The sequence below is a fragment of the Furipterus horrens genome, unplaced genomic scaffold, assembly GCF_987537825.1.
Source record: "Furipterus horrens unplaced genomic scaffold, mFurHor1.1.pri manual_scaffold_4, whole genome shotgun sequence".
NCBI lineage: Eukaryota > Metazoa > Chordata > Mammalia > Chiroptera > Furipteridae > Furipterus > Furipterus horrens.
The window spans coordinates 5,229,459-5,348,164 of NW_028327174.1; the positions used below are offsets into that span (position 1 = coordinate 5,229,459).

A 118,706-nucleotide genomic window follows, 5' to 3' on the forward strand; every position below is an offset into this window, starting at 1 on the left:
GTGCATGCATATTTTTTTTCCATTTAATAATTTTTTTTTCAATTATGGTTGACATACAATATTATATTAGTTTCGGGTGTACACCCCAGTGGTTACACATTACGTAACTTACTAAGTGATCATCCTGGTATATCTCACACCCACCTAACACCATATATGTTATTAGGATATTACTAACTGTATTACTTGTGCTGTACTTTACATCCCCACGGCTATTCTGTAACAACCAATTTGTACTTCTCAATCCCTTCATCTCTTTCACCCATCCCCCACACCTTCCCATCTGGCAACCATCAAAATGCTTTTTGTATCTAGGAGTCTGTTTCTGTTCTGCTTGTTAATTTTTGTTTTTTAGATTCAATTGTTGATAGACATGTATTTATTGCCATTTTATTGTTCATATATTTTATCTTTTTTTTCTTTAAAGAACACCCTTTAACATTTCATGTAATACTGGTTTGGTAGTGATGAACTCCTTTAGCTTTTTCATGTCTGGGAAGCTCTTTATCTGTCCTTCCATTCTAAATGACAGCTTTGCTGGGTAGAGTAATCTTGGTTGCAGGTCCTTGCTTTTCATCACTTTGAATATCTTTTGCTACTCCCTCTGGCCTGCAAAGTTTATGTTGAAAAATCAGCTGACAGTCTTCTGGGAGCGCCCTTGTAGGTAACTAACTACTTTTCTCTTGCTGCTTTTAAGATTCTTTCTTTAGAAAAATTCTTTCTTTGTCTTTAACCTTTGTGTTTTTTTAAAAAGATTTTATTTATTTATTTTCAGAGAGAGTAGAAGGGAGGGAGAAAGAGAGGGAGAGAAACGTCAATTGGCTGCCTTTCTCATGCCCCCAACTGGGGACCTGGCCCGCAACCCAGGTATGTGCCCTGATAGGGAATCGAACCAGTGACCTTTCAGTTCGCAGGCTGGAACTCAGTCCACTGGGCCACACAGCCAGGGTTAACATTTTTTGTTTTAATTATGACATGTCTTGATGTGGGCCTCTTTGAGTTCATCATGTCTGGAACTCTCTGTGCTTCCTGGACTTGTATGTCTATTTCCTTCACCAGGTTAGGAAAGCTTTCTGTCATTATTTTTTCATATAGCTTTTCTTTTTCTTAAAAAAATAATTTATTTGTTTATTTAATTTGTAGAGAGAGGGGACAGGAGAAATAGAGGGAGAGAAACATCACTGTGTGGTTGCCTCTCACTCGCATCCCCAACTGGGGACCTGACGTGCAACCTATTCATGTGCCCTGACGGGGAATTGAACCAGCGACACTTGGCTCTCAGGCCAACGCTCAATCCACTGAGCCACAGCAGCCAGGGCTCATATAGGTTTTCAATTTCTTGCTCTCTCTCTTCTCCTTCTGGCACCCCATGATGTGCCTGTTGCTATGCTTGAAGTTGTCCCAGAGGCTCCTTACACTATCTTCATTTTATTGGATTCCTTTTCAAAAATTATTATTATTATTATTTTGCTGTTCTAATTGGTTGTTTTGCTTCCTTATATTCCAAATCGCTGATTTGATTCTTGGCTTCATCTATTCTACTGTTGGTTTCCTATAAATTATTCTTCATTTCAGTTAGTGTATCTTTCATTTATGACTGGTTCTTTTTTATGATTTCTGTGTCCTTTTCCAAGCCGTTGAAGTTCTAAGTTCCTTGAGCATCTTTATAACCATTGTCTTGGACTCTGTGTGTGGTAGTTTGCTTGCCTCCATTTCTTTTAGTTCTTTTTCTGGAAATTTCTCCTGTTCTTTCCTTTGGGACCTGTTTCTTTGTCTCCACATTTTGGCTACTTCCCTGTGTTAGTTTCTATATATGAGGTAGAGCTGCTATGTCTCCTGGATTTGATGGAGTGTCCTTGTGTAGTAGGTGTCCTGTAGGGTGCAGTGGGGCAGCCTCCCCAGTCACCCAAGCTGGGTACTCCAGCTGTTCACTGGGAGCACTGGTTCTGGGGCCTCCTGGGAGGTGCAAGGTCAGCCACCGATTGTGCCGTGCTCGGGGACACCTGCGTGAGCTACGGGGCAATTTGCAGATGGCTGCTACTTGTGCTGGCCTTCAAGATGCCCACGAGAGGCCAGGCTGCAAATCAAGGCTGGCTGACACTGGTGCTGGGCCTGGGGCCACTTAATGAGAGGTACAGGGCATGCCAAGGTCAGATGCTGCTTGTTGGCAATTTGTGACCCTTTGAGAGATTTCAGGCAGAGTCTGCAGCAGGAGCCAAGACAGGCAGTTGGTATGGAAGAGCCACTGGAAACGGCTTGGGTGGGCTTGCAAGCTGGATGGGGCAGCGTCTCAGGGGTTCACCAGGGTCAGGTGAACAATGTGAGCCAGGTTGATGGAGATTCAAATATGGCGCCCACCTGCTGACTCTATGGGGGAGAGAGTGTTTCAGAAAAGGAACAATGGCCTCTGCCAGCACTTTTGTCTGGCAGAAAGATACCCCTCCAGTTCTCCCTGATGCCAGACAATTCGGTTCCTCCTCGTTTGTCCCTGGTGTCTCTCAAGCTACTGCCCCAGTGCTGGAGCTCAGAGGGAGCGAGTCCCAGTGAGTCTGTGTGGTGGCCCTTTAAGAGGAATGGCCTGGGACTCAGAAGCTGTGGTCTCACTTAGCCAGAAGTTGTGAGGACTTTTCTTCCTGGCACTGGGCCCTGGGCTGGGGGTCCTGTTGTGGGGCTGGATCTCTTTCTCCCCAGGAGATGTCCCTCCCGATTGTTATCTGGCGCACAGAGCTGTGGGACCAGCCCATTCAGTATCTCCTCCCCTCCTACCAGTCTCCGTGTGGCTTCCTCTTCAAATCCCTGTTTGTAAGACTTACATTCAGCTAGATTTCAGACGGTCTGAATGATGATTGGTCTGTAGTTCACTTATAATTTTGATGTGGTCGTGGGAGGATTTGAGAACAGCATTTACCTATGCTGCCATCTTGACCGGAAGTTGTAGATGCATATTTGTGTCCTAATCTCTTTACAGAAGGACACCAGTCATATTGGATTAGGACCCACCCACATGACCTCATTGACCTTAATTAGTTCTTCAATGGCCCTATCTTCAAGTATAGTCATAGTCTGAGATGCTGGCGGTTAGGACTTCAATATATGGATTTGGAGGGAGTATATAATTCAGCCCACAACACACAGTGACATATTCCTGATCCTGCACAAATGATTAGCTTGAGGCAGGTCTGACATTAGCCTGCACTACGTTCCTTTTGATAATGTCATATAGCCTTGCAGAGCTAAGGTTTTGGGGGCTGTTGTGATAAGAAGCAAGAACTGTGTGTAAGACTGTGGGGACCAGGAAGTGGGAGTGCGGCCTCCAGTGAGGCTCCCACGCGCAAGAAGGTGTGTGGCATCCGAGAGGCAATAAGTTGTTTGGACATAAACACTGTTCCTTTGGGCTTATCTACTTAGTGAAAAGAATGGTTAGGTGTCCCTATAGGCCTAGGGACATCATGAAACAACTGTTGAAACACTGAAGGCGCCATGAATGGAGAAAATTTGAGAACCTTTATTCCAAATAAGTCAGTGGGTCCCAGAGATCAGGAACACCAGGGGAAGTTTTTAATTATACAGATTTCTCCAAGACCCACCCCAGACCTATTGAAAAAATATATGGGAGTGGAGCCCAGGAGCCCGAGTCCGTTTTGGGACCCCCTGGTCCAGCCTAACTCCTTCATTGAGACCCAAAGGGGAATCTTTTGCTAGGGGTCACACAGCAAGTTAGGGGCTGAGCTGGGACTAGAACCCAGATTCTAATGGACTCTGTTCGATTTTCCTCTTCTTCACTAACACTTCTGACGCCCACCCTTGCAAATGTTGTTGTGCCATCTGCCACTTACGGCGACATGGCCCTGACCTCATAGACTGCTAATGATTACATGGGCACACCCCATCCTGAAGACATTGATTGCATTTAAAAAGCTATTATCATACAAGACCTACATGAGAAATATTACAGAACTTCGATAAAGTATGTCTAAGGAGAATGAATGAAATGGAGTTATTTTATGTTCATGGACAGGAAGACTCAATATTGTCGAGGTATCAGTTCTCCCCAACTTGATCTTTAGATTCAATTCAATCCTAATCAGACTCTCACAATAAAAGTCACCCATTTAGAATCTATAATTTGATGGGCTTTGACAGATGTATACAGTTGTGTAACTGCCATCAGAATCCTTCCCGTCAACCCCCAAAGCTTCTCTGTGCCTCTTACCCTCTCCGACCACTTCCCCTGGAAACCACTGATCTCCTGTCTGTCACTATATTAGGATTTTCTAGAGAACTTCATACAGGATTTAGTCTGTTGCATCTTGCTTCTTTCTCTTAGCATAATGCATTTGAGACTCATCCATGTCATATTTGTCAGTAGTTTGTTCCTTTGGATTGTTGAATAATCATGTCCTGTATGGATGTGTCCCACATTGGTGTACATTCACCAGGCCTGGCGCCCACAAAACCTCTGATGCCAGGGGAGCCATGCCCAAGTGGTAAGGACCCTTCCCTACACAGATGGGCACATTTGCAGGCTGCCGGCATCTCTGCAGCTTCCAGACAGCCCTGCCACCCTGTACCTAGTCCGGGAGGAGCAGCTAATGGGCATTGTTTTGGACCTTGTCCCCTGCGCTCCCTAGGCTGCCCTGAGAGGTAAGCCTCCTGTCCAGACGGGGGCACTGCAGCACAGAGGGACTGGTGTCCTGCCACCGCCTGTGCCCTGCGCAGCCTGGGCGAGTCCTGTAGCCTTCCCGCATCGCAATTTGGAGTAACAATAGCACTTACCTCACTGGGACTTTGCAAGTGACATAATGTAAAGGACTTAGCAGTGCCCAGCAGGTAGCTAGTTCTCCAGACGTTATAGCTGTAACTGTTACGTTATTACTGACTGATGTCACACAGCTGGTGGGATCGTGGGACCAGGATGTAAGCCAGTCAACAGGGTTGAAACAAATAGAAACAAGAAGAAGCCCTGGCAGCGACTGCGTTCCGGAGGCCACTGCCACGGGGCTGTGTGCCAGAGGGCAACGGTGCGGCTCCTTCAGCCTGGGCTGGAGGGCCTCTCTGAGGAGGTGTCCCTTAGCTGAGAGCTGCATGCCCAGAAGGGGCCCGTCACGCTGCAGGGCCAGCTGGACTGCACTTGCCTGGAGGTGGGGTGGGGGGCGTTCTGGGCACAGGCCCCACGGCCGGCCAGCATGGCTCAGGGGTGCGCAGGGTGAGCAGGAGCGTGGGACTGCATGCAGTGGGGACAGTGTGGGACCAGGACCCCTGTGTGCTGTGGGGGCAGGTGCTCTGTAAGTTGAACGGAAAGGAGTATGTGTAGGCCCGGGCTCAGGGCAGCTTTCTGGAAGAAAAAGGCCTTGACCCACCACTCAGTGCTTCCTGTGTGTCCCTGGCCCTGTGCCAAGCACCAGAGATAGTTGCAGTTTGAATTGGAAAGGAGACTTGCAGAGAAGTTGGGGAGTGACCTGGGAGAGGCCAGCTGGCCCCCAGACAGATGCCACCAGGGAACACCCAGCACCTCAGCAAGCCAGAATCGTCCTTGGCCCAGATTGGTGTGCAGACTCAGAAACCCGGCTCCGCACCACAAGGGCACATCCTGTCCTCAGGCCCCACGCGTGATGAGCAGGGGGGTGGCAGCCGAAGGGACAAACGATAGCATATGAATTCACACAGAGGAACAGAGAACTGAGGCAGCGCGTTCGTTCTTTTGGGCGGCGAGATCACCACTGGGCCCTGCCCACAGATTTGGGAACCGCACGGTGGGAGTTGTTGGCAGTGAGTGTCAGTATCTCGCAGGGCCTGAAGGCTCACAGCACGTCTGGGCCGCCCCTCTGCGGGGGCGTGTGTCTGAGCCGGCACCGCCTTCCCTTGATGGAGCCGGGTGGGCGTATCTGACCATCCTCATTCTGTTGCCTCTGTGACCAGTGCTGCTCTGATGTGCTAAGAACGGCAGCTGGGATGTCAGTGTGGCTGGGGAACTGCTGTTTCTTCCTGGTGACTTTGTATCTTGAGCTGATCTATTAGAGGACATTCACCTTCACGTTTCCATTTGTCCTGAGTGGTCGGGAGAATTGTAATGTTTCCCTGCATCCTTATAAGAACCCCAGTCAGCCACTTGTAAAGTCAGGGTTACCTCCCTCACTTCTGGACGAGCTAGAGCTAAGCTGTGCAATAGAGGGGCCACTGGCCACGTGTGGCTATTCAAATGAAATTGAAATTAAACAAAAATTCAGTTCCGCAGCTTCACTAGCCACCCTTCGAGTCCTCAGTGGCCACATGTGGCCAGTGGTGCTCTGTGGGACAGTGTGGATGGAGAACGTTTCCACCATCACAGAGTGTCCGGCTAGAGACCTCAGCGAGATGATGTGTGGAAGGCACGTGCGTGGCCTGGAGCTCAGTGCGTGGCTGCTGGGGTTGGTGGCGGAGATTGGAGAGGATGGGGCCCAGGGCCAGAGGCTTGTCTAAGACGGGCTACGTCCTTATGAATCAACTCCCCATAAGATCACAGCAGCCCAGAGGGGCCTATGTGAATTGAAAGATTCCTTCTAGTCTTAGTGGAGCTTCAGGGGGGCAGAGAAGGGACTGGACATGTGCTGGAGGGCTCCGTGGAGAGGCTGAACCTTCAGCTGGGCCTTGCTTTAGTTGTTTAACAAGGTAACCATCCAGACTTCTCCTTGCACTTGCTCCTCTTCCTTTGTTGCTCCTTCTAACTTCAGATTTTTCTTGGAATTCATCAGCTGCAAGGGAAAATTAGGGCCCAAGTTCTGAATCCCCTTGGCTGCCCTTGGTGAGCTCTGCCCCCCCACTGGCTAGGGGAGGAAGAAATGGGGTTGATGTAGAGAGCATCGGGGTTTACTAGAGGTGTTCGTGCCATGATTTCCTGTTTCTGTGGCAACTTCTTGGCCAGGCCAGCCCTTCGTGATGGCTCGAACAAGAGTTTTCAGTTGTTTATGAAATATGACAGGAAGAAAAGATCAGGGGAATACTCAGAAGGGATGACTTGAACGTGGATGGGTTATATTATGAAGTAGAAACCACGGGGCCTGAGAGCTTCATTTTCTCCTTAGCTCATGTAGTCATTCATCCATCCATCTGCGCGCCTATTTATTTATTCAGCGTTTATTGAGCAACTACTCTGTGCAGAGTGCTGTGCTGTGTGCTCCAGGATACGGAGAAACAGATGAGTGAGAGAGCCTCTCCAGGAGCTCAATCTAGTGGAGCAGCCTCACGTGCAGAAAGCCAGAACACAGTGTGATATGTGCTCACCTGCCGGGGAACAGGTAGGCGTCACGTGCTCTGCGAGGACAGGGAGCTGGGACCTGCACGATAGGAGGGACTTGTTCTCCAGGAAACAAAAGCCAAGGGCATTGCAGACAGGGAACAGGAGCCCAGGGGAGAGAAAACACTTCGAAAGCACGTTTCAATGAGAAATAGTGGGTGCTTTATGGGTTGGAATGGTTGCGGGCAGCTGCTGGAAGGTGATAATGGGGAAGGAAGCAAGACTGGATGTGCATGTCGTGTTAATTTGGAATTTGGACTCTGACCTGTAGGTAGGCTGTGTTCTAGAAAGTTGGTAATCAAGGGAATGACAAAGGTAACGTGGATATGGTTAGGGGTGTTCACTGAAGGGAGAAGGGCTAGAAATCAGGAGGCTGGTTTGGAAGCTACCATCGTAGATGAGGTAAAGAGAGCCTGGCCAGGCCGTGGGGTGGACAGGAGGAGACAAGTTAATGAATGACGTAGGAGATAGAATAGACAATACTTGCATCGGATGGGGATCGACTAGGATGGGGGAATATAGGAAGATTCCCTGGTTTCTTAGTTCAGCAACTGAGGGTCATTGGTCATTCATGGGGCGCTCACGGAGTGTTTAGGGAGTAGGTGGCAGGCCTGGAATAGGGCATGTGGCGTTGGAGGGATCTACAGCACACTCGAGGTAGAGCTGTTTCCCTTACCTTTGGGATGAGCGTGGGCCCGAGGCTTAGAGGAGAGATCTGGGCCCAAGCCGAAGGTTATTACGTCAAACGTCGGAAGCGGAGGTCAGCCCAAAGTGTGCCAGGAGGGCAGCAGCCGTCTAAAACAGCAAGGCGCGCTCTCCCTCCTGAGAGCGGGCCCGCGCCTTTCCCTTTCCCCTCCTCCTCCCCCACAGGCACGCCCCTGCTAAGCCCTAAGGGGCCCCAGGAGACTTGCAACCAGGGGAGCAGCGGGCAGCGGCGGCTTGTCCTGGGCTCAACCCCTGCACCTGTCTCCAAGGCCCCCTGTTCTCTGACTTTCAGTGAGCCACAGCAGCCCCACCTCGGCTCTCCTGCTGCTTCCTTTTTTTCTTTTTTTTAAAGATTTTATTTATTTATTTTTAGAGAGAAAGGAAGGGAGGGAGAAAGAGAGGGAGAGAAACGTTGCACACCCTAAACTGCAGACCTGGCCCACAAGCCAGGCATGTGCCCTGACCAGGATCGAACCAGTGACCTTTCAGTTTGCAGGCTGGCACTCAATCCACTGAGCCACACTGGCCAGTCTCCTGTTGCTGTTTTTATCCTAAGACTTTTCTTGTTTCACTGTCTACAGCTGTAATAAATGTACTTTCAAAATAAAAAATAAATAAAGACACCAATACTTGGGGGATTGGCCAAAGTTATGATGTGGATCAGAAAAGAAGAAATAAAACTTCTTTTTTTGCAGGTGACATGATGGTCTATGTAGAAAACCCCATGGAATTAACACTCACTAGACCTAATAAGTGAGTTCAGTAGGGTTACAGGATGCAAGATGAACATACAAAAATCAATTATATTTGTATATACTATCAGTGAAACTGAAAATTTAAAAACCTTCAAGTATGGAAATCAAAATGAAAAGTACAATACTATTTACAATCACAGAAAGAAAGAAACAAAGAAACAAAGAAAGGAAGAGAGAGAGAGAGAAAGGAAGGAAGGAAGGAAGAAAGGAAGAAAAATAAATAGGTGTGAATGTAAGAAAACATGCAAGGACTTGTATGTTAGAACCTACAAAACTCTGATGAAAGAAACCAAGGAAGATCTAAATAAACAGACATTATGTTAATGGACTGGAAGCTTCATTAAAGCTTCCAGTAAAGATCTCAGTTTTCCCTCAATTGGTAAACAGGCTTACTGCAATTTGTATAAAAACTCCAGTAAGTTATTTTTGTAAATGTAAATAAGATTATTCTAAGATTTTTATGGAAAGGCAAAGAAACTAGAATAGCCAAAACAATTCTGAAAAAAGATTCGTCGGCAGCCGTCCGTCTCGAGAGACGATGGTGTAGCTTCTTAAGAGTCTATCTGCACCGCCGAGAATGGTTGTGCAGTCCGACTCGGGAGTGACAGTGTCTCCTCCCGTGTTGAATCGACATCTTGCGATGACGCTGGAGTGTCCTCTCCAGTGAAGTTGAAGCTACAGAGCGTGGGCAGGGTGATATGGAGGGTCTGCTGTTGCCCGTGCAGCAGACCCCCCCTCTCTTCGCAGCTGAAGGGTCCAAGGGAAAGACGGAGTCAATACAGCTTGGCTTCAGGTGCGCCGCAGGAGTTGCCGGTGTTGACTACAACGTCAAACCGCCTTAGGGACTCCGGCTCCGGATTTTCTGTCGGGGTTTACTCCCTTAGCCTTTCCCCTGAAGAGGTATGCCGCAAGGCAGCGGAGGTTTTTTGGAGTCAGAGTTTTCCTTCTCTGATGTGCCCTGACTGGAAGATCGAACCAGCGACACTTAGCTCGCAGGCCGACGCTCAATCCACTGAGCCAAACCAGCCAGGGGCAAAGAAAAAAGATTACTAAAGTGGGAAGAACCACTCTACCTGATTTTAGCCTTATAATAGAGCTACATTATTCAAGACTGTGGTGGTAATGGCAGAGGGACAGCTGGACAGGTCAACGGAACAGAATGGAGAGCCCAGAAATAGCTGCACACAAATAAAACCAACTGATTTTTGACAAACCGATTGCAGAAGCAATTGAATGGAAAAAAGATAGTCTTTTAAAAAGGTGCTGGACGACTGGATGTCCACAAGTAAAAACAAAACAAAACAAAAACCCAAAACCTCAAGCTAAAGCTCTGTACAAAAATGAACTCAAAATGATTCATAGATTTAAATGTAAAACATAGAAGTCTAAACTTTTAGATGGTAACATAGGAGAAAATCTCTAGGACCTAAAGTTTGGTTAAAGAGTTCTTAGATATGCCACCAAAAAGCATGATCTATAAAAGAAAAAAAATGATTGTATTGGACTTGATCAAATTTGAAACTTTGCCCTGTAAGAGCCCTGTCAAAAGGTGAAAAGAGAAGCTGTAAATAGGCAGAAAATGTTTACAGACAATATATCTGAGAGACTCATTATCTGGACTCTGTTTCATTTTCTAACTGAATTGCTGGTATATAGAAATACAAGTGCTCTTTGTAAACTTTTCTTGTATCCTGCTTCCTTGCTCAGTTCACTTATTATTTCAAGTAGCTTTTTTGGAGATCCTTGGGGTTTTTTACTTACATGATTATGACACTTTTTTTTTTAAAGAAGTTACAGAGGTAAAAAAAAAAAAAAGTGAGCCAGCTGGGCTGTGTGGGCTCAGGAAACACGGTACAGAGGCAGACGACGGCCCTAGAGAGAGCAAAGGTACCTGGCTTGAGGGAAAGATGGGAGAGGGGTGCATGACGGCGGTGGGAGGATGCACCCTGGGAAAAGGGGTCGTGAAAGGCACAGGCTTAAGAGAGAGTGAGTGAGAGAGCCGGTGACACCTTTTCTATTTGTTTCTTTCCAACCATTTTGTCTTTGGTTTCTTCTCGTTTTATACTGCTGGTGAGAACGTCCAGCGTCATACTGGAAGGAATCGGTGAGAACGGAGATTCTTGCCCCCTTCCTGAGCTTAGGGAGAAAGCATTTGCTCTTCATGGTATGTATGGTGTTAGCTGTGGACTTGTTGTAAATGCTCATTTTAGGCTATGAAGTTCACTTCCGGTCTTCTAGTCCTAGTTTCTTGAGGACTTTTTACTACGAGTGGGTGAGCTATTGAGATGATCATATTGCTTGTCTCCTTCCTCCTGTTAATATGGTGACTTAGACTGATTTTGGACTATTAAGCCAACCTTGAAATCTTGGGATAAACTCCATTTGATCATGATATGATATCATTTTTATGTATTGCTGGATCTTATTTGCTAATATTTTGCTTAAGATTTTTACAACTTTGTTCATGAGGGCAATTGGTCTTTAGTTTTTTCAAATAACTTTTTAAAATTTTGGTATCAAGGTGCTATTGATTTCATAAAATGAGTTGAGAAGTGTTTCTGCTATTTTCTGAAAGGATTTGTACATACTTATCTTATTTCTTCCTTGTATGTTTGATAGAATCCATCAGTGAAATAACTTTGTCCTGAAATTTTCTTTGTGGAAAGGTTTTGATTGTAAATTCAATTTCTTAAATAGATCTAGAACTATTTAGATTTTCTGTTTTTTTGGTATCACTTTTAGTAATTTTGTGTTTCAAGGAATGTTTCCATTTCAGATAAATTGTCAGATATATTGGCATACACATTAGGATTGTTACATTTTCTTGCTGAATTGACACCTTTATCATGAAGAATTATCTTTTTTTAAAAAAGGTTTTATTCATTTATTTTTAGAGAGCGGAAGGGAGGGAGAAAGAGAGAGAGAAACATCAGTGTGCAAGAGATATATCGATTGGTTGCCTCTCATACGCCCCTGACTGAGGACCTGGCCTGCAACCCAGGCATGTGCCCTGATTGGGAATCGAACTGGCGACTTTTAGGTTTGCAGGCAAGCGCTCAATCCACTGAGCCACATCATCCAGGGGTGAAATATCTTCTTTTATTCCTGATTATTTTCTTTGTTCTGAAGTCTACTTTTTCTGATATTAATATTGCCATTCCAGTTTTCTTGTGTTTAACATGTATATCTTTTCCCATCTTTTACTGTTAACCCATGTCTTTACATTAGATTTCTTAGGAGAGCATATAGTGGGGTCTTGTCTTCTAAAAAATCCAGTCTGATGATGTCTGCTTTTTAATTGGAGAGTTTGTGACATTTGCATTTACTGTAATTATTATGATCGAGTTTAAATCTTACATCTTGCTGTTTTTTTCTATCTGTTCTTTATTACATTTTGTCCTTTGCCCCGGTATCTTTTGCATTAATTTAGTTACTTTAAAAATTCCATTTGAAAAGGCTACTTGCTTTCATTTTTGAAGGTTATTTTCTCTGGTTGTAGAATTCTAGGTTGACAGGTTATTTTCTCATTGTTTTTTAGTTGAATAGTTTTGATGATAAATTTACAGTCATCTTTGTTCCATAATGTATCTGTATTTTCTGGCTGCTTTTAAGACTTTCTCTTTAATACTGTTTTTCAACAATTTTATTATAATTGGTATGATTTTCTTTTTTATTCTCTCTATTTTGTGCACAGCATTTTTTTATTGTTGATTCTATTACAGTTGTCCCAATTTTCTTTCCCTTCCCCCCCGCCCCGCGACCCAGCCCACCCTCCTCTCCCACAGTCAGTTCCCTCTTCATTGTCCATGGCCCTGAGTCATTCCTACATGCTGTCTGGCTGTGCTATGATTTTCTATGTGTTTATCTTGCTTAGGGTTCATTGAGCTTCTTGGATCTGTGAACTTAGGGTTTTCATCAAATTTGGAAACATTTCTGTCATTAAAATTTTTTTCTCCCCCTTTTTCTGGAACTTTAATTATATATATATGTATGTTAGCTTGCTTGACATTGCCCCACAGAAGCTCTGTTAATTTTCTTCAGTCTTTTCTTCTGTTTTATGTTAGTTTCCATTCTCATATCTTTCAATTCACCAGTCATCGTTTCCTTCAGTGTTTCATCTTCTGTTAATCCCGTCCAGCGAACTCTCCGTTTCAGACACTGCGTTTCTCGTCTCTAGAAGGTCCGTTTGCGGGAGCGGTGAGTGTGTGCCCGCACGTCCCCACGCCCCGGCAGCGTTCAGCACAGGCCTGTGCCTTACCGCCCAGCGCCGCACTTGCCACACGCACAGGACGTCCGATCTCACACTCCTCAGATGGGCTGTGTTTTCTTTCTTCTTTCCCGCCTTTCTGTTGTTGTTTCTCTGCCTGTGACCACCTGGTAGCCCTCAGGTTTGGCGGCCGCTGTTCCGTGGACCCAGGTAAGTTGCCAGCTGTGGTCCCCTCTCGCGGAGTCCTCATCATGAGACCCTATCGGGAAATGGCGCTTGTCCTGCTGCGAGGACACCAACAGCCGTCTCGTCCTTCCTTTTCTGGCGCTCTCTCATCAGGCCCCCTTCTGGGTGTGAACTAGGAGGAAGGAATAGAGCTCATGGCCAGAAGTCTCTCCAGCATCCTTCGGGGGATTAATACATGAGTTGGCTCATTTTGGCTAATTGATTGACAGCATCCAGGAGGAAAAGAAATAACCTAATATGCGGATCAGTGCTTTACCATTTACAACATGTTTTCATTAACACAATTTTATGTAATTGTTTTATTGTGGTAAAATATACAAAACATAACATTTACCACTTGAACCATTTTTAAGTGTACGATTCAGTGGCATTAAGGACATTTACACTGCTGGGCAACCCAAACTAAACTCTGTCCCCATTAAATAATAACCCCCAGTTCTGTCTCCAACCCCCCCAAAACCAGCATCCTACTTTTTGCTTCTATAAATTGGACCACTCTGGGCATCTCAAATAGAGTGGAATCATAAACTGTTGGTCCTTACGTATCTGGTTTATTTCACTTAACATACTCTTTTCAAGGTTCATCTGTTATAACATTTGTCAGAAATCCCTTCCTTTCTAAGGAATAATATTCATATGTATGTACCACATTTTGTTTATCCGTTCAACTGTTGATGGACATTTGGGGTGTTTCCACCTTCTTACTATTGTGATTAATGTTGCTATGAACATTGGTGTACACATATCCGCTCAAGTCCCTGCTTTGAGTTTTTTAGTGTATATGCTCAGAAGTGGAATTGCTGGGTCGTCTGGTAATCCTGTGTCTCATTTTTGAGGAACCACCATAAGGTTGCCACAGGGGCCGCATCGTTTTACATCCCACTAGCGACATGCAAGAGTTCTGGTTTCTGCACATCCTCGCCGATACTTGTCCTTACAGCCGCTTAGCGAGGACAATATTGTTTCCACCTCACAGGTGAGACAGCCGAGAGTGACCTCTCAGCACCCCTGAAGTCTGTAGTATTGCTGACCATAATCACCACGCTGTGCATTAGATTTCCGGGACTTATTTATCTACTGTTCCCAAGTGTGCGCCCTTAACCCTTTGAGTGCCATGCATAATTCATGATTTGGATCAACGTGAGAAAAAATTATGTCAATATATAACCTGAGGTATGAAAAAAGAGAACAAAACATAAAATACAAGTTATTCCATTGTTATTTACATTGATAGCCATCGAAAAAAGAGTCGCTGGGAGCGATGCTGGCACTTTTGGGAAATTTGTCAGCATCGCTGACAGTGACGTTGGCACTCAGAGGGCTAAAGAACATCTCCCCAGTTCCCCCACCCCCAGCCCCTGGTGACTGCCATTCTATTCCCTGTTTTACGGATTTGGCTTTTTCAGATTCCACATACAGTTGTATCATTTAGTATTTGTTTTTTCTGACTCCTCTCAGCATCATGCCCTCAAGGCCCATCCTTGTTGCAAATGGCAGACTTCCCTTCTCTCTCATGGCTGAGTAACATTCCATTGTATATTACACCACAATTTTTTATTAAGATTTTATTTATTTATTTTTAGACGGAGGGGAAGGGAGGGAGAACGAGAGGGAGAGAAACATCAATGTGTGTGGTTGCCTCTTGCATACCCCCAACTGCCACCCAGGCATGTGCCCTGACTGGGAATTGAACCAGCAACCCTTTGATTTGCAGGCTGATACTCAATCCACTGAGCCACACCAGCCAGGACTTTGTCTAAGTTCTCCCTCCTTCTGTTTCCAGAGCTTATCATAAACAGTAGGCCTTAGAGTCGTCATAAATGGGAAAAGACTGATGTCATGGTTAGGATTATGAGCTGGGAGTTATCTGCTGCTTATTCTCATTTTGGGGTTAATTTCTATATAGTGAATAAAAAGGATGATAAGCTTTCCCCTCAAAAAGGTCAGGCTTAGGTAAGATCATTGCATCACTACTGAACATTCATTTATAAAGTGTGTTACCCAGTTTTCCCCCTATAGATCCTCAGCAGATTGTAAGTGACCTTAGAGGTCGCTGGGTTTCTCCCACTCTCAGTAGAAGCTCTACATCTGAGGCAAATTTTGCCCAAGCCTACAATGAAGGATGGGTCTCCCTCTTCTTAGTGGGCCTTCAGACCATCCTTCTGGACTTGCCAGGCTTCCCATCTGCAGGCTAAACATCCCGATTTCAGGCGTGGCACCTGGGAGGTGGCCGCCAGCTCAGCACTGTCCTGGCTGCCTCCTTTTCACTGAATTGTGATGTAATACACATACCATAAAATGTGCCCTTCTAAGGCCTACAGTGCAGTGCTTTTTAGTATATTCCCAGAATTGTGCCATCAGCACTAGTATCTAATCCCAGAACATCCTCATCACTAAGCTACTTTTTGTCTCTGCCTTTGTCTATTCTGGACATTTAAAACATTTATTTTAGAGAGAGAGAGGAAGGGAAAGAGAGAAATATCCATTTGTTGTTCCACTTATTTATGCATCATTGGTTGCTTCCTGTATGTGCCCTGACCAGGGATTGAACCCACAACCACGGAATATTGGGACGATGCTTGAACCGACAGAGCTGCCTAGCCAGGGCCTATTCTGGGGATTTTATGTAAATAGAATGACACAATATGTGGCCTTTTGGGTCTGGCTTCTTTCACTGAGCATAACGTTTTCAAAGTTCATTCATGTTGTTGCCTAAGTACTTCATTCCTTTTAATGGTTGAATGATCCCATTATGTGGCTATCCATTCATCTGACAATAAACGTTTGAGCTATTATTTCAACATTACGAATAATGCTAATATAAGTGTGTGTGCACAGGTTTTTGTGTGGATGGACGTGGTTTCAGATCTCTTGGGTATATATCAAGAAATGGAATTGCTAGGTCATATAATAACTCTATAATAACTTTTTTTATGTCATGGACAAATATTTATTGGAATAAATTTTCTGCAGCGTGCAACTCATCCTTATAAATATTTAACTTTTTAAAGGAACTGCTAGTTTTCTAAAGTGGCTGCACCATTTTACATTCCGACCCGCAGTGCGTGAGGGCTCTGGTTCCACCGCTTCCTGAGTGACGCTTGTCTGTCTTTTTGATTACAGTCCCCCTAGTAGGTATGAAGTGGCATTTCATTGTGCTTTTGATTATTAGCATTTCCTTAATGACTAATGATGCTGAGCATCTTTTTATATGCATATTGGCCACTTGTATATCATCTTTGGAGAAATAGCTATTTAAATTCTTTGCCTATTTGTTCACTGGGTTGTCTTTTTATTGTCATGTGTCAGAATTTTGATACGGGGGCCGGGCACACAGACCTTATCCCGTGTGTTGTCTTTTCACTTTCTTGACAGTGTCCTTTGATGTGCAAAAGCTTTTAATTTTGATGAAGTCCAATGTTTTTTGTTTCTTGTCCGGTTTTTGTTACTTGTGTCATATGTAAGTAACTGTTCCTATCATACAGATTTATACCTATGTTTTCTTAGGTGTTTTTATAGTTCTAGCTCTTACATTTAGATTAACTTTTTAAAAGACTTTACTTATTCAGTTTTAGAGAGAGTAAAGGGAGGGAGAAAGAGAGGGAGAGAAACATCGATGTGCGAGAGATACACCCATCCATTGCCTCTCACACGCCCCCCCACTGGGGACCTGGCCTGGGAATCGAACCGGCGACCGTTAGGTTCACAGGCCAGCACATAACCCACTGAGCCACACCAGCCAGGGATAGGTTAGTTTTTATTTAAGTTAGAGGTCCAACTTCACTCTTTTGTACGCAGATATTGAGTTCTCCCAGCACTACTTGTTGAAAGGGTTTTTTCTCCATTGGGTTGTCTTGGAATCCTTATTGAAAACCGGTTGACCATAAATACATGAGTTTCATTCTGGACTCTATTCCATCGATCTAAATGTCTGTCCGGTTCTTTGCCACTTCTTCCTCTTTTTTGTTTTTTCTTTTTAAATAAGTTTCTTTTATTGCAAATGTCAGGTACAAAAAAAAAATGTGTAAAACAGGTATGTATATTTAATTTAAAGGATACCATTGTGATGATCATCACTGTATCTAACAGCAGATTAAGAAACAAAACATTTACATCTTTCTTCCAGAAGTAGCCCCTATCCTGATTTTTTCTTAATTTTTCTTTTTATTTTTAAAGTATATTTTATTGATTATGCTGTTACAGTTGTCCCAATTTCTTTTCCCTCTGCTCCCCTCCACCCAGTACCCACCTTCCCTCCAGCAGTCCCACCCCCGCTTAATTCAGATCCATGGGTCGTGCATATAGGTTCTTTGGCTTCACCCTTTCCTATATTATTATTTTGTACCTACCAATTATGCTTCTTAAGCCCTGCACCATATCCCCATTTCTCCCCCTTCCCCTCCCAGCTGATAACCCTCCCAATGATCCCAATACCTATGATTCTGTTCCTATTCTGGTTGTTTGCTTAGTTTGTATTTTTGTTTTTTAGGTCTGTTGATATTTGTGAGTTTGTTGTCATTTTAATGTTCAGAGTTTTGATCTTCTTTTTCTTAAGTAAGCCCCTTTGACATTTCATATAATAATGGCTTGGTGATGATGAACTCCTTTAGCTTTTCCTTGTCTGGGAAGCACTTTATCTGCCCTTCCATTCTAAATGATAGCTTTGCTGGATAGAGTAATCTTGATTGTAGGTTCTTGCTTTTCATCACATTGAATACTTCTTGCCAGTCCCTTCTTGCCCGCAGTTTCTTTTGAGAAATCAGCTGATAGTCTTATAGGCACCCCTTTGTAGAGAACACTCTCTGCTTTTCTCTTGCTGCTTTTAAGATTCTCTCTTTATCTTTCATCTTTGGAATTTTAATTATGATGTGTCTTGGTGTGGTCCTCTTTGGATCTAGCTTGTTTGGAACTCTCTGTGCTTCCTGGACTTGTATGTCTATTTCCTTTGCCAAATTAGGGAAGTTTTCCTTCATTATTTTTTCACATAAGGTTTCAAAGTCTTGCTCTTCCTCTTCTCCTTCTGGCATCCTTATGATTTGGATGTTGGCATATTTAAAGTTGTCCCAGAGGTTCCTAAGCCTCTTCTCATTTTTTTCAATTCTTGTTTCTTCATTCTGTAAGGATTCATCAGTACTGGGCAACCCATTTCACCACGTTGTGGCGCTGTGTGTGGGGAGGGTTCTGAGAGGGAACAATGCGTCTTGCTCAGCACTCACTCCTTTTCCAGGCACTTCTCCCACTTCTGTATGGGACTGGCGCCTCTCTACCTGCTGTCCTGGCTGTCGTTCCCAGAGTGGGTGGGTCTGCGGATGCTCTAGGACCGTGGGGGCCCTTTAAACAAGCAGACTCTGCTGAGACCGTCAGTTTCTGCCTCCACCCCAACCCCCACTGGTCTGCACAGTCAAAAGCAATGAGGCTTTATTTTCCCCAGGTGCTGGAACTGTGAGCTGTACAGTCTGGTCTGGTGCTGGGAGCGCTCCCCAGGTGTCCCTTCCTACTTTTCTTAATTTGTGACTGCACTTTCCACCTGCTGACCACAGCCACTGTCACTGCCACTGCTTCCACACCATGTCCTCTCCGCCCCTCCTACTTGTCTGGATGAGTATTTTTTCTTAATATCTTTGTTGGACTTCCATGCAGCTCGGTTTTCTGGAACTTCTGGTTGTCTCTAGTTTTGAGGTAGCTGTATTCCTTCTTAGTTGTGGAGGGAGATGCCGCCTGTCTACCTATGCCTCCGTCTTGGCAGGAAGTCCTCTTTGCCACTTCTACTGTGAGGATCAAGACCATTCTCAGCAATCAGACTGTCGACATCCCAGAAAATGTCGACATCACTCTGAAGGGGTGCAGTTATTGTGAAGGGCCTCAGAGGCACCCTGCAGAGGGACTTCATTCATATCAGTATAGAATTCAGTCATCTTAGGAAGCAAAAGAGGTTTTGGGGTGACAAATGATGGGGGAACAGAAAGGAACTGGCCACCGTTGGGACCATCTGCAGTCAGGTACAGAACGTGATCAAGGGTGTGACATTGGGCTTCCGTTACTAGATGAGGTCTGTGTACGCTCACCTCCCCATCGACGTTGTTATTCAGGAGAATGGTTCCCTTGTTGAAATCAGAAATTTCTTGGGCGAAAAATACATCTGTAGGGTTCGGATGAGGTCAGGTGTTGCTTGTTCAGTGTCTCAGGCCCAGAAAGACGAGTTGACCCTAGGAGGAAATGACATTGAACTTGTATCAAATTCAGCTGCTTTGATGCAGCAAGCTGCAACAGTTAAAAACAAGGATATCAGAAAATTTTTTGGATGCTATCTGTTTCTGAAAAAGGAACAGTTCAGGCTGATGAATAAGATCTCAGTTGTCCAGCTATAGAAACAGCAAGATACGGAATGATTCCTCACACTTATTTGCGATATTCCTCACACTTATTTCTGTGATTTTAAAGATGCAATAAAAGCTCTGTACTTGGGGGAAAAAACATGTCTGTTCTTATGCCACTGCTTTAGTCTTGATTCTGGCTTTGTAGTTTAAGTTTTGAAATTAGGAAGTGTGAATTCAGCAAATTTATACTTCAAGATTGTTTTGGCTATTTTTGCTTCTTTGCATTTCCATGTGAATTTTAAGATCAGCATGTCAGTTTCTCCTAAAATAAAAAAGCAGTCAGCAGATGTATTGATAGGGATTTCTAGATCAAGTTGGGGAGTGGTACTTTTTAAACAACATTAGGCTTTCCCATCAACAAATGTCTTCATTTATTTAGGCCTTTAATTTCTTTCAATTATATTTTGAAGTTTTCAGTGTACAAGTCTTGCACTTCTTTGGCTAGATTTATTCCTAAGTATTTTATTCTTTTTCATGCTGTTCTGTGTGCTCTTTAAATAAGGTGATGTCATCATTCCGGGAAATCGTCTAAAGATCAGTTTCCTTGGTTGTAAAAGTAGCTTGGAGAGCTTACCTTTGACCCCGTGGTCCCCTGCCCACGCCCTTTCAGTGTGTAGTCTGCATTTTGAATTTGCTTGGAACAGGACGGGTGTCACGTGTGGGTTAATCTGCAGCCATCTCGAGGGCTTCGCTACAGTATGTAAGATAAAGACTCTGGAGAAGAAAGGGTGTGGGAACTACAGAACTTGGACTTCCCGGTAACCCTTTTACTGGCTCTGTGATCTGCAGCAAGACGTTCCACCTGAGCTGTAACTCTCTCGCTTGTTCTGGCGGAGTCAGTGAGCTAATAAGGCAGTGAGCGCACCTGGCACATCGAGAGGCCCCAGGTTTGGTGTGTTAGAAACAGCCCAATGGGAGGCTTGTGGCTTTTAGCTTTTCCCAGCTTTTCATTAGGATAATACTGAGATCACATTCTTGTATCATCTGTATTTTGCCGTTCCCTAGGACTTCCTGCGGCCTGGGCAAGCGCAGCTTTTTTTCCTCCTTTCCCCGTAAGTGTTCCCACCCTCACTTCTGTACAACACTGCAGCGAAATGTGGTCTAATGCTCCAACTCGATGTCTTGTTGGAGGCTAACTATACAAGCTGGAAATTTACTGCTTGGAAATGGGTTAGAATTCTAAGTATTTCTCTCTTGGGTGCCTAGATCAATCCTGGGCCCCTAGTAAATAGGGAGCAAAGTGGGGGTCTTCCTATAACAGACACCATCTTCCACAACCTGGTCTCAGCCAAGTGGATCTGAAGCTCTTTTCTGAACAGGACCCAATTCTACTCTTCCTGGGGTGGGGGTCCTCCTCACGCCTCTCCGTCTCTTCTCAAATCATTTCCCCTCCAAGGTCCAGTTTAAATGTTCTTTGCAGAAAACTCCCCAGTTGTCTTCGGCCAGGTTTTGCCCCTACTCCCTGAGTCCTGTTCCTGCTTACACCTTTCAACATTTCCTGTTTCATCTTATCGCAGCAGCATCCGCTCTTTTCTAGATCTCAGACGGCTTGAGGGCAGGGCTATATCCTGTCCGTGCGCCATCTGGCCTGGCACAGAATTTGGGTGCCTCACACACCATCTGCGGGACCGCCGATCTGAGGCAGGTGCATGCTTGATACATTTCTTGGTGGGCTCTAATTGGGTGTGCAAGCTGACCTCACATTAAGATACTGGCTATTTTTGATGAGAAAATAGAAAATAGAAAAAAAAGGAGTTTGAACAAACCTACTGGAAGAGGGCTTTCTGTAGCCCTCAGCAGACTACCCTATCCAGTGTAAAGCTCTCTGACAAAACAGGACCTGCTCAATGATGCCAAAGCTGCTCGCGAACAGCATCCTTCCAATTTTTTGAGCTTGTTCATAGCCAGTGTAATTAATCTGAAGTTGGAGGGAGGACCAGTAATCTCCCAGTTCCTTTAACAGCTGGAAAAGTACTCGACTCACTCTTATTATCAATCCCTCTCGCTTAGCTCTCCAGGTCTTTTTTCCACAATTTTTCTTTCCTACTACCTCGCCCCCCACAGTTAGCAAAAACCAAGTGTCACAGAATAGGGATGTACTGTGGACCTAGGTTTACGTATTGCTTTTTCAAGAAGCTGCGTGACTTAGGAGCTCATTTTCATCCCTGTAAGGTAATGTCAATTGGAGGACCATGAGGTCGTCCATAGGGGAACATGGAGTAAAGTCCCATAGTAAGATGGTAAAGGCTAATTAATATCAATTCAAATTGACAAAAATAGGGAATTAATATTTGGCTGGTACTTGTAGTATTTTTGCCTGAACTGGAGGAAGTTACCACAACCCATTCGTAAATTCATTTTCATTCACACAGGGAGGCTGTAAGCTAGTGCTTTGCTTTTTCCTCTGACTGCTATGCATCAGGGTCGTAAACTGCTGCCTTCTAAGACGAGGATGTGACGGCAAGAAGTGAAACAAGCTAGCTGTCTCACACAGTTTATTTAACAACAGGTAATAAGAAATCAAATTTAACAGTCTATACAGTGATCCAAAGTTCATATTTATAAGTAATCAATTTTAATTGCATGATTTACAACAGTTGAGGGTTTTTGCTTTCTATTTTCAAGTTTTACAGAAAGTGTGTGTGTGTGTCGGGGGGCAGGGTAAGGAGGAAGAAAGCAAGCAAAGAAGAAACCCCAGGGACACTTTGCATGTTAAAATCATCCCACTGGAATCGTTTCTTACCCTCTTTTTAATTTTTTTCTTTGTTAGATGTAAAAATAACAAAAAAAATTCTCCCGAGAAACAGAACCACAGTATATAATACATCAATTTGGCAGCTGCCCCTGTATATTTTGAAAAAGTCATTTTTCTTTCTACATGTACAAATTATTTTAATACTTGAAGTTTTTACGCTCAGACTTACAGAATAGAAAATTTTCTGGAGCACAAAAGTTGACTTGAGGGGAGGAAAGAGAAATTTTTTTTTTTTTTTTTTTTTTTACATTTTTAAAAGAATGAACATCTTTGCACCCAGAGAAAAAAAATTGGTATTTTAATATATATTTATATATATTTATATATATATATATAGAATGTAATTTTAAAGTAACATTAACCCCCTTTGTCCTCTGGTTTTAGAAATGTTCTTTTTTTTAACTCTTCCATAAAGTGAGGAAAATAGGGAAAAATGTCAACCATCTGCACCAGTAAATAATAACTATTAATATTACATATTTTCATTAATTTAAAAAAAATAATAAAACCTATTGGAGGTGCAAGGCAGGAGCATGTGGGTGGCTTCACAGACCTCAGCCCCCTCCCAGTGCACACTTGAACCACACACACAAGGGAAAAAAAGGCTGGCGGTAACCAGCCATAACAAAAATATATTCTTTGTATTCTATTATCCCTCAGGTTCATCTTGCATGTTTGCTTCAAACCACAAACAGCTACTGCACAGTTCTTATGTGTTCCAAGGAAAATTGTCTTTTAGTCTAAGAAAGATTCAAAAAAATTGTTTTCAGTACAAAACAGTCTTGTTAAGAGAAAATAATTTTTTTGCTCCCAAAATACTACAAGGTGTCTCTAGTGTATGTCTAGTGTACTCTGTGAGAGGTTTGAATTCAAGTCCGCGTTATCGGCGCTGAGTCCCAGGTCTGTGGCGCTCACACCATGGAGGTTTGCCATGCCTGGGTTGCCGGTGAGCTGAGAAAGCATCGGATTCTGGTCCGGGCCGGCAAAATGCCCTTGTTCCATGGGGTTGGCTTGGGCCGCTACCAGCCCTGGGTGTGGAGAGCTGGTTTGTGGGGATACGTGGTGAGGAGAGGGCTGAGGCTGCATCCTTGGGGACGGGCTGGAGTGGGGGGGCTGGGACTGCGGCCGTGGAGAAGGGACAGGCTGGGGGGAACGCACTTGATTGGAGAGAGAAGAAGGGATCTGCTGGCCTTGTAGGTGTGGAGACTGAGCCTGATTTGGAAGCATATGCTGTTGGGGACTCATGGGGTTGGGCTGAGCAGGGGACCCCATCTGTTGCTGAAGGAGTCGCTGCTGATAGGCCTGCAGACTGGCCCCTGCCTCTGCTCCCAAGGCCTGGGGGAGCTGGCCCATCTGTCCCATGCTCCCTTGTTGCATCTGTTGCATGTGATGCTGCATCCGCTGCTGCTGCTGCTGCTGCTGCGGGGGGTAGCCAACTCCTGGGGGTTGCTGGAACTGACTGTGGTTGGCCATCCCAGGGCCGATTCCTGGTCCTGCTCCCTGTTGCTGCTGCTGCTGCATCATCTGCTGTCGTCTCAAGATGTCTCGGAACTGTGAAGGCATGGTGTTGTGATTCATGTTCATCTGCTGAGCCTGCGGGCTCATCCCTCCCATGGGCGGCTGGAGTTGCTGCTGGGGCTGCTGCTGGGGCAGGCCGGCCCTCTGGACGCCCGCCTGCATGGGACTCATGTTCTGCATGGCTGGACTGGAGTGGACCCCCTGCTGACCTGGCATGGCGGGGGGCTGCAGCCCTGGCTGGCCCTGGGGCATGCCAGGCTGCCCAGGGAGGGGTTGCGGATTAGAGTTGGCGTACTTGGCAGCCCGCTGCTTGATGAACGCAGCCAACAGCTGGGGATTGGCATGAAGGATACTAAGCACCTGTTGCTGCTGGAGGGGAGAGCTGGGAGACCTGAGAGTCCGCAGAAGGTTCTGTAAGGCTTGTTGAGAAACAGTGCCTGGTTTGAGAGGGCTCACACCGACCTGGCCCAGTCCTGGCTGGGGAGCCATGTTCAAGGGTTGACCATGTTGGGCCACTGACATCATGGCTGGCCTTGGCATCCCGGACTGTAGTTGCTGGGGCTGAGGCAGTCCTCCTTGGGCCCACGGGGGCTGTTGCTGCATCCCAGTGGGCCCCATCCCTGGCTCCAGGTGCCCACCGGGACCTCTGGCCATGGGAGGTGGGTTCATACCCATTGGGGCCATTGGGGCCATCTGGGGCATCTGGTGTTGGATTGGCCTTTGAAATATCTGCACATGGGCCATCTGGCGCTGCGTCTCAGCTGCCCTCTGAATCTGCATTGCCATCTCCACTGCTGCAGGTGGGGGCCCCGGAAGAGGTGGCTGAGCAGTCTGAGGGGGTGTTGGAGGGGTCACCTGTCCTGGTGCTTTACCTTGGGACACAGGGCCAGCAGCTTGAGTCCTGGGCAAGTAGGGCGGCATGCTGTTGGGAGGGGTGGGCTGAGGCTGAGAAGGGGGCTGGGGCTGGGGCGTCTGTGGGGTGGTGGGCTGTTGGCTGGTCGGCGTGGTTGGAGTGGCAGGAGTTGGGGAGGGCAGGCCCTGCTGCTGCCCCACCACACCAGTCCGCTGCATGCTGGCCATCCTCCTGCGGAGCATCTGCGCCTGCTGGAGCCGGTGCTGCAGCTGCTGCTGCCGGAGCTTCTGCTTGATGTTTAGGCAGAACGGCACGGGGCACTTGTTCTCCTGGCAGTGCTTGGCATGGTAGCAGCAGAGGGCGATGAGCTGCTTGCAGATGGGGCAGCCTCCGTTGGTCTTCCGCTTGCACCCCTTGGTGTGCTGCACAACCCGCTTCATCTTCTGGCAGGAGGGCAGCGAGCAGTTGGCGTTGCGGCACTGGCAGGCGTGCACCAGGGACTGGATGCAGCGCTGGATGCTCAGGCGGCGGGAGTCCCCGGGGCTCTGGGTGGCCGCCGCCTGCTGGTTGTTGCTCTCATCATCTAAGCCGAGCCCCAGCTTCTCCATTTTGTGGTCATGGTTTTTAGTGTTATAGCAGGTGATACACAAATCGTAATCCTGCGGGGAAAAGAGCAGAGATGCAGGTCAAGTCTCTTAAGACTGAAGTCATTGAAAAGCACTACATATTCTGTTTGAGTGTTTTCAAAAGCCCCTTTAATTCTACCACTCTGACGCGAGGCCGGGACGCTGACCCCCCTTGCGGCCCCCCCCACGGCCCCCGGGGCCTACCTCGCAGACGGTGCAGTGCCAGCGCGTCTCCACGTGGTGCTTGCACTCATTGCAGGTATAGACGAAGCGGTCTTGGCTCTGGGTGTGCAGCTCCACCAGCATGCACATGGTGGACCACTGGGCTCTCCGGAGGGATGAGAACTCCAGGTGCTTGTCCCTTGCCAGCGTGAGAAAGGCGTCCCGCCCGTCCATCAGATCACAGGGGATGAGGGGGTCGGGATCAACGATGGGCGGCAGGGAGTTGGCGGCAGGGCCGGCGATGAGACGGATGACAAAGAAGACCTGCAAAACAGACTGGCTCAGGGGACTCTGGGACGAGAGCGCGCCCACACGGTGCTGGTCACCAACGGCGGCCAGATGAGTCTGGCTGGGCCTGCGAGGCCGATGAACACAGTTAGTGATACAGCCTCACGCCTGCTTCCCATGCCTCTGGTCTCTTCCCTGAGACTGTCTACCGTGGGCCTCAAACCCCATCTGATCTTTTCTACCTCATTCAGTAATTCCTTCCAAATCAGAACGGAGCAGGTCAGGTACAGCGCATGTGCCCCAGAGAGGTCTAAGATGCAATCCATGGTTTAATCTAAATCTAATGGAAAAAAACCCAGGCAATTTCAAAATGAGGGCAATTCTCCCAACAATGGGCCTGGCACTCTGAAAGAAAAGGCGGCCAGGAACTAAGGCATGGCAATTCAGCATGACGTACTCCCGAACTGGAGCCTACGAGGAACAGACATTAGATGGTGACACGGGGTTCAGTTTCTTGAATGCAAGACCATAGTTGGGCCATGCAGGGGTTGTCTTCTTAGAATGTACTTGCTGAAACAGAGACGAAAGAAAGAAAATGCAGTTGGTGATTCTGAAGAGTATGGAAAGGGGCCCTGCATGCAACTTTCCTTTAAGTTTGACATTAAAAAAAGAAAAGAAAAAGAAAAACCTCCTTGTTCCTTGCTGTGGAAGCAGCAAAATTTTTGTTCATTGAAGTCTGAAAACACACAACCATTAGTAAAGGCTGCAGTGGGAAGCCGTGTATACGAGTACGTATCTGAAATTCATTAGCATATAACTATATGTAAACCCTTACTAACCTAATAAAAAGTAAAAGGGCACCTTCAACGAGGTCGGGATGCTGTGACAAGTGCTGTGTCGCCCTCGACTGAGAACCTGTGCAAACCGGCCGTGAGACTTACAACGTACTTGGGGAGAAATGTTGGCATAAAAGAGCCCTTTAGGGGAAGACACATTTCTAGAAGAACGCAGGACAGGAGAGCACACACTGAAGAGGCGCACATAACACAGGTGCCAGAAGCCAAAAGCACCAAGGGAGGACCCGGATGGGCGTCTGACCTTGTAATAAACACTGGGTTTCAGATTGTGTTTCGGAGGAAATACTCATAAAGCAAAGAACGCCTGAAAACGTGACACAGAGGCAGGCGCTGCTGCAGCAAGTGGGGAACGCCTAACTCATTCAAAATAGGGGCAAACGACCGCGACCCGGTGACTCCCTAGGAAATCTTCACCATGGCCAACCCTTGTAACGACTGCCACCACGACTGATTCCACTCCATGTCACTCTTTAGCAAAGACAGTCCTTGAAATGAACCTAAATAGACAACACCTTAAGAGACTAATTCCTACCAGGTGACCACTACCTCCATCTTCAGACTAAACAAAGTCACAGAACGTATCTACTATTTAAGTCAAACCCATCACAATAGGGCCTCTCCCAGTTGCTGTTATGTTAGCAGATATTGCTCTAAATTGCTAGTAAGTATCATCGAAGTGAGGCACTCTCTAGAACTAAGGAACCCTTCCGTTTCACTAGCATGGCTGAGGCAATGGCAGCAGGCTCTACGTCATAGCTAGCCTGTTGAGCTCAGTCCTTTAGACTTCAGCAGTAAAGGCACAGGGTCACAGCAGCGGTGTGCGGAAACAGATGTTCAGAAAGCCTTTATAGATTAGGCTCCGTTACAAGAAATAGCTCTCTGAAGGAGGGTTCTGCCAGAACATTTCTCTCCTGAAGCCTGCTTAGTTAATTTGGCTGTAACGCCATACCAGAACTCAGGCCTTCAGCTCCCTCTCTACACCCCTTCTTAAGAAGAACCTGATTATGACATCTGACCAGCGTCGGACAAATAGTAAAAATCTGACATGAATGTCCCTTTAAGACTTCTCATCTCACCGATGATGGTGTTGAAAGGGAAAAACACCCCCACACACCCCACGACAACAACAAACAATGAAATAATTCAAAGTTTTAACTTCTCTGAGAAGAGGTTACAAAGTGTATTTATGAAAGTGTAACTTTTCTTCAATTCTTTCCACTTCTCAAATCATTTTCAGGAAGGCCAACAGTCAACATTTTTATTCATTTGCTTTGCCCAAGTTCTGTTACAGACAAACTGGAATGGCCAATGGAGTTCTAAGGAGCTTAATTTAATGCAAAACAGCAAAAACATCCAACAAGCGAATCTCCTGTACATGGACAGGTACACCCCCAAGATACACTATGCTTATACTTTAAAAATACAGTCATGTGCTGCTTTGCAACTGGGACATGTTCTAAGAAATGTGTCATTAGGCAATTTAGTCATTGTGTCAAAGTCATAATATATCCAACACAAATCTAGATGGTATACAAGATGTGTCCAGAGAAAGTCCAGCCATTGTTACTATGACAAGAATGGTTTGTGCGACATCAATGTGACCCGGCAGCCACGGAGATCGGACTGGAAGACACATGTGTGAACAATGACGACTTCCCCGTACTAGTCAGTGGGGGCGGTAGATGTAGGTGAGTAAGCATGTGTACTGTGCGGCCCTGGCATTCAAAATTTTGCGTTAAGCTCAAACATCCCTCCACAGACACTATTCGGATGATTCAGAGGCCGCAGCTGTGGGCACCCGGTGATCGGCAGCTTCACCACAACAAGGCACCTGCTCATGCATCATGTCTCATGCAGTTTTTTTTTGGAAAACATCAAATTACCCAGATGACTCAGCCCCCCAACATCTTAGATTTGATGTTCTGCAACTTCTGGATTTTCCTTTGAAAAGGAAGAGATTTTCAGACCATCGATGAGATTCAGGAAAATATGACAGGGCAGCTGATGGTGATTGGGAGAACTGCGTGAGGTCCCAAGGTGCCTACTTTGAAGGGGACGGAGGCATCATTGTTCTGTGTACAGTGTTTTTTGTATCTTTTATCTTTTTCAATAAATGTCTCTATTTTTCATATTACATGGCTGGGTACCCCTGGAAAGACCTAGTATAATCTAATACTATGACACTGATGCTATACTTTTATAGGACTGGTAGCACCTTAAGTTTGTTTACAGCAGCACCACCACACACACGAGTAATGCACTGCGCTGTGTATGGCACTACTACAATGGCTGTGACACTGCTAGGAGATATAAAATTTTCAGCTTCGTTATAATCTTATGGGACCACCATTGTATACACAGTCCATGTTGATGCAAGATATAATCGAGCACCACCTATATTCATAATAGATGCACATCAAAGACAGTATCACTGTCTAAGAGATGCACATCAAAGAGACAGTGCCCAGTCTAGCAAATCACTTCTTAGTCAAGTGATTTCTTCCTTCTGAATTTCCAATATGGCGCTCAGGTCATACATGCCAACCTGCTCCCCTCCCCTCCTCGGAGGCCCCGCCTCACCTCTTTATGCTTCTCCATGGTGGCGTACAGCTTCTGTGAGAGGTCGTTGGACACGTTGGGCATGCCTGGCTTCTTCTTGTTGCCCCTGCTCAGGCTGCTCTTGTTTTTGCTGGTTTTCTTATTATTCTTCTTTTTAGCATTTTTGCTGTCTCCCTTTGTCACCTGTAGGGTAGCACAAAGGAGACAAGAAAACGTTAACGTTCTGCTAGAAGTGATCTGAATAATACAAACGGTAAGAAGACCCCTTTCTTTGAAACTAGAGCTCCTACTATGCCTTCCGCCAACTGCTCTTCACTCACCCTCTTCATTTTTAAGCTGCCATTTACAGTAGAAGTTCGTTTTCCCCTAGTGAAGAATCCCCGCACTAAGACAATGGCAGCCTTAGGTTGTGAGCAGAAGAGCCCCATAGTTTGGAGACCCCTTCGATCGAGCAGTCCTACCCGAGAAGTGACCATGGGGAGCACGGCCTAAGTGGCAGTGTGAGGCAGCGATGAAGGGGGCACGGGAGTGTGAGCCAAAGACTTGCATTCATTTCCTCCTACTCACCTCCTAGGGTTTTATGGGCCTCCTCCAAAACCATCAATGAATTTAAACAACAAGGCTATAAAGAGTTCTTTTTAAAAAAATATTTCATTTTAGAGGGGGGACTGGAGAAACATCAATTTGCTGCTCTACTTATTCATGCATTTATTGGTTGATTCTTGTATGTGCCCTGATCAGGGACTGAACCCACAATCTTGGTGTATCGGGACAATGCTCTAATCAACTGAGCTACCCGGCCTAGGCCTGTGAAGAGTTCTTTAATGGACTATTTAAGGGTGACTTTAGAAGGTCAGACTAAATGAGGGCAATTTTAGACATGCCATGGGGATGTAACAGACCAGGAAAAGTTCCTTATATGATCCTCCTACAAAACGAGGCTCTGTACCACGGGACTGGCCAATTGTGTCCAGGCCTGATTTTGTTTTGTATGGCTTTAAAATGCTTTGATTTTTAAACATTTATAAAGTGGTGTTTAAAAAAAAAAAAAAAGAGATACGATATATGGTTTGCAAAGCCCAAAATATCCATATCTAATATTCAGTGTTTTCTTTTCTGTTTCCACCATTGGTTTCCATACTGGGTGGAAATCCAAGGTTCTATTTACAAAGGTGGTCTGATGATGGAAAGGTTTAAAACCACAAGAAGAGAACCTCAGTAACTTAGCCAGTATTTCTCGCTTGATTTAAAGGACTCTTTCACACCTGAGAGCTTTAAGACCAAGCTGAAGCCCCAGCTCACTTCTGGATTATAGATGAGAGTCAAGGTAGAAGCTGGACAGGGGAATAAGAAGCCTTACGTCTGTGCTTTCATTGCTGGTGTTTTCCTCTCGCTTCCTCTCTTCCTCCTCCTGCTCCAGCTCCTTAATGCTCTCTTCCAGAACATTGGGCCAGAAATCACCTTCAAAGTAGGGCAATTCCTTTGCACTTGTTAATCGATCTTCAGTAGCTTGTTTAAAAATATCCTGTGAAAATATCCATGCACAAATTAAAATATCTGTTTTTTTTTAAGCATTTATATTATACAGAAGCAGCCACAGCTAACGGACACACGAAACACCTCGGCTGAAAATGAAAATGTCTTCTAAAGTGGTGGTTGAGATGTTATATCTAAGCACCATACCTAGGAAGACATTTAGTGTCACAAACAGTAAAAAGGCCATCTTAAGTCAGTATTTCTGGTTTTCTCTTCCCTCTACCCATGAAGGCAGGGAGATTTCCTGCCTCCATATGACCAGGTGGTCCTGCCAGGCCCAACGGCAGAGGCAGCATCATTCACACGTGGCCTTCACCACTCCTGACAACAAAGGCAGCGCATTGGGAGGCTCGCCTGCCATGCCCCGCTCCTTGGAGTTCCAACAGCATTCACTGAGAAGTATTTTCAGCACAACTCAAACTATAAAAACTGCAAACGGTATGGCTAGAGACTGATCTGCTGTGCTGGTGGGAAAACACCCAGCTGATGATTTCCTCCCCAAACGTAAAAACAGGTAAGAAATCCAGTAGTTCAAGTTCTTTTAATGCGATACCCTGCAATCACAAACGGCCATTAAGAACACAGTACACTTTTAATTAGTCACACATCTCAAACAGAAATCTGTGGATCTAAGACTCTTTGAAAGCCTAATTTTACTGTGAGAAAGTGTGACCACGGAAAAGAAGATGTTACGCGCCGACATACTCAGCTGACTAGATTTAGCAATGAACATTCTGTCGTGTACACTTCATTTTACTAATTCAGGCAAAATAAACCCACTTTACCAAATTAGCGTAATTTTATAAATTACATGCAAGTGGGAGAACAGGAGGTTTCTAAGACAGTTAAGTGACAGACTACAGAGCAGGACACTTAGTAAGTTTCCACTTCTACCACTCCCCAGCCCTTGTCCTGACCTTGTAGTCGTGGACAATTCGCTCGGACACAGACTTGTCAAGCATCTTTTTGTACCACTCCTGCAGTCGCTTGGGCTTGGGTATCTTCTGGTCAGGAGGATGGCAATGGAAGATATAGTCGTCTCCTTCACTGGGGGGACATGCCCAAATATGCCCTGTTGTATAACTAACAACACAGAGAGAGAAGGAACATTCAAGAGAAATGATCATCTAATCAGAGAAGAATGCCACATCTAGGACTACAAGGTGAAGTCAGTAAAGAAACCAGTGACTTCCCCCCAAGACAACACAAAGTATACAGCCCAGCATCAGCTCAAAATTCTGAGGCCAGGACGAGGCATAACCCGGAGCACGAACTATGCACCTCACATTGCCTCCTTCCTCTTAGAGGTTTCCTGGAAGCTAGTTGTTCTTGGAGGATCCAAAAACCCCAAATTTGCATTTAATGACAAAGCAAAGGAAAATGGATCCATTTCAGTAAGAAAGCTAAACAAAATGCACACTGTTAAGAAGAATAACCTGTGAGGTGAGGTGGGGAATATTTTCTAGTACATCTATGTACCTTAAAGAAGGTAAGGACCCAGTCAGACAAATTTTTATTATCTCCAAAACTTTGTTTTTCGTTTTGATATCCAGGGGTAAAAGGATAAAATGCAATGTTCAAGGTTCTGGTCCTAAATGAGAAGCCATCAACCTTGAAATCAAACTGTACGTAACTTCTTCACCGAACACAGTAAAATTAATCTGCGATGGGTGTAACAGCAAAGGCTCTAGAACAGCATTGAAGTTATAGTTCTAGATGAGAAACCAAAGCTGAGAAGACCCCTTAAGTTACATAGTTCCATGTTTTAGTCCACGTCTTACCACACCATCACAGTGGTAAACATTTAAAACCTATTGTTTTAAGAAATGGCATTAGTTATTAATATGCTTACCCTAATTTCTTGACATATTCTAAATATCCAATTAGGATTTCGTAATAGACTGCAGTCCTCAAGCATTTGGGACGGAAGAAATGAACACTATCCAGGTAGGAAATGTATACTCTCCTGTACCAAGCGGGGAGAAAGAAACCAAGTCATATCGTCACATAAGTTCTCATGGCTAAAAACACATTCTCTCCCTTCTGTGCTTTTCCGCTCACCCTGTCAACATGGGATGGTAGTTAGTTAGTTAAAGGACTACACTGTGAGCCCTCTAAGGGAGTTTAACGAGCCCAGAGCTCTAGGGCAGGCTCAGCACTCAGCAGTGCCTGAAACACAGTATATCAGTTGATATTTATGAATCCAAATGTATTCTGCTAGCCCTTATTCTGGCCTTTAATTATTCTGGAAACAAGAAATTCTAAACCATATTCTGTACCTCATTTGCAGGGCACTCATTAGCATATTCTCAGCAAGGTACTTAACACCATTTAGACTTAAGCCCATTTTCTGAAAAAACAGTGAGTGCTTCCCATTCCAGGCTGCCATTCATAACCCTTTTCTTATTACTACGGCCACAGGAAAGCAGTATGGGGCAGTGTTTTGTGATTTTGGTTTACTTCAATACTACGCTCGAGTATTTCCACTTCCAACCAGGCCCATCGCGTCCCTGCCTGTTTTGCCTTGTACCCAGCTGCGCCCCCCACGCACGTTAGGAGCAGCGCTGCCGCGCTCACCTCTGGTTGGGCGGAGGGCAGTCTGAGCCATACTCCTGGACGTGCATGCCGAAGAAGCACAGGTCTACGCCGTCGATCTCCTCAAAGGCAAAGAGGGCTTTGGTTCGGTAGGGAAAGGATTCTGCCATCTCTCCGCTGTCCACAAACCTGCGCAGTTCAGATCAGAGGGAAAAAATCACATCTTGTTCAGGTGCGAATCGTCAGCAGTAACGGGGTGTGAGCAATTGTGGGTCCGTGGGAAAGAAAGGGAAGGTTACTCTGTACCTTGCTTTCATGCCTGGTTTGACTTCCACAGTTTTGTCAGAAGCATGAACGACACGAACAGTGACTTCTCCTGACTCGGGGTGATTCTGTCGCCTCAGAAAGTCGTTCACACGGTTCTCCAGAAAGGTGCCAAGCCTGGTAGATGGCAACCCTAGGAATTTAGAATTTTAAAAGTTCAGTAGTAACCAAGGTACAAATTTATTAGTGTCAGTTTTAAGATTCAGTATCAAATCTCATTTCTGCTTTTTCAATACAGGATTTTGTAAAAAGTATGCAATATAGTCAATACTTAAAAAGCAGCCCCCTCCTACCTCCCCGCAAAACTTTATGAATTTGCATGTCATCCTTGCTCAGGGGCCATGCCAATCTTCTCTTATCGTTCCGAATTTTAGTATAGGTGCAGTTCAAAGCAAGCATGATAATTAATATTTTACATGCTATTTCCCAACTCTTTATTTCAAAAACTTTCCAATTTCAGAAGTTAAAAAATAGAACAAATATCCATATGCACTCTGCCTCAACTGCAAAGGTCATTTTTTAAAAGGCTGGGTATTATGATAAAACTTGCAGGAATAAATGCAACCTGTAGGTCAAGAAAGAATTGCAAAGGCTTTTATGAAACAAAACCAAATGCAATTAAGTTAAATTAATTTTATGATGAAATTTTTGACAACCATTCCTCCCCCAGCCCTCAATTGAAAGATCACGTAGGTCTAAAAAGCAGCCCCTACTAATGGTATGGACAAATATTTCCACACCTGGCCCCCACTAAGAAATGCCACAAATATGGAGAAATGCAGAAACAAGGAAAGCAGATTCTGCATTTTACAAATCTTCATTCTTGAAAATGTTTTTCTTAGGTCTAACAAATTTCACACCAAAAAGTACACTACAGTTCAGTTCTAAGTACATTATTAAAAAGTTACTTATTTTTAGTTTGGTTAAATATTTTAAATAAGGTTGAAACAAACCAATACATCTTATAGCTTATTCTTAACTATGCTTCAGTTTTGCCGAGATGTACCTGTGAGAATAAAACTTACTTTTAGCAGAAAACTTATTTTCTTTCCTAGTTCGTGCAGTTTTCTTTAAACAGCCATCACAAATAAACCTAAAATGTAAACCAAGACATTGCTTAAAAACTTAAAAGATGTAAAGTAATGAATACTACACAATCTACCTTATGTATGTATAAAGTTAAAATTTGAAGGATGACCTGGGAGAAATATTTCTAAATATATGACTAAGAGTTAATACAAACAATATACGAAGAGCCCATAGATACGATTTACCACAACAAAAGAAAAATTTAAAAAAGGGGTGTGTGTGTCCTAATTGAGAAACAGGCAAAAGACACGAAGAAATGTTAAGGCCATATAAACTGGCTCACATGTGACAAGATGATGGATTAGGTTAAGACAGGAATAATAACTGTGGTTTCTGTACAATCACAGTGGAAGAATTCCATGTGCTACTGATAAGTATGTAAGTACGCATGCTCAGAAGGAGTACCAATAGATTTAAAATGTACATTCTTTTTGTTCCTGCAATTACATAAGGATGTGTATATATGCTTCATTTCTTTAAAAAAACAACTTTTATTTAAAGAAGATTTTATTATTTTTTAGAAAGAGGGGGAAGTGAGGGAGAAACAGGGAGAGAAACACTAAGTGGTTGCCTCTGGGGACCTGGCCCGTAACCCATGCATGCGCCCTGGTTGGGAATCGAGTGAGTAACGATTTGGTTCACAGGCTGGCACACAATCCACTGAGCCACACCAGCCAGGGATATATGCTTAATTTCTTACAAAAATGTGGAAAGTCATCAGCCAGCTGATCTGAAATTGCAAGAATCACTGCCAGTCTCTTAATTATTCTCACCCACTGTGAAAGTAAGAACACTAAAAACTCATACCTAAAGACAAGCCATATAAACATCGACTACTACAATTTTCCTGTGTTATTTTCTGGATATTTGTTAGCTTCCTCTTTCTTGTGACCTTCAAACCAATAATCCAAGGAAAGAGCAGAACACTGTAGGCAGCAATCCCATGCTAACGAGTCACTTGATGCACAGACACCCCTCCCTTGGAACAGGGCTGGGATCAGCTCCATTCCTGCAGGCTGAGCGGTGGCCCACAGCAGTAGCAGACTGCAGTGTCCCCAGTGGATACAAACCTACTCATTGCTGTTCTGGTCACTGATGATGTGCAGCTTGGGCAACTACGTGGGAAATACTGAGAAACAGAACTTGGGGCCCAGGAATAGCTAGTTACCTGAAGTCTGCAGTCACCTGACGCAACTCTTAACTCTCACTGGACTACAGCCATGTAACTTCTTACCACAGACATTAAACTCATTGTCCAACCCCCAAAATATGGTTAAATCAAATCCCAACCAGGGCTGCTACTTAATAAATATACTATTCACAGTGTGAGGTTTCCTCAGAGAGAGAAATAGAGGTGTTCCCTTGTCACCTTCCAATCAATCTTAATTTTTCTATTGCATTAGAGTAAACATTCAAAACCTGGCAAATTTAATTGCATCTAAGACCTCCTTGCTAGTTTCCAGGCACTAGAGATTTCTTGTTACCTCTACTGATAAATCTTTCAAAAGGATTTAGTTTTGATGTAAAAAAGATCACAAAATAATTTAAAATACAAACCAGTAGAATATCTGCATATGGATGAAAACAATGCATGCACGTAAGAGAAAGATCTACATTTTTCGATTCTAGGCTACTTAATGTTTTAAATCTGGATTTTCATTATCTTTTTCCAATCCGAAGAACAATTTTTAGTAACTCTGAAGATACGATATAATCACTGCAAAGACAAAAACTCACTAAGACTCACGATGAACAAAGGCTAGAGAAAATATTGATGTCTCACCCCGATGGCCAGATGATCTCATGATGAAGAACACAGATCTGATGCATCTTTCTCCCACACTCTGTACATTCAACAAACCTGGAAATTAAAAACAGGGAAAAATCAAAAGACTTGAAATAATAGTTTTAAAAAGTCTTTAATTTTTTAAAAGCTCTTTAGTGTTAGAGGTAAATTTCAAGAGAAATTAAGTTCGGCTATTAAATGTGAACACTGTAAACGTGACTGTGGAAAAGCAGTAAAAAGAGGAGGATCATTGCTGTGAAACTTCCAAAAGAGTCTGACACCACCCGAGCTATTCTAGGAATGCCTAAAACACGGGTACCTCTCAGCGTTCCAAAAGGCCTCGCCTCCAAGGAGGGGCTGTGAACGTGTCTGGAAATGTGGAGAACGGGCAGAGCGCGCCCAGGCACTCCCCTGAGCCTACGTAACGCCGGGGCAAGGTGGATGCAGTGAGGTGTAAACGAGTACGCGCTGTCCCGCGGACGTCCCCACCCTGCCATCCGTGTGAGCTGTACGGTACGTAGACTCGGCCCAAGTATACAGAATTGTCTCCCTGGCCATGCAAACTAAGAAAATCAAAGGAGGAAGAAAATCCCAAGTCTATTGACGCAGTGAACTGACTATTCAAGGACGAGTACTTACAGTTCAGGATCCAGTGTGTCATTTTTCCTCTTGGAAAACTGTTCTTTATTTATCGTACTAAGGAGAGAAGAGGGGAAAAAATGAGAAAAAAGCAGGATAGAAAGATGAGTGCTCTGACCACTGTTCTAACCCAAGAAATAAATTTCATACTGTAAATGGATTATTTAAGACTTCTGAAAGACACTGAGGTTATATTAGGTGCATTCTTGGCTCCCACAAAATGCATATTTACATAAAGTAATACTTATATTTTTGGAACTGGATAGGCCAGGAAGAACTAGAAATATGAGTTCATTCTTCTTTTTCTTTTTTAAATCTTGCCTGCTACTCTTATTACATATTTATGCCTTTCAATAGTTTAATGTTCCTAGACTAAACTATAAAAAATGGTGTGTATAGAGGAAGCTAAAGCACTATATAAAAATAAGACTCATTTTTCAGGAAACTCTAGCCAAACAACTTTTTATATTAATAGGAATTTCAATATTGAAAACACCTATTTCAGTGTTAAAGGGTAAAACTTAGTTATTTTATATTATGCATTTTAAAATTTCCCCACGGCCTCCACCCACACTCACAGCCTCACAAAGAGCGAGCAGAGGCTGATCATTCTCTACCTAGAAATAAACTTCAGGGGCCCGATTCTGACTACTCTGATTCTTCCTCACAAAAATGACATTGCCACATTTAAACTGCTTCCTGCTACTCACAGCCCAGAGATAATAACACCCCTCGACAAGGCCTAAGGCCTTGCTACACAAAGTGTACTCTGAGGACCAGCAGCACAGAGGACCTTGTTAGTAACACAGACCCCCTGGCCCACTACGCTCCGAAGAATCGGAAGGGGTGTCTACACTCTTCAGAGTCGGACAGGCACTGTCCTAAGGTCTGGAGCACACGCTAAGACACTCAACAGCACCCACAGTAAGGCTGCCTTCCTGTCCTGTAGCAGGGAACCCTAGCTAGAGCTGCCTTCCCTTGTAAGGCTCCAGGGGACCAGTATCTGCTCCCCAGGTTGATACCTGGCTCTGTGTGGTACTTCAGTGGTAACTGATGTTAAAGTACAACTTCAAAACCCAATTTGGAAAAATTAGCCAGTTTTTCTCAGAAACCCTGTTTTACTAGTACCATAACAATTGTATACTTTCTGAAATGTTCTGAACTGCTTCTGTTTATCAGAGGTTAAACTGGAAAAAAAGCGGATTAAAAGTACACCAAACCTTTCTTTCTAAAAAGTCCCAATTTGAAAAACACTGTCTAAATCTGAGATTAGAAGTATGATAAGACAGTTCAGGATATGTCAGAGAATTTCTCTTGGCATTTACCAAAAAATAAGGGCTTTTAAGATACAAAAGGTTGCCCAAGTCCCTAAGTCATTCAAACGAACTCCTAAAACCCAAACGTTGTTCAATGATATTCACATTTATAATAATTTCTGTAATAATCTATGTAAGGTTTTGTTCAATTCCCCTCAAACTCAAAACAGTTAATAATGAAATTCCTTTGCATTAAAACTTTCAGGAGAGAAGGCGATTATTCCCTTGTAACAGAAATCTATCTGAAACGACCCTCAGGGCTGATGTATTCTCTCTACCAGCGCTGTTACTGACGGAAATGCTCTCTACCTCTGCTGACCACTATGGCAGCCACTAGCCACAGATGTCTACTGAGCACCTGATACGTGGCTATGCAAGTGAGAAACAATTTTAAATTTTATTTACTTTTAAACAATTTGTATTTAAGTAGGCACCCGTGGCTGATGGCCACCACACTGGAGAGAGTAACACAGGACCACTTAGAAGCCTAAGCGTATTCACCTGATGACAAACTGAGAAATAAGACGGCACTTTCCAAAATAATGCAGCTACTTACGTTTGAGGCTGGGAAGGGTCATCCCCCAAAGAAACGCTCTCCCCTTGGATTTCATTGAAACACTTCTCACAGAAATGATACCTGTCGGCAAGAAGGCCATACTGGGGTGAACTGTTCCGTTCACACAACACAGCCCAAGCCAAGCAACGAAGCCACCAATCACAGCAGGCCAAGGAGGGGGGCGGGAGCAGAGAGCAGGTCATCAACGGCGACAAGGACATTCAATGATGCAGATTTATGGGCCCCACAGTAGGGGTTTTTTTTGATTTTTTTGCAATCAAAGCCAAGTGCAGACAACGACAAGCATGAGGGAGAAAAAAAAAACACAAAACAAACGAGGCAATGAGGGGTCGCAGGACAAGAAGAACATAAGGCAGGACGAGACAACACAGAGCAGAGAGCCAAGGCAAAGCACAGATTAGCATCGGGTCTCTCAAATGGGATCACAAGCAGCAAATGACTACAGCAAATAAAACAAAACGAGTTTCACTTACACAGACCCACACCCTTTCATTTTAGTAATTAAGCTAACTTATGCAAATAACCGAAGAAGAAAAGAGGATAAAAATACTAAGGGGAGAAGAACTGCCGTCCTGTTGCCTAGCCATCACACACACTTCTCCCCATTCCAACATAAATAAATAATAAAATAAAATCCACCGTGGATAAAGTACCAGGGAACAAATCTTTCAAAAACAACTGTGGGTTGGGAAAAATTTTTTCTTTTTGATCTCAAGGAAGCAACATAAGCAAAAATAATGTTTTTCAATGAAGTCTGCACCAACAGTTAAATACTGATTGTAACCATCAACCGACATATAGTTAAAAAGGCAGTGGTCAGTGCAAGTACCTGATTACATATTCCTTGGTACAGAGATTACAAACACTGTAGATAGATGTTAAAAATCAAAAAAAAAAAAAAAAAAAAAAGGCATGAATGTTAAGACTGTAGCATGAGAAAAGTTTTATGTTGGTTGTTACTTGCGTTTCTGAACATACGGTGCTTAAAACAACTTGAGACCCACTTTTTATTGAGTAAAAATCTATGGATCCTACGGACTACAAAGCACTGAGTGCACCTGACTTTTTGTAAATAAAACAAAAAGTTTAAGTGCCTCTTTCAAAGCCAGAAATGCACCTGCAGCACACAAGTTCAGCCAAAACCGCCCCCACGCGCTTGTTTTTATCAGAGAAGTAGGAAGTCTCGGCTGTCCGGCCTCGCTACCGCTGTCCAGGGCCCAAAGCAGCCCCCCGTCACTGGAGACAGGAGACAAGTGACGGTTAACATCGCTTAGGGAGGGACATTTTTATAATCAGAGCCACTGTTGGGAAGGTGAAAACGAGGCAGGAGCACCTCGTCTATTAGAACGCCACCATCCACTGCCACGTGCAGGTCTTTGTCAGTTAACAGTCTGCAGTTACTTTGGGAGGCGTTCCTTCCTATTTGCCGAGCAGAGGCAAAGCAAACACTCCGGAACCCTCGTTCCCATGGACATCAAAACCTACTCAGGAACAGACAGCACACAAGAGAAACCGTCTCAGTAAGACACAGCTGGCTAACAGACTCTGGGTCAAACGCTCCCTCCGTAGTTTTGGGGAACGGGGGGAGCCAGCAGCCACTTCCAGACAAGCGGAAGGACGGGTTGGTTAGAGAAATCTCCGTTTTGCCTGAGACTGTGGGGAGCTCTGAGGGACAGTGGGAAGAGCAGCGAGGCCTGGGATGTAATCCCAACCTATGCCACCAACTCACAAGGTTGTTCAACTTCCTTAGGCCTTGGGTTCTCGCCTTTTATATTGTTATAAACCAGGGCCCAGACATCTGCCGCAAGGCTACTTTCCGCCAGAAAATTGTGTCATTCCACAAAGGCAAATGGCAAAGACCAGAACTTGTGCTGTACAGTTGTTTCCAAGCAAATCACACACGAACCATGACCGTATGTGTGCTGGTCCATCTGCATGCACTCTAGACAAGCAGACACATGGACCATGGGCCACACGGTCAAACTTACCTGTTCTGGTAACTGTAGTATGTGGCATCACGAGGGATTGTACATAACTGCTTGCCATAGCAGCAGAGTGTCTGTGGAGAAAATTCCAACTGCAAAAGAAACCATTCATTACATAGTACACAGGCCTGAAGGACAAGCTAGAATAGTTACATCGACAAATTGAAAAACAAGTCAGCGAAGCCTTAGTTCTCAGTAATGTTAACGAAAACGGACTGTTTCCAAGACAGGACACAGAACTGAAACCACTGTAGTTTACTAATGTATTATTTCACCACTGTGAGTAGACTTAACAATCCTCCTCCCCCCACATTTGTTGAAGAGCTCAGCAGGACCAGAGGAGTTTAATGTGACGTGGCATGCACAGGTACACTAGTACATGACAGGCAGTATGCACCCACAGGGGGTTCAAGATCAAGTCCCTACCCCTGATGAGCTTGTAACCCGATGATTCAGGCTTCTAATTAGTATGTTTTCAACCCAAGTTTCATCTTCTTACCTTTCTGCCACAACAATATCCAAGACTTTGCATGACGGGGTCAATTTCTTGCTCAAAGACTTCAGACAGCTTGGAACAGTACTTGTACACCCGCGACGTTTTCCGGTTATACAGCCATGCGTTGTTGAACATGAGCCAAATGTCATCCACGTACTGCCAGGGCTCCTGGTACTGTCCCGTGTCTAACTTCCTCTTGATGGTAGACAGATCCATGGGGCTCTTCACAATATCAAAGTAATCCTAGGACATTTGACACCAAACAGTATTACACAAATATTTAAGGTAGACGGGCGTAGCTCCCTATCAGCACTGCTGAGTCTCTGGGCTGTCTCCATGTGGGAAGAGCTCCCGGACATCCGACACTGCTTTAAATCGTTAGTCTGCAGGGACAGGACGCAGCTCAGAGGGCAGAGAGATTAAGAGCTACCACAGCCTTTCCATACGCAGGCTGATGGTCTCCTGAAGCAAGTCCAGGTGCTTTACCACATAACATATGTGCAATCAGTTCAAAGCCCCTTAAGATTTTAGTGCTAGAAGGAACCTACGATGAGGAAATTAAGTCCAGAGAATATCAATGATCCATCTAAGGCTACATAAAAATATGTGTGTGCTGGGTGGGGGCGAGCGACGGCGGTGGGTGCAGGAACTCCTAACAAATTTCTATCCCACGAATCACTCCATTGCCTTGTTCAGTACCACTTAAAATCCTCAAATGAAACCTGCTAGCATCCTGGTGTGTAAAGGCAACTTTAGAAGCAGATGAAGCCAATTAGGGTCCAGCTTCTCTATCACGAACTGCTACTCAAGTGATTAACCCAAATGTCTACAACAAATGAACGGGTCAAGAAAATGTGGTGTAGCCATACAAAGGAACACTGCTTGGCCATAAAAAGAAATGAAATACTGACTCGTGCTACAAAATGGATGAACCTTGAAAACATTATGCTAAGTGAAAGAGGCCATCACAAAGAACCACATGTTGAATGACCCCATTTAATGAAATGACCAGAACAGACAAATCCAGAGACAGAAAGCAGACTACTGGTTGACTGGGGGCAGTGGCAGTGGCGGTTGTGAAAGAAATGGGGAGTGACTGCTTATGGGTGTGGGGTTTCTCTCATGGACTGATTAAAATGACCCCAAACTGACTGTGGTGATGGTTACACAATTCTGTGAATACAGAAAAACCACAAAACTGTACAATTTAAATGAATGACTCGCACAATGTTTGAATTATATCTGAATGAAGATGTTAACAAAAAACCCCCAAAAACCCAAGCAAACAAAATCAAAAGTACAGTATCTATACCACCACATACTTACAGGAATTCCTAAAAGTTGAGGGTCCACAGGCTGACGAAAGGGAAGGGATTCCGGATCCTGTCGGTAAAGTGCCTCCAATGTTGGCATCAGTGCCTGACGTAATTCTTCTGGTTTGAAAACTTAAAGAGTACATTTGAAATTAGATATCAATTAACCAAAAGGAGAAAAAAAGGTTCAGGTCAAAACTATGAAAAGATCTCAATAATCACAAAATACAAAATTGCCTACACTGTGCCCATGGAAGCATCACTAAGGATGCATTTTCTCTTTCTAATTCCTGGTCTGCTTTGGGCAGCACCTTCAAAACATGTCTAGTCACCTTTAAATATCTTTTACGGCTCAGTTAATACTGCAGACAGAAATTTAGTTAAGATGGCATTGACCACGTAGAAAAAGAATCTCAAGCTTTCTTAAAATTTATGAAGAGACTTGTCAAAATAATATTCCGAAAGATACTGGTGACAGGAGGGGGGTGCTGTCAAGCAAGAATATACAGAACTCATTCAAGTCTTGATATCAGTGTCCAGCAAGCCGGAGGCTGGCCTGGGCACTGTCTTATCGCTGAAGGAATCAGAAGCACGGGAGTGTCCCTCAGTATGTCTTAGAGCTTGGGAGGAACACAGTTACAATTTTAACAGCAAGTTTGGTTAAAGGCTAAGGAAGCAGAACTGAATTGTTATTGCCAGAACAATGGACTCTGTTAACCAAATTATGTTCAAATGGGTTTCAGTATGTTTCCCGAAAGTCAGGAAAGATTTGCAGGTGTGTCCTAAATGGCATCAATTTAAGCTATCACTCACTCTCTTTAGGAGGGTGTATTTGTTAGCACGTTAGGTATTTTTCACTTCATTGTGGGGATTGCCAAGAAAAAAAAAAAAAAAAAACAGACTAGACAGGCTTCTTTGTCCATCATACTTATTTGTACTCAAACAGAATTTGAGCAAACTTGTGAGGTCAACTTTTTAAATATATTTATTTATTTATTTATTTAAAGAGAAAGGGAGATTTATAGACAGAAACATCCATTTGTTGTTCCACTTATTTATGCATCATCGGTTGCTTCTTGTCTGTGCCCTGACCTGGGATCAAACCCACAACCTTGGCGTATTGGGATGACACTCTAATCAACGAGGTACCTGGCCGGTGCGAGATTGCCTGTTTTAAAGAGAGAATCCTACTAGTAAGGCTGGGTCTGTTGTAGCCTCCGTTAAAATAACATGTCAATATATAATATTTTAAATGAAAATGAAATTTTAACCCCAACATTTTAATGTATTAATGGAACACTTCTATATACATCACCTCCAAGCGCCAGGAGACTCTCTCTTGGAGGAAAGTCCTAAGTGTGCCACTGAAGAGGTCACCAGAGCTGCAGTAAGCTCTAGTCCTAGTTAATTTCTGTGGGAATTACTTGAGTTTCACACCGTGTTAATAAGCAGTTGCTTACTCGACTTGATTCATCAATATTTAGCAGAATGGTTCAAAACAGAGACTCTACTAGCCTACTTGGGTTCACTTACTAGCTGAGTAAGCTGGGGCCAGTTATTTAACCTTGCTGAGCCTCAGTTTTCCAGCCTGTATAATGGGATCAATAGCCTCGGAATTTTCATAGTTATCAGATGCAAGAATGCAGGTGTGTGACAACAAAGCCTGATGTACAGAAGGTTAACAATAAATGTTGTTATTGCTATTACTTTCAGCATTTCATCAATTCCTAATTTCTCTCCTCTGAAAAAGACAGTTTTGATAGGGTGTTAACCAGCCAATCCTGGAGAAATGAGCGGTATGACCGACCCAGTGATTCCAGGAAGCAAATATACCTTAAACAAAATCAATATATTATTTTCCAACACTAGTTAATGAAGAGACCAGGCCAAGGGCTCCAAGATTAATAAAATCACATTAAAGTCAATTTCCAAGGCCCAAGAGGCCCGATGCCTGATCCCCTTCTTTTCAAGCTCTTTGGTGTTCCCCTGCCTCCAAAACACAGCTTAAGAAACTTACTCTTCTTTTTTGACTGTCCTGGGGCTGGAGATGACTGGGTAACTGAAGTACTTGGCTGGTCTTCCTCCTCTTTTATCTCAGTTTTTAATTCAGCGCCTCTCTCTTCTGTTTCTGTAGGCTCCACTTTACAGTCTTCTGCTTTAGTCTGAAAGGCCAGGTAGGTATGTCAGTTTTCCAAAGACACGGGACAGGATGCAGAAGACCACCGTCTTACTCCGCCCCCACCCCCCTTGCCTCCCGTGGACACGTCTCAAGACCCTTTTCTCACATGGAAATCAATGAAATGAGATCTAATTATCCGAAGACTTTCCTGTACCATGTTTAACTCGGTTCCTAGACTGAATTCCTAACCAAATAGCAGCAGCTGTCCTACTCTCACCTGTGGAATATCCTCTGGCTGAGCATCGGCTGGCTCTGGTTGATCCACTTCCATCTTAGTCTCCATTTTCACTTCCTGTGAAGGCTGTTTCTCAGGAATGGCCTGAGAGCTCACTTCTGTGCTACTAGTAGACGGAGGGTTTGAGACCTGCCCCTCAATGCTTACAGCTGGCTGGGAGAGCTGGGTGGAGACGGGGGAGAAACACAGAGAGTTGGCGCATTACACAACCAGAATAGCGGGATGGCATGATGAACCCCATTCCTAGGCTGGTACCATCAGACCCACGTATTGTGCTTTCGCTTCCTGCCTATTTCACCCCCTTGTAGTAAATTATGCTTTTAGAACAGGATATGGAGGACTTAAAGTGCTGGCCGACTGGCTGCACATACAAGAACCATCCATGGCCCTCTGGTGACCACCATTCTGTGGCATGTGTGCGAGGTGGAGGTTTCAGATGACTGCCTAGAGGAGCTCACAGTTACAGAGAAATGGGAAGGAAAAAAAGGACAACTGGCTACCTCGTTTTGTTTCTACCTTGTCCTTAGGAAAAGTTCCACACGTACAAAAAATCAGACGACAATGAACCCTCATACCAAGTGGCTGTTTGGAATATTCAAACCCTAGTGGGATAACTACGCGTTTCTTACTTTTTTCTAAGTCTTCCACTAAGAAACTTTTGTAAGGAGAGCTTAGTATTTTCAGGAACTACCTTACATGGAATAAAATCATGTTTCCTTTCTGCACTCAGCCCTTTTTGCCCATCAGAGGCTAGGACTCAGTAGTATCTGACAAGCAGAAGGTTCTCAGCCGTCACACACAGAACTCTATCAGTAAGGCTGCAGCTGTCAGATGGGAATTTAGCTTTCTGCCACATATATACGACGAACCTCTCACAAGGAAGCTACAAATGTTCTAGGCGCATACTCTTCTCACTTTAGATCATCATTTTCTAACCTTGGCTAGGACCGGACACCCATGCTGTTTGTTCACTTGCTCTCAAATACTACAGCTCAGACCATTTGAAAAAGATTTTAAAAAATTTATGTGAGTGTACTAAATGTATTATCGACTCTCCTTTTGTGGTCCCCCTTACATGTCGTAAAGCCTCAGAATATAGCACAAACCATAGCAGGGTCAACATCAGACCTAAACAAAATTTTTGCACTACTTCTGTGCTAGGTGCAGGAAAAAGAAACAGAAGAGGGAAAGAAAGAAAAGAAAGGGAAAGCAAGCCCCTAAATGGGAAGACAACAGAAAGAGATGAAATAGCAGAGAATAAAAATAACTTGGCACAGAAGGACTTGGGCACCACGGTACAGCTGCAACGATCCGGCCCGACCCCAAGCCCCTGCTTACGGGGGTGGCAGGCTGCGGAGGCAGCAGCGGGGCCGTCGGCGTGGGGACGGACGCCGATGTGCTCTGCTGCGACAGAGGCTGCTGCGGCGGCTGGTCCGCTGGCGCGGCCGCGGGAAGCGAAGGCTGCACTTGGGGAGGGAGCTGCGTCGGTGGTGTAGGCGTCTGCCTTGGAGGGGGGTGGAGGGCCTGGGACTGCGGTCCCGGTGGCATGGCTGGGGGTGTAGGAACGGGGGCCGGCATCGCTGTTGCTGGTGGCTGCTGAACCCCTATGCTTGGGGGAGTATGGTGAGGGGTGGGGGTGCGACTAGGGACAGGAGAGGGTGAATTCTGATGCAGAGCTGGTTGAGGGAGAGGGGGACAGTGAATGTGGCTCCCTTGAGACCCTGGAGGCATTATAGGTGAGTTCACAGGGCAGGAAGAACTGGACATTTGTGCCTGTTAAAAGGAAAAACATAAGATAATTAAAAAGAGAATTAAAGAAATATTTACATAGGCAGGTTATATGCATTTAAGGACACAAACTGATTAAGCAGAAGATGACAAGGAACGCCTCCAATTTACAATGTGATAAAAACCCCTGATGGGGGCCATATATCTGGATAACACAGTAAAATTAGTAGATTTCTAAAAACGGAGCAGAGGGTCTCGGTCACTGCACAGGCTTGGGACAGATGAGTACAGTGTTTTCTGGCCTTCCTATGCTCTCTTCTGCTAGAGTTCTTCCTTCTGCATGAAAGCGGTCACTAAGGTTTCCTTTTAAAGTGTTCACTACTTTAAAGAAACGGTTAAAACTATCAATTTAACTTCTTTTCTAGTTTGTTAATAACAGGTTTATGCTACAGATTAATCTCTTAATTGTCTCTAACTGTTCATATTAAAAACTTAAAAAACATCATTTACTCTCAACCACTATTTGCTACTACCCTTCCCTGTAAAAAACCTAGATCAGAGTTTTCAAGAATCATACAAACAGGTAAGAAAACCCACTGTGAGACGTACTTGAGATACCGGTGCCTGACCGCCAGTCGGAGCCAAAGGCATATTCGTTACATTCATTCCCTGTGCTGGGTACGGAGCCTGGGGCAGGAACTGGCTCTGGCTGGAAGGCTGCTGCATTCGAGGCCCGTAGCCCATAGGCTGCACACAGAAAAACACAGCTTCGTGACCGCTACCCTACTAGAGCAGCTGGGACCACCAACTGCTCTGGCCCTGCTGTGGGGAGGGTGGCGCGGTGGGAGACGAAGGGGTGCGACAGAAGACTCTCACACCAAGATAATGGAGGAAAGTCTCATAGCTTATTTAAAGAAAAAATCCAGAGAAATTTCAAACAAATTCTCTGGTACATAAATGCATCTAGAACTCTGACAAGAGTAGATAGAGGGAATCAAAATTTCTCGAGACCTTTGCTCACATCTGTGGCATTGTAACAGACAAAACTATAAGACGCCATAATGGGTACAAACACACGTAAATTCTCACAAGTTGTGGCTGAACACATTGTAACACTCAGGTCCACAATGACTGTTACATTTCATTTCTAAAATTACCCCAAACAAATACAAGCCTTTAGTAAAATATTATGGAGTACCAAAAATTCCATAATCTAAGAAAGGTGTGTGTATTACAGATAAAAATAAAGACTAGTAAGACTCCTCATTAAATATGGAAGACGTTATGCTAGACAACTCCAAAAAGGCTCAAGAATTAGAGGCACAAGCTAACTGTGAAAGACAGGCTAAGGGCCGGGGGCCAACCAAAGGTTGAGAACAGGATTAGAGTCTGCAATAGGTGCAATGAGATGCTTAGACTCCTAGCTCTCCAGTTTCAAGGAACAAGTTAACCGCCCCTGCATTGCAAAAGACAGTTTCCTTCCTGGGGAAGACAGGCATTATGGAAGAGAGGCGATTATGTCAAAGTTTGTGGGCTACTAAACACTGAGACTCCAGGGGAAGGGGAATGATTGCGCTTATGAGCTTTCCAGTACTATGACTATGAAGGGTATTTGGAAGCACAGCTCCCTCTTTTTTTTAAATAAGATTTTTATTTATTTATTTTTAGAGAGAGGGGAAGAGGGGGAGAAAGAAAGGGAGAGAAACATCAATGTTTGCCTCTCATGTGTCCCCGACTGGGGACCTGGCCTGCAACGGAGGCCTGTGCCCTGACTGGGAACTTAACTGGAGACCCTCTGGTTCACAGGCCGGCGCTCAGTCCACTGAGCAACACAGCGAGGGTGGAAGCATATCTTTGTTGTGGAGTTTATTTTATATAGATTATCATCAAGTCAGTTCTTAACTAGCTTGGATCCTGTTATAGATATATATCTACACACGCACATTTTAGAAACCTGGTTTTTCAACTTAAAGCTTTCAAGCCATCATATAAGTTCTCTAATTATTGCTTACAGAGCATTCCAATTTACATATGTACCATAATTTGACTAATAAATCCTCTACTGTGCATTCAGGATATGGTGTTTTTTCAAGAGTATATAATGTAACATCTTTCACATGCATTTTCTTCAAAGTATATCCTTTTATAGTATCTCAATAATTATTTCTGTAGGCTAAATTCCTAAAAGCAATTTATAGATAAAAGCGACAGGTGAGGCAACCCTCCCCTCCACACCCCCACTCTTATTAGGGATTTCTGGACCCAAGGGTAGGTAGGACAACAACCATGCCCAGCCTGAAGCAGCTAGAGGAGCACGAGACCTTCGCCCATTGTCCTTTATAAGATTATAAAGGGTCTTAAGTCTGAGAGGGGGGGATTGTTATATTTTGTTTAAAAAAAATTAATTATTAAAAAAAAAAAAAGAAGAATATAGGAAAGGGTGAAGCCAGAGAACTTATATGTATGACCCATGGGCATGGACTGGGGGGTGGGGTGGTGGTGGTGCTGGGCGGAGGGGAGCAAAGGGGAAGAAATTGCAACAATATAATCAATAAAATATACTTTAAAAAAGTGACAGGTGAAAATTAAGACTTCTAGAAGAAACGTTGTAGGCAAGAAGGGACTGGCAAGAAGTATTCAATGTGACAAAAAGCAAAGACCAACACCAAGACTACTCTATCCAGCAAAACTATCATTTGGAATGGAAGGGCAGGTAAAGTGCTTCCCAGACAAGGTAAAGCTAAAGGAGTTCATCGTCGCCAAGCCATTATTGTATGAAATGTTAAAGGGACTTAAGGAAAAGAACATTATGAACATTAAAATGACAACAAACTCACAACTATCAACAACTGAATCTAAAAAATAAAAGTAAAATCCAACTAAGCAAACCAGAATAGGAACAGAATCATAGGTATGGGGATCATTTGGAGGGTTATCAGCTGGGAGGGGGAAGGGGAGAAATGGGGAAATGGTGCAGGGACTAAGAAGCATAATCGGTTGGTACAAAATAGACAGGGGGAAACTAAGAATAATATAGGAAAGTGTGAAGCCAAAGAACTTATATGCACGACTCATGGACAGGAACTAAGGGGGGTGGGACGGCTGGAGGGAAGGGGGGTACTGGGCAGAGGGGAGCAAAGGGGATAAAATTGGGACTACTGTAACAACATAATAAAATATACTTTAAAAAAATAAAAGGAAGTAGATACTACTTTTTTTAAAAAAGACTTTTAGAGTTCACTGCCTATTTATTCTAACCTCTGAAACACATGTAGTCATTTAATCATGTCTCTATTAGGGCCAAATACAAAAGAATTACAGAAAGAATCAACGTTAAAGATTAATCACTTACAGTTAGCTTTTTAAGCAAATGTGAGAATTTTTGTTTATGAAGTAGAAACAAAGGAAAAGGATTTTAAAAATGTCAGGTAAAGACCAAAAGAGATTATTACCCAAAGAGGTCAAACTTACTGGGTTCAGAGTTCCAGGCTGAGCTAACTGTCCATGGTGCTGAAGAGGAGAGGTCTGCCTGGGTCCAATAGGGGGCTGGGGCATATTCATCTGGCCAAATTGATTCAAACCTATGAGTAAGTGTAAAATATTATTAGCTCTGAACGTCTTCATGGAATCGAAGAATAAAAGAAAGTTTTTATCAGGACAAATAAAGAAACCTGTTTTCAACTGTGAATGAATCCGTTTAATTCACAGTAGCCACAGAAGGGCATTGTTAACATAAAATCCATTTTGGCCAGTTTTTGAATGGATGCCTCATCATTTAATGTCTTTTGCCCCTTGACCTGCTCCTCACCCTTCCCTTCCTCTCCTATACTCCAACTCCAAAAGGTTTTCAGATTTCTTAGGCAGGTAATTACGATAGCTGCTGCTGTCCTGAGGCGAGAATCCTGGTGGTAAGTATAATTTTGCAGTACGCCAGGGACTCTGGTAAGAGAGACCACGGTTCACTGCGTGGATTTCTTCTGTAACGTACCAGGTTGTGGAGTTATCCGAGGCATCATCTGGTTTGGCACACTGCCACGGACCATAGACGGATCAGGCAGAGGGCCGTCTAGAATGGAATAGAGAAATGGTTAGAAATGTGTCTTTTTCATCCAGCTTCCATCCCTTAAAAAAAACAGAAAGCTCAAAATACGTTTAGTGATTTCTTGAGGAATTCAGCCTGAATCACAAAACAAAAACTATGAATTAGACAGGACTCAAAGAAAATGTTAGTTCTGAAATATAGGGGAAAAAACCCTCCAAATGGGTTTAGTACATTTCTGTATGAATGGTAAAATAATGTAAAATCTTAAAATTAAAAAAAACAAAAGCAAACACAAAAACAAAAACACACCACAACCTACTGTTAACACTTAACATGATATCACCCGACGAAGCACGTGTCTTTGGCTCGTCTGCAGCACACTACCCCCATAGACAAGGGCCTCGGGTTTTGGGCGGTAACCACATTGGATTGTGTAACCCAATAATATGCGCTTCTGTGCATACAAGCCCACTGTGAACACTGACTTTTAAATAACATACATATTATACCACACTACATATCATGCATCTCTTAAAATAAAGGGAAATTAAGAGATTAAAATGTGAATATATAAGGTTCTAATGTTTTCTTGGATTATGTATACATCCTATAGTGCAGCATTTCCCAATCTTTTTCACTTCATTGTGAGCAGAATAAGTAATTATTTCGATAGCACCCTTGGAAAAAGAAACCATGCATTAGTGACCCAGCTCTACCCTGTCCACCCCCATCCAAGGTGCCAGCACACACTGTGCTATAAAGACGAGCCCACCGCTTCAGACAACTCTCAGATTTTGCTATCACTTTTGTTCATTTAATAAAAATGATCCCACAACTATGTGACTTACTGCAATTCAAGTTTATAAGGACTTACAACTAATTACAGTCAAATTAAAAACTGAAGAATGCTGAACACTTAGTCATATAACCTTTAACTGCAACTGTGCAAGACTTACAAAATTACGTGAGCTATGTTCACTATACAAAACTTAAGAGAACAGCAAAAAGAGATAAATATCTATTAACAGCTTTAATCTTCTAAATATGTATTCACATACACGTTATACAAAACAAAGTTCTCAGCTAACAATATGAGGAACCTTTTCTCCTGTCAATAATATGGACAGGTACTACAGCCACATGCCAACAGGGGCCAGGCAGTTAACCCCAACGAGTGCAGCGGACTAAGCACCCGGAACAACAAGGAACACGGAGGACTGTGGGGAAGCAGAGAAAGCACAGCCTTTCCAAAGAGGAAGCCACTGCTCTAGCTACAGACAGACAGCAGTGTCCCCGTGGGAAAGCCAAATCTGCTACATCCTTCGATTTTTATAGGCAGCCCGAAATCCAGATTTAAATATGTGAGACTAATCAAATGGAAAAAATAGAAACACAATCCTACTGCCTCCCTACATCTGGCTCAAGCACTTTCGCTTACAACTATGATGTACATGATTTATTTTTACTGACTGCATGGCATGAATTTCTGTAAAATTTACGTTTGGCTTACTAGGTAACAGTTTCTTTAACCATAAGAAACATCTGATGAACATTTGAAGAAAGAGTTTGACGATAGCTTTTAAGATAAATATTTAGAGACCAAATGTATGTATACGTATAAAACCATTAATTAAATGTTAGCCATTCATATTTAAGTACTTAAAAAAATTTTTTTATCTATTTTTAGGGAGAGGGGAAAAGGGAGAGAAACATCAATGTGTGGTTGCCTCTCACGCACCCCCAACTGGGGACCTGGCCTGCAACCCAGGCTTGTGCCCTGACTGGGAATCAAACCTGTGACCCTTTGGTTCTCAGGTCGGCGCTCAATCCACTGAGCCACACCAGCCAGGGCCATATTTAAATACTCTTAATGCAAAATAAACACACTGATCAGACAACGAAAAACCTTATAAGACACAACACTAAGTTATATAGAAATCCTACCACCACCACAAGAAACCAATGTTAAAAGATTAGTATTTATTTCTTCCAGAACTATTTTCTGGGAATATGCCACGATTAAAAAAAAAAAAAAGTCAATTATGTTACATATACTTGTCTGTCATCAACTTTCTCTTTAAGTCTTTACATTAAAAAAAAATTGAGTCAGCCCCTGGCTGGTGTGGTTCAGAGTGGGCTGAGTGCTGGACTGTGAACCAAAAGGCCGCTGGTTCAATTCCCATCTCTCACACATAGAAGTTTCTCTCCCTGTGTCCCTCCTTTCCCCTCTCTTAAAAATAAAATCTTTTTAAAAAATTGTTTAAAAAATGTACACTGATATGACAACTGTCACAATAGAATCTAACAAATTCATTTTGAATGAAGTTAAAGACAACTAAGCGCTACTAGAGCCATCTTATGGAAAAAAACAAAAGAACTTTTTGGCCAACCCAATAGCTGTCATCTCCCTACTGGTTTGATGTTTGTTCATTTGTCTGTTTAATTTTCCTTTTTACTTTGTACCATTTAAAATAAAGCTATTTAAGTCCTACCTTTGGCTTTGTTATTGATAATATGGCTTTTAATTTGGTCAACACTTCCAATGCCTTTTCCATCCTCTGCTTTTTGTTTTAATTTCTTCTGTGCAGCAATTTCTCTTCCGAAAACTTGTTTTTCAGAATAATTCTTCAAATACTTTTTCTATTATTCTGATTGTGGCTTTCCCTTGCAGTTTTAATTTATCTACAAGGACCCCAGGGTGGATCCTTCCTAACTGTTAATTATTTCCCTCTGTATAGGGAGTAGCAAGATCAGGCTGTGCTGTTTGCTCAAAGAGGGTAGGAGAATTATAGCCTGACCATCACCTTTAAAAGTACAAGGCTTCTGATGGCTGGTTAAATCTGCCAGTCTTCCCAGTACTGGAGTGGAAAGGGAATGCTTCGGGGATGCCTCAATTACAACATTCGAGTGCAGGGCTGCATGGTTACTTTAGCAATACAGTCCTGGGGCACTTTTAGGGTGTTTCTGTAATATAAATTTGGCTACTATGACATTTCTGTGTGATTATACAATTATTATTTGGAATTAAATTCCTAGAAATGGAACGACTGGATTTAAGGGCATGAACAACCATTTAAATGCTTACCAATAGCACGTAATTTTTAAGTCACGTCACTAACGCCCCTTTTAACTTTTAGAGACAAAAAAAGACTACTAATTTTACTTATTCTTTCATTTCCTTTTCCCACTTTTCTTCGCAGATGTTTCATCTACTTTTCCCCTTTCAGGTTATATATTAAGAAAATCAGTACCTTTAATATTGAAAATATCTTCCTTGGTTTGCCCATTATTTATGTTGTCATTCTTTTTTTGTTAAAAAACATTTTCTTGATTTACTTTGAGAGAGAGGGCAAGGGAGAGGAAGACAGGGAGAGAAACGTGTAAGAGATACATCAATCAGTTGACTCTCGCACGCCCCCAACTAGGGGCCTGGACTGCAACCCAGGCATGTGCCCTGACTGGGAATCAAACCAGCGATACTTGGTTTGCAGGCAGACGCTCAATCCACTGAGCCACAGCAGCCAGGGAAAAAATCTTAAATATACTACTCAGCTATACTGTTTTTACCAAAGGATGAACTATTTTCTTTGCAAGGACAAAAAAATAAGTCATTCAAGAACTCTACAACAGTAGCATAAACTAATATAAATTTATGACTTTGGTGAGAAACCATTTATTACCAAATTTCCCCCAAATGAAGCAGAAGAAAAAGCACTTACTCGAAGTCATTCCTGGTTGCGGCTGCCCCATGTTAGGCCCTGGATTCATGGAAACCTGCACCATGCCGGCAGCACTTGGGAGCATGTTGCCTTGCTTTTGTAGCCTAGTCCTTCGTTTTTCTTCTAGTTCTTTCTGGATTTTATAGATCTTCTCAGCTAGCAGGTGGTAGTATTCCGCCTTTTTTAATTTTGAAAATAAAATAGAGATGAGGAATAAAACAAGAATTACCATTCGGTAACAGAAAAAAAGTGAACTAAGAACAAATGTGAGCTTCATTTACAGAGGCAAGCAACAACAAAAAAGAGAAGAACCTAATGTACTTTCTTAGATCATTCCCAGTATGAGCTCATTTCGGAATGATCAGGCAAAAAGCAGCTACATTACAAATCTACATAGTAAAGCATGACCTCTCAAAGTGGGTTTACAAAATACGTGCTAGGATTTTATAGCACAGGCAAAGACTATGCTAAAGAAAGTGCCAATTTAGTGAAGAAAGTTCAAATGATGTAGAGAAACTGCAATACTACTTGAGATGAAAATACTTTGCAGCAGATTTACCATAGTCTAGTGAAAATAGCACAGAGCTGGAAACAGCTCAACTACTTTAGTTGACAGAAGGACAACCCAGATAAACTGCCATGTGAGTGCAATATATTCTTAAAATGTAAAATTCTTGGTGACATACACTTTAAGAAGAAAATTACTTTATTATCTTAACTATGTAATGGGAGTAAGATAGAACAGCTAAAGGGTATCTGCAGAAGTACATGCTACCTAGAGAAATAAATGAAGCAACCAGAACAGGCCCATTTCTGACTTCGTACAGAAAAAAACAAACCAACAGGTGCTCACTCGATTATTTGCAGATTCATACATGTCCCCTTCCACTTTCCGGGCATATGCAACTAGGTTTTCCATCCGTCTGTCCTTTAAAGCAGCAGGATCCGGAGTAGGAAATATGGCTTGAACACTAAGAAGACACAATCCTATCACTATTATATCACATCAATTTTTTGAATGCATCACAGAAATGTACAGTACTTTAAACTTTAATTAGTGGTTTCTTATTTTTGTACAATGTACAGATTGAATAAAATTTAAAAATGAGGGGCGGAATGTGCTCTAATACTGACAAAAACAAAATTGTGGTAAACAAAAGGCTTTCCTGATCAGAATGTAAGAAATGACTCCATATATATACTCTGGCCTCTAATTTGGAGAAAAAAATTATACCGGGCAATTTGCATCAAGGAAGTGAAGAGACCTAACTTTTGTTACAGTATCAATTAGCAACAGCCTTCAGATCCTTCTACTTTCCTAACTTTATTCACAGCACAGTAAAATAAAACTTAATCATCACTATGAAATCTTACAAGATCAAAAACTTGAAATAGAGGGGTCAAAAATGCATGATGAGTCAGCTACATGTCTTTTAATCTGTAGCCATTTCGTACGAAATGCTTGGGACAAGTGTTCCTAAAAACTGACAAATGTGATTTCTAGACACTAATTTTATCATCTGGATATCTTGTTTTCAGTTGTATAATACTTGAAGGAATAAATGGAAATTTGAAAGAATACTTGAGCTGATGAAAAACAAACAAAAAAACCCAAAAAACCCACAAGTATATAATAAGCTTTTACCATCAAGCTGTCAGATGATAAAACCCCAAATAATTATCTCTGTTCATTAAGTGAAAATTTTGGATGCAATGAATGAAACTCCTATTAAGCGAAGGGGGGAAAAAAAAGACTGCTTTCTCCAAGAATTAAAAATATTGTGTGCTGTTTGAAGTGTACACTCTGTAATCAGTGAGGTCCAGCCTCTATCCTCTCTGATATTGGGTACATTACATTTTCCCACTATAGGCCTTTCTCTTCATTATCCTAGCAAGCACTCTTTAAATAAGACAGTGTGAGGAACAGTGCGTGATATGTACCAACTTCTCAACAAGCAGTGCAAGCCACTTCACAAAATATTGATATGTGTACTTTTGGAGGATCAGAAGGATCATCCTACCAGACCCACCTTGCCAACATAGTAAAAGCTTACCAGGGATAACAAAAAGCATTTGCACTGCCATAATCTAATGAGATGAGACCTGGTTTTTCATCAAATTCTTAAAAGTAGTGACACTAAAATGAGTAATTTTTAAGTCATATATTTATTACTGACACAAGGCAAAAAGATCAAACACTGTTAAAGCTGGAAGACTCCTAACAAATGATGGTGGAAAGACTTGAGAAGGAGAGCGGAAGTATATTAGCAGCAACAGCCAGGCTACAGAAAAACCAATATTTCTCCTGTGATTAGGTGCCTGGCAGATTGGAAATGTGGGGATGTGATAACTTCTTATGAACAAGACATGCCTACAATCTTACAGTTTGTGAACAAGATGATTTCGAAGATCCTGAGTAATATCTTCATGCCACTGTTTCCGAATCCCAGTGCTGGATGGCTGAGCTGCTGTTGGCATAGGACCCAGGGAGGCGACACTGGGGTTTTCACTCATCATTGGGCTTTAGAAAGGAGCGGTGAAATAGTTTTAGTGAAGAGGTAGGGAAAGTAAGATTTCACTTAAGTCGAGTTGAAAGTGATGACCACAATGGGTCCAATTCACTGTGACAAGTCTGTTCACTACATAAAGAAGTCTGGAGGAAATAGTGTACATGTGTTTGTTTCTGTGAGGGAAAGTGTTAATCCACAACGTTTCAGTGCGTGGAGTAGAGGGAGATGATGTGGGTGTAGAAGGCCAAGTCTTCTGTTATCTGACTGTGCTGTCACTTTGACACAGCTTATCCCAGGAAATTCATTGGCCAATGGACTAATTCTTAACACTGACATAGCAAATTCATTTATTTTTTAAGTAGCTGCATACTTACAACTTACTAATGCATATGGGAAGGTGCAGTTTACCCCCCAAAATTGGTATGATTTCAAATAGGTTATAGAAAGCCTGAAAGTATAGATGTAAACATACTGTCTTGATTCATCAAGGATCTCTTGAAGTTAAAAAAATAAAACTAAAACACTATAAGACATTTTAACAAATATCTTAAAAACAACACAGACCAAAAACCAAAATAGAACTTACTTTTGAGAATTTATGGCTGAGTGCAACATTGAGTCAGAAAGGAGATTTGACGGTTGAACTCCTACACCTCCATTTACTCCCATAGGACTAGCGTCTAAAGTTGAAACAAAAAACGAGACAGAATATTTTAGATACAAATACGAAAACAAGCAAAAAAAAAAAGGAAAAAGAGTGAAAAGCTGTAAAAGCACTAGAAGAAAATACCACAAGAAATTTTTATCCTTTCAAGACCCCAAAATCAGAAGCCATAGGACATTTAGAAATTTGAGAAATAATCATCATAAACAAAAGTCAAGCAACAAATGACAAATCAGGAGGAAAAAATACTATCAGCATATATAATAATTATTAGCAGTAAAACCTAAAATTCAAGGAAGATAACTCTCATAACATGGGGAAGGAAGGGAAAAAAAGGTCATCTCTTAGTTTGCTATTAAGAAAGAAAAAAAAAAAAAAAAGAGGGGGAAAATGAAGTCGTTACATCTCTTTCTATTTTGAACCCCCCTTTCATGTACTTTTAATAATACATAAAAGCTGAAAAGACAGAAATGCTCTTTATCCCACTGTCTGGTCTATTTTTTGTTGTTGTTGTTATTAGGATTTCATTTTTCTTCATTTTTACAGGGGAAGGGAGGGAGAAAGAAAGGGAAAGAAACATAGATGTGCCAGAGAAACATCAATGGGGTGCCTCTCACACGCCCCCAACTGGGGACCTGGTCCGCAACCCCCGCATGTGCCGACTGGGAATCAAACTGGCGACCTTTTGATTCACAGGCTGGTGCTCAATCCACTGAGCCACACCAGCCAGGGCCAGTTTTTAAAAACTCCTCACACAATAATTATCTAAAAACTTAGCATTGCTTGTCATCAAACAGTGTACACTTCCTTAAGTTAAAAACAATAAAAACCGACAAGGTTACATTTCTGGAAGAGTAGTGTGACCAATTTTCTTTTCTAATTTAGACAAGCCAATAACGGGCAGGAAGTAAAGACTACTGCAAATATTAATAGAAGAATGAAAATTGGATTTCATAGAAAAAAGTATGGTGGATTATTCAGAATCAGGCTATTTTCTAGTTAAAGAACTTCATCACCACAATCAATTTTAGAATAAAAGTCAAAGTATTAAAAGTACAAAAAGTCATGGATTTATCACCAGTGCTGGATATCTAACTATTTAAACAAAATGGAGTGACTGTTCAATTGCCTAATAGAAAAGGGATAATCACAGAACAAATCTCCACTACCACAGACTTAAAGAGAAAAAATATCCCTAATTAGGCTATTAAAACACTGCTTACTCTTCCCCTTCCCTCTCAGTCATATCATAGGAAAGTTAGGCCAACGAGTGAATTCAATAAACTATTTCAAAAGGTACACTATTTTTGCTGCTAGATATGTGCAAATCTCTATTAACAACATCTACATTCATTTATACACATTTCAAACCAAAAGAATGCGTCAAGCCAAAACAACAATTTGCTCGTGCAGTTTCAAAGAGCAAAAAAGCCCTGGCTGGTGTGGCTCAGTGGATTGAGCATCAGCCTGTGAACCAAAGGGTCACTGGTTGATTCCCAGTCAGCGCACATGTCTGGGTTGCAGGTCAGGTCCCCAGTTGGGGGTGTGCGAGAGGCAACCACACACTGATGTCTCTCTCCCTTTTTCTCCCTCCCTTCTTCTCTCTCAAAAAATAAATAAATAAAATCTTAAAAAAAAAAAAAAAGTTATATTGGGTATGGAAAGTGAAATATGACCACATTGTGTTAAATAGTCTGTTATAGAAAACACACAGATCCCATCACTAGAAATGAAAGTCACATACACATAAAAGGAATTAGAAGGACATAAGCCAGTAGCAGTTGCCTCTGGTATATGAATTAAAGTGGATAGCAATCTTATAAAAATTAATCATGTAACAAAAAAAAGTAGGGGGTGAGACAAGAGATAGGTATACTCACAGAGACTAAAATAACCTAAGGAGATAACCCTACATTTTACATGGCATTTACAGACACAACCAACACTCACGTACTGCCAGGAAAACACAAACTTACTCATGCTGCTCATGGACCGCAAGCCTTGCGGAGACTGCCCGGACTGCTGGCTCTGCTGGCTCTTCGCCTGTACCTGGGGCTGTGCCGCCATCTGGTTGACTTGGTAAGGCAGTCCGAGGGCCGCGTAGGCCCTCTCTATGGAGCTGGGGTCAATCTGGCTGACAGTACTTAGGCTGGGCGTAGGCTGCTGACCCACCCCCAGAGAGCTAGCATTTCCAAGTCCAACTGGTGCCCCAGTCAGAATCGCTGCAGAAGACACAAGATGCGGTATTACAACATTAAAGGTGGTTAAGTGAATTTTAAAAACCACAAAAATTACTGCTTTGCATTTTCCCCCCATTATTTACTTGAAAAAAATTTTCTAGATACAGAACTGACTGGTCAATGGGAATCAAATCACTAGCATGGAAAGTCTTCTGATCCGGAACACCCAAAGCCTTCCTACGAGCTAGGTCCACGTTCCCAGCAGCCATGCATCAGCGCCGAGAGCCACACCAACGCCCACACTACGGCACTGCCTCTGCCAGCGTGACAGGAGTGGCGGCACTTCTTTCTTACTTCAACAGTGAGCTACTTGTTATTTCCTCCCTTGAGTGAACTGTCTGCTTCCTAGCCTCAGTTTTCTACTGGGCTGTGTATGGCTTTTTCATTAATTTATAAAGTTTAAATACTTTTCCATGTGCTGCATTATGTATTTCCAAATTTGTCTTTCAATCCCAAATGCTTAATGTCTGGTTTCGAGAGCGGAGATTTAATAGCTGCACTTAAATCTTTCTGCTTTTTATTTGCCTTTTTTTTTAAGAAAAGCTTCCCGTTATCTCAGGCTTCTAAAAATAATTTCCATTTTTTCCTCTTTAAATAATTTTGAATTATCTAAATTTTTAGATCGTGGGTAGAGTAACTTCCCCAATGTTAAAGCAATGATCTTTAAAGTTTCCATGAATTAAAAAATGGAACATAAATTCACCTATCGTTTTTATAAAAATATGTTTCTGGATCTTATTTTAGGTAATAAGCAGTTGAATTCTAACCTCATTAATATGAAGTTAATGAAAAGTGATAATTAGGCAGTTATAGGAACTTCACACAATCAAATTCGTTAAATCCCACCAATTGTACTGGGGAAAGTCTAAAAATACTTTTGGTAAAAAAGCTTCAAAAGAACCATGGCTCTGGCTGAGTAGCTCAGCTGGTCAGAGCGCTGTCTCGATACGCCAAGGTTGCAGTTCGGTCCCTGGTCAGGGCACACACAAGAAGAAACCAATGATGCCTACATTAGTGGAACAACAAGTCTCTGTCAAAAATCAATTTTTAAAAAAATAATTAAAAGAAGATTTAATCACTTACACTGTTGATTTCTCTTGTCCCCAGCGTTTTTAAGGGGCAGACACACAGGGCAATCATGCCTCGTACAGTTCTTCCAGTGCGAAATGATTTGTCGAGAAGACGCACAGTGTGCCACTAAAGAGAAGAACCAAATGCAGGTTACATTTTTACATCTGTATTAGCTAACTTACTGATCACTTAACAAGTGCCACAGATGCTATTAACATTTCATCTTCACAGCCCTTCAGGGTAGCTATCAGCACTCGTATTTTATCACTGAGAAAACAGGCAGAAAGTGGGTAATTTGCACCCAGTCACAGAGTACCCAAAGTGGGGTTCAAACTCAAGCAGTCTGGCTCCAGGGCCTGCATTTTCCACCAGCAAGCTGTGCAGTCTATTTTATTCTAGAAAACAGATTTCTAATGACTCCACAAATACACAAACTGTATTAAGTCAGGTAACACTTTTAGTATTGGGCTACATATCGTTGGCAAACCCTCAATAATATTATTTAAAGTATGCTACGCGGGGGTAAATCAAATCCAGTAAGGATCATCTCAGGAAGTCCTCTAAAAACTCTCTTCTCCTACCACAGCCCTGGATGCTTACGCACAAATGACGCTCTATTTCAGACTCTCCTACTACAGAGGGAGGCAGCAGTAGTAGAGGAGGCTCAGAGTTGATCATATTCTTTCTCCTCTCTGATGTAAATATTAATTGCTGAGCACACAAGCCCTTTGAGCTCACTCACCTTGGCAGGACTTGCCTGACTGGCAGTGTGTCATATGATTTAGGACATTTTTCATTGTGCGACAGTGGGGAAGGTTGCACTGCCTTACTTCCCCGTTAGCCTGCTCCCGGCGCTGGCACTTGTGAGCATGCAGAAGGAGAACGAGCTGCTGCTGGATGAGTTTGCGCTTCTCTGGGTCAGCCGTGTGGGCTCCAGAACCCATCCCTTGGGCTACTGGAGTCACAAGGCCTGGCTGCTGGACCTGAGGGGCCTGCTGTTGGCCCTAAGGGAGAAAACAATAAAGGTACATTTAATGTTAGGTGTCACAATGTGCTATCTCTTCAATAAATCTGAACCTGGTCATTTTCAATTAAAACCTTTAAGAATAGTCTACTATAAGCCAGACTCCATTTTTTGACACAGGAGATTCCAAAATAAATAAAAATACTCCTACCATGGACAAGTTCAATTTAATAAGAAAACAAAGTACCGTATTATCAAAAGATATAATCAAAGAATGTGTCCTGGCTGGTGTGGCTTAGTGGGTTGAGCGCCAGCCTGTGAATGGAAAGATCACCGGTTTGATTCCTGGTCAGGGCACATGCCTAGGTTGTGGATCAGGTGAGAGACAACCAATTGATGTATCTTTCACACATCAATGCTTCTCTCCCTCTCTTTCTCCCTCCCTCCAACTCTCTCTAAAAAATAAATAAAATCTTAAGAGAATGTATAACGGAGAGAGCAAAAGAGAACGGCATGGTAAAACCCTAGTAGGACAGGGAATAGCAAGGGATCTGCCGTAGAGAGCATGTCAAAGGAAGGCTTTAAAGAACAAAGGCGCTTCTTGGGAAGCAGGACCTTTTAGGTGGGTGAGAATTAGCTTCTATTAACTCTGGAAGAAACTTTGTTTTTCAATAAAAATGTAAACATTTCTGGGGACAGAGATGCCATATTTTACTCATTCTTTTGATCTCCACTGCCTCACTTCTGAGCGTACCCAATACAGGTATTCAATATACACATGACACAAAGCAGAAAACTTAAAACATCTGAAAGAGAGTACAGTAGTCCCTCTCTATATCACGACCTCACTATATTGCGGGATTTTAAAAAATATTAGATTTAACTATTTATCGTGGATTTTTCGCTATATCGCGGGATTTTGCGGTACTGTATACGTATGTTGTTAAAGTTACGTAGGTTTAAGAGTGTAGAATATGTTTAAGAACATAAGTAGTGTTTATAAAAGTATAGAAAAGGTTAATAAGGGAGTGGGAACGGTTTATAAGTGTGTGGGAAGGGTTTATAAAACCTTAAAATATATATAAATACTAAAATACATGTAAGGTTCCTACTTTGCGGATTTTCACCTATCGCGGGGCGGGGTCTAGAACATAATATCTGTGATAAGTGAGGGATCACTGTATTCCTACAGGAAAATTTTTTACAACTAGAAATAGTTTTACTTTAGAAAAATAGCAATGTTTAGAAGTGCTGGAGATTTTTTCCACAACAAAAATCACTGTTTAAAACAACGTGTAAGTTAGAGAGGGAAGTTCCTTCTGTGTAGCAGCAACAGATTCAAATCAGTAGTTATGCTCATTAGGAATTGGAATCCTTGCCAGAGTCCTTCCCGTGGTGAAAAGTTCCACTTTCCTATCCCACAGACATGCTCACAAGCAGAAGCTGCATCCTATAGCAGACCCCCAAAACTTTCACTGTAGCAACCCCATTTGCTCCTATTTGGACCAGCACCCTTACTGACCAGTATCAGAAGTGACAAAATGCCACATGAACTGGAAGAAACAAGCCTTCTTAATCACAGGGGCCATTACATCATAGTGTGTACAGTAGAAGGAGTGAAAGTTTAATGTAATTCTCTTGTTAAAATGCCAGTTTGAAGACAAAATTGTAGACAGATTACTACCCACCAAATTGGGGATTCCTCCACCAGGAACTGTCTTTTTGTCCATTGCAAATGGAGATAAGCTATTTGGTAGTACAGACTTTGCCTGAATCTGGAGACCAAGGCCACCAGCTCCAATCTGTTGTCCGGAATTCTGAGTGTACGGTGAACCATAAGGATTAGGGTTGTTCATCATTCCCATCTAGGAATAAGAAACAGAAACAAATTACACCTCATTCCCCACATTAATAGAACATTATTCCCTTTCCTTTTCCATGTACCCATGTCCACTGTCACTGTCTTAATTCAAGCCCTTCACTGCAGCCTATGTAGACTGTTGAACACATTTTCTTGCCTTCTGTCCTCGTTTACTTAATTCAAAGGGGAAATAAACATGGTATTCCAGAGCTTCACGGTGTGCACGAGGCGTGGCTACTTCTCCATGCTATCCTATTTCCCATGCCCAATAACTTGCAAATCTGAGCAACATACTTCTTAAATCTCCAATATTTGCCTTAAGCCCCCCCCCCCCCCAAACTAGGCACTAGTATATCTTCCTTTCCAATCGGACTCCTGAATGCTAATCTATAAAGGAAATAAGCCCTGGATGGGTAGCTCAGTTGGATGAGAGCATCATCCTAATACGCCAAGTTTGTGCATTCAACCCCCCAGTCAGGTCACATACAAGAATCTACCAATAAATGCATAAAGAAGTGGAACATGAAACTGATCTCTTTCTCTTTTCCTCTCAAAAAAAAATCAAGAAATAAAAAATGTTATAAAGGAAATAAAATAGTCAAGTTCTCAAAGAGGAAATCCAATTTTCATTTTTTTTCTTACTCGGTACAAGTAAAAACTAAGAAGCTACTACAAAGTCTACTAGTCCTTTAAGATATGTTACCCATCTGTGTGAAGCATCTGTTTATTGTCCTAAACAGCTAAAGAGCTCTCTTTCTACTTTGATACAAATGTGCATGCCTTTATTTATAATACAGTTAAGGTAATTAAATGATCTGTTAAAACACATGACTTTATTCCCAGACCTTAGTTAATTTGTCTTTGTAGCATCATCACCCGAAACTTGATTGACAAAAGAATTTGTTAACTCGGGAAAACATAAATTATGTAAGTCATAAAATAAACTGCGTAAACATCTATAAATAAAATTCAGTTCTTCATATCATATGCAATATCTATACTCTGCAAATCTATATGAATATGACATCTTCATCAGTTCAAAGGTCTGCCTGTAGTGGAAAGGCAAAATAATAAAGAAAAAAAAAAGTACATTCACATTTTGCAGACGACGCCGGGACTAGGAGTGAAGTAACTTGCCTAGTGCTCTAACGATGAAAGGAAACGAGGTGAGGGAACCGGCATGGTTTGGGTAAAAGCATAAAATGGGGCAGCCTGAATGAAAAGCATCCAGAGTAAAAAACTTATTGATTCAATAATTGAATCTCCAATAATTGAATCTCCTAAGTGTATCTGGCTAATAAGATTGTAGGGACAATTAAATACAGAAATAGGCTTCTATGCAAATTCATGTTTCTTTTGGTAGCTTCTACTGTGGCTGCAAGTGTTGCTGTTATGTATGTTTTTAAAATACTAATATTTATAACACAGTTCCAACAATATGCACGCTCTGTTTCTTATGAGCATGGAAATTTGTGATACACAAAAATGAAAGCCATTATATCACAGAACCTGCATGACAGGCCATAAAAGATCAACAGACAGTAAGTTATACTTTCAAGAGTCCATTATTTACATAAATAAAATGCCAGGATTTATAACCTGTCTTAATGTCTCTTGCTAATAAGCATTATGTCCTTATTCAAATACTACATCCCAAGAGGATCTAGTCCTTCACATTTGCTCACAGAGCCACTGCCTTGCCTGCCTGTGCCAACTGAGTTTCAGTCAGTCCCTGACGCTGCTTGTTCCCTCCATTCCCACGCATCACTAAGCTCAGTCTCTAGCAGACTGGTCTCAGACACACAGACTGCACTGACTGCTCCTGACGCTTCTGATCACTCGGACCAACTGACTCAGGGTTTGGTTTACCATCTCCCTCCAAGTCCTGCACAAGAAGGAAATATACTGTATTTAATTTCTGCTACACTGTATTATTTGATCTTGTTCCCTTCTCTACAGCTAATGTGATCCAGCTGTCCAACTGCTACCCGCCACCTACCTGGACCACAACAAAATGGATAACCACCTAAACTGACAGGGCAAAGGACCAGGACGCACAAACAGTTCTAGGCAGTGAAAACAAAAAAGATGCGTACTGGATTATTTTTTCTTTCTTTAAAAAATAAATTTGACTCTACAGGTTCTTTCTAAGTTTTCAATGTAACGAAAGCAGAGACTTGGGAAACAGAACATGAAAACACATTAGTGACAGTCACTGACAAATAAAAAGGAGTGCCTGGAATACAAGGAATGTAACAGCTCGGGAACAGTTGACGGAGACAAACCTTTTAGTAAGACTTACAGGCACCACAGCGACACAAACAGTAACACAGTACCTGTGACTCCAAGACTCACTGAACAATAAAAGCAAAGCTGAGTTACATTCCGACATTTCCCACTACCTACCAGAGCCAATAAACGCCCTCCTATGTACCCAACCTCAACGCCGGGCGTTATGCTAAGCACCGGGGGCATGCCGACAAACAAGTAACACTGATCTCTCAGAACCGAACCAAACCCTTAACTTTCTTTTTCAGACTCATTCCCGCTCTTCCTATACCACTGCCTCAGTTTAGGCAGCCTCATCATGTCAGGGACTGTTCCTTTTAAGTCGATATTGCACATCTAAAATCACACCCATGGATTACAGATTAGGGCCTAAGACCCTCTTATTCAAAAACCCAGCAGTGTGGGGCACTTAAGACCTATCTTTCTCTTTCACTATGGAGTCTTCCTCCTTGTCTTACCCTTCATAGCCCTCTAACTGGTCCTTCCTATCTGCTTCACTCCTTACCTACCCAAGGACACCCGCGGTCTAAAGCAGAGATGCAAGAGACCAATCATTGGTCTTGCTTTAAAACTTTATAGGCTAAGTGCCAAACACCATCAAAAACTTATGTTAATTTTAGAAGAGCTCCAAAACTGACAATGTTAGTTACTACCCTCTCGAAAATTTTTTAAAAAGAGAAAAAAGAAGGAGCCCTGGCTGGTGTGGCTCAGTGGACTGAGCACCAGCCTGTGAACGAAAGGCTGCCACTTGGATTCCCAATCAGGGCACATGTCTGGGTTGTGGGCCAGGTTCCCAGTTGGGGGCATGTGAGAGGCAACCCATAGATATTTTTCTTTCCCTTTCTTTCCCTCTCTAAAAATAAAATAAAATTTAAAAAAAAAAAAAAAAAAAAAGACGTGAAAATACAAATTACATAATGGGAGAAAATACTGACAATCATTTATCTGAGAGACACATATCAAGAATATATAAAGAACTTTCAATATGCCAAGAATGCAAGTTCAATTCCTGGGTTAGGGCACAGACAAGAATCATCCAGTGAATGCAAAAATAAGTAGAACAACAAGTTGATTCTCTCTCTCCTCCCTTCCTCTCTTTTTAAAAAATCAATAATTTAAAGGTGTATATACGTGTGCGTGTGAGTGTGTATAAATAAAGAACTCTTACAACTCAATAATAAAGGACAACTCAGAAAGTAAGCAAAGAGCTCTGCATAGTGTGGCTCAGTTGGGAGTCAACCCAGAAACCAAAAGGTCTCAAGTTTGATTCCCTGGTAGGGGCAGAAGTTGGGCTGTGGGTTCAGTCCCCAGTTGGGACACATGCAAGAGGCAGCGGACTGATGTTTCTCTCGCACATCAATGTTTCTCTCTCCCGTTCCTAAAACTAAATTTAAAAAAAAAAAAACTTCAAAAAACCCTAAAGCCTCCAGAATATTAACAAACACTTCTTGAATGGAAGTCCTTAGTTTCAAAGAAATCAAACTTTCCTTCAAATTTATATTAACACAGTGAAGTCTCTACTAGTAGCATCCCCACATCCTTCAGCCAACTGCTGTGCACGTGGTACACTCACTGATTTGTTCGATGTAGTTTTATTTCTCTCCTGCCCCACAATACTACTAATGAGCACTTGCTGCTACTGCTGCTACACCAGTAAGTGCTCACTACACGCCACTCAGAGCTTGTTTTATCAACTCATTTAGCTCCCCAACAGTTCTATGAGGTAGGTTACACCCACCCTCAACGATCTGCATTCTACAGCGGGGAAAAGAGGTACAGCAAGCACCGTGCCCAGTGTAACACAGCTACTATGAAAGCGGCTGAGTCCATTTATAACCCAGGCAGGAGAGCTCCATGGTCCGCACCATTATTTATGATGCTTTTATTAGTTAACTTCATTTCTTCTTTCATACATAAAGGAGAGCTATTAAAAAAGAATTTTCAAAATATACTTCTTTTGTCTCCGGCATTTTTAGGAGACAGATATGATGTCTTGTGAAATTATTTAACCAAGAGAGTGAAACGATTTAACCAACAAGCTTCGAAAATGCAGCTAGCTAAGGAGGAGGGCTGTGGGATAGCTCAGATCCTAACCCAGGTAGGATGGTTCAAAATCTGTGCACTCATTTAAAGCGAGGAAATATTTTAATAATAAAGGTTTTATAATTAAGCCCCCCACCCCTACCCCTGCCCCACCTTCCTGTGAAAATAAAGCTCCTGGGGACAGGGAATTTTGTCTTCTTTTGTTCACTATATACATTCAATTCCTCAAACAATGTTGATGCAAGAAATCTGTGATTCAGATTATAAATGAAACAGGCCCTACTCCCAGCCTAGGCATTCGCCCAAAAAGCCTTATCCTTTATTTTTTCTCACAGCACTTACCTGGAAATACTATAAATTTACATCTTCTGTGAGCGCTAGTTAGTTAATTCAGGGAAGTAAGTTTTATTCACTGCTCTATCTTCAGCACAAAGCTAGAACTTGATAAATATTTGATCAATCAGTGGAGGTTTACTGTCTGCCACCCCTCTTCTCCCCATTGGAATATAAACATCAGGAGGGCAGGGACTTTTCACAACTAAGTTCCTAGGAACTAAATGAGATATTTACCTCTCGTTTTTAGTTTTCACTCCAAATATTCTAAGTAAAACACATTAACACAGCAACATAAAAATGCCAGAGACAGAGAATCTATGGCGTAGGTAGGGACACAACACCACCTTTCCCAAGTTTAATGTCAATATTTTTTATTGTGTAGTAAAACACCTGAAGGGCTTTCCTACATCTCCACACTCCTGATCAGTGCCTATATCTTACTTTCACGCATGAGCTCCCACCATCACGATTCTCAGGAGCAACGCAGCCCTACTGCCTGCTCAGTTCCTCTTACAGAGAAAACTTGCTTTCAGTACCCTGTGGAAGTCTTACTCATCCCCAATACCACCTTTCAAGCAGAGCCATCTCTTCCATTCAACAAACATTTCCTAACTACACGCCAGGTAGTGGCATCTATAGTGTAATATCATTTTAAGAAACAGGAATAAAATATACAGGAAAATTATGACAGAATAAGTATCAAAAATGTGTTTATTAATGTCTTAATTATAAAGAGAATACACATTTTAAAGGTTCTTAAAAACATATTTAACATTCTCTAATTAATAAAACTAAGAAAATAGGTCTTGGAATACCAGGTATGTTAACTGAGGTTCCATAATAACTAATTCCCATCAACTAATAAGAAAAAAATAACATTTAAAAAATCTTATAATAGATTATCTGTTAAAAACCAGGGACAATCAAAGCAGTAGTAACAAATAAAGTCTATCTGAAGAGAGTATAATGCCGCTATCTCAAAACAGTATTTTTATAAGGAGGCTAAAGTGAGCTTAGAAGTAATATGAAAATATTCTGATATTGTGCCGGAGAGAACAGGAATTTCCTGACAACCATCTGGAACAAACTGTGAAGGGCTACAACACTGGTTAGTTGTATAAAACGTTTTACTTGAACTTAATGTAAGAGCTTGAAAATATCTGTGACAATACAGCAGATCCTTGGCATAAAATATGGGGAAAATGCTACACCAAGTAAGAAGATTAAATATGAACAAGAAAAATAAACGAAGCGCTGGCCTCAGCCCTCCCTACGACATTGGAACACAGAAATATACGGATAGCGCACACAAACCGAAACTGCACTTACCTTAAGAGGCTGGGGGCCTCTCAATCCTGTCTGTCCTCCCATCTGGGGGGAGCCTTGCTGCAGTGGCTCCATTAAGCTGCCAGCGTTTCCCATGCCTGGGTTTGGGTACTGCATATTAGGTCGCCCTCGGCCCGCTCCAATAGAACCGTTCATGACTTGATTAGGCATCATCCCCTGCCCGTTGCCTGCAGTCAACATTCCAGGATTCATGCCAGCATTCATCCCTGTGTTCATTCCCATGGCAGGCTGATTCACTGGACTGTTCATCATGCCTGTTGCAGATGGTGTGGGACCCTGGTTTGGCCCACTAGTAGCCATCCCCATGTTGGCGATCGGGCTTTTGACCATGCTATTTATCAACCCTAATCCAGGACTGTTCTGTTGGGCCTGGCTGGCCATGCCCTGGCCGGGGCCACCAACCCCCATGTTCAGGTTAGGGGAACTACCGGACCGTAGCAATTCTGACAGCTGCTTGTGTTTAGAGGCTGCATCTTGTACTATGCCAAGACTTGTCTGAAGCTGACTAATATCACCACCATTGGTTAGTCCCAATTCTGTAGAGTTGATTAATTCATCTGGTAAGTCATGCTCCAAGTCAAATAGAGAGCCAAAATCTAAAAGCAAGAGGAAACATAATGGTTAGTTTGACAAAAATCAAAATTAAAAATTGCTTTATATTTTGTTTTTGATAAACATTACATTTCTACACCTCACTCTAGAGGATACTATCTGTTTGTATTGCAGTTTTTCATATTATACTAAAATATGTTTTTGTGTCTACATATTTAAAAATTAGAGAACGTTTGATTATGCCAACAAGTTTAAACAATTAATGAACTATACTTAAAATAATAAGACTAAGGAAAAAGAATTGAATCTTAGTATAATACCCATTATGAGTTGCCAAAAGTTTGTATTGATAATCATGAAAATATATATATATATATATACACAATTAAACTGCATAATATCCCAGAATTCTTTAGAAGAGATTAAAGTAATTTATTAATACACAAACTAGTTCAGAACAAAAGTGTTAAACTATCATAACAATGAAGACAACTGATACAAGACACATCATCTGAAGGACACTTGGTGTGAGCTTCACGGAGCAAGGGGCTGTCCTCCGTCCTCTGCCAAGTTCTCATCACAGTGGCTGCCACAAAGCAGGGCCTCGATCTGTGGCGTGAGCTTGCTTTCACCTCAGCCTAGAGACTAGTTTTCCTTAACCAAAATCTAGCTGAAATAGGATACAAAATCATACCTCTAGCTCCCTCACCCTACCTGTCCCATCCCCACCAAAGAGGATGAAATTATAGATTAACCCAGGGTTTTTGTTGGGGAAGGGAGGGTTGTCCTGTGCACCATTAAGCTACTCCGCAGAACCCTACTCTCTTCTCACAATGCTATTATTATCCATAACCCATTGGTGACAACCAAAAATGTCTTCAGTACCACCAAGTGTCATATGGAAGGGTAAAATTGTTCTTCGTTGACCTGTTGACAGTCTTGACTCATTATATACATTAGGTACTTGAGTTTTCTTCCCTTTTAATTCTCCCAAGTAGTCTTCATATTAAAAAGGCATTACTGGGTATTTAATAATTAAATGTACTAGAATCTACAAGATTATCCTATTAAATATAGCCTGTCCCTTGAAGACAAGATATCACTTTAAATGATCTATCTGGTTCAATTAATCTTGGTCTTTAAGTACAACTCTTCCTCTATGTGCCCTTCCCCTTCTATAGCACTCTATCATGGCACTGAAATTTTGAGTGTCTGTCTGTCTCTCTCCCCCCTCCCAGCTGCCACCTCCTCCCCCACCCCCCACACCCTAATGCACCCAGACTGAAGCTCTTTGGAAAGCACTTATCTTATCACTTATAGACCAATTCTGTGCCTAATGCCCTACACAGTTAAGCATTCTGGTCATATCTTAATCGAACTGAACTATATCTCAGGACATGATTTAGAGTACAGACTTTCACAGAACTTTCTTTCCTTTTGAAAAATCTATGTGCCCATCCATCATTAAAATAAAATGTATCTTACGGTTTTATCATATAAATAGTCTCAAATATAACTTATCTGACTTGACTACTTAAAGAAAATTGTTTAATATACTGATACATTTCCTTAATCATTTCTATTTATATAACTCACAAAACTGGGATCGTACCTACTTTATGAGAGATTTGGCATTCTACTTTTCCCCTCAAGTATACAAAAAAAAATAAATAAATAAAAAAAAAAATTCACTATCGCACATCTAGGGAAAAATAAAAATCTCTACCCATTTAGAAATTTTAAAAATATACATATAAGTGACAAATTAAATGGGAAATCACAGAAGAAACTGAGTAATAATAAAATACATTTCTAAACCTGAAGGCTTATTTTAGAAAATGAAGCTAAAAATTAATGACCTAAGTGTCTAAATTATGTTAGAAGAACAAAAGGAAGAAGATCAAAGATAAAAGCAATTAATTATCAACAAGAGAAAAACAGATATAACTGTGAAGGTACCAACAAACCAGAAGTTGGTTCTTTGAAGACAATAATACATAAACATAAACTTCTGGGAAAGTTAAGGAAAAAAGAAAGTAAAATGAGAAAGTGATACTAGTAACTAATTTCATGCAAAAAAAAGAAAAAGCACGAGACAGACAAGGACGAATAAATTCCTGCCCTGGTTGGTGTGTCGTCCTGTAAACCAAAAGATCATGGGTTCGATTCCTGGTCAGGGCAAATGCCTGGGTTGGAGGTTTGGTCCCATGTGTTACGCAACCGATTGATCTTTCTCTCCCTTCCCCTCTAAGAATATCCTCGGATGAGGATTTTTGGGGGTGGGGTGGGGGGGGTGTACCCCTGGCTGGTCTGCCTCAGTGGACTCAACACTGGCCTGAGAATCAGAAGGTCGCTGGTTTGATTTCCGGTCAGGGCACATGCCTGCACTACGGGCCAGGTCCCTGGCTGGGGGTGTGAAACAGGCAACCAATGGTTTTTCTCTCCCTTTCTCCCTCCCTTCCCTTATCTAAAAATAAGATAAAATCTTTTGTTTTTTTAAAAAAGGATAAATTTCTAATAAAATACTCACCAACCCTCATCAAAAACAAAATAGAAAGGATAAATGTCCCAGTCTCTCCAACAAATCAATGGCAAAAAAAGAGAATGGGAGGTGTTATCAAATAAAAGATTTAACATCTAGATATACCTTGTTTAGATTTGGATTCAATTGTAAAAAGGAAGGGAAAGAGGCACACGAAAATATTGGTAACTTGAAGCAATACACACACACCTAGGAGTTATTATTTTTTTAATTTAGTTTTCATTTATTTGGGGAGGTGGGGGAGAAAGAGAGGGAGAGAAACATCAATCTGAGAAACAGACTGGCTGCCTCTCTCACACCCTCAAGTGGGACTGGCCCACAACCCAGCAGGTGCGCCCTGACCAGCAACCCACCAGCGAGCGACCTTTTGGGTTTGGGAGACAACATCCAACCCCCTGAGCCACACCAGTCAGTGTGGGAGTTCTTTATTCTACTCTATTAAATTGACATTTCCCATTTTAAAAAGTTTAATAGGAGATATAGAAAGCTTGAATAATCCCATTACTATTAGAAATAAATAATTGGTTAATGTTTCCATAAAGAAAACACTAAATCTAAACGTTTTTTACAGGTATGTCCTACTGAACAAGGCAGTTTGACCTTACACAAACAGTTCTGGAAAAGAGAAAGAATACTCTAAAAATCACACATAGCCAGTACAAACCATGGACAATAGAAGCAAGAATCCTTAAAAAAAAGAGTAAACCAATTTATTAGTGCCTTAAAAATGTATTATCATGATCAAGTTGGGGTAATCTCAGGAATCCAAGGGGGGGGGGTTGCATTTAGAGCTTTAGATCATCTATAAAGGAAATTCACCATATTAACAAAGAAGAACATATCAGATTCATCTCAATGGCTATAAACACTGAATAAAATTCAATACCAAATCACGTTTGTAAAAAAAATTAGCAATCATGAAAGTGATAAGAACGTCTTTAAACTGATAAGAAGGCCTCTTCCAAAAACAGAAAACTGACAGGAAACATGCATAACGGATCAACATGAAAAGCAGTCTCTTCAGCACCAGAACAAAATCAAGATACTCATGACAACCACTTCTATTCAGTGTACTACAGCATCCAGCCAAAGCAATAACATAAGAAAATTTATAAGCTAAAAGACTGAAAAGGAAGAAACACAACTTATTGTATGGAAATACAGTAAGAAATGGAAATAGTGAAAGATTACTATGGTGACTAAATATACCAAAATATAAAAAAATTAAACTGCATTTCTAGACATTAGCAACAAATGTCTAGAAAAAATTTTTTAATACATTTTATGGTAGCATGGGGAAAACTTAGGAAAAACCTGACAATATGTTACTATAAAATACATGTAAATTGTGAAAGTAAAGACTACCTAAATAAATAGAATAATATCCCAAACATCTGATTACAACTCCTTGATATTATATAAAGACATCAGATTCAGTATAATGCCAATCAAAATCCTAACAGTTTTTTAGGGAGCCAGACAAGATGATTCTAAAGTATACACAGAAGAACCCAGTTTCCAACACTGTATACTAGAAAAGTACCTACTTCATAGGTTGTGAGGATTAAATGAGTTAATATACATAAAAGTATTTAGAATATTGCCCAGCACATATTAAAAATATGAAAATGTTTAGTATCATTATTCAGTAGAGTTATTACCCTATTAGGAGATAAGACTGGTTTATAATAATAAGAGCTAACTTCTATGAGGCACTTTCAATGAGGCAAGCATTGTTTCTGGTACCTCAACAACTGTATTACTCTTGTTAATCTTCTCAATCTCAGAAGTGATTAATAACCATATATACAGAGTTCATTGAGAAATTAACTTCAGTAATATAAAAGTCTTATTCTACTAGAACCTTGAGGATTTTAATCGAACCTATAGTATAGCCTAATGCACTTGGTTGATGATTTATGTTTATGCAAAACATTAAACATCACATTACAAAGTCAGGCTCCATTCTGAAGCAGACAGGAGGGTTTACATTGGTAGACTTTGAAAATAAAGATCTTAGGGTGGGTTTTTTTTTTGTTTGTTTTTTTTAACAGCAATCCTGTACATTCAACAGACCTGTTACCACTCAGGTTTCAACTCAAAAACTGTTTCCAATACTCCTGTTTCTCAAGATGGCTCACTCTGTTATAACCTCAACTATGTATTTCATATCTTCTGTCTTTCATTACAGCTAAATAGTATTTGCGCACATCTTTGCCAAATTAGAAGTATCTGAAGAATAAGGGTCTTGTTTAATAGTTACATTTCCCATAGCACCAAGGACATGCTCATGAAATGATTAGATGTTTCTAGCAATTCTACAATTGTATACTGTAATTATATCTTATTGAAAATTGCAACTTTATGAAAGTTCCCTTATCTCAACCTAAAATTTTTTATTTTTAATGATTATATTGATTAAATCTGGAAGACTATGTAAATAAGTTATACAGATTTTGATCCCCAATCAAATAGATGCTATTATTTCATCTGACATCACCGACTGTCATTTTGATTGTGCCTCAAAGTTCTGGACATTTGTGCCTCTAAATGCCATCAGTCATCAGTGGTATCTACCCTGGTATTGCTCGAGGAGTCTAAATACCTGGATTTAAACCCAAGTCTTCAAGGTGACCTCATTTAGCTGCCATTTTCCAACTGGGAGCTCAAGTTACCTTTTCTATCAAGAGGTAGTAAAACTTATTCTACCTTCCTCTCTCCCTCATGGAATTGATTTAAGAATCAGTGAGATCCTTCAGGATAGTCTTAGTAGTGTGAAAATGACCGATTCTCTCATTTTATAGTTGCAGTAACTGATCCTAACAATGGCTTCCCTAAGATCATATTATTTTGATATGGAAAATGTAGTACCCTAATAACTCAACCTGTAAATAATCAAGTCTATGCTGGTAGGACTAAGAGTACTAAAGCTCAAAAACCTAGTATGTGGCCCAGGCCTGGTGGCTCAGTCCATTGCAATGTCATCCTGTGCACCAAAAGGTTGTGGGTTCAAACCCAGTTGGGAGCCAACTGATGGACTAATGTTTCTTTTTCTTTCTCGCCCCCTCCTTCCCTCTAAAGTCAATAAACATATCCTCAGGTGAGTATTAAAAAAACCCTAATATGTGGAGTTGATTTTAGCCATCAAATTTCAAATCTCAGTCCTAGAAGGGTAGCTCAGTTGGTTAAGAGCTTCACCCAGATATGCCAAGGTTGCAGGTTCGATTCCCAGTCAGGGCACATACAAGAAACAACCAACGATGCATAATTAAGTGGAAGAACAAATCAATGTTTCTGTTTATCCCTCCCTCTTTCTAAAATCAAATAATTTTTTAAATTTCAAATCTTTCCCCATTAGATCTTTCAACAAAGGTCACCCCCCCCCAAAAAAACCACCTGATAGCAAGTTCATGAGCAGTATATCGTAAAAAGGTTACTAAAATAAGAGGTTACATCATTAGGCAAGGTTTATCATAAATAGCAAATGAAACCCACTGGTCTAAAACTAGTAGCAGAAAAGCAAGCCCCAAACTAAAAACGGTATATATGAAGATGCAAGGGAAAAACAAAAATTTAAATGCCATAATTTAAACAAATCCTACTAAACAGTGGGTTTTAGTATTGACCAGATTCATTTTCATGCCTCCTAATAATCTCAAGTTCTTCATTTTCCTTCAAGGAAAGGGGAAGAAAGAAAAGATCCAAATAAATTATCTTTTTAGGCTTCCATATCAACTTGCCCTTCACTGGGATTAGTTGAGATCAGCTGAATAAAATTTAGATGTTCAACAAATATAAGCAGCAACCGAAAGGGTCCTGTAACATAATAGTTTGGGATAGTTTATCCTAGAGACAACTGATGTACTAAAGAATTTTAGGCAGAAGTATGAACAAATGTGCATTTATTAGAGCCTAGCCAAGCAAATACGATGAAGAATGAATCAGACAGACAAGCCTGGAGTAAACTGAGACTGGTTAGGAGGCCGCTGCTGGAGAAATGATGGAAATGAACACGTGACTCAGGAGCCGAAGCAGTAAGGGAGCAGAGGCATCAAAGAAGCCAATTTAAAGAGCTCTTTTTCTAACTACAGGCAGGGGTTTAAGAGAACAAATAGAAACAAGGATGGCTCCTAGTTTCTGGCGTGGACAACCTAAGAGTCCAGCGGCGCTGCCCTGACAGGTGTGGCTCGTGGCACTGCTACCCGCATGGGCAATCAGAACACATGGCGACGTGAGACAGAAATGTGGAGCTTAACTCATGATCAGATATTAATGGCACCATGACAAATGCCAGTATTTAAAGGACAATGGGCTTAACAAACAAAGGATGCTAAAACCTAACACTTCCCAGCCTATCCACCAGGAATACCATCCTGGAAACCAGGTTCCAAGAACGAAATGTCAGTGGTGTTCCATGCTCCAGAGAGAACTCACTGAATGTAGATAATAGGATATATTTAGTAATTTAGGTAAGAGCAGTTCAGGGGAATTCTGGAGAGCAAAAGCCAGACTGCAGTGGATTGAAAGTAGGAGGTAAAGTGAAAGACACCAAGTGTTTTTTCTAAACATTAAGGTGAGGTTTTAGATATGTAATCTGTTTATTTCTCCCCTGTTTCTCTTTGATTATAAATCTAAAATTTATTCCATTCCCTTTAAACTATCCTGTGGCAAGTATCACAAAACTATCACATACAACTTGATGAAATGAATGAACTCACACTATCTCTAAATCATCAACCAGTATCTGGTAGGCCACTCCTACCAAATAGTTTACTGGTAAGTTCCCATATACATTTAATGATGTTCAAATACAAAGTGACTTTGAGTAAAATGTTCCTCCATCTGAATGTACTTTCAGTCTAAACATAGTGAAGCAAACAAAATGTGACACGGCAGATTTAAATTTCTGAAAAATTTAGAATACACAAGGTTTATTCAATGGCCCATGTATTAGAAATGTGGCAATTTAAACAAAAACAAATTTGGATTGAGCACGTGGGAAACTAGCACTGAGTCAAAACGTCCTTTCGTTATTACATACTGATTCTGTAGGTCACCCTTGGTATCTTTTATATTATTGTGATCCTCAAAGCAGATTCAGCCACATAATCTCTTGTAAAATAAGCCCTGGCCGGTTGGTTGGAGCACCATCCCCACAGACCAAAGGGTCATGGGTTCAATTCCCAGTCAGGGCACATGCTGGGTTGCAGGTTCAGTCCCCATTCAGAGGGCCTGCGAGAGGCAACCGATTGATTTGATGTTTCTCTCCCTCCCTTCCACTCTTAAGATCAGTGAGCATGTCCTCAGGTGAGGATAAAAAACAAACCTCTTGTAAAATAACTACTCATCTCACTTAGCTTTTCCATAAATCAAATGATCAAGGCAATTCCACGAGACATGAAAAACTACACAAATACTGCCCACCATGAAACATGTAAATGAAGCATAACCTTCAAAATTAAGATTACAGTATAATCCCAAACACTGCATTGTCTGTGAGCATAAATAAAATTATTTTAGTTACTAACGAAGATGCCAAACAACTTAAAATGGAGATAATTTTGCTTCAAAATCTCATTCTACTGCATAATATCTCTTCCAGTTATACATTATTTGTTGAATAAACAGGCTTATTTTGGTAGTTCAGGTAAATTGGAGTCAAATAAAAGCTCAGCTCTGCTCTTAAACTGTGTACATTAAGCAAAATAGCCATACAAATTATCCCCAAACGAGTCTATTCTCAAGTATCCACTTAGAAGGCAGAATACATCCATGGATTCTCCTCCTGTCAATTAGTTTTCACCGGTATTAAAAAGCTTTTTAAAAAATGAACATTTCTGCTCTTAAACGGTTTCTTCCAACGCAGTGGCGAGGCCAGAGGATGGAGTAGGAACTGGACAGGTGAAGAGTGCAGAGAAAGAGAACAGGCTGTGAACAACCTATAGTTCAGCCAATTCAGCAACTGAAAAAATTCCAAGTAAGGGGAGCAAAGTGAGTGATTAGGCTGGCAGAAATCAAAGCACTCAGAACTCCTAGTAGTTCCAGGTGAGGGGTTCGGGAATTGGGAAAAAAAAAAAAAAGAAAAGAAGGATGGAGTGAAAGTCAAATCTACATAACTTTAATAATTCCAAAAACAGTTTGGCTAGACAATGAAACTATCAATCCCACAAAATCTCTTGTTCTTATTGGTTTAGGGCACTCTTAACTCAGCTGTTTTGGGTGCTTAAAAAGCGTGATATTTTAAAACACCACAGCCTTGCCCTGGCTGGTGTGTGGTTGAGTGGACTGAGTCGCTGCCTGTGAACTAGAGGGTCACAGGTTCGATTCCTAGTCAGGGCACATGCTTGGGTTGCAAGCCAGGTCCCCAGTTGGGGGTGTGCGAGAGAGGCAACCACACATTGATGTTTCCCTCTTTCTCTCTCCCTTCCTCTCTAAAAGAATAAACAAAATCTTTTTTTAAAAGATTAAAAAAAGAAAAAGAAAAAACACCACAGCCCTTAAAAGGAGGCAATTTTGCAAATTTCAACAATGTATCAGGTAAAACTCACCTTCCTTCAGTAATTTAAAAATAGTATTTTAATACTCTGTAGATGAAGCAGAATTGAACAACTCATAAACAGCCTACCTAAGCACTTAAAACTACTTAACAAAGTAACACAAAGAAAATTATAAATGAAATATCCATGCTGTTAAGACTTGTAAACTTGCCAAAACAACTGGAAATGACCTGTGAATATATACAAACTTGGATCAGATTATAATCAATATTAAGTTTTACCAGATCACATAGCTATGCGTGTCAGCAGCTGTTGAATTTTGAAATCCAATAGTCAAAGGGCACAAGTGGAGCAAATTTCAAAATGTGCACTCTCAACCCTGTCCTGCGACCATGACATCAAAGTGGTGTTTATACTTTGTGATGTGATCGACGAGACTGACTCTTAACCTTAGCACATTTAAGTTAGTTCTTAAAATTTAAACAGAGATGATGTATTAGTACTGACCGAAAACGTGCCAGGGGACCTACTTTTACAAGTTTTACACTGTCTTGCTTTTTATCAACTTAATATACTGACACTTCTTGGTGTGACCTTAACTAAAAGATGAGGATATTATTATACACAATATTAAAATCCCATCATTAGAATTAACTCAATGACATGCTAATATTAAAACTGAACTGCATGCTTTTTTAAAAAATGTTTTATTGATTATGCTGTTACAGTTGTCCCAATTTCTTTTCCCTCTGCTCCCCTCCACCCAGTGACCCCCCTCCAGTTGTTCCCCCCACCCCTAGTCCATGCCCATTGGTTGTGCATATAGTTCTTCTCAACCTCTTCCTGTCTACTCCACTGCCTCCCACTATGCTTCTTAATTCCTGCACCATCTCCCTCCCTTTCCTCCCTACGCCCTCCCCGCTGACCTCCCCCCAAAATGTTCCCCATACCTATAATTCTTTTCCCATTCTCGTTGCCTTAGTTTGCCTTTGTTTAGATTCCCTAGCTTCTGTTGCTGGTTGTTGTGATAGTTTTCATTTTAATGTTCATAGTTTTGATCCTCCTTCTTCTAAACAAGTCCCTTTAACATCTCATATAACAGTGGTTTGGATCTGATGAACTCCTTCCGTTTTACTTTGTCCTGCAAGCACTTTCTCTGCCCTTCTATTCTGAATGACAGCTTCGCTGGATAGAGTAATCGTGGTTGTAGGTTTTTGCTTTTCATTACTTTGAATATGTCTTGCCAGTGTCTTGGTGTGGGTCTCCCTGGGTCCAGTTTATTTGAAACTCTCTGTGCTTCCTGGACCTGTAAGTCTATTTCCTTCCCCAAGTTAGGGAAGTTCTGCTTCATTATTTTTTCACATAATTTTTCAATTTCTAGTTCTTCTTCACCTTCTGGCAACCCTATAATTCAGATGTTCGCTTGCTTATAGTTGTCCCAGAGGTTTCTGAGCCTCTCCTCATTTTCCTCACTTCTCGTTTCCTCTTTCTGCACTGATGACTGTTCGTTCCTTCCCTGCGTTCCGATGTGTTGATTTGATCCCCGGTTTTCTTTCCCTCACCACTAGTTTCGTATGTGTTTTTGTTCATTTCAGCAGGACCAGCTTCATTCCTTCCCCGTCTTAAGTCCTGCTGTTATTTCTGAAAGCTGTCTTATGACTATAGCTCTGAACTGAGCCTCAGAAAGGTTATCTATCTGTTCGTCCATTAATTCATGTATTTGCTGTCTTGTCAGCTGCGTGATTGGGATCTCTATCATTATCCCTGCCATCCTGGCAGTTTCTTGCTTCCTGGGCGGGGCTGTCACACCTCCTACGCTATAGGGGGTGGAGCCCCGTGCACTCCTCACTACCAGGCGACCCTTCTCACCACACTGTGGCGCTTTGTGTGGGGGCGGGGGTCCAAGATGGATTCCTGCCGTTCTCTCTCCGCTGAGAGCCTGCTCCTCCGTCCCCACAGTCCGAGCCAATGGGGTCTGCCTTCCCCGGCATTGGAATCGCGAGCTGACGGGTTTGGTCTGCAGCCAGGGGTGGTCCCTGGGCATTTCTCTCCTCCCCTTAAATCCGGGTGTCCGTGCTTCCCGCCACCCTGCCTCTCCGGCCCAGCTTCGCCCCTCCTACCCGTCCGGACAAGCACTTCTTTATAACTTCATATGTTGGACTTCCAAGTAGCTTTATTTTCTGGAACTTTTGGTTATTTCTGGTTTTGCAGTAGTTGTGGAGGGAAAGAGAGTGTGTCAGTCTAGGTCTCCATCTTGCCCGGAACTGCATGCTAACTTAACTACCATTGATCATTTCTTGATTTTGAATAATCGTAACATCGTGTGAGAAGCTAAGCTGTGAGTACTGGATTTGTGTACTCGACTGGGAATGCCCACAGTGAATCCTGATATTGAAGCTATCATATTATCTCTTAAGAAAAAAAGCCTCCTAAAACTCACATATCTGTAAAGAAAGGGTGTGTGTGTGAATGTTTTTTTAGTTATCTGCTATATTTTCTACATTTATGACAATTGGTAAACAAAGTTTGGATCTTAAAAAAACAAAATTCACTTTGCTAACTACAATTTACTATAAACTTCCAAGGCAAATGGTAAGTGCATTTCAAGAGATAAATGAACACCCTTGGTCTTCCTGCCATTAGGTTCTCTCCCCTGCTGATCCTGTAGTGTCACCAAAATCAGTCTTTCTCCTTTCCCTGACCATGTCACTCCCCTGATCATAAGTTTTTCTCCTGATGGTAAGATAAATGTCAAATTCCTTAGCCACTTCTGTCTTTTCGTAACAGGACCCCAGCAGCCTTCTCCATCTGTCTCCCATAAAAACCCTCCACCATACAGTCTGTTCCAGTCACATCAAAACCACTTATATTTGTTCCACCTGAAATACCCAACTTCCCTACGTCTATGAAAAGGTAAGTTACCTCCAGCTCTCCTACCCCCATTCAAATATACACATTCTTTATGAAGTTTTTCCCCCAACGCTGCAAACCCACCCTGTTAAGAGTGAATTTCCATTCTCTGCCTTTATTCAAAACATTTTTTTTAAGTTATGAGAGTATAACTTATGGGAAAATTGTGTGTTCATGTCTACCAACCCCACCAGATCCTAAAGGACCGGAGAGCAGAAACGGCACCTTGATTCACCTTTATTCCCAAGTCCTAATGAGAGAAAGGCATACTCAATTCAGGAGAATCACACAACTTCAAAATGTCCAAAATTTAACTCATCACAACCCCTCCCCACATATCCATACACAAATACTATTTCCTTTCCTACATTTGCTACTTTAGTGTAAATGACATCTTTATCAATTCAGCTGCCCTAACTTGAAACTTGGGAATTATCCTTGATTCCTCCATTGCAATACCTTAACATCTAGTTAATCATTAAGTTCTGTTGGCTATCACCTTCCCACAAATCTTGTCACTTACATCCATCTTCTAATCCAGGCCACCCTCAGCACAGCCAGAATCCTAAAACGGCCACTTCACTGGTCTCCCAGCTTCGTACCTTCCCCTTGATCCTTGCCGAATAATTCCTCACTTAGTCAATCATCTACAGTACAATTCTGCCCCACCCATTTAAAAGAGCTAAAATGGAAAATCTAAACTCCAGTAAGCATTATTAAGTCCTGCATGATTGGCCTCTTGTGCATCTCCATGGTCATATTTCTTGCTATCCCCCCAGCCAGATGGAACTTACAGGATCCTGAACAGGTGACACTCTTGTTCCTAGCCTGGTCACGCTTACTAACTAACCCTATCTATCCTTCAGATCCCAACTCCTCAAGGACGGCCACTAGAGTACCAGTAATTATAGGACAGGCTCCCCTTTCTCCCTGTGCTTCCCAAGTACAATACTGATCACATAAGACTTAAACGCTGCTCTCCTGCTCTTATCTATATGTTCCAGGATGGAAGGGTCTGTCTGCTTGGATGACCAGAGTAGTCCCTGTACTGAAGAGAGTAAATACCTAGCATACAGAAAATGCTCGTCTAATACAGGACAACTGCTACTTTGTCAACCCTTCTAAGCCAGTTTTTTTTCCAATTGTGGGTCACAGCCAAAGGAAGGGCATAAACTCAGTATAGTGGGTCACAACCAGTTAAAAAAAAAAAATGCAGTAGAAAACATAGAGTATATTACAAATAGTATTATTTGTTCACTCACAGAGACGAGGTCTCTGCTTTACCACACAAAATGCAGTTCTTGAGTGTCATGAAAAAAATCTGAAAAGTACTACATAGCTCCTTCTACTTTCCTTCCTCCTCCTTTATAAGAAAGTACTTTTTTAAGACCCAGATAAGCAATAAAGAATAGGAAAAAAAAAAAGTGCTCAACCACACAATTCTTCAGCAAAAATCCATTGAGTATTTCCAATAAGGACAATCTGCTTTCTGATTTATCATTATGCCTCAAAAATTTGTTGATTTCATTTCAATTACATATACAAAACAGCCAACATCCTATGTGACAGTATATGTAGTACTTTTACTCTTTAATCTCTGCTGCCATACTCTTAAGACTCAAAAAAAAAAAAAAAAAAAAAAGTCTCTCAGTAGATGATGCACAGGCTACCTGTGGACCAGAAGCCTCACTTCCCAGACTACACTCTGAATCTCACGCATGTGTCTGTTTCCAGCCTCCGTCCGTTCATGAAGAACCCCACCACTGCTTTCTCCTGTATGCTTAGCAGTGAGGGTAAAAACAGCTAGCACCTAGTAAGCGCACATGCCGCGCCAACCCCACCTCAGGCATCCGAGAGGCAGTTCCCATTCACCCCTTACCCCAGTCCTCGAAGGCGGGCACTACAGGCGAGGAAGCTAAGACAGAGTTTAAGTAACAAGCCCAAGCTGACTCCAGAACCCAATCTCTTAACCACTACGTTTTTTCAGTAGTTTTAATTTTTCCTCTCTCTCTCAACTAAATTACTCCTAATTGCCTTGTTGGGCATTTATTTTAAAAAAGATCTACACCTAAGAACAAACGAGATCCAAATTGTTTAGAAAAGGCTTAAGACCTCAATTAATATTTATTCTCCTTAACCTTTTTGAGAATTAAGCAATGAAAAATTCCCATTAAAATTTCAGAAAACTACCATCCATCACATGGGAAAAAAAATCTGCAAAATTCATTGTTGTAAAAATTTTACACTTGGTATAATTTGTTTTAAACTTATTCATTAATTTCTCTAATGTATGCCAGACTTAAAAAAAAAAAAAAAAAAATCAACTTCAGCCCTGGCTGGTGTGGCTCAGTGGATTTATCACCGTACTGAGAACCAAAAGGTTGCCAGTTCGATTCCCTGTCAGGGCACATGCCAGGGTTGGGGGCCAGCTCCCTAGTTGGGGGCATGTGAGAAGGGACCACACATTGATGTTTCTCTCCCTCTCTTCCCCTTGTTCTAAAAATAAATATTTTAAAAAAAAATCAACTTCAAAAATTCTGCAAGGAAACATTAAAATCTCAGACACACACACACACGAAGCATTCTTATTTTTCCATTAATTGTTGGGTGTTTGGCAGAATAACTCCTGAAATGTTTTTTTGTAAATATAGCACAAAGTATTTTACACTCCCACTGTATCTGCAACATTTTTGCTATTTTTTCCTTTCATATTTACTACTTAATACCCCTAACAAACACCACTAAATACCAATCCTCAACTTATTAAATCATACATCCACTTTGCCCTTTTTATAAAACAGACTAAGAAGAAAGCAGAAAAGCAAAGTAAAACAGAAACTAATACCATGAGGCAATCAAAGCAGGAAAAAACCCCTTTCCTCCATCCGCATCACCCATTCAGTGGATATACCAATATGTCATACATTTCTTACCTCTGCAATGGAACATGAACTCCTGCAGGAGGAGGGCATCCATATTATAATACACAGAAGAGTTATAACTTAACAAGTCATTTTACCTATCAAGCACAGAGAGCCTTCCTGAAGTCCTATAAATGAACTTACAAGGCCTTGAGAATAAGCAATTGCCAGAGTTCAGGTACTTGGTAAAATGTCTTTCATTTTAATTTTAACAGTAATACCTCACTGGGTCAAAGATCGATAAACGAACTCTAAGTAGAACTCTAATTTAAACACTAGTGTGTAAAAATTAAAATGAAAACATAGCAAAGGCTTAAGAGCTGAAAAAAGAAATGGCCTCCTCCAAAAACATTCTGGTTAGGATGTTGATTTAAACCACTAATACACAATAGTGTTTTGAGAAAGTAAAATTGACATTTAAAAATTCCTTGCCACTTCTCCACTGTGTACACTAATCTAGTGGTTTTAATGCATGTACAGCCCTGGCTGGTGCGGCTCAGTGGACTGAATGCCCGGGCGCCTGCGAACTGAAAGATCGCGGGTTTGATTCCCAGTCAGGGCACAGGCCTGGGTCGCAGGGCACGTCCCTGATCTGGGGCGTGCAAGAGGCAACCAACTGATGTTTTTCTCCCTCTCTTTCTCCCTCCCTTCCCCTCTCAAAATAAATAAAATATTAAAAAAATAAAATAAAATGCAAGTATATTTTATATACTAGCTACCCGAGCAAATTCTGACATGTGAGTACACTTGGCCACAAAACTGTCCCAGAAGGATCTTTACTTACTTAATATGACAGACCCTAGCACTGTTGCTGTCACCCATCTTTCCAGAGCCTGTTCTTTCAGGCATGAAGCGCTAAGTGTGTACGGAGCAGTGACAGAACATGCCCAGTGCGCCAGGAGGGCAACATATATCATCATCCCCACCATTCCCATCACTCAGGTTATTGTTACAAATAGGTTCAAGAAATTCCTCCAGGACTTACCTGGTAACTTTCCTGTCAATAATTTTATCAAAAAAAAAAAAAAATTTTTTTTTTACAAATGGTTATTATGATCTTTTTGAGAGAAGGTAAGTCATTTGATTTATCAAATAGTTTTGACCTAACCATAGTAAATTAAAACTTTCAATGACTCAAGTGCAAATACTGAAACAGGAAAATAAAAATACAAAAGCTAAAAAATAAGTCTCTTCCTTCCCATTCCAACATGTGAAACTTAAACTTCATTCAAGTTATTTGAATCAACCTGGAAAATTTTTTTAGAACAATCTTTGAGTAAGTCATTTTTATTCTGCATCAGTGGCAAACCTTAGAAATCCAGAAGATGGAATTTAAACACTAATTTGTTTTGTAAGGCTTTCACAGGTCAGCCCAATTGGGTTCTAGTTTTCTTTCCTATAAAACTGGCACATGCAAACACTCTTGGTAGACACACTTACACTACTAAACTTGTAAACTTCTGTTTAAAAAAAAAAAAAGTTGTTTCTGGGGTCTAAAATTTTGGCATCATTTTGACCCAAAGATAAAATATATAACCCAGTACCAAGGAACAACTTACTTTCACATTTATAAAATGTCTAGGTGACAGCTCAAAAATCAGAACCTAAGAGTTACAAGTTTGAAATTTAAAGTTTTAAAAGTGAAGTAGCTCTGTTAAAAAGCTGCATGCGAACTTGTACCACACACTACTGGATACAAAGAGGAAAAACAAAATCTAAGTGAAACGGTGCCCCAACTCGGAGTGTTCACAGGGACATAGTATTTTCTTTACACCTTCCCCACTTCCACAACAAAAAACCCCAGACCCATCAGGATTAAAAACTGGACAAAGAATTCTTGAAATACAATGTTAGGGGGGGGAGGGGGAGACAACCATCACTACAAAATTTAGACAAAGCTCACTAAAGATAAACTCAAGAGTTTATCTCAGTGTTGAAGGTTTTTTATTTTAAAAGCCCACCTGACACATTTAGGACTCTTGTAACTATTCGGATACAACAAACAACAAAACAGTTTTCATGTAACAGGTGAAACTCTACACCAAAATGAGTTAGCTGAAGTTACCAAACACACAGATCAGCGTAGAGACCGCGGCAGGGTCTGAAAAGCCTTCCTCTCAGGCCCTGCATCACTCCGAGACGAAGCTGCTCAAATGCGGAGCCATCACAATCACGTACACAAAAGAAGCTTTTCTAAAATATCGCAAGTCACAGGCTCACGCAAATGTAAAATCTGTGATCACATTACCTAGAAACTAATGGAACAGCCCAAAAATCTACAGGTGAAAACATGTCAAAGGGTGATCTGTAAGAATTTCTGAACGACACTTTAATAAGTGCAAAGGAATACACTGCTCATCATGTACATGAATTCTGAGGAAAAAAGGTAAAAAAAAAAAAAAAAAATCCCTGAAGACTACAGAAACTTCAAGGAATAAGGACAGATCAAAGTTCATGCACTGCCGATGTTACAAGCCTGAAGCAAGAGGAACTCTGCAAGTCCCCAATTTTTGCAGGTTATCTTTCTTATAGGAGCCAAGATACCAACACTTTCACCCTTTAAAATGAAACCTACTTAGAAACGTGCTTAGAAGTTCTCTACAAACTCAAAGGGTACATTTAACTCCATTATGCACTCTCACTGGCAGATGGACCCATGACGTTGAGCCTGCTCTTGGGGAGTTAAAAGGGATGCTCCGTAGTAAGGGGGAAACATCTTGTGGGCTGTCAGATGGCCAGCCATTCTTCCTCTTCATTATCCTGGCACCTCAAACAACTGTGACAGCAAGAGAGGAGGTCAGTGCCCATCAGGATAGCACCCAACTAACTGTAAGGAAGAGATGATGGAAGAAAGTCTCCCCTGAACATCTAGAGCTTTTTAAACAGAAATTTCCAAATATGTTTAAAGTATAAAAAGGCAAAAGACACACAAATGCAAAACCTCATGCACATTTCAAACGTACTTGCAATTCGCGATTGAAATTCTCAATGTTCTTATCTTGATTTCCAAGTACGTAACTCCACAAATCAGTTATCTCCCCCCCACCCCCCGGAGAAAGTGACTACAAACTGCAAAGAAAATGCCCCTGCTCTCTCCCAAACCTGAAAACCCAGAGTTTCAGACATTTTGGTCTCAAATCAAAGAAATGGAAAATGTAAAATGAACTGCGCTCCATATTGATTCTCAAAGCAAATAAGGGGAGAAAGAAAAAAAAAAAAAAAAAGAAAAGAAAAGCTAGGAATGGTAGGTAAAATAATTCAAACCGAATTTCAGGCTTGACTCAAACCTCACGTCCAATCTGAAATCCTGGATCATCTACACACAAATAAATAAAACAAAGATTTTTCTTTTTAATACCCTCATCCTTAACAGAAAATCTTGTGCAAAGAAAATCATAAAAAGCAAGAGTGGGAAGTAGAGGAAAGAGTAAGAGAAACCAAGGAGAAAGGATTCGCAATTCCTCCTTTACCAGCAACAAAAAAATTAAAATTGCACAAAAAGCCCGTACACACAAACGCACTGCCGTTTCCAAAATTAAACTGCACGGGAGCAACAATAAAAGCCATTTCTGTAGCACCACTGAAGAGCTCTAATTCCAGAACACACATCGATATGACATAATGTTGCAACGAATGTATTAGGAAGCGAAGAAAATGGTTGGACTACTGGACGTCTTCGACCAGCTCATTCAAACACCTTTAAAATTTAACCGAGAGAACTAAGAGGGGAAAGGAAGAAAATATGGAAGGAGAAACCCGCACGGAGCGGGGAAGATGAAAGGGTCTGTGGCAGGCGAGGGCTCCCGAGACTAACCTGTGCCGTCGCTGGCCGACGCCGAGAGGGCCGGAGACGAGAGTTTAGGCCGCTTGGCTGAAGGCGGCCCCGGTTCCACCACATTCTCGGCCATTTTTAATTCTTTCGGAGATACAGGCGAGGAAAACGAGAATTCCCCGGGAAATCTCTTCTTCGGATGGGGTCCCCGCCCCGCTCCCCGGAGTGGGCTTGGGGGGCTCCGCCGGCCCCCGACGGGGGGTGGGGGAAGTTCCTTTTTCCCTCCGCCGGGTCGCGGTGACTGTGGAGGGATGCCGACCCGACAGAAAGGTAGGGGCAAGTGCGAGGGGCCGGGCCCGAGCCCAGGCCCGGAGGAGGGCACGGCAACCCAAACCCGCCGAGCGAGTCCGCTGCGGCGAATTCCGGAGAACTCGCAGCTCTAGAGGCGCAGTCCCCGGCCCGCCGCGGCCGGTCCCTGCCGAGCCGAGGTCTCTCGGAGCGCCGCCGCCGCCGCCATCAGCCTCTTCCTCCTCGGCGCTGTCCTCCTCCTTCTCATCGCCACAAGGAGGCGGGGGCGAAAAGGGGGGAGAGGAGGAGGCGACCAGACACACTCACCTCCTCCCGGTGCCCCCTCCCGGACCTGCGCCCCCACCCTCCGAGCCCTCCTCCTGCCGCCGCACCGGCCCCTAATGGCCGCACAGAGCTCGCGCGAGCCGAGAGCCAGGCTGGCGCCGCCGACTCACATCGCGCGGCGGAGGCGCGGCCAGGACGCCGGGCGCGGAACTCGCTAGCCCAGAGGGCCGAGGCGAAGTGCGCCGCCCGCCCGTGCGGACGCCGAGCCCACCGCGGAGGCCCAGCTACAGCGGGCGCTGCGCTCTCGCGGAAAAAAAATACGGCCGCGGCTGCGGCTCCCACTCCCACTCCCGGCGGCCAGGTGCCGGGAGCGCCCGCCCCCCGGGGCTCCGCGCGGGGCCGCCCTCGGCGGCGGGCGAAGGCGCTGAGGGGCGCGGGGTTATGTAATGGTCCCCCCTAGGCGTCGACGCCGGCCCGGCTGCCGGGCCGCGGTGGGGGTGTGTTCGGGCGGGAGGGGGCTGGGGGTCGCTTCGGCCCGTGCGCCCCGGGCCCCCTGCTACTGTCGCGGCCCCTGCCGCCTCTCTCCGGCCCGACTCCCCTCCGCGCTCTCGCTCTCGCAGTTCGTACTCAGCCCGGCGTCCCGCTTGCCCACTCTCGCCCGCTCCCTCTCGCCCTCTCTCCCCCCCGAGCCTAGCACACAAACAAGATGGCGGCTGTTGTTTCTTCCCTCTGCCGAATCCTCCTTACGGGCTAGCCGTAGCAGCGGCGGCCGGAAATGAGCCAAGGGGGGGGAGGGGGGAGGGGTGGGCCTCCAGAGGGAGGCGGTGAGGGGGCGGAGCCAGGGCCCTAGCCGCTCACACAATGGGGGACGAGGGCCCGGGGGCGGGGTCAGTTCTAATCACGGGATCCGCCCAAGGCCTTAACGTTGTCGGCGCTTCCGCAAACTCCCCCGGAGTCACCCGGCGGCTCCCTTTAAAGGGGAGGATTTGGGGGGGGGGGGTCAGGGACGGACTCGGGATCTATTTTCAGTCGGTGGACACTTACGGGGGAAGGTGCCTGGGTTGGGTCTCTGCGTAGGAACCGGTGGGAGCCCCGCCGGGGAAGGCGCCAAGTCACTGTGCAGGTGGCCGAGAGGAGCTGTGGGGATGGCCCTGCGCCCCGGGTCCTTGAGCCGCAGGTCTTTGGAACCTCGGTTGAATCGTCCAGTTAGGGGGTAGGTGCCCCGCTGGCCCCTATTCGGGCCAGAGACCCAATGCGTCCTCTCCCCTCCATCTCCTTCTCAAAGGGAACAGGTTACATCCAAAAATCACAGTGATTACAAGTTGTTTACTTTTCCTCTGAATTTTACAAATGTTTGACAACGGCCATGCATTATTCTGATAATAAGAAAACAAAAATCACAGCAGTGGGAAGACGTTTTAGGACCAGACGTAAATTCGTTTCTTGCAGAGACCTAAATTCGCTTCTTGAAGACCACGTGTCCACATGCCCCTGCCAGGTATCCCTGTCACCGAAGGGGCCTTGAATTCTTTTTTTCTGAACTCATCTGGGACCTGAGGACATTTGAAGACATTTCTTTTCAACTACCCCCAAAAGACCAACTTAATAAAAGACCACGTTTTGTCAGTGTCTTAAAGATAATGTCGTTCTGGAAAAAAAGCAAAAACGTAACATGCTAAAGGTAACAAGGGTGGAAAAAAGCAAAAATGTAACGATGGAGGAAAATGCTTAAATAAAGTGCTCTGTGTGAGATGAGTTTGTTGCAGAGGAGGACCTCCGCGGAGTGCTCCCACATTCCCACACGCTACAGGATTCTGCTGTGCTTGGCCTCGGGACAATTGGGGCTTGAGGAAGTGGCAAAATTGTTAATGCTCCCCAAGGACACCCCCAAACCAGCATCTGTGGAGTTAAAAGCTTTTTTAAGATATTTAAAGTATCACGCTCCTCGGTTGGTGTTTGCTTATTGTTGAGTTTACTTTGATTTTTATTGTTATTATTTGCTTTTTAAATGCAGGATGAGAATAAGAACCTACCTAGGAGTGAAAATCTTAAGCTCTTAAGCAACTCAGGTTGCGGACAAGGAGGAATTCTGTCTGTTGGTGTTTGGGCCTAATTCACCCAAACTGCAGTAAAAAAGCAGGCAAATTGAAAAGGACAGCATCTGCTCATGAAAGTTGTTACAGGATGGATGCAATATGTGGGGCTAAGGTCAAGAAGGGCCTTCTGTTATTTTTAATAGTTCATACTCACGTTCACAGTAAACAGGAAAGAAATGTGGACAACCCCTGAAAGCACAGCCAGTAATTTCCTTGTGGGAGGTTGCTCACCTGATTTTTTGAAGATTCTCTGACCTTTGGGAAAACTCACCTAGTTTTGCAGAGGATCCAGCTTGAGTGTACGCAGCATTTGAACACACTCAGCCAGCCTAGCCAAAAATCCTGTGGGACTAGGTTCAGGAAACCTATCAAAGATCAACAGGCCCTGGCCCAGTAGCTCATTTGGTCAGAGCGTCATCCCAGTCCACCAAGGTTGCGGTTTGATCCCCGGTCATGTGCAAGACTCAACAAATTAATATATAAATAACTGCAATAACAAATCGATGTTTCGCTCCCTCTCTTTCTCTCCATTTCTCTCTTTCTCTCACTCTCTCCAGTTAAAAAACAAAAAACAAAAACAAAAAACAAAAAACTGCTCAAAGGAAGGTCTCAAGAGGAAATTATGTAAAGAGGAATTAGGAGCCATGGACCTGCCCAGAAGAGAAACTTGGCTGTAAAGGGGAATCCTGCTCCTTCCTGGGATGCACTTTTCTGGGTCTTTACCTGGGACCCTGAAGTCAGCCATGTTGGAAGTGGCTGGAGAAAATAGAATCACACTAATCAAGATGAGATTTCAGATGGTTTAAAGAAAGAATTGAATCATCAGCCTGGATTATATATAACCTAATCACACGAAAATGTAATCAGTTGTGGAGTGCTATGCGTAGATTAAAAGTGCATTCATGAAGAGGGAATTGTCTGCAGTAGCTCGGGGGTGGGGGAGTAGGGAGAGGAACACACAGGAGACAGAAGAGACTGTCAGATAAGAGCAGGGCCACTGAAGTCAACCAGGACTGGGTTTAAATTCTGGTTCTGTCATTTAGCAGCTGTGTGACTTGGGCAGGCTTCTCATCTGTAAAGGGAATTTCTTGAGTAGACTTACTTTAATGTTGCAAAAATTAAACATGGTAGTTTATGAATAATGCTTATCACAACGCTGGGCACATAATAAGCAATACACCTTAGCAATACACCTTAGCTGGTTATAGTTATTTGTTCTAAAAGGGAAAGGACCTTACCTAACTCAGAGCTGCTAGGAGAACGAAGATGTGATTACTGCGTGTAAGGTGTTCAGCAGTGGCCAGAGCCGGGCAAATGCTCAGGGGCTACCACATTGTGTCACAGTATGGTCCACCTCCCTTTGAGACATTCTCTTAAACTATCTGATGACTAATCCAGCTTTCCGGGTGCCCTGATTGCCAAAAAGGAGACCCCCTAGATAGTGGACCCAAGAGTAGGAGGAGAAAGGTGTTGCCTCAGGATAAATTCATCAATTGCATCCGGTCAAGATGCTACCCGTCTGATCCACAGGCGCCATAGCTTTAGTTCACACATATCTCTTTCCCCAGAAGCTACATCTTCTCGTGTGTGTTTCTTATTTCTATGCATGATCCCACCGTCCCCCTGCTTGTCCAGCTGGAAGCCTGGACACCATTCATGAATCCACATAGTCCTCCCTGTTCCTTCTTCTACGTACCCAGTCATGAAGTCCTGTGGAGTCTTACTTCCTGAATTACCTTCCGAACCAAATGGATGTTCACCATGAGCAAGTGTTGCCTATGGACAAAAATTAAGAAGGGCTCTCACAGGTGTGGCCTCATCAAAGTGTTCCCAAAGTACTTGTCATCAGGAAAGGATGCTTCAGGAACTTGGGGTGCTGCTGCAGAGGTGAATGTCTCAGGCCTGTGGAAGTGGTTGCACATTTATTACAAGGAATTATCGATTTAGATACTGTTCTAAAATATTGCCATTATTTGCAAGAATACATTTTTATTTATGTCATACCTTTAATAAAATATGTTCTTGAAAAAGATCTTAATAGCCAATATTGGTGTTTTCATATACTGTTAGTGATAAAAAGTCATGATACAAACTTTGAGGTTCGTACCAAATGTTTATAGACTGAAAATCACAGTATGTCTAGGATGTATTCTACAAGTGTACGGAGATGCACAGTAGTCTCCCCATATCCACAGGTTCGCATTCCACAGTTTTAGTTACCCATGGTCCACCATGGTTTGAGAATACTAAATGGAAAATTCCAGAAACAAGCAATTCCTAATTTTTAAATTGTGTGCGGCCCTAAGTAGTGTGATGAAATCCCATGCTGTCCTGCTCTGTCCTGCGTGGGATGTTAATCATTTCTTTATTCAGCATCTCCACACTGTATATGCATAGCCGTCTCAGGCTATCACAGTGCTGTGTCCAAATAACCCTTGTTTTACTTAATAATGGCCCCAAAGCACAAGAGTAGTGAGGCTGGCAATTCAGATATGCCAAGGAGAAGCTATGACATGTACATAGTATATGCAGTGTTTGATACTGTCTGCAGGTTCAGAAATCCACTGGGAGTCTTGGAAATATGCCCCACAGATGAGGGGGAGCTACTGTATATGAAAATGTTCTCTCTGCAGCATTGCGGTAGCTCCTCCCCCACTTAAGGAAGAAACAAACCAACAGCCCATCTCTAGCTAAATGGTTTTTAAAAAAGACACTATGGATATGATTCCATTTATATGAGGTACTTAAGAGTAGTCAAATGCATAGAGACAGAAAGTCCAATGGTGGTTGCCAGGGGCTGAGAAGAATGGGAAGTTATTGTTAATGGGGACGGAGTTTCAGTTTGGTACAATGAAAAACTTCTAGAGATGAAGGGCAGTGACGTTTGTACAACAGTGTGAATGTACTTAATACCACTGAACTGTGCACGTGAAAAATGGTCATGAGCCCTGGTTGGCATGGCTCAGTGGACTGAGCTCTGAAAGGGTCGCTGGTTCGATTCCCAGTCAGGGCACAGGCCTGGGTTGCAGGCCAGGTCCCCAGTTGGAGGCTCTTGAGAGGCAACCACACATTGATGTTTCTCTCCCTCTTTCTCCCTCCCTTCCCCTCTCTCTAAAAATAAATAAACTCTTTAAAAAATGGTTATGACGATAAATTTTGTGTTATGTGTATTTTACCACCATTTATTTAAAAATTTTAATGGTTACAATGGTAACTTTGTGATATATATTTTACCACAGTTTAAAAAACAAAACAATGAATATCCCATAACCTAATGATGATGGGATGTTATGCAGTCATTTAAAACTGAGTAGATGTATATGTACTACCATAGAAAAATATCCACACTTTGCTAAGGACAAAAAAGAAAAGTATAGAACAGCAGGTATAGAATGGCTCTATTTTTATAAATGTAATTAATAATAAGAATGACTTAGAAGCTGAGAGAGTATGCACCAAACTGTTAGCAGTCCTGGGGTAAGAGAAGTGTGATGGGGAGCTTTTATTCTACATAATACTTTTTTTTTTTTCTACGTGTGAAATCAGAACCGGAAAGCATTAAAAAGCAAAAAACAAAAAAAACAAAAAAAACAACCTTCAATTGTTAGGTTATAATGTCATGTGCAAGAGATGGCCCACCTTCTCATTTCTCTAATCTTCCCCCCGATAGCCAGGGGCCTGTGCCGTGCTTTGCCTGTCCTTGGGACACGCACACATGCACTGCTGCAGTGGGAAGCACTCACCACCCCCACCTAATGCTGGCACCCTTCAGGGCTCAGCTCACACGTCCCCTTCTATGTAAAGCCCCCCTTGACCCACCGGAATCCTGCTTACACACTCCTCCTGCCCCCTCCCGTGGCTCTCATCCTGTACTTCTGAACTGCCTTGCATTTCACACCGTGTCCCAGTCCTTGCTGGCCTTTTCCTGTAACAGTGGGAAGGGTAACCATGTGGTCCGTCTCTCTACCTCCAGCTTCTAACTCAGGGCCTGATGCATAGTAGGAGCTCAGCTCAAACTCCTTGAACAAATGAACGGACAGCATTGGTTTGTGAATCTGGTCCGAGTGGGTGGGTCTGTTCTACTGCAGCAACAAGGACTTTCCGGTCCTGAAAAGAACATGGTATGGCACCTGTCCAGCAAAGTGCCAGCCAGCCTTCCTCTCTCCGGGAATTCTGAATATCTTGGCTCTCAGTCTTTATAAGTACAACAGAAAAAGTGTAAGTGTTTGTATTCATTCATGATCTAGGCATCTGGGACTCTAACGCAAGTAAAATGACCTCCACGAGACCTCAAGCCCGAGGCAAGGCGAAGGCTTGAACTCAGGTCTTCCAAAACCACAATGGGTCTCCTACCACTGAACTCTGAGGGCAGGAAGTATGTCTTATGCTTCCTCATGCCTCTGGCCGAGTATAGGAACTGCCACAGAATCCATAGCTGATGAGTATTTGTTGAATGAATGAGTGAAGATGGAAGGTCTCTACATAAACACACACTCACAAGCACACAATATCTTTTCTATAAAATTAGAATGATGCGTGCCAAAGCCACCCAAACAGCCAGAGAATGTGTAACTTTCCATGTCATTAGGCTTAATGTCCCACCATCAGGACTGAAATGGACTAGCAAAGCCTAAGGTTACCAAGGAGCCTACCCCCTTCATACCCTGAACCAGCCTTTACTGAGCATCTTCTCTGTGCCCAGCACTTCGCTGGGTACTGTGGATTCCAGGATGGACAAGATGCTAATCCTGCCCTCTGGGCGCTCCATCTGTTTGGAGAGAAGCTCATAGCGTTAAATAGTTACCAGACAGAGTGACAGAGGCTTTCTCAAGGCAAACGAGGATGGGTAATTTGTGAGTGAGGGCACTTGTCACATTGCAGTCTGGATAAAGCTCACCAAGCCTGGAGCAGATGCTAATGAGAGTGCCCAGGCAGGAGAGGATATGGAAAAAGGGAGCCCAGTCAGACCACAAAGGACCATGTGTGCCATGCTAGCAAGTTTGGGCTGAGACCTAGGTCCTGCTTTTCATTCAAAATGTGTGGTCATTTGATCTGTAAGTCTGCACAGTAATTCAGTGGAATATTAAAATGTTAGTAGTATTGTAAATAAAAATCTGATTGACTGCAAATATTTAAAAAAATTACCTAAATTTGGTCCTTTGTCTTCTAAAAGAGTACTGCAAAGGATGTCAAAAGAGACAGATATGCAAATAAGATACTCAATGCCTTGTACCCTTAAGCTGATGGCAACTGTCGCCATAACGTGTGGGCCTGTCAGACTGTGACTCTACCTAAAAGAATCTCAAAATAGCTCAGCTCTGCTCTCTGCGGCAGGCAAGCGCCTGCTCTATTCAGCAGTGGCTCATTCTTTACTATTGTTGCTATGTGACAAACTATTGGCTCTCCGTGTTTATCCATGCCGGCCAGGGGAGGGGAGGGGAGGGAGAGACTTTTGGGAAAAGCCTCTTTCCTAGCATCTAATGTAGCAAACGTGGCCTGAGCATTTCCTAGGTACCCCCATGTCACCTGCCCCCGATGGTACAGACATCCAGTTCAGTTCAGTGAACATTTACGGAATGGCTCCTAGTTGGCAGGCATTATGCTGGGCTACAGGGATGTAAAAATAAATAAAATTTACATGCCTTCTGCTCTCAGTTGCTCATTATCTAGTAGGAGAGAGAGTCTTACAAGCAGGAAACTAATCCGACAAGATGCAATGACCGAGACTTGGGTGCTGCATGCACACTCAGAGGGGGATGCTTCAGCTGAGTTCAGCTTTAAACACGACGGCGTGCTGTGGAACGCATGTATGGAGCTCTCCCGGGACAGCTGAACACGCAGGTTATAGGGAAATCAGACCCAGTGCTTGCGCTGGAGGTCTTGCTACGAGGGAAGGAGATGGAGATGTGAATACAATAGATCAATGACAATAATCTGTGGTGAATGCTAACGTGAGTCTCACAAAAACACGATAACACACTTACTTGGCCTGGAAGTTTTGATGTTTCTCTAGGAGACAGCCTGGGAGCTGCGTCTTGAATGATTCACGTGATTATACTGGTGGGAAAAAAGAGAGAGAGGACAGGCCTGCATGAGATAATTGAATAATTTCTTGACTTTGCAGTCCAGGCAAAGGTAAAGGGAGAGTGTGCAGAGCTGGCATAGCAAACACCGTGAGGCTCAGAACCTGGACGATAGACTGGTACCAGCGATACAGTCTAACGAGGAGCAGAATGTGTGGCATCGCCCACTGACATAAGATGCTTTGGGGTGTTGCGGTCATTAGAGGCATATGAAGGAGTAAACCCATGGCTCCGTACTCTGCCAACATGACAAACATCTCATTCCACAGAACTTCAGGTGCATCCCCCTGAGACACAGGTGGAATACCGGCCCTGCCCTCCTACCTGCGGCCTCGTGGCAGGTTTATTCTTGGCACTACTTCTTTGACCCATCTTGGCATAAATCAAAGTCGGAGCAATTTCAAATCAGGTCCAAATCAGCATCCTAACCCATCCTTGAACCTCAATTAGATTCTGCGCTTTGACTCAGCTCAGCTTTCCAGATAAGAGAAACAGACTCTACAAAGGCCTGATGAAGTCACTGTTGCTTCTGCTAAAAGTACGTAGGACATCCATGAAGTCTTTTATTAATTTATAAAAATGTTTTGAATTGGCATCTCGTGTGGCAAGCAAAGGGTTAATTTAGTTAATCCACAGAGCTCTTGTCAATGGATAAAAAAAAAAAAAATAGAGGAAAATGTGGGCAAGAAAACCAACCTCCCCAAACAACAATCACTTGTGGTCGACACACCCTAAGGTCATGCCCAGTAATCCCCACCTCCTGGTGGCCACGCCTATGTGTTGTCCCCTCCACTAAGTGTGGGCAGAATCTATGACTTGCTTCTAACCAATGGGATATGGCAAAGGTGATGGTGTGTTACTACCAGATCATGCTGTCAGGTAAGATGGCATCAAGCCTTTGCAAGTTGCATCAAGGGATTCTCCTTGCTGGCTTGATATAGTTAGCAGCCGCGGTGGGGAAGCCTCTACATGGTGCTCTCTGGGAACTGCAAGAGGTCAACAGATAAAAGCGACAAAAAGCGGGGGCCCTCAGTCATACAGCTACAAGGAAATGAGTTCTGCCAACCCTCTGCATGAGCTGGGAAGCAGATTTTCCCCCAATTGAGCCTCCAGATGAAAACGCAGCCCAGTCAACACTGACTACAACCCTGGGAGACCCTGAGCTGAGGACCCGGAGAATTCTGTGAGGACTCCTGACCCACATAAACGGTGAGATAAGAAGTGTAAAGACCCTCTGAAGCCACTGAATTTGTGCTAGCTTCTTATGTAGCAATAGAAAACTAATGCAACAGATCAGGAAAGGAAATAAAAATGGGACTTCTTTTTAAAAAATGGAAATGTATTTTTAAGCACTTTATGGTTAACATGGTTCAACACTTTAAAAGGTATATTTTTCCTCCTACCCTGTCCCCTGGTCACCCAGTGCCCCAGCCCAGTGAAAATCTTTCTTACTGACTTCTTGCATATGCTGCCAGAGCTATTCAGTGCACATATGAGCAAACAAATTTATATATTTTTTATATCTTCTTTAACTAAAAAAGTATATTATATTGAAAATATGCTGTTCTGAACCTTTTTTATTTATTTTTTTAATTGTGAAATACATCATACACACAGAGGACTGTATGGAACATATATGTAACAGTTTAAAAACCAAGCCAACACTTGTGTAACCATCCTCCAGGTCATGAAATAAAATAGAGCCCAGTATCTTAGCAGCCTCGCCCCTGGGTCTGTGGTCTCTCACATCACACTTGTTTCTCTGAAGCTCAGCCATAATCAGCCCCTTGCCTTTTTTTTTTTTTTTTTTTACATTTTTGAGCAGACACACAGTTACAAGCTCTTTAAAAAAAATAATTTATTTAATTGTTTGTTTATTTATTTATTCATTCATTTTTAGAGAGAGTGGAAAGGAGAAAGAGAGGGAGAGAAACATCACTGTGTTGTTGCCTCTCACTCGCGCCCCCAACTGGGGACCTGATGTGCAACCCAGTCGTGTGCCCTGACCGGGAATCGAACCAGCAACACTTGGCTCACAGGTCGACGCTCAATCCACTGAGCCACAGCAGCCAGGGCTTCCCTTGCCTTTTTAATACAGTTTTTCTTTCCATGCATGCATCCTCAGAACCCGTACTGTAGTTTAGTTTCACCAATTTTTGACCTTTATATAAAGGGACTCATACTGTTCTTTTGTGACTTACTTATTTAGCTCAACATTTTCATGCAAACCAGTCATGTTGACGCATGAAGTTGTGATTTGCTCATTCTCTTGCTGCCTGGTTTCCTTCTATTAATAAACCACAATTTTTTCCACTCTACTATAGATGGACATTTAAGGTTTTCTATTTTTGTTCTATTAGGAACAGTTCTGCTCTGCACATTTACTTACATTACCAGTGGCGCACATGGGCGAGGCTTTCTCAAGCAGTCTAGGTACTAGGAGTGGAATTTCTGGGGTAGAGAACATTCATCATCGCTTCAGTTTTTCTGAGTAGTTTACCAATTTACACTCTGCCAGCAGTGAATGAGAGTTCCTATTGCTCCACCTCATCATCAGCATTTGGTATTGTCACACTTCTTAATTTTAACTCTTCTGCAGGGTATGCAGTGCTGTCTTAGTGTGATTTTCATTTGTATTTCTCTTAATGTTCATTGGAATTTCTTCTTTTATGAAGCTGCCATTCAAGTTTTTGTTCATTTTTTCATTAGTTTGTTTGTGTTTATCTGATTCATATAATTTATAATTTCCCACTTTGTCATTTGTCCAGCTGTGCAAGTAGATCTTAAGTATGCTAAGATACTCACCTTCAATTATAAAAGAGATGGCACCACTATGATGGTATTCTTTATTCTTTTCATTACTATCATTGGCCGAAGATCACGAAGCTTGATAATACTGTGTTGGCGTGCATGTGAAGAATGCATAGCAGTACGTTGCATATTGGGTGTGTAAACTGGTGAACTTCTATGGAGATCGGTTTGGCATATCTACCACACTATGAAATGCAGGTATGGTTTGACTTAGCCTTCTAATTTCTAGGAATTTATCCTATGGATACATTCACTTATGTGAAGTAACATGTTCAGGGATACTCAGGGTAACATTGTTTATAATAGCAAAATGTTGGAAAATTAAATACCCAGTGACTGAGGACTACTTGGATAACTTATGATACATATTTACAAAGAAACATTAATGCAGAGTTTTTTAAAAAAAACACATGTTTTATAGGTTGTAAAGGAATATCTTCCAAGACACATTGTGAAGAGAGAAAATGGCAAGGTACAGAATACTGTGTATGGTGCTGCCACACCCACAGTATATGTGCCTGTCTGCTTGTATGTGCATGGAATATCTTGGAAGGATTCTTGGAACGTGGTTGGGGAATTAGGGTGGAGAGAGACTCACTTTTCTCTCTAAGTTTCTTTGCACCTTTTGGATTTGCTATTAGGTGCATGTATTACCCGTTAAAAATAAATACTTTTTAAATGTATTGAGCTCCTGTTATGAGCCAGGCCTTTGCTAACTACTAGAGATACGTACGGTGAACAATACAGAGACTTGGCCTATGGAGCTCTCCGTCTAGTGGTGGAAGACAGCCACTAGAACCATCATTACGGTGACATGTGACAAGTGCCACAATAGGGGACACTGAGGTACTTTGAAGGAAAGTGATGCAAAGTAGGACATCTAACAGAGTCCTGGAGGTGGACAGGGAGCCAGGTGTTTCTGTGGGGAGCCAGCCTGTGGCGGCAGCTTACGGAGACCAGAGGCCCCAGCAGAGGAAACGGCATTTGTTGAAGGAGAGCAGACTCCATCTGTTTGAGGAACTGAAAGAAGCTCAGCTCGTCCGGAAGCTGACATGAGCTGGGTTGGTTTCCAGAAAAAGCCACAGTAGAAACATGGAGAAAGGACTGAAGAGGAGCAAGAGTGGAGTCAAGAAGACTGGGTAGGGAGCGTTTGCAGTCATCAGACAGCAGAGGACAAGAGGCTGGACGGAGAAGGCAGAGGTGGGGACACGGAGGGTGGGAGGGATTTACGACGTGGTGAGAACACAGAACCCACAGACTTAGTGGTTGCACGATGGGGTGAAGGAGAGAGAGGATCGTTACAGTGATAAAGGCTAAGACTTGGTAAGGACTTACTAAGTGGCAGCACCTGCCCAGAACTTGGCTTGATTCTATCCTTCAGCCCTGTCTCACTGACCCGGGGAGGTAGGGACCGCCGTGATGAGCGTCTACAGAAGATTTAATTCAAGAAGGTTGAGGGACTTGCTTGAGGTCGCATAGGTAAGATGTGGCAGTGCCAGCACTTGAAGCCATGTATCTGGCTGTCAAGTTCATGTTCTTAACCCATCTCCTAAAGGGGACTCCCAGATGTCAGGTGTGGGGAACTGAGTGGTTGAGAACGCTTTTCATTGAGAGAAAACAAAGACAGAAAGAAGATTTGAAGAGGAGAGTTGGTCACCTGTTCTTCAAGTTGCAGGTCCCTGCAAGACCTCCAAGTAGGTAAGTACAAATAGGCAGTTTTGTATATAAAAGTAGAGCAAGTTCCGGGCTGGAAAGGTGGGCATCATCACCACAAAGTGCCTGTTGTCAGCAGATGGGATGAAACTAGACTGTCACCAACTAAGTAAGAGTGAAGAGGAGCCAGTATAGCTTTTTTTATTATAAAAAAAAAATAAAAAGCAGGGAAGTGACATGAACAGACCTTGTTTATGGGAGGAGAACTCTGACCGCAACGGAGGAGATCGGCTGACGTAGAGAAGTGGATAGTAAAAAGCCCAGCACCTGAATTCATGCTTCCAGTTAGCATCTCCCAAGCACCGCCAGATACTCCGTGCCAGGGACCACCAGGCCCAGGAAACACGGAGACGAACCAGCCCCCATCCTTGGCCTTGGGGACCCTCAGGGCCAAGAAGGAGTGAGACTAGTGAGCCCTGTGCTGAGAGGCACGGGATGCTGTGGGGGAACAGAGGAGGGAGAGGAGCTCTGAATCCGCCTGGGACCGGGGAGGGGGGTCCTTCACAGAAGACGTGGCTGGAGGTCAGTGTAAGGAGGTGACCCGGAGCGGGCTAACAGGCAGAGCACCGGGGAGAGAGCCAGCTGGTGGGGGGGGGGGGTGTGCCCGCTCGCTCTCCCCAGATCGTCCGCGGACCCCTGCCCTGGAGGAGGCAGGGGGGACTGGGAGCACGGAGGAGTCAAGGATGCTGGTGAGGCTGGAGAGATAATAAGTGGGCCAAGAGAGTGGCAGTGGCCCAGGCCTGCTAGGAAAAGCGGGGTGAGGAAGGTGACCCGAAGCGAAAGGAGAGAGGCTGGGGGGTGGGGGGCATGGGGAGGCCGCGTGCTTCTGAAAGGCAGAGGGGGTGGCGGGGCGGACGGCTAAGGGGGACGCTGGGGACTAAGATTCCCGAGGGGCCGAGGTCCGCAGGCCGGTCGTGAGAGTCCTATGGGCCCCACGGTCCATCACGAGCACCTTCAGCTCTCAGGCCCCCTTGCTTTCCACTGCCTGCCCCGTGAGTGCGACGGAATGACAGGCAATGGCATGAGGCGACGGAGGGACAGGAGGGAAGAAGGAGCGGGGAGAGGCCGCGCTTAGAGCCCGAGGCAGAGGAGGCGAGGGATCCAGGAGCCTCTGCTCCTGCGGGGGCTGGGACACAGGCAGGTCGGCCAGGTGCCAGGGAAAACAAGCTGCTGGGGCAAGTGGGTTCTGAGCGTGGATGCCGAGCTCTGTTGCCGTGGAAGAGAAAGCAACAGGCCGAGGGGAAAAGGCAAGGCAGAGGTGTGGAGGGCGAAGGCACTCAGAACAGTCAGGGTCGACCGAAGCAGAGAAAGTCGGAGCCTGGGCTGCGTTGCCACACTTACTCCAATAGTGGTCATGTACAATTATCCCATGTAGACATGGAAATAATCGGTGACTCTCTACTAAGGGTACCTGTAAGAATTAGGACTAGGAAACAGCCACACAAATAAAAAAGAATTTCTTCCTTTGTCCAGTAGAAGTCCAGAGGTAGGTGGTCCAGGGCTGGTGTTAGGGATTTCAGCTGGTTTCAGGGACCCAGCCTCTTTCTACCCCCTCGCTCTACCTTGTGCATCTTCCTTTCCTGAGTTACCTCTGCTCCAAGATCTAGCAGCCATCCCATTTCCAGTCCAGACAGGAGAAGGAGGAAATGGGAGAAGGATGCATGCCCCTCCCTGTAAGGGCTCCCAGAAGCTGCACCTGCCATTACATATCCCATCGGCCAGAACTGACTTCCATGGCTACCCCTTGCTCCAAGGCAGCCTTGAAATATGGATTTCATTCTGAGTGGCCATGTGCACAGACCAAGGGAAGAATATATAGTAGGGGACAAATGATTTTCTTTGCCACATTCCACCCATATAGCTATGTATATGAAAGATGACATCCCAGTTTGCATGGGATAGTCATGGCTTACACTGTTATCCCACATAGTTATTAACAGCATTCCTTTTTACTCAAAGGTGGGGGGGAAAGGGAAAAAGTTTGATGTGTCCTCAAAAAGTTAAACACAGAATTACCATATGAACCAGCAATTCTACTCCTAGGTATATGCCCAAAAGAATGAAAGCAGGAACTCAAATACTTACTTGCACGCACGTCTTCATAGCAGCATTATTCACAATGGCCAAAAGGTGGAAACACCCACGTCTGTCAACAGATGGAAGGATAAACAAAATGTGGCCTATCCAGACAATGAAATATTATTCAGCCATAAAAAGGAATAAAGTACTGATTTATGCTACAACATGAAAGAACCTTGAAAACATTGTGTTTAGGGGAAAAAAGCCAGGTACAAAAATACAAACACTGTATGATTCTCCTTATATGAGGTCATAGAGACAGGAAGTGGGTATGAGGGGCTGGAGAAAGTGGAGAAGGGACAGTTATTATTGAATAGGTATAGAGTTTCTATTGGGGATGGTGAAAAAATTCTGGAAATGGATAGGGTGATGGCAGCACAACGATGTGAATGTACCTAATGCCACTGAATACTTAAACATTGTTAAAATGGAAAATTTAATGTTATATGTATTTTACTGCAAAAAAAACAAGTTTGAGATATTTACGCAGGAGAAAAGAAAGCATATATGCCCATACAAATACTGACTGTTAGAACAGCTTTATTTGTAATAGCCAAAAACTGGAAACAACCCAAATGTACATCAACAGGTGAGTGGATAAACAAACTGTGGAGCCCTGGCTGGTGTGGCTCAGTGGATTGAGTCTGGCCTGTGAATCAAAAGTTTGCCCGTTCAATTCCCAGTCAGGGCGCATGTCTTGAGTTGTGGTCCAGGTCTCCTGCAGGCATGAGAGGGGCAATTGATGGATGTTTCTCTCCCTCTCTTTCTACCTTCCTTCTCCTCCTTCCAAAGATAAATTTTTAAATCTTAAAAAAAAAAGCCCACAGAAAACCTGTGGTATAGCCATACAGTGAAATACTATTCAGCCATAAAAAGAATCAACTTCTAATATATACAACAGCATAGATGTATCTCAAAATAATTATGTTGTGTGAAAGAATCCAGACGAAAGGGTATGATATTTACATATAAATACATATAGAATTTATATAACATTCTAGAAAATGCAGACTAATGTATAGTGACAGAGGTAGACTGGTGGTTGTTTTGTGAATGAGGGGTGGTCCAGGGAGGGATAGGAGAGAAAGATTACCAAGAAATACAAGGAAGCTTTGGAAGGGATCATAGATATATTCATTGTCTTGATTATGCTGACAGTTTCATGGGTATATACATATGTCAAAACTTTTCAATATGTAGACTTTAAAAATATGTGCAGTTTTTGTATGTCAATTACACCTAAATAATGCTATTAAAATGAACGTGCATGCATACTCACATTAACCTGTGAATAAATAGTAATAAAAATAGAGATTTTTCAAAAAGTGTCCCCATTTAGACAACAAATTAAGTGGTCACTATATATATATCTATATATCTATCTTCCTTCCCACATATAAAACACGCTCACCTGCTCCTGAATAGTGAAACCTCCAAGTCCCACCATGTCTAGCTCAAACTCTGTACCCTAAAAGTCTGTAACTGTCCATCAGTCCCAGATGTAAATGCAATCTATAGGCTAAAAGACAAAGTATCTCGAGATACATACTAGCGGAGTAGGAACAAGATAATTGCAACGAAAAGACCATTCCGAAGACGAGAGGCTATGAAACACACAGCAGATGCTGGTTCACTGCCTTCAGTAACGTCCTCTGAGCAGGAACAGAGTGGACTTTCTGACAGCCAACAGGTTCTCAGTGCACCTGCCTGGTAGCCTCTAGCTCTACCCTCTGGCAGTTTCTACTTTTCCCATTATCCTCCATGGACACAGGAGAGGCAGGCATTGGTCTTTTGGGGCTTCACAGTTTTCAGAACCTGCTTCCTCCTGGCAAAGGTTTTGGAGCCTGGGATTGGCGTCGGGGCTGAGTCATCACAGATTTTTGCAGGCCAAGCTGGTAGTTTCTTTGGTAATATAATTCTTTCAAACACTTATCAGTCTTCCAGACTATTTGCTCCGTGCTCACATGGCCACAGCCAAAGATCACACTGAGATACAACTTTTCAGCCTGGAGACTTTGCTCTTCTACAAATGACCCTCTGCTGATCTTAATGGCAACCACTGTCAGTCCCCCTGAAACAAGGATAGGAAAGCAACATCCTTAATCCCAGTTTTTGCCTTCAGGCTCATGGCCTCTGAGGAAAATTAGTCTAATCTCCTGTTACCATTCCCAACCTACTTCTTATAATTGGTTAAGTCTGAAATGCCCAAGCAGATGGCTTCTTTCAGCCCTGAAAGTCTCATTGTTATGGAACTCTGGGCAATCTGGGCTGTGGGTCACCAGTAGAGTATATCCTTCCCACCGCTGCTGAGGACTGGAGCACTTCAGTCTGCACCCTGTTCTCAGGCTCTTGAAAGCACCAAACAGTACCCAATACGTGCGAAGACTGAAATTTTTTCTGACCGTTCTCAAGCACTACTGCCTTGTTTGGAACTTGCCTTCCAAGGACCGTTGGCACTGGTGACCCATCAGTGTGTTGCGAAATCAAGTGGGCCAGAGCCAACTATTTTTTAATGATGTAGAAAAGAATAGAAAATATCAGTTGCATGCAGTCCAGGGCAGGAATAGAAGCTCTGCTCCACCAAATTCCTCCTTCGGGCTGCTTCTAGCTCCCTGGTCTGCCCGCCATTACCTCAGGCGCCAAGACAGTATCCACAGTTGGAGAGAAGTTTGGGCGAAGATGAAGAAAGGCTATACCACCAATCTCTTATTCTCTATTCCTTGGAAGCTGCCATACGACACTTCTACTGATACCCACCCCCAGCAAGAGCTTGGAACCATGGCCACATCTGGTGCAAGGAGTGGGAGTGATGGTATTTTTATTCTGGCTAACTGTGTGCTCATCTAAAAGTTATATTACAACACGAGTCCTGACTGAGCTCAGTGGGTTGGGCATCAGCCCACAAACCCAAAGGTCGCCGGTTTGATTCCAGGTCAGGACACATGCCTGGGTTGTGCCTCCTGCTGGGGGCATTCGAGAGGCAATTGATCTTTCTCCTTCCCTTCCCCTCTCTCTAAAATAAATAAATAAGTAAAATCTTTTAAAAATACTTTAAAAGTTATATTACCATGTGAAAAATGGAGAGAGGATAGGATGTTAATTATTAGGCAATTAATGGGGTGGGTGGGTGTAGATATTTTAAAAATCTTAAATTCCAGGCACCATGGGTGGTAACCAAATACTTCTTCCTAGATGTCAGCGTTCTTCTCACCTGTAAGTCAGTCACAGAGACGGGCCCGCCTTGCTCTCTCCCACCGTCCTGTAATTTTCCTCCGATCCCTCCTTAATTCCAAACCTATAAAAGAAACTGCAGAACTGCCGTTCTCTGGAGCATTTGAGCTCTTGCTATTCTACTGTTGTCCCTATTCGGGGACCTCTGAAGGAGCCTTTCCCTAAGCTTGGGATGTCCTTTCCCTGACAGATGTCATTCAGGCAGGGCCTCCCCTCACCTGCTCGCCCCATCTGAAGGAGCCCCTCAGCCAAGCTCTAACACATCACCCTGTTTTCTTTCTTACTATCGCACTTCCATTGATTGATTGATTGATTGATTGATTGCCTATCTGTCCGTTGGTTTCTACCAACTGGAACATAAATGACAAGAGAGCAGTGCCCTGTTCTAATTTATCATTTTGTCCCCGCTGATGAAGTCCAACCCTGCTGCACAGTGGGGACTCAATAGATATTTGTTGAATAAATAACATTACTTTTTTCTATTTTCTGGGCATTGTTCTACATCCCTTATGTATATTAATACATATAAAACCCTTATAACAATTCTATGAGATATTTATTTTTATTATCATATAATTTTACAGATGGGGTATAGAAATTGTCATTCTCCTGAGACAGTGGTTCTCAACCTTCCTAATGCCACGACCCTTTAATACAGTTCCTCATGTTGTGGTGACCCCCAACCATAAAATTATTTTCATTGCTACTTCATAACTGTAATTTTGCTACTGTTATGAATTGTAATGTAAATATCTGATATGCAGGATGTACTTTCATTGTTACAAATTGAAAATAGTTAAAGCATAGTGATTTTTAATAAAAAAAACAGTATGTCGTTATATATGTGTTTTCTGATGGTCTTAGGCGACCCCCGTGAACGGGTCATTCGACCCCAAAAGGGGTCGCAACCCACAGGTTGAGAACCGCTGTCCTAAGACCAAGCAGCTAGTAAGTAGCAGAGCTGAATGTCAATCTTGGGAATTTGAGTTCCAGAGCATGTAACCTTAACACCTACAAAGCATTGCCTCTAACTATCAAGGGCCGAATTATATAGAATGTAGCTAAAGCAGAGTTCAGAGTGAGATTTACAGTAGTAAATGCCTATTTTAGAAAAGAAGAGAGATCTCAAATTAATAACCTAAGCTTCTGCTCTAAAAAACTATAAATGAAACCCAAAGTAAAAAGAAGGAAGGAAATAATAAAGATATAGCAGAAATAAATGAACTGAAAAATAGAAAATCAACGGAGAAAATCAACAAAACCAAAAGTTGGTTTTTTGAAAAGACCAACAGAAGTGATGAACTTCATTAGAAAAAAATGAGAGAAGATTCAAATTACTAAAATCAGAAATAAGGGAGGGGCTATAACTATCAAACTCACAGAAGTAAAGAAAGATTATAAGAGGACACTGTATGGGGAGATGCTGGTCAGAGGGTACAAGCCTTCAGTTATAAGATAAATAAGTTCTAGGATATAATGGACAACATAGCAACAACAATTAATAATACTGTACTGTGAACTTGATATTTTTTAAAGATGTTAATTATTTATTCTTTAGAGAGAAAGGGAGGGCGAAGAGAAGGAGAGAAACATCAATGTGTGAGAGATACATTGATTAGTTGCCTCTCACATGCCCCCAACTGGGGACCTGGTCAGCTACCCAGGCCTGTGCTCTGACTAGGAATTGAACCAGCAACCCTTTGATTTGCAGGCTGGTGCTCAGTCCACTGAGCCACACCAGCCAGCACGTGTGTGTACTTGAAATTTTCTAAGAGACTAGATCTTGAATGTTCTCACTGCACATGCACAAAACAGGTAACTATGTGAGATGATGAGTGTGTTAATGTCCCTGATTGTGATAATATCGTGACATGTATGTACTAGTATATCTATGTCAAATCATCAGTTTAAATGTATATAATTTTGTTTGTCATTTATTCCTCAATAAGGTGGAGGGGAAAGGATACGATGAACAACTGTACTCCAATAAATTAGATAACTTAGATAAAGCGGACAAATTCTAGAAAAACACAAATATTAAAACTTACTCAAGAAGAAATTAAAACTATGAATAGGCTTATAACAAGTAAACGCATCAATTAAATGTCTGTTTAATTTAATTAATAATTTAAAACTTCCGACAAAGAAAAGTCCAGTCCCAGATAGCGTCACTGATTAATTTTACAAAACACTGTGGCAGCCTGAGTAATGGTTCCCCAAAGATATCCATGTCTTAATCTGGAGAGCCCATGAATGTTAACTTATGGCAAAAGGGTTTTACAGATGTGATTAAGAATCTTGAGCCCTGACTGGTGTGGCTCAGTTAGCTGAGCATAGTTCGGCAACCCGAAGTGTCGCTGGTTCAATTCCTGGTCAGGGCACATGCCTGGGTTGTGGGCCAGGTCCCTGGCTGGGGACATATGGGAGGCAACTGATTGATGTTTCTCTTGCACAACGATGTTTCTCTTCCTCCCTTCCTCCCTCCCTTCCCCTCTCTCTAAAAATAAATAAGATAAAATCTTTTTAAAAAGAATCTCGATGTAAGGAGATCATCCTGGATTATCTGAATGGGCATGATGTAATTACAAAGGTCCTTCTAAGAGGGATGATGACAGAATCAGAGGTAGAATGCCATGTGAAATAAGAAGCAGAGGAAAGCAGAATCTAAGAAAGAAGCTGCTACTCAGCTGGCTGAGAGGATGGCAACTCTCTCCTGGAGCTTCCAGAAGGAACCGGCCTTGCTATACCTTAATTTTAGCTCTTCAGACTCATTTTGGATTTTTAATCTCCAGAACTGTATAAGAATAAATTTGTGCTATTTTAAACAACAAAGCTTGTGGTAATTTGTTACAGCAGCAATGGGAAATTAATACACCGATCTTCCACAAACACTTCCAAAGAAACAGAAGAGGACACTTCCCAATCCTTGAATAAGGCCAGTATTACTCTGAAAACAAAACCAGACCAGAAAAAAAAACTACAGACCAGGTTTCCTTATGAATTTAGACACAAAAATCCTGAACAAAATACTAGGAAACTGAATCCAACAATATATAAAAAGAATTATATATCATGACCAAGTGGGATTTACCCCAGGAATACCAGGTTGGTTTAACATCACGTACAGAAAAGAGTTAACATGTCAAGCCCGTTAATGCTATCCTTAGAAATCCCTGCTTGCAGGTATGGCCCCTTGGCTGGCATCTGGGAAGGTGAATTTTCAGAACTGGTAAGAGCGACTCACTGTGCCTACACTGTACAAACAATATGGTTTGTGCTAAACACCTGTTTTTCTTCTGTGAGTGGGATTTTGGTACATGCTAGGCAGGGGGTGTTTACATGACCAGCAGCTATTAAAACCTTGGGTACTGAGTTGCAAGAGAGCATCCCCGGGAGACAACATTTCACACATGCTGTCATGACTGTTGTTGAAGGAATTAGGCATGCCCCATGTTGACTCTGTGGAGCGAGGACTCCGGAAGCTGATGCATGGTTTCCTCTGGACTTCGGCCTGTGTGTTGTTTCACTTTGCTCATTTTGCGTGGTATCCTTTCACTATAATAAAACTTAGCAGTTTGACTACATGCTGAGCCCTCTGACTCCTCCTTGTGAGTCATTGCTCCAGAAAGTATTCCTGAGGATCCCCAACACACATTAAAAAGTCAGTTAATGTCATATATCACATTAATAGAAAAAAGGACAAAACCCATCTGATCATCTCAATAGATGCAGAAAAAAGCATTTGTTAAAAACGCAACATCTTTTCATGATAAAAATACTTAACAAACTGAGAACAGAAGGGACATTCCACAACCTGGTAAAGGGAAGCTATGAAAAATCCATACTTAACATCAAACAATGCTGAAAGACTGAGTGATGTTCCCCTAAGATCAAGAATGAGACAAATATGTCCACTGTCACCGTTTCTAGTTAACATTGTTGGGGAGGTTCTAGCCAGGATGATCAGGTAAGAAAAGGAAATAAAAGTTTCTCAGATCAGGCTGGAATATTGGGGTGGTAAACCTAAAATACAATATACAGATGATGTATTATAGAACTGTATACCCAAAACCTATATAATTTTATTAACCAATGTAACCCCAATAAATTCAATAAAAAATAACAAACAGATAGACTGGAATAAGTAAAACCACTTCTATTTACAGATGACATAATCTTGAATATAGAAAATCCTAAGGAACCCACTAAAAACTATTAGAACTAATAAACATGCTCAACAGCTTTCAGGATACAAGATCAATATGTGAAAATCAATTGTGTGCTAGTGACGAACATTTCAAAAAATGAATTTAAGCCCCAGTCAGTGTGGCCCAGTCAATTGGGCATTGTCCCGCAAACCAAAACGTCGTTGGTTCGATTCCTGGTTGGGGCACATGAGCAGGTTGCAGGTTCTGTCCCTGGTCATGGCACGTACAGGAGGCAACCAACTGATGCTTCTCTCACATTGATATTTCTCTCTCTCTCTTTCTCTCTCCCTTCCTCTTTCTCCAAAAAGCAATGAAAAAAAAATGTCCCCACGTGAGGGGGAAAGAAAGAAAGAAAGAAAGAAGAAAGAAAGAAAAGAAAGAAAGAAAGAAAGAAAGAAAGAGAAAGAAATGGTGCAGAGACCATTCGATATGCACATGCAAAATAATGAAGTTATACCCCTGCCTCAAATCAAACATAAAACTTAACTCAAAATGGGTCATAAACCTAAATCTAAGAGATAAAACTATAAAAAAATCTCAAAAGAAAACACAGGAATAAATCTTTATAAGTTAGGCTAGGAAATAGTTTCTTAGCTTTAACATCTAAAGCACAAACAACCAAAGAAAAGTAGATAAGTTGAGTCTCATCAAAAAGGCAAATCTTGCCCTGGCTGGTGTGGCTCAGTGGATTGAGTGCTGGCCTATGAACTGAAAGGCTGGCAGTTTGATTCCCAGTCAGGGCACAGGCCTAGGTTGCAGGCCAGGTCCCAAGTTGGGGGCGTGTGAGAAGCAACCGATTGATGTTTCTTTTCCTCTCTTTCTCACTCCTGTCCCCTCTCTAAAAATAAATAAATAAATAATTTATTTTTTAATTAAAGTAAATCTTGTGGCTCTGGTTGGTGTAGCTCAGTGGATTGAGTACTGGCCTACAAACTGAAAGGTAGCCAGTTCAGTTCTCAGTCAGGGCACATGCTTGGGTTGCAGGCCAGGCCCCACCAGTGGGGGCATGTGAGAGGCAACTGATCAATGTATCTCTTACACTTTGATATTTCTTTCCTTCTCTTTTTCCCTCTCTCTAAAAATAAATAAATAAAATCCTTTTAAAAAATGTAAATCTTTTTGTGTTTCAAAGGGCACTATCAAGAAAATAATTTTAAAAAGTAAATGAAAAGATATCATACAGGTATATTTGCAAATCATGTACCCATAATATATAAAGAACATTTACAACTCAATAATAAAAAGACAACTCAAAAAACAAAAAGCAAGCAAAAAAAGACAAATAACTCTTTTTTAAATGAGCAAAGGATTTGAGTAGCTACTTCTGTAAAGAAGATGTACAAATCAACAATAAGCATGTGAAGACATTCTTAATAAAAATAGCCTTTAAGGAAATGCAAATCAAAACCACAGTGAGACCACTTCATACCCATTAGAATGGCTCTCGTGAAATATAGACAGACAATAACAAGTGTTAGTAAGAACTGGAGTAGTTAGAACCTTTGCACGCTGATAACAGGAGTGTAAAATAGTGCAGCACAGTGGAAAAGTTTGGTAGGTCCTCAAAAAGTTTAACACAGAGTTTCCATATGACCCAGCAATTCCACTCCTCAGTGTATATCCAAGAGAAATGAAAATTACCAGTCCAGCCCTGCTGATGTGGCTCAGTGGATTGAGTGCTGGCCTGCGAACCAAAGGGTCACCAGTTCGATTCCCAGTCAGCGCACATGTCTGGGTTGCAGGCCAGGTCCCCAGTTGGGGGTGTGCAAGAGGCAACCACACGTTGATGTTTCTCTCCCTCTCTTTCTCCCTCCTTTCCCCTCTCTCTAAAAATAAATAAATAAGATCTTAAAAAAAAAAGAAAGTATCAGTCCACACAAAAACTTGTAGGTAAATATTCATAGCAGCATCATTTATAGCAGCTTAAAAGTGGAAACAATGTGAATGTCGATCATTGGAGGAAGGGAGACACGTACATGGTATAGCATACAATAGAACATTATTTGGTTATTAAAAGGAATGCAGTACTGATCCACACTATGACATGGATGAACCTTGAAAACATAGTGTTAAGTGAAAGAATCCAGTTACAAAAGGTCACATGTAAATGATCCCATTTATATGAAATGTGCAGAACGGGTAAATCCATAAACACAGAAGTCAGATTAGTGGTTGTCAGGGGCTCTGGAAGTTGGGGTAGGGGGACTGGGAAGTGACTGCTAATGGGTGCAGGGGTTTTTTGGGGGGTGGGGTAATGAAAATGTTGTAAAATTGACTGTGGTAATGGTCGCAATATTGGGTGGATACAGTAGTTTCCCCTTACCCATGAATTCATTTTCTGTAGCTTTAGTTACCTGCTGTCAGGCGTGGTCTGAAAATATTAAATAGAAAATTCCGGAAATAAACAACTCTCAAATTTTAACTTGCATGCCATTCTCAGTGGTGTGATGAACCTTGTGGCAGCTCCCTCCTTCCCACCCAGGACGTGAGCTCTCCCTTCGTCCGGGATACCTGTGCTGCGTACTCGGATGCTACCTGCCCATCAGTTAGTAGCCGCTTGATGATCGGATTAACTGTGGCGGTATCGGAAGTGCTTGTTTTCAAATACCTCTTATAACGGCCTGATGCCACGTCACAGGGCCTATGCCACTCAGCTCCCTCCATCTCACCACGCAGCCATTGAATCATCTCATATCATCACAAGAAGAAGGGTGAGAATAGTATAGTAAAGTATTTCTGAGAGACCACATTCACGTAACTTTTATTACGTTATATTGTTATAATTGTTCTTTTATTATTATTTACTGTGCTAACTTTTTACTATGCCTACTTTATAAATTAAACCTTATCATAGGTGTGTATGTATAGGAAAAAACGGTACATATAGGGTTCAGTACTATCCACGGTTTCAGGTATCCGCTGGGGATCTTGGAATGTGTCCCTGCAGCTAAAGGGGGTCTTCTGTATACTAAACACCATTTAATTGTATATTCTAAGTGAATGAATTGTATGGTATGTGAAACACCTCTGAATAAACTTGTTAAAAAATATTAAGGGGGACAGTTGAGTGTCCCCTTACAGGAGTGGCTGGAGCAGTAGACATAACTTGGAAGTTATTGGCTACACAGGAGTGGGCTCTCATTGGAAAGGCTCATCAAGGGCAAAGAGGATTCAGGACGAGGTTCTGAGACCCTTCCTTGTTGGAGGGAGGACAGGAAGGGAATTCAGGGAAGAAGGCTGAAGAGGAGCAGCCAACAGGGTAGGAGAGACCTGGGTAATACGGACCAGGTGAGGCCAGGAGGGGGGTGTTTGGGCAGGGGGATGGGACCGGTGTGTCAAATGCAGCAAAATGGACAGGAAGGCGCAGGTAGGAAGCAGGACCCATCCCAGACTGTCCCCAGTCTTTGGCAAAAAGTCCGTGGTGGGCTCCCCTGAGGCCTCCCTGGAACAGCAGGGGGTATAGTTCAGTGGAAGGGGTATAGCTAGGTGTCCAGCACACCAGGGACAATCTCAGCTCAGCCATTCTTTGCCTAAGTGACCTTAGGAAAGTCACCGAGCCTGCTCCCTCCACTCGGCGATGGGCCGTGGGAGCAGCAAGCACTGCTGGCCGGTTAGGGTGAGTGAGGAGGATGAAGGGCATGGCCGGTGCCAACTGCCTGGCTCTCAGCCGGCACCTCGGTTGTCCAACGCTCTGGCTCCGGACACAGGGAGCTCGCTGCAGAATCTCGGTCAGTTTTCTGAACCCCTTTGAACCTCAGTTTTCAGAAGGCTCGGGGAAAGGTTAGAAAAACCAACCTCAGTGGCTTGTTGCAAGAGTTAGATGAGAAAACGTACGGAAAGCTTCAGCGCCGGGCCCGGGAACAGTGGGGCTCCGTGAAGAGGGAGCTGGAGGTCCCTTCTGCCCTCGGCCCTTGCCCTGACGCATGCCCGCGCCCGTGACATCAGGTGGCGTCGTAAGCCGGGGGAGCAGCCCCGGCAAACCCAGCGTCGTGCAGGGCCGGCTGAGGGTCCGGACGGAGAACAGAGGCCCGGCCTTCGCGGGAGCGGGGTGAGCGTGCGCATGCTGGGGGCGTGCGGAGCCTGCCGCCTCTCCTTAGCTTGTGCAGGCTCCCAGACCGGCAACAGGAACCCCACCCCCCTGCCCCGTGACCCCCAAGAGGGAACAACTGCACTGGGGCCGTCCCATGGCTGGCACCCCTCCGTAAGGCCTGTTAACCTTGAGCAGCTGCCAAGTCCACGCCAACAGCTGGGCCCCGCAGGCCATAAATCACCCATGACACGAGCTGAGCGTGGTCGCCGGCTGCTCCAGGGGGTGGGGGATGGGAAGCCGAGGGGCAGGCAGCCAAGGGGCTCAGAAAATCCCCCCCCCAAGCCCCACCCCCTCCATTCAAGCCGAGGGTGGCGACATGGCCTCCTTGCTGGGCAAACTTTTCTTAACTAATCGGAATTTTTTGGACATTACCCAACAGGAGCAATGGGGACGGATTTACAGGGGGCAGCCACGTGGGTAAGCCGAGCTGGAAGCTGGACCGCCTGCCATAAAAGTTCCTCTCCCACACCACAGGGCCGCAGCAGCAGCAGCAAGGCCACCAGCCCCAGCCCCAGCCCGAGGCTCCGCGGCCGCCCGGCCTCTGTCCCGGCTGTGAAAGCCGGCGGCCAGCCAGTCCCGCGGGTCCCCGTTACCTGCAAAACACACGCTTCGAGCTGCTGCCCGGCCACGAGGGGGGACCTCAGCCCAGGGGACTAGGACACGCGTCTGAGCCTTGCTAGCTGGTGCGGGGTGTCAGAAGCCAGCCTGGGCTTTGCCCTTATCTGATGAGAGTGAATTCCAGGCAGTTCATCCCCTTGTTTACTCTGCTCCCGTGTGATTTGTCCAGAAAGGTCCGTAATGGCATTTTCCCCATAACCCCCGAACAGGCAGCGGAAGGAAAAGCAGTATGGATGATTATTTGCCATTAGATTAGTAATGGCCAAGGATTGGCAGGGGTGGGGTGGGGGACAAACCTGGGCGTCAGCGACGTTCTCACAACTGTCAGCCGAGTTTACGTCTTGAAAAGACTGGAAAGTAAAGGGCCAACATGAAAACCATTGTTTTCGGGTGCTGGGAGGATTTGCTTATAATTCTCTTTGGCCAAACTACCTGTGGGGTCAGAGGAATGGTGGTCCTGGGCGTGTGGTGACTGGTGGGGTTTCCTGGGGACGGGGGGCAGCGCGATGGCCTACCCTCCAGCGAAGTACAGTTTATTACATGGGCGTGTTCACTTTAGTCACCAAGCCGTTCACTAATATTTATGTGCTTTTCTCTGTGTTATACATCAATAAAATGTTTGTTTTAACAAATGCCTGTGAAGGATATCTTCCTATTTCTAAACAATAAGACATATGCAAAGGTACATATAGGGTGAAAGGGACTTTAAGAATGACCTCATCCAATTCCACTGCTGTACTGATGTGGCCCAGTGACTCAGAGGCAGGACCAGACCTGGGACCTCAGAGCGTCCCTGTTTCCGTTCCACTGAGCTAGGTGACATCAGGGAGTCTGAATTAATAAACCTTTTAGAGGGCTATGGTTTCGTTGACTTTTTTTTTTTTTAAAGTTATTACCTTTTTTTGTATCTTTTTAAATTAAAAAAGTATTATTTCTTTTTAGCTAGTTTTGAATTCATTAAAGGTACCAAAGCTAAAAATTCAAAAGATACAGAAAAAGTACAGAATGCAAAACTTCCATCTCATTGTTTCTTAGGGGCTCTGTCCCACCCCTGTCCCAGGCGCTGCTGTGGGGGCTTCTGTGTGTCTCTCCAGAGACAGTCTGTGCATGATCAACACGCTCCTCTCTCATTACGCGGAAGCGAACTCACTGGACACACCATTCCGCACCTCGCTCCTGTCACTTACCAACGCACTGAGCCACACATACCGAAGCCTGAACATCATCTCCATTTGTCTGACCCTTGGTTTTTCACTATGAGAACCGTCTGTTTATGTCCTCTGGCCATTTGTCTCTCTTGCAGTTTTCATTGGGCTGTCAGTTTTTAGAAAAATCTAATTTTTACTTAGGGAATATACTTTGTAGAGTGAAAAAAAATGGTACCCGTTCAGCACAAAAAATCAGTTATTTTTGGTGTGGCCTTTTGATGCCCTTTTCCATAGGCTACACGTATTTTTACACTGTTACAATGGATCACAATAATATCTTCCATTTACTGAGTGCTTCCTGGGTGCCAGGCATTGTGCTAATCAATTGTCAAGGTACATGAAGTTCCTAGTTCTGCTTTTTCACACACGTAGCAGGAGTGGTTTTTCGTGTTGCGACATTATCCTTACGATTCTCTTTTGTAATGGCTGCTTAGCACGCTGTCAAGACAGCGTATATACTGTCATGCAATTAGCTGTTCCCTAATTGTTAACTTCAAGGTGCTGCTCTTGCCTTATTATTCCTGATTAGTAAACCCTTCAAATGTATTTAAACAATTAAATTCCTACATTGATGTAACTTGCATCTTACTTTAACGTCGAATAAATATCCTTAAGATATTTATAAATATTCAGTCATTGTAACTAAAATGTTTGCCTTATGAAATAGAGGGAAATAAAGGGATACAAGTAAGGAGTGGATATAAGGGCACACCCACTAGCTACTCTCTCTGTGGAGCACGCGTGAACCTTTCCCCACCAGCTTCTTTCCCCAGGGTGTTCTCTCTCTCTCCCTCTCT

General features: G+C 42.8%; 1 protein-coding gene, 1 non-coding gene and 1 pseudogene across 2 annotated transcripts; 1 reads left to right on the forward strand and 2 right to left on the reverse strand.

Moving 5' to 3' along the window:
* Positions 1-18,914: 18,914 nt before the first annotated feature.
* Positions 18,915-19,532, forward strand: LOC150010965 (large ribosomal subunit protein uL6 pseudogene; annotated as a pseudogene).
* Positions 19,533-22,041: 2,509 nt separating this feature from the next.
* Positions 22,042-90,483, reverse strand: EP300 (EP300 lysine acetyltransferase). The gene is made up of 31 exons (XM_090272373.1): positions 89,242-90,483; positions 69,988-70,601; positions 63,818-63,994; positions 61,908-62,169; positions 61,178-61,291; positions 59,831-60,076; positions 57,777-57,870; positions 57,064-57,201; positions 55,534-55,651; positions 54,681-54,858; positions 50,908-50,985; positions 50,391-50,500; positions 47,529-47,666; positions 46,530-46,964; positions 45,174-45,353; positions 44,795-44,939; positions 42,791-42,909; positions 41,468-41,707; positions 40,972-41,060; positions 38,963-39,043; positions 37,091-37,147; positions 36,449-36,526; positions 34,602-34,669; positions 33,559-33,709; positions 33,295-33,441; positions 32,570-32,683; positions 31,635-31,800; positions 30,542-30,706; positions 29,203-29,364; positions 25,520-25,801; positions 22,042-25,348 (listed from the first exon to the last, which is right to left on the reverse strand). The coding sequence occupies exons 1-31, from the start codon at positions 89,333-89,335 to the stop codon at positions 23,150-23,152; spliced, it is 7,239 nt and encodes a 2,412-aa protein (XP_090128499.1). The 5' UTR covers positions 89,336-90,483; the 3' UTR covers positions 22,042-23,149.
* Positions 33,868-33,975, reverse strand: LOC150010967 (U6 spliceosomal RNA). The gene has a single exon (XR_016510931.1). It is a non-coding gene; the product is annotated as a U6 spliceosomal RNA (small nuclear RNA).
* Positions 90,484-118,706: the final 28,223 nt, after the last annotated feature.

What these genes read in the sequence shown, in the direction of transcription:
- EP300 (XM_090272373.1), bottom strand. Translation starts at nt 89,335, where the DNA reads ATGGCCGAGAATGTGGTGGAACCGGGGCCGCCTTCAGCCAAGCGGCCT. An exon ending in AGGACAGTCAAAAAAGAAGA is followed by an intron (nt 42,910 to 44,794) that starts GTAAGTTTCTTA and finishes GTACTCTTTAAG; the next exon opens with TTTTCAAACCAGAAGAATTA. An exon ending in GAATTGTCCACGACTACAAG is followed by an intron (nt 30,707 to 31,634) that starts GTCAGGACAAGG and finishes ATATTTTCACAG; the next exon opens with GATATTTTTAAACAAGCTAC.